General features: G+C 36.4%; 1 protein-coding gene and 1 non-coding gene across 5 annotated transcripts; one reads left to right on the forward strand and one right to left on the reverse strand.

Annotated features, from left to right (window-relative positions):
• Positions 1-786: 786 nt before the first annotated feature.
• Positions 787-61,604, reverse strand: G2E3 (G2/M-phase specific E3 ubiquitin protein ligase). 4 transcript variants are annotated; one of them, XM_077772737.1, is made up of 15 exons: positions 61,401-61,604; positions 43,013-43,053; positions 37,833-37,930; positions 35,006-35,107; positions 28,678-28,802; positions 27,580-27,745; positions 21,788-21,894; positions 20,999-21,115; positions 17,260-17,384; positions 17,023-17,155; positions 13,883-14,190; positions 11,490-11,671; positions 7,678-7,850; positions 2,957-3,147; positions 787-1,846 (listed from the first exon to the last, which is right to left on the reverse strand). In XM_077772737.1, exons 2-15 carry the CDS (start codon positions 43,047-43,049, stop codon positions 1,590-1,592), a joined length of 2,121 nt encoding a protein of 706 aa, XP_077628863.1. In that variant the 5' UTR covers positions 43,050-43,053; positions 61,401-61,604; the 3' UTR covers positions 787-1,589. The 4 variants fall into 4 exon arrangements, with proteins under 4 accessions (XP_077628863.1, XP_077628864.1, XP_077628865.1 ...); XM_077772738.1 differs by lacking the exon at positions 61,401-61,604 and adding an exon at positions 61,044-61,249; XM_077772739.1 differs by lacking the exon at positions 37,833-37,930 and having other exon boundaries at positions 61,401-61,603.
• Positions 61,605-80,276: 18,672 nt separating this feature from the next.
• Positions 80,277-80,407, forward strand: LOC144238839 (small Cajal body-specific RNA 20). The gene has a single exon (XR_013337224.1).
• The last annotated feature ends 20,885 nt before the right edge of the window (positions 80,408-101,292 follow it).

Below are 101,292 nucleotides of genomic sequence, written 5' to 3' on the forward strand. Positions count from 1 at the left end.
TCTTCTTTGTGTATTAAAAAGTGTGATTAAAACCAACTTCTCAGGGACTCCTGGGTGGCTCAGTCGGTTAAGCATCCAAGTTAGGCTCAGGTCATGATCTCACGGTTTGTGAGTTCGAGCCCTGCATCAGGCTCTGTGCTGACAGCTCAGAGCCTGGAGCCTACTTTCGATTCTGTGTCTCCTTCTCTCTGCCCCTCGCCCACTTGTGCTCTGTCTCTGTCTCTCAAAAATAAATAAATGTAAAAAAAAATTTAAAAAGAAAACCAACTTCTCATGAAGATTTACCTCTCATCCAATTTACTTTGGTGGAAAACCAATTTAATATTTGATAATAGATTAGGGACATAAAACTTTTCTGCTTTCTTCTTTTGCAAGAACAGAAATATGGGGACATGACTATGGGACTATATATCTTTAGTGGGACTATGTATATGATTTTTTTACTTTTAGTAACAAAAGTCTTTGACTTTCAGTAACATTAACAAAGTTTAAAAGGTAAGGAAAGGTAAATAAAGAGTTTACAGTAAGAGACAATGAAACACTGTAGTTAATTCTGCATGGTGAGATTAGAGTGGGTTTTTCATTCTATTTGCATTTCTTTCTTATGTGTTTCTACATTGCTTTTATAATGGCAGTATCTTTCAAGAGCAAAGGAGATAAATGTTTAGCACAATGGTACCAGCTTACCTATCATACAACCATCTTGATAATAAATAACTGTCAAATAGTCAAACCTACCACATGGCAATCCACAGAGATAACTGAGGCACCCAAAATGATTCTGGATCAGACTTAATATGGTTTAATACCACACAGGGGATACAGAAAAAAAAATCTTATGATTAAAGCCAAGGCTTTAAAGAAGACACTTTCTTAGGTATTTTCAACTGTATTTTATCTGCCTGAGAAGTGTTCTTAAGACTATATGGAATGTCCATAGATTCTAGAATATTTGTGCAATTCTGCTTTTCATATAATACTTCCCATTAGGCATAATCTAATTGCAGTGAGGGTCTGTTTTAATATAAACCAGTAATCTAAAAGCATTTTTAACCAATTTAGTGCCATCCTAGGAAAAAATACTTATAACACATTCCCCAGAATATATGCCTTTGATTTATATAACAGGATTTATCAATTAGCTTTTCTATTTAATGCTTTAAAATAAAATAAGGAATAATTTTAAAATTACGTAAAACTAGAAAAACCATTGTGGCATTCTATAGCTAATACTAATTTGCAGAAATAGTGAATACAACTTTTTTCCCCATATATATATATACACACACACATATATATACCATGCTTTTATACTTGAAAAAAGTCTGTACAGCTGTTTTAAACTATTTATATTAAAGTTTATGAAGCATGTATTTTAAGAAAATAGAAGAATATCATCAACTTTGACTAGTATACTTTAACAAAAAAAGTTTTTAGCTTAAATGGCCAAAACATTCCTTTACGTTCATTATCATAAATTTTATTGGGCCAAGAAGCTGACAAGTTTGTTCAAAAATGATGATGGTGATTTCTGAAATAAAACGTTATCAATAGCAGCTTTTGAAGAAGCATATCTTTTTTCAAAACATTTAATGTCCAATGTAGTGAGAACTTTCTTCCTTTTCTAGTCTTAGAGTGTTTCTTATGGCAAAGTCCATATTTTGTTGAAATTCTTGGTATGTATTGGTGATTGGAAGAGCTAAACAGTTATTACACTTGTTTCCAACAGGAAAATCCATATGAAGACACTCAATTGAAGGAGTGGGTTTAAATCCAGCAGGTGGAATGGAACTGCAACCAGTTGCAAAAATAAGAATGTCTTCCATTGTTATTGCAGATTTACCATCTGAAAAGTTTACCAAAAAAGAAAAATCCATATTATATATATTGCTATGATCATAGACTCTTTCCCAACTAGACAGGAAATATTTAAAGGCAGAGACTCTAACATCTTAGACAAACTAAATCATCACGTCAAGTGTAGTAAGAGGAAAACTGTATATCCAATAAATGTTTATTTGTACCTAAAAGGAGAACTCAGAAAATCATTTAGTTGAACTACTCATCACATATTTGAATGCCTTCTCTAATATAAAATTATCATATAATACAAGCGGTTCAGTGGGCATGATAATAAAAATAATTTTAAACCATTTCTAGATCATCCTTATTTAATAACATAGTTCATTAAATGCAGAGAGAAAAAATAAATGGTGTAAAACAACTGAACAACCACCTACCTAAAAAGAATTTCAACTAAAGTTTAAATCCTTCCCACTCAATTTAAATGGAATGATTTTACATAGCTAGTGTTCAATGATAATTATCATTTTCATAGCCCTAAGCAGTGGATGAAATATAATTCAATTTCACTTAACATTGAAAAAGATGAAATAGATTATTAGTTTAAACGTTACTCTATGCTGTGGCAATCACCTATTTATTTTTCAAGTTTTTATTTAAATTAGTTAATTTACATATGGTGTAATATCAGTTTCAGTAGTAGAATTTAGTGATTCATCGCTTACATACAACACCCAATGCTCACCACAAGTGCCCTCCTTAACACCCATCATCCATGTAGACCATCTCATTGCCCACCTCCCCTCCAGCAACCATCAGTCTGTTTTCTATAGTTCAATCTCTTATGGTTTGCCTCCCTCTTTCTTATTTTTTCCCTTTCCCTATGTTTATCTGTTTCGTTTCTTAAATTACAGAGAAGAGTGCCTTTCACCTCAAATTATCTAGAGGAAAATAAACTGCAAAATTACTTTACTCTGTAATCTTTCCTTATCATTTCTAACTCAGTCATATAAACCCGTCTTGAAATAAATTTTGTAAATGTGGAGTTAGCAGATGAAAAGTCTTATCACCAAAAAGCAAAACTCAAAGAAATAAACTAATATACTAAAAACAAATGTTCTAAAGCAGTTAAAAAAATAAAACATCCACATACCCTCAACAGCCTGTAAGTAACTGTTCCAAAATCCCAAAGCCTGTACATCAGATAATGTGCGTACTGTAAAAAGATCACTAAGGATTTTTGCAGAAAGAGTCTCAGGTTTATGACAGAAGATGCTACAAAATGCTTCTGGGTAAGTCTGAATTTTCTCCAAAACACCAAGAGTTTTCAGACCCTGCTTAAAACTTAAGAGAAATAAACAATAAGCCAACTTTGTACATGTGTATGATATTACAATTACAAATTAACATTCCTAGGTAATTTACTACCACATATACTTACATATGATTCAATCATATAGATATACATGATATGATACTTCTCAATCAGTAACAAGCAGGTATATTAATATAAATTGAATATTTTATCTGCTCACATTATTTAAGCTTATAGACTAGTGTTGAAATTAAGCTAACAATATTTTAAAAGGAAAAAAGTAGACATGTGAAGTATTTTACACTGCAAAGTTAGTTCGTACAAGAATAAAGTTGTCTGGAGATTGCAAAGAAAAAGAGTAGTAACAAATCTTAGCCACATAAAAAATTAAAAATATGTACTGCTAAAAAGAAACTTAACAAAGACAAAACAAAGTGGGAATATGTTTGTTATACACATGAAAGAAAACCAATTTCTCTAATATACAAAAAATACAAATCATTTTTCTGAAGGAACAATCTAACAGGCAATTATCTAAATATGAAAGGATAAATAACAAAATACAAGTAAACTTTTTAAAATGCACATTTAAAAAAAATTTTTTTTTAATGGTTTATTTATTTCTGAGAGGGAGAGAGGCAGCGTGAGCTGGGAAGGGTCAGAGAGAGAGGGAGACACAGAATCTGAAGCAGGCTCCAGGCTCTGAGCTAGCCGTCAGCACAGAGTCCAACACGGGGCTCGAACCCACGAACTGTGAAATCATGACCTGAGCTAAAGTCGGATGCCCAACCGACTGAGCCACCCAGGCACCCCAAAATGCACATTCTTATTAGTAAGGAAGAATGGATATATATTTGTCTATCAGACTGAGTAAGCCCTATCTTTGACTCTAGATCCCCTATCCACCTCCTTAAGTACCTGCTACAGATTCATCTCCTTTTCTATTGGCTTGTCCTCAAGAGCACAGAAATGTGCTTATCTTTCATCTTTAAATAGAAAAAAATTCTTTCAACCCCACCTGTTTTCCTTTCGAAGTAGGTGGTCAAGTAGGAGACCACCCACTCAACAGATTTATCGACATTCACTATCTTCATTTGCTAATTTCCTATTCACTTTTATTCCATTCCTGTCTGTATCTGAGGAAAAACTGTCCTAAGTTCATGAATAATCTCCTTCCAAGGCATCAGTCTTCTGGTTTCCCTTATTTCTCTGGCCAGATCTTTTCAGTCTCTTACAAAGCTTTGTCTTCCTTATTATTTTGCCCTAATTGTTGCTGTTTCTCCCTCACTGATCTGCATCATGGCCAATTTCTCTTCTCTCTGACCCTCTCCCACAGCAGTATTTAGCAGGTATACACTCACTTATCACTATAAAATCTATTACCTCCAGCCTAGAAATATATCCAACAGGCTAATAGTTACCATATATTCCAAGCATCCAAACTTATTAAGTCCAAAAGAAAGTTAATTAGCTTACTACCAGAATCTGAACCATAATTGATAGTTTATACTTCTATTATCCATCAAATTAGTATAGCTAAATCTAAAACAGTCATCCTTAAGAACTCCCTCTTCCATTCCTTATTAACCAAATCCTATGAATTTCCTTTTCTGAAATCCCCTTTATCTGCTCATTTCTCTGTATACCCCTCTACCACCCTATTACAAACCCATTTGCAGAGGAATTGTTGTACCAGGTGTGCAAATTCCCAAGTTCATTTTCATGCTCTAGCTCTAGAGATGTGCCAGAAATAAACCCCAGTGCTGTCAATCATCTTGATATAAACTAAATGGAGTCCTCCCCACCCCATTAAGTCTACACCCTATTCTCTGGAATCTATGAATGTGATCTTATTTGGAAAAAAGGTCTAAGTAAATATAATTAAAGATCTTGAGATCATCCTATCTAGACTACTTGCACTGGCTCTGAATCCAATGACAAGTGTCTTTATAAGAGACAGAGAGTAAAAGGGCATGTGATATAGATTCTCAAACTATAAGTATTTTCTACTGTGGAGTGATCTCCAGAATATAGTGCCAATTTAAAAACATGACTAGAAAAAAGAGTGGATGGTATGTTACTATTTATCTAATAAAAGAAATTAGTGCACATTCACACAAATATTTATCTGCTACCATTAAAAAAACCCCCACAAATAATAGAAGGATAAACAATGAAAGTCACTAAAATGATTACGTCATAACTGGATGAAAAGTGGATGTGATAAAGAAGAAAGCTATACCTCTCTGAATACAATTGGTATCATAGAGCTGAGTTCTTTTTTTTTTAAACTATTTATTTTGAGAGAGAAAGAGCGCCCAGGGGAGGGGCAGAGAGAGAGAGAGAATCCCAAGCATGGTCTGTGCTGTCAGCACATAGCCTGATGAGGGGCCTGAACTCATGAACTGTGAGATCATGACCTGAGCTGAAATCAAAAGTCAGACACTTAACCAAGTGAGACACCCAGCTGCCCCTGAGCTCTGTCAATATACTTTCATTATACATTAGACTTTGGAACCATGCAAATATTTAACATTATTTTAAAATAAAACAAAATTTTTAAAAATCACAAAAAATAGAGGTACCTGGGTGGCTCAATCCATTAAGCATCTGACTCTTAATTTCAGGTCATGATCTCACAGTGGTGAGATCAGCTTCATGTTGGGCTCTGCACTGAGCATGGTGCCTACATGGGATGCTCCCCCCCTTCTCTCTCTGCCTCTCCCCAACTTGTGCCCATTCCCACCCTCTCTTTCTCAAAAGAAATAAACATTAAAAATAACTATCATTAAAAATAAAAAATGAAAATAAAGTGTATATTCAGTTAGTAGTATAGAAACAGAAAAACAGAATAAATATTCCAAATGTTTTTAAAAAACAGTAATTTGACTACACAGACCTAGAAAAATAATGTTAACCTATTTTCAATAATCATATTATTGGTGATAATGTTATTCAGGTTTTTTTTTTAATGTGTTTATTTTTGAGAGAGAGAAAGAGCATGAGTGGTGGAGGGGCAGAGAGAGAGAGTGAGGGAGGAAGGGAGACACAAAATCAGAAGCAGGTGCCAGGCTCGAAGCTGTCACCACAGAGCCCAATGCGTGGTTCGAACTCCTAAACTGAGAGATCATGATCTGAGCCAAAGTCAGATACTCAACCGACTGAGCCACCCAAGCACCCCTGATGTTGGTAATGTTATTTGAGACTATTATTTATAAAATGTGGAATAAATCAAGTGAGTTATTATTTCATACTTTAATTCTATGTTGATAACTAAGATTCTCAACATGGAGCAAAGAAAAAGTTAAAAATCTTGCAGTAGTGAATTTGAAGTATCAGTAAAACTCAAGATGTTTTTTTACCTTAAAAAATGAACTGAAACCAAATCAAAACAGCCCTATATTTCCTAGTTTGGTTCTAATGAAAAGGCTTAAAAACAATGACTAATTCTGGCAAAAATGAGCATCCAGATTATAGTTTTCAAATACCATTCCCCATTCAAAGAAACAAAGATTCCTTAGTCCAAAATGCGAAAAATGAGCCTGAAACACCTCATTATACCACACAGCAAGAAAGCTTTCAAAGAACAGTAAGGTCAACATCAGAAGAACTCAAGAGAGGTGACTGGATAGTTCAGTCAGCTGAGTGTCCATCTTTCAACTCAGGTCATGATCTCATGGTTTTGTGAGTTTAAGCCCCACACTGGGTCACTGCTATCAGCTCCAAGCCCACTCCAAGTCCCTCTCTCTTCTTGCCCCTGTCTGGCTCACGCTCATACAGTCTCTCTCTCTCCCTCAAAAATAAAGAAACATTAAAAAAAAAAAAAAAAAAAACTCAAAAGAAACAAAAGAAGTTTTAAAANAAAAAAAAAAAAACTCAAAAGGAACAAAAGAAGATTTACAATGGCCAAACATGGAAACAATTAGAACTTTAGTAAGGCTAGTAGGTATAATGGTTTTGAACACATCAAATATATTTAAATCTATGGTTGACAAAGGTAGGTGAACAAAACTGGCCACAGGGTGACTGATAATTATTAGATCTGTGTGGCGATTACATGATGTACCAGAGGCTGCTTACTTTCATATGTATTTTATGACACTAGAAAAAATGTGAGAGTTCAACTGTAAGTTTTCAAACTTCTTTTAAGGGTGACTAGAACAAAAAGTTTGAAGACCAGTGTTCTAAGCTAATGAAGAGCAAAACTCACACCTACCTTGTTAATCAAAGAATGGTTAGTACTTATTACCCAGCAGACAATAGGTACTCAATAAATACTTATTAAATGAATGAGCAGAAATGGAATAGTTGGCTTATATGGTAAGAAACTTAAAATATTCTCTATTTAGAAAAGTAATTATAAGTTGAGATAATGATGACTTTTCCTACCTAGGCATCAGACATTTACACAATTCCATATAAAACAGAACAGTTAACTATTCTTAAAACATTAGTTTTAAAGCACTAGTTAAAATAGCTTAAATTTTTATCAAATCTCACATTATAAGACAATCACTTTACACATGTAATTTGAGAGAATTACATATAAAATAACTTACCTTTCAAAGGGTGCTTGGACTCTCTTAATTACATGGTAAACTAGTATATCTTTTGCTAACATATATTTGTCACTTATTGATGTTATAAGTCTTAGACACCCAATAAGCTCTAGGTAGTTATAGCATTCATTTACTATTGAGTTTAAGTCAGCCACTGTTGTTGCAGTATTTACCTATAATGAAGAACATAATGAAGAAAATATACCCAGTATATTCATTTACTTGTGAATGATATTTACATTTTTCAAATGACACTTAGTACTTTATACTTTAGAGACCACCACAGTGAAAGTCTATCAAGAATTATTTTTCCAGAATAAATGTGTAACAATCTAGTTTAATAAAGTGTATATTTCTGCCTTCAAGAAACAGAGTTTCTTTATGCCACTTTAATATAGGAATTTATTTACATAGGAGGCAATAATTGATACAGAACAGTTACATAACATGAGAGAGGCAAATGAGATAACCTGAGATTTCATGAGAGAGAGAGAGTATCAACTAAGACTTTTAAAAAGAGGGAAAGAATCAAAAGAGTAGTTCAGGGAACAATATAAACAAAGAAGTTCTTGACCATTTATGTGCCAGACACTTTTGTATAGGCTAGCTCTTTAACAAAGTTACACAGGGAAAGAAAGATTAAATATAGGAAGCAGTCAGGGTGCCTAGGTGGCTCAGTTGGTTAATTGTCTGCCTCTTGATTTTGGCTCAGGTCATGATCTCATGGTATGAGATGGAGCCCCACATCAGGCTCTGCACTGATTGTACAGGACCTGCTTGGTATTCTCTCTCTCTCTCTCTCTCTCTCTGCCCCTCCCTCGCTATAAACAAACTTTTAAAAACACAATAGGAAGCAGTCAGTAGTCTATTTGAATAGAAAATTTCCTTTTTATTTCTTCTTTCCAAAAAACCTTTCCCAGAGATTTACATGATTTCCTTCATTCATTTCAGATCTCTGCTGAAATCCCAGAAGTTTTTCCTGACTGCCCTCATCAAAATACTACTTTCACACTCAGAGACTAACAGTTGGGTAAATATTACCTTATGCCCCCAAACCCAACTCCCTGAGTTTTAGTTAGGCATACAGCCAAACCTTCCTTGCAGCTCAATGTGGCTATATGTGATTAAGAGCTGTGCAATGGAATGTGAGTGTCAAACTTCTCTGAACTCTATTTCTATTTCTTCTTTTAAGAGCAACTTTCATGTAGACGAAAACAATATATTAAGTGATTACACAATGAGAGGAGGAAATCCAATTCCCTAGACGACTTTGGTATGTCATAACTATACCACTAAAATAGAAACCATTTGAAAAGCCAGAGACCATTTTATACTTTGTGAACCATGGGGTGTCTGTTGCAACTACTCAACTCTGCCACTATAGTTTGAAAGCAGTCACAGACACACAACAGGAAATGGGTATGGTTGTGTTCCAGTAAAACTTTTATTTATAACAAAAGAGGCAGAAGGCCATACTTTGCCAAATTCTACGCTAAAATCTAGATAACAAGTTTTAGAGATATGAATATCTGTTGGGGGTCTCTGTTAGAGAAGCTAAGCCTAAGATCCAAATTATTACACCCCAAACACTATCTCCTCTCTTATTCTGTTTTACTTATTTTTTTAATGTTTATTTATTTTTGAGAAAGAAAGAGAGACAGAATATGAGTGGGGGAGGGCAGAGAGAGGAGGAGACATAGAATCTGAAGCAGATTCCAGGCTCTCAGCTGTTAGCACAGAGCCCAATGTGGGGCCTGAACTCACGAACCATGAGATCATAACCTGAGCCAAAGTCAGATGCTTAGCTGAATGAGCCACCCAGAAGCCCCGTTTTACTTATTTTCATAATACATTTTACTACATGACAGTATAATATATAATTATGTGTTTATCTTCTGTCTTCCCTTAAAATATAAATTTCACGGAAGCAGGGACTTTGGTTCAATACTCTATCTTCAGTGATGAACCAGTATAGGGTACATAGTTAATTGTTGACTAAATGAATGAACAAACATGGTTAGGTGCACAGAAACAGGAGTATAGATAAAGCCATGAGGAGGGCTGGAAGTCTTAAATGCCCTAATGAAGAGTCTGAACTTTGTTCAATTGGCAATGAGAAGTCACTGAAAATTCCTGAGGTAAAGAGCAATGTAGTCAAAACTATACTTTTGAAAGAATCATCCTAAATAAGAATATTAGAATAATATCCTAAGTGTTTAAGCCTAGACATAATTTAAGTTTGGTACAGTAAGTGCATTAGAAATAAGAAGGAAAGGCTGAATATAAGCCACTTTTAGAGACAGATGACTTGACACACACTGATAAACAGAATATGGAAGAATGAACCCATTCTCCAGAAAGGCATGGAAATAAGAAATCTCTTGAAAAAAAAATCTGGCGAAAAAACAAATTTTGGGGAATAAAAATAGTTCTGTCTTAAACATACTGGGCTCAGTATGCCAGTTAAGACTCAGATTCTATCTGTATATAAAAGTATAGGGGCTCAACAACACAGGTCTGGGAATAATTTAGAAAGGTTATGGGCAAGGAGGTTTCCAAATAGCACAGAGAGGACTATTAAGACAAAACTAAAAAATGCCCCAAATTTCAGGAGTAGGCAGAAGTAAACATTAAAGAAAACTGTAGAGATGAATTCAAAGACAGTACTGATTACAAAAAGAGGGTATGAAGAAAGAAAAGCCTTTGCATATGGTGATTTACATCCCTGGAGATCAGCTACAAAACTAGCTAACTTGGGATAATGGTGGCGTGAACAGAGCCTGACTATAAGTTAAGAAATGAGTAGGAAAGAGGAAGCTGAGACAATGAGTTTATAATAAATAAATTAAAAACATGAAGAAAAAATTTTAAAATATATAATAAATAATAAAGATAATAAAGTACATGTTTTAGTAAAGACAACAAAAGGAAAAATAAGTTGAAGAATAGACAGATGTCCATGTTACTGACTTTGTGGTTTTAAAACTGAGGCTTAACAAGATTAACTAATATGCCCAAGGTTATACAGCTTATAGCAGTTATTTTAAGTTAAAATCTAGCTTCTGAGCATTTGCTTTTAAATATTGAACTATCTACCTATTAATTGAGACAACAGATACGTAGGCGTAAGCAGGAAGGAGGTTAAAGGAAAAAAGTTGAATGGTTTTCATTGTCTCCATTAGTTTCCAAATCAGTAACGTGTATGTAGGCAATGATACTTACAGAGCACTGTGATAGTTAAACTGTGTTGGTATAGGTAACATGTAGTACAGGGCTCAATAAATCGTAACTAGTTTTAGGTGGAACACTGAGTCTCCCCACTTGTTTCCATAAAGAAGAAATTCAGCCTTGTCCTTCTCTCCACTTATCAATCACTCTCATCTCCCTGTAGGAGTTAGAGTAAGCTTTTTGACTGGTTAGCCAAAGTTCTTGCTCTCTTCAGATCCATGTGCCTGTAGGAAAGTGCACTTTCATCTGCTCTCTAGCAGGCAATAAGGAGCCTGCCTTATATTGTCTCTGGCAGGGTAGATAAATCCATCTAATTCTGAGGAGTGTTCACAAGCCATTTTAACCACAGACTAAAGTCATATAATCCAATTGGTTTTTTATCAACATTATGTCTGGCCCTTTGATCTCTAGTTGTCTGACCTTAACATCTATCTCTTAATTGGTTGTGAACTCTGCTGGTGAACAGAACTATTGATGATACCCCTTAACTACCACACAAAGTACTATTCTATTATAGGCCCATCATTATATTCAAATATAACTAGAATATAGTCTTTATTTTAATAAACAAGTACAATTCTTACCCTGATTACAATTTGTGCCACATCAAAGTCTGAAACATCGTCTAAAATTGGTTGGGTATTTTCTGGTCCATAAACAAGGCAGTTAAACAAGGTTTTAGAAAAGAAACCAGGTGAAGGACCACCATGAACCAAAGAAATGGCAAGGATTTTTCCAGCTTCATAATAAAGATTTTCTTTCAGAGCTGTAAATACAGATAAAAGGATATCAAATATAATACTTTTATCACTATATGATAACTATCATACATGATGAATACATATACAGTAAAATTAAAAATACCCCAAAACTTAGACTTAAATATAAAGTAACTTAATTCACAGAAACTAAAATCGTGTATAAAATATAGATCTCACCTAAATATATTTTTCTGAATGAAAAATAACCCATAACAGAAAAATGTAAATACAGAAAATCTTTAATACAAAAATCCCCTATAATCCTATCACCATAATAACTGGTGTGCACACTTTGATATATATTTCTCGTTATGTATGTTACTATATAGACAAATAGCTTGACTTATGTCTTTTTTCATTTACTACATTGTAATCTTATTCTATGTTATTCAAAATTATTCAAATTTACAGTTGGTTAATAAATGCATTAAGACTAATTTACAGATGTGCTGCAATGTAAAACATCTCATTACTGGCTACGTTGGCTAAGTTACATTTTCAGTTATATGAGACACAACATTACAATCAACATCTATTGCCATATTCTTGTTTATATATCTTTGGTTATTTGATTACTATAAATTCCTACATATGCTAGTAGTTCAAAGGATATAAACATTTTTAAGGTTGTTGATACACAGTGCTAAATTATCTTCCAATGGCACAAATTTACTCCCAACAGCATATGCTAACTTACCATGTAATCACAGATTTCAATATTTTTTTAATTATTTAAAATGTTTAGCTAAATGAAGTAACTTGGAGAGAGACAAAATCATATGATTTCACTGATATGTGGAATTTACGAAACAAAACAAACCACCAAAGGGAAAAATATAACAGAGAGATATACATACACACACAAATCAAGAAACAGACTCTTAAGTATAGAGTATAAGATGATTACCAGAGGGGACAGAGGTGTGGGGATGACTTAAATAGGTGATGGGGACTAAGGAGTGCACTGGTCATGATGAGCAGAGGGTGATGTGTGGAAGTGCCAAATTACTATATTGTATACCTGAAAGTAATGTAACACTGTATGTTAACTAACTTGAATTAAAATAAAAACTTAAAAGTAAACAGAATGTTTTAGCTACTTTGATAAATCAAAAAGATAACGTGAATTTTCCTTAAAATTGTTCTGAGCAAATTATTAATAAGTAACATTATGAATACAACAATATTATAATAATAACTTTATATGCAATGTGTGAGCAGTCACATTTTACTGATGAAGAATCTGAGTTCCAGAGAGGGCTACATAATTAATTTAAGGATATAAAACTAATGAAGTAGATGTGTACAAAACTGAATTCAGATTTTGTGAATTCATGCACTCATTCACTGCACCAAAACTGTCTTAGTTAACCAATTATTTGGAGCTTTTTATTGTTGTGGCTTTTTGTTTTTTAAAAGGAGTGTAGAATTAAACTCTCTGTAGTGCGTATAGTACAAATAAACCTTAGTAGTTCTCAATTATTTTAATGATGAATCAGGCAACAGTGAAGAAGTTCTATGACATATACAGAAGGAAACTCAAATGGAGTAAGATGAGACTTCTCTTTCGAATTTCCCATTACAGCAAAAGTGTATATAGCTCCTAAAAAAAGTGTTTATATCTTCTTTTAGGTATAAAGCTTCTAAAAAAAAGAATGCTAGAATTAACCATGCTTTTTTTTAATTAAAAAAAAGTTTTCTAACCATCTTCTGAGATGCCATGTTTTAATTCCTTACCAGAAGACACAAAAGTATCATATACATATTTGCAATCCTTGAAAACAAAAGTACATTAAAAAATTCATTACATATGGACCAGAATGTTATGTGATAAAAATCACAGGTTACGAAGAAACATCCTACCTACAAATTCCAAATACATGTACAAGAAGGGCTCAAATAATCATCCTTTCCATTTGGCTACTCTATTCAAATGATGGAATGAATATACATCTTTTAGAAGTTACATGTAATTACGAACTCACTCCAAAAAGGATATTTACTATAAAGAAATTAAGCATATTCTTAAATAAAAAGTATTTCACTATAAAATTTACTCTTCACTCCTTCTCCTCTTTTCTGTGATTCAATCAGTATTTTATTAACAAAGTGAATGATACATTTTGACCACAGGAACTGAAAATTAATTGTAACCAATTATCTCTTTCTTTACACATGGTATCTTCAGTAAGTACAATAATAAATAAAACAATTACCTTGAGAATTTAGAGACAAATTCTTTGACAAGGACCCTTCAAATATTGGTGAATTCTCAAGATGCTGCATTAAGAGACTTAGGAATTCTTGCTTTGATCCAGGATGCTCTCTTCCAAAATTATCATTTTCATTAACATATGCTACTTCAATTGTATATGAAGGATTAAAGTTTTGATTTCTGAATCCATCTAAGGCACTACTCCAGATATTGGCTTTATTAATCCATAATCTTTTAGTTTTTTTTTTAATTTGAAATCCTAATTCCATTATTATTGTTGATATATCTCTTCTAAATTTGCTGCCTTGCCTATAAAACACGAATTTAAACATAAAGGTTAAGTACTCTAAAGTATTTCACATGACAAAGCAGTTACATAGCCAATAAAAAAATAGAAAAATATATTAAAAGAAAGTTCTTCCCCAACTCCCACCCAAAAGCACACAATAGGTATCACCTGTTTTTTGATTTGATTCTAAAGTCTTGACTTCTTCCCCAATTTCCTACCAAATTAAAATGTAATGTCACAAATGATTTATGAGAATGTTGATAGATCTTTATTTCAAATTTGGTCATTTCAGTAGATTCAGATGTAAGAGTCAGAAGCTCAGAACCTCACCACCTTGGCCAATGGCTATAATAAACAGTTGCTTAAGTGTATTTCAAGTTCACGAGATCCTTTAAAAATAGAATATTATCTTTGCTTACTCTGTGAGAAAACCACAGCTTTAAGAGATTACACAATGTATTTTTAATCATAAAGTTAGTTAAAAGTAGAGCTAATATTACAAACACTATTCACAACCCTTTAAATCGTGCTTTTTAGTCTAGACCAGTAATTCTCATAGTTCCAAACCAGCAGCAGCAACAGCATCTGGAAACTTGTTAGAAATGCAAATTCTTTATTTTTTCCAAGATTTTATTTTTAAGTAATCTCAACACCCAATGTGGAGCTCAAACCCACAACCCTAAAATCAGAAGTTACATACTCCACTGACTGAGCCAGCCAGGCCCCCCAGAGATGCAAATTCTTGAGCTACACAACAGGTAAACAGAATCAGAACCTCTGAGCATGAGGCCTAGCAATCCATGTCTTGATAAGACCTCCAGGCAATTGTATGGATTGATTCAATTTCCATCTGTACCTAGAATTAATGTACTCAAAATAATCCTGTTTGGAGCAATGTCCATGGATCATCTTTCTACATCAAGTATAAATTTTTCTCATCATAAAACATTACAATGTGCCAATGTGGGTCAGCCTTTGCTTTTCTTCTTCACACAACCCTCTTTCATAAACCCAAGTTTCATTAAACCAGTCTTTTGGGAATAAAGACTATCCATCAGAAGTATGCCTTGGTGTAGCAGGTTGATATCTAGCTCCTACCTGGAATGGAAATGCCAATGCTATTCTTTTAGAATATGATGTTAAACCAAGGAACAAGGACTCAAACTTTTCTGGTATAACATCTTTGGAAACCTACATATTAAAATTTTTAAAACTAAGGTGAACACCTTTTTTGGTACTAAAAGTAATTTAAAAAAATTTGTGACAAATTTTCAGTTAACACAAGTGGTATCTTAAAACAGCAATTCTTTACTTTTTGAATAGTACTTCTTATTCCATTTCTATCTATAAATCTAGTTTTCACAGAAATTCTTTACTTTCTAAGTTTAAACTTGTGTCTATTTTTAACAAAAAAGTATTTCATCATGTTTAGCTACTAAAGTTACTTTTGGCTTTTTTTTATAAACTCCTTTGCAAAGTTACATATACTTAAAAATATTAACCTCTGCTGAATAAATATCTGATACATAATAAAGTTGTAATGCTAGTCTTATTTAAATGTTTATGAATGATTTTAAAGTTACTTATTTTGCTTTTATGAAAATATTTAAGCATCGCTGAGCGCGGTGGTGAGCGCCTGTAGTCCCAGCCATTAGGGAGGCTGAACCAGGAGGAAAGCTTGAGCACAGGAGTTCTGGGCTGTAATGCGTTACGCCAAATGGGTGTCTGCGCTAAGTTCGGCATCAATATGGTGACCTCCTGAGAGCCCGACACCACCAGGTTGCCTAAAGGAAGGGTGAACTGGACCAGGTAGGAAAATATTTAGGCATTAATACAATACAATAACACTTGTAAAGTATGTCTTAAACTTTCTAAAGAGGTGACATTTAGACCTCTGACATTGACAGCAAATATATTAAGCAAATGATTATAAAATAAAAAAATAGTATCTATATTAAGGATTCCTTCCTTTTAACAAAGTAACATGGTATCCTTAATATTTTAAACCACCTTGAAAATGATCTATAATCTGTATTTTACGTCACAACTCAATACACAATAAATTTTCATATACATTCTTTCTATGTGCAATGCAATCTGATATTTTATATTCTATTTTATCCTGTTTTTCTTTTTGCCATGCTGGTTGCACTGACTTTCATGATCATATGTTGGTCCAATAGTTTAAAAAACGCTTTTCCAGGAGCACCTGGGTAGCTTATTTGGTTAAGCCTCTGACTTTTGATTTTGGCTCAGGTCATGATCTCACGTTTTGTGAGTTCAAGCCCCATGTTAGGCTGTGCACTGACAGTCTGGAGCCTGCTTGGGATTCTCTCTCTCCCTCGCTCTCTGCCCCTTCTTTGCTCTCTCTCGCAAAATAAATAAACATTAAAACAAAAATAAAAACAAAACAAAAACCTCATTCAGGGATGCTTGGTGGCTTAGCTGGTCAAGTGTCTGACTGAGGCTAAGGTTATGATCTCACAATTAGTGAGTTTGAGCCCTGCATGCGGCTGTCTTCTGTTACCACAGAGTTGACTTTGGATCCTCTGTCTCCTCCTTTCCTCTCTGCCCCTCTCCTGCTCACACTCTCTCACTCAAAAATAAACATAAAAGAAAAAAAAAAGAAAAAAACACTCTTCCAGAATACTAAGATCAGCTAATATGCTAAGTGTATGAAGCTACCTTCTATTGTAATTTTTTTCAAAATAGAATTTTATAGGGATGCCTGGCTGGCTCAGTTGGTAGAGCAAGTGACTCCTGTCTTGAGGTCATGAGTTCAAGCCCCATATTGGGTATAGAGCTTACTTAAAAAAAAAAAATTGTATTTTTCTCCAATTCAAAAGACATACCTCAGTAGATCTTTATGTTGGGGTCCAGGTGACTGTCTGGGTAATTTAGGTGATGATTCTTCCAATAAACAATCAGTTATTCCCACATTATTAGTGTTGGGTAATGTATGCTTTTTGGCTTTTTGGAAATCCTCTGCAGATTTAAAACCCTACGTTAGCATTATAGAAATGTAGAAAGAAATTTTTCAATAATATACATTTGAAAAAATACCTTTATTCAAAAGTACAAAATATTACCTGAATTGTAGAGAATACCTCTACATTCCAAACACTCCCAGTTTTGTTCCCATGATCGTAATGAGGAACAAGCTAAATGTGTTCCGCTAGAACCACAACACTGACAGCGCTTTATTTCCCATTTGCTGAGGACATAAAGAGAAGCATATTTACATTTTAGGATTAACTTGGTCTAATTCCAACCACTAGCACTGCCAAAGGCTACAGAGTCTGCCTCACATATAACCAGCCCTTCTACAAAAGGAGGAAAAATAGAGTATCTACTTTGATACATTATTTTTTCTTCATATATATTTTTTCTATTTCATTTATTATGTTTGTAACCACCTCCTCCTCTAAATATTCACTAATTTAAAATGTCTAAACTAAATATCAACATGTACATTCACATACACAAGGATATAAACATTAGAGAGAATATGATTAAGAAAGAAAAAATTTCTTTTATATTTGGAAACTACTACGGCCAAAGGGAGATTGCTATGTCAATGTGTCCAAGGTGGAAGAAGCATTCAGTAAATATTTAACTAAAATATTACCTTTCCAATTCAATGTGAGGAATTATTTCCTACAAAAGATTCTTCAGACACTAGTATTGTGGCTCAACAGGATCCAGAACTTACTATGTGGCCCATATTAATATTTTCTTATTTGTTCCCCTCCATCCACCCCCAGCCTCCATGTTTCCCAATAGGCTGTGTGATGCGTGTGTTTTCTGTATAGGTGTGGGTGTGGGTTGTGGTGTGGGGCCTACTTTTAGTTTGGTTGGGTACACCCTCAATGAATCAAAATGGATATATATTCTCTGTGTGTGTGGATGTGTAGGTAAGAGAGGCCATTGGAAACCCTCCCTTCCATTTGGTATAGGTGAATCTCTCTCTGTGTGGATACAGGTCTATAGCTGTGTGTCTCCCCAACTTCCCCAGATAGTTCTGCCAAATGATGATGAAGAGAAAGAAAAGAACAGCTAACATGAGCACTTACTATATACTAGGACCAGTTCTCTTTATATAAAAAGTTTAATCCTCAATTTTTTTTACTAAATTTTTTTCAATGTTTTTATTTATTTCTGAGAGAGACAGAGAGAGAGAGAGAGACAGCGTGAGCAGGGGAGGGTCAGAGAAGAGAGGGAGATACAGAATCTGAGACAGGCTCCAGGCTCTGAGCTGGCTGTCAGCACAGAGGCCGATGCAGGGCTCGAACACATGAACCATGAGATCATGACCTGAGCCGAAGTCGGCCGCTTAACCGACTGAGTCACCCAGGTGCCCCAATCCTCATAATTTTAAAAAGCAGAGAAAACCACTGTTACCCTTCAATTTAAAGAGGAGGAAACCAAAACACAGATGGGTAAATAACTTGCCCAATTAAATTTACACTGCTTGTTAAGTCTCACTGAGGCTTCCAACCTAGTTGACCAGGCTTCATTCAGGCCCATGCTTCTAACCACTATACCATGGTGGTTAGAAAGCAAACGCTTTCCGTCTACGGCCATACCACCCTGAACGCGCCCGATCTCGTCTGATCTCGGAAGCTAAGCAGGGTCGGGCCTGGTTAGTACTTGGATGGGAGAAAGCAAACGCTTTCCTATATCTAGGATGAGGAAGTCGGATTACCAGAAAAAGCATTCAAATGGCAGGTATTGTGTCCCAGGAGAAATGAGAAGGGATTCAATCTCAAATAACCGCTGGGAAGAAAAGTGAGCGTGGTAACTACTAACTGGGTGAATAAATTTAGAAAATATCAGTATTAGTCAATGTATTGCTTCTTGGAAATCTAAGGTGCTAGGGTGTGTGGGTGGCTTAGTTGGTTAAGCATCTGACTCTTGATTTCAGCTCAGATCATGATCTCATGGTTCATGGGCTCTGCACTGACAGTGTGGGGCCTACTTGGGGATTCTGCTCATGCTTGCCCTCCATCTCTCTATCTCTCAAAAAATAAATAAATAAGCTTTAAAAAAAAAACACATCTAAAGTAACGTATTGTTCACAAAGCACATCTATATATATCATCTCATCTGTGCCTCACCACAACCCTTTAGAGGGGGTATTATTAGTGTTTCCAAATGAATAATCAGGGTCCCCAATCACATAAGAATATACAACACTTGAGGGGCACCTGAGTAGCTCAGTCAGTTAAGTGCCTGCCTTTGACTCAGGTCATGATCTTATGGTTCTTGATTTCGAGCCCCACATTGGGCTCTGTGCTCACAGCTCAGAGCCTGGAGCCTGTTCAGATTGTCTCTCCATCTCTCTCTGCTCCTTCCCACTTGCTCGTGTATGCTCTCTCTCGCTCAAAAATAAAGAATATACGACACTCGACATCTGTGATAAGACCTCTGCCCTTAAATAATTTTTAATCTAATGAAAAAAACAAATTTAAATAATGTCAATTATATCATAACATACACACAAAAGAAAAAACCCAGCCCAGAATGGGAAATCAGGAGTGGTAAGAGCTTCTTAGGGAAATTTTTCAAAGCAGGCAAGACATCAGCTGAGCCTTTGCAAATAAGAGGTCTTACCCAGCCAAATCATTTTCCATGAGAAACAAGGCTCCCAATATTCTGCTTTGTACTTTGTTTCAGCTTGCCATGTTAAGTAAGATTATACAACAGCGATTAAAAATGTATTGAAATATCCTCCATAAATTTCAACAAAATTGGATGTTACTTTTTATTCTGCATCTTAAAAAATGAAGATACTCTTGATTTCTAGTATCCAACACAGTATAGTGTACATAGAAGGCACAAAATGATTGTTAAGATTAGAGCCAATATCTACTCATAGTTCAAAAGAATAATCAATAAATTTCAAATGCCAAAACCTTTTTATAGTGACCCAAAAGAATACTGCTAGATTATTAAGCTATGGAATAGTGCCATCCAAAAGAAACACATTGCAAGTCATTTAAACTTTCCTAGTAACCTGATTGAAAAGGTAAAAGAAACAGGTGAAATGAATTTCAGCATTTCCAAAATATGATTTTGCTTGACATGTAATCAATATTAAAAAGTCACTAACAAGATGCTTTAAGTTATTTTTGTCTTACTATTATGGGCCGAATTGTGTCCCCTCCAAATTCGTAAGTTGGAGTCCCAAAACCCAGTACACCTCACTATGTGTTTTTATTTGGAGATGGGGCCTTTAAAAATATAATTAAGATAAAATGAGGTCACATGGGTGGGCCCTAATTTAATATGACTGGTGTCCTTATAAGAAAAGAACATTAAGACACACGCAGAGGGACAATAATGTGAAGACAAAGTTAGAAGGGAGCCATGTGCATGACAAGTAGAGATGCTTCAGTAGAAATAAAACTGGCTAAAACCTCTATCTGTAATTTCTAGCCTCCAGGATGGTGAGAAAATAAATTTCTGTTATTATGGCAGGTTTAGCAAATTAAGACAGTAAGTCCTCACTGTGTATTCACACTTAAAACACTTCTCAATTTGGAGTAGCCACGTTTCAAGTGCTCAACAGCCAATGTGGCGAGTAGCTACCATACAGGACAGTGTAGCTCTAGACAATGAAGGCTCAGTAAACACACCACAGAAATTAGTTACAACTATCCGACAGCAATACTTTCTCTGTAAATATGCTTTTAATAAATATACCTCCTGTCAAGTTAAAACTTCAAACATTCTTAGAGCAAATCTACATTTCACGAACTAGAAAACTACTTCCTCAACCAACAGTTTAAATAACGACACTAAACATAAAGGGACTTCCCAATATACCTATCAGGTGCATTATAGTCTCGTCCTTCTTTGCAACGACATCTTCGGACATCACAATGCTCATAGTGTTGCAGAAGCTCTTGATAAGCATTTTCCTCTAGTTCCCAAGATGCATCTCTATAAACAAAGATATAAAATGTACTCTGAACTAAAATTTTGCATCAAAGGATTGGTAATGAACATAAAAGAAACTTCTCACATACTTGGCAACAAGGATAAAACAATGCTTTTTGGGATTAATCATTGTCTTTAAGATATAAATCTATTAGTGTCATTTTATCCTACAGTTAATTATTCTCACGGTGAATTTTCAAATGCTAAATGAGAAATTAGAAATTTTCTAACATCTACATTTTTTCTAATATTTCACTTCTAATTTTTAAATTTCAAGTTTAGTGCCATTATTTCCTCCTCTTTAAGTACTAAGAAAATCCTTCTTATATACTTTAAACCACACCTTGATTCTCTTAGAAAATTTATATATACCATTTTGAAAGTCTATTACATTTGGGTATAAGTCAACCAATTAATATTGTACATACTGAGGTATTTATTAAGAAACTGTAAGTCAATTAATGAGACACTTTAAGTCACAGCCCCTGCTCTCAAGAACTAGCAATGAGTTCTTGGGAAGAAGGAGGCAGCGGGTGGAGGGACAGCTTTACATTTCCACGTTTAAGATGGCTGCTTATTTATGATCATTTTAATCATACATAAGTGATTATTTCCATTGTTATTAAATCCTACATTTACATCATCTTTTTTGTCAAGAGGCTAAATGGTACTCACTTTTCAGGAATATGAATTCCCATTCTCAACATCTCTTTCTGAAATATATCACTATTATTGCATATTGTGCATCTAAAGAAAAACACTCCTGCATTTATTGCTTGAACCTGTAACAGAAAACAGAAATCCATTGTTAACAATTTAACAAGGTATCAGGTTATAAATTGTAACAGGTAACAAAACATGTGCTATTTTTCACTTAATATATTATAAAAACATATTTTTTATGCTAGTTCTTATGCTTTGATACTCTACTGCTAAAATTTTGAAAAATTTTCCCGCAATGATGAAAAATAATTAAGTTAATGAACTGGCTGTTCTTTTTTTTTTTTACAAATAGNAACTGGCTGTTCTTAACTTTACATCTATCACATATTTTTCTCAACTTTTATTATTCCAATGTTTTCTTTTTTCACTGTTTACTTATTTGAGGAAGAGAAGAAAGAGAGAGAGAGAAAGTAGGAGGGGAGAGAGAGAGAGAGAGAGTGAGAGAGAGAGAGAGAGAGAGAGAGAATCCCAAACAAGCTCCATGCTGTAAGCACAGAGGCCGACATGGGGCTCAAACCCACAAACCGCCCCCAAGACCTGAGCCAAAACCAAGAGTCAGACGCTCAACCAGCTGAGCCACACAGGTGCCCCTAATGTCATTTCTGTCCTCAAATATTGTGTTATCCATCACTCTCTGTGAATAAAACCTAAAAATATTGATTTACTTCATCTGGGAAAGGTGTTTAAATAAGTATTACTATAAATCATCCTTGGTTCTGTTTTTAACTCAATCTCTAAGTGACTTTTTTCCTAAGAGGGGAGAATTATAAAACCTATTCTTATTTTCAGCACATAGAAATACAGAACCCTCAGGCAGAGAATATGAGGAAACAGAAAACTATAAACCTATTAGAAAGAGTACCCATCCTCATTTAAAACAATTAGCAGCACATATTTAGTAACTATTTACCCCCTATAGTGTATTACCCTCTATAGTGCAGGTGCTGAACACTATGCTATGTACCAAAAATAGAAACATAAAATAACTTAGATCCTATTTCAAGGAATTATTGTGAGGTACAATTATAATTTGTAAAAGTGTGTGTGTGTGTTTAAGTATATACATGAAAGAGAGAGGAAGAAGTACCTAAGTCTATGTAAGAGCCTGACAAAAATGACAGAAGAATGGTGAAGTCAAAGCAAAATTTGGAAGAGGAAACAAAGGTTTGCCAGGAAAATAGGACAAAAGACATTAGAAGGAAATGTAATTGCATATATCAAGTTTCCATGGCAAGAGAGAGCAAAATGTGATGAGGGAACTAATTAATAATATATTTAGGGATTACACGCTGGCAATACTGAACTCAGTAATGAGGTTAGACAGGTAAATCAAAGCCAGCAATGTATGTGAAAAATTGGTAAGAAATAAGGCATGCAGGAGAAAAAGCCAGTTAATAAGCTCCTTCAAATGTCTAGTTTAAAAAAAAAGTGTCTACATCCCCAAAAGCAAGGGAATCAAGAGCAAAAATAAACGATTGGGACCTCATCAAGATTAAAAGCTTCTGCACAGCAAAGGAAACAACCCACGAAACTAATAAGCAACCAACGGAATGGGAAAAGATAGTTGCAAATGACATATCAGATAAAGGGCTAGTATCCAATATCTATAAGGAACTCAACCAAACTCCGCAGCCGAAAAACAAACAACCCAGTGAAGAAATGGGCAGAAAACATGAACAGACACTTTTCCAAAGAGGACAGCCAGATGGCCAACAGACACATGAAGCGATGCTCAGCATCCCTCCTCATCAGGGAAATACAAATCAAAACCACACTGAGATACCACCTCACACCAGTCAGAGTGGCTAAATGAGCAAAACAGAGAACGCGAGATGCTGGCGAGGATGTGGAGAAACGGGCACCCTCCTACACTGTTGGTGGGAATGTAACTGGTGCAGCCCCTCTGAAAACAGTGTGGAGGTTCCTCAGGAAACTAACAATAGAACTCCCCTAGGACCCAGCAATAGCACTGCTAGGAATTTACCCAAGGGATACAGAAATGCTGAGGCATAGGAGCACATGGACCCCAACAGTAATCTCTTGTGAAAGTTCTGCTTAACCTTGTTATTCTGTCAGTGGGTTACAAACCTTTTAAGATTCCCTGTGGGAGACTAAACACTGTGTTGTGCTACCCACCACTAAAGTCAGTATACAGTGTGACTTAAAGACATTAAGTCCTGTAGTATTTCCTGTAATTCACTGGCCAGCATATGTCTGTGTCTTCACAGAACACCAGCACTCATGAGGGCAAATTACAGAAAAATTGTGCGCAGTTTCATTTTATTAATGCATTTTTATTTTAAGGCACTGCTTTTCTGAGGTAAGGCTTAAAAAGGGACATCGATGTGCTTAATCACTAAAAGGAAACAAGAAAATCAGTTAACAAAAGCTTATTACACTATATACATAGAAATATAAGAAAATATAAAGAAATCCCTTAAAACAGACTCGAAATTGGTACAGTAGGAAAAGCTTTGGGATATTTCACTACATGTTTGTACAGACAACACATGCTGCTTTCCTTTTCATCCTCACACCCCTGAAGCTGGCTTCACAGAGTGGAGAGGTTTTCGGGACAACAAACACAAGGCCAAGAGTCCCACATACCCATGAATTCCCCTATCCACTGGCACCATGAGGGAGCCACAGTGTTTAAATAATCAAACCTTGTTCCTTTCTTCATGTTTGTAGTGTTTCACTGAACACTTTTTGTTTTTTTAGTGTTTATCTTGAGAGAGAGAGAGAGAGCACATGTGAGCTGGGGAGGAGAGGAGAAAGAGAAAGAGAGAGAGAGAGAGAGAGAGAGGAGAGAAAATCCCAAGCAGGTTCTGTATGGTCAACAGAGAGCCCGAAGTGAGGCTCAGTTTCACAAACCATGAGACCATGACCTGAGTAAAAATTAAGAGTCAGATGCTTAACCAACTGAACCACTAAGCATTCCCTCAATGCAAGTNTATCAAAACTCAGTAGTGACATGAAGGTGAAAAGGTAACTGGGGACACCTAGGCATTAATAACAAGAATTATTCATAATGGGCTACTGTTAACACTGTACATGGTTAGGACAGTGGGCAACCAAGACAAATTTCAACTGTCCATGACATTAGATTGAAGTATTATTAGCTCTGTGGGCTGACATTTAACGTTAGTATAACACCATCCTGCCATACCTTCACTGACAAAATCCTGTGTAGCTGTGAAACTTTGATGACAGACTAGTTTCTTTAACTTCACATGTGATTTTAGAGACATAGGGCCTTTTGGCTCAGAAAGGCCTTGGCATTTCACATTGTTCACAGCAGATTAAGGCTGGATAGTTCAAAAACATATAGGCAGTACAATTCCACTAAGACGCCTCACCACCTTCTGTGTCTTGAGTTCTTGGTGTTTTGATGGTGGACCTTTGATCTTTGGATATTGGTGGCACAGGATCTACAAATCTAATATTGTCATAAAAGGTATGAATAGCACTGAGATTAAAATTTGGTCCTTGGGCTTAAAAAAGATCAATTTCTTCGGTTAATGTCAATGTCAATCTGGAGTGGTCTACTACAGTTCTAAACTGCTGCGTTTCTTTGAGTGAAGGTATTGAGGGATATGGAATTTACTCATCTCAGGTGCCTTTGAGTTAGATTATTTCCACTTTGACAACTTAAGATTTTAGTTCACCCAGGTTTTTCTTTTGAATCTCAAGTTCTCTTTTAAGTTGTTCTAACTAGCCTTCTGGTGTACCAGTAGAGCTTCAGTGTAGGTATCATCACCAGATCCCATACTCAACTTCTAAGCTTCACTCATTCTATTCACATGTGCTACAAAGTAGGGTCTGTGAAGTGCTGAATATTCTCTATTTCTACGTAATGATCAGGATGGCTAAAAAGATTTGTAAGTTCAAAGGCAGGGGACACGACCCCTGGTGAAATTGCAGGATGTTTATTACAAGAAAGTGTAAATTTGAAAGTATATTTTGTACTGGGCTAAGCAACCACTACTTGAGAAGAAATTGCAGTTATTGCTATTGTTCGATTCACTCAAGTACTTTTACTATTAGTACTTTTAAAACTGTCTTGAAATGTAAGAGGATTTATAACACCTTCAAACTTTGAGAAATACTTTTGTGGATATTGTGTAATCAATAATAACACTTCATTTTATTAAACAATAGTAAAAGCCAACTTAAGTGTTAAACTTAGGGGAGACTGGGTGGCTCAGTCGGTTAAGCGTCCGACTTTGGCTCAGGTCATGATCTCGCAGTCTGTGGGTTCGAGCCCTGCAATGGGCTGTGTGCTGACAGAGCCTGAAGCCTGCTTGAGATTCTGTGTCTCCCTCTTTCTCTGCCCCTCCTCACTCATGCTCTATCTCTCTCTGTCTCTCAAAATGAATAAACATTAAAAAAAAGTGTTAAACTTAAATAAATCCTTTGTTATTTAGCATTCTATTAACTAGAACTATCAGTTGGTACTTTAACACATGTATACTATTGTATTTGATGTTATCAGTGAGATCTTTTTAAAAACCTTTTGAATCAAATACATGTTAAATTACTTAATGTTATGTGTTTTATGGTATATACTTAATAACCTGTCATCAAGTTTGACATACAAGGTGGCTTTCAAAAAGAATACTTTTAATTCATTAAACAGTAATCAGTCCCTGTCAAGAATCTGTGATACAAAGTGTTTACCAGTTTTTTAAAAGGCCTCTTAACATTTAAGTATCTTAGCTTACAGTTAAATTATCATTTCACATATCTTGATTTTCTAAGCTTAAATATGTAAACGAACTTGTGAATTAAATCTGTGTTTTATTCATTGTAAAATACAAACAAAAACCTTAGGTAAAAACAACAAAAATGTTCAAGCATAAATAAAAATTAGAAGGTAGTATTCTAAAGTATTATTAAAATATTAATTCAATATTCACTTCAAAAGAGTAAATTTCAATACAGTAATTCTTCAATAGAGTATATTTTATGTGTGAAATATGCTTTAGTTAAGCTGTTTTTAAGTTACAAGTAAAATACACATGTTAACTCTTCCCAATTTAAAATTCAAATCAAAGGGGCGCCTGGGTGGCTTAGTCGGTTAAGCGTCTGACTTTCGCTTAGGTCATGATCTCGTGGTTCATGGGTTCAAGCCCCACGTCGGGCTCTGTGCTGACTGCCAGCTCAGAGCCTGGAGCCTATTCCAGTCCGTGACTCCCTCTCTCTCTGACCCTCCCCTGCTCATGCTCTCTCTCTCTCTCTCCTAGAGATAAATAAAACATTAAAAAAATTAAAAAAAAAATAATAAATAAAATTCAAATCAGGGGCACCTGGGGGCACCTGGGTGGCTTAGTCGGTTAAGTGTCTGACTTTTGCTTAGGTCATGATCTCGTGGTTCGTGGGTTCGAGCCCCATGTCGGGCTCTGTGCTGACTGCCAGCTTGGAGCCTGGAGCCCATTTCAGAGTGTGTATCGCCCTCTCTCTCTGACCCTCCCCTGCTCATGCTGTGTCTCTCTCTCTCTCTCTCTCTCCCCCCTAGAAATAAATAAAAATATTAAAAAAAAAAAAATCAGGGGCACCTGGCCCCCCTCAGCTGGCGAAGTATGCGACTCTTGATCCCAGGGTTGTAAGTTCAAGCCTCATATTGGGTGTAGAGATTACTTTAAAAAGTAAGTAAATAAACTTAAAAAAAAAAAAAAAAGAAATGAAATTCAAGTCAGCAAACAACAAATTTTATATCCAAAAAAGTTTACAAAATATCTTACCTGTAAACAGTCTCTATGAAACCAAGCATTCTTACAACAAGGACTTCGTAATATACTATAAGTTGGAATAGGCTCAATGAATTCCAAGCAAATGGTACATGGTAAGGAGTCTCTATAATTATTAGATGTAATTATTTGAACAGGTCGATGGTTCCAACAAAATGATCTAAAAATGTGAATTATTTAAAAATAACATATAATAAATTACAAAGCACAATAAGGCTAGCATTATAATTTGCATTTAATAAAAGAAAACTCATAATTACTCATAATCACTCAAAATGTGAACCTTCTGTTGGTTAAGACAATTCACAAAATTTCAGTAACTAGCATTATGTTGAGAATCTTATGTAATAATATTAGCAATACCATTATACTCAACAATGTACAAAAGAAGGAATTTAAACTTGAAAAATATTTTAATCAGGTAACATAAAATATAAGTAAAAACTTACTGTTAAGCCACTAAATTTTTTTCCTCTTGTATATTCTAAAATGCAGTTTTATACATGGTACAATCCATTAAATAGGTCAAGAACACAAAGACTAAAAGAAATAGGACAATAAAAATATCAAGTACTAAAATTCATAAATCTTAATGTTTAAAGTTTGATTCAAGAAGTAAATATTGTCAGGGGCAGTCCAGGGCATAACATTTACTTTTGGACTCTCCCAAATTTAAATGCCTTCAATTTACTCAATGAGAAACATATACAGCCCTGTGGAAGAAAAGTGGACCATAAATCTTAAAAAATGACATAAAAATCTAGAATTATGAAAGGCGGAAATTTTTTATTAAATACAAATAAATTAAGGGTTCCATATATTCTAGAGCTAAAAGTTGAAGGTGAATATTAATTGTTAAGCCCATTCTACACTGGCAATTCCCAAGATTTTGCAGTGATCACATTTTAGTGATGACTCCATAAAAGAGGAGGGGAGCAATCTATATATTTAAAACATAAATTAATATATATGTGTAAACTCAGTGTAGCTATGAAAAGAAATTTCACAAAGGAATTATTATTGGGATACCCATATCCATTTTCCACTTTTCCCTAATATTCATCTTTCATATTCAATAATTAATTAACTTACGCAAAATTGCCAGTAAATTGGAAAATACATTCTCTCTGAAGTCCACATGGGAAATGATAACTTCGTTTACATCGGGGTGCAACACATCCAATTGAAGCACCAGTTTTCTTGCAAATACAGCATTTCTAGGAGAAAATGTGAAAAGAGAAGTCATAACATACAAAAGCTCAATACTATAATATGACCCCAGGTATAAATGAATACTCCTTGTAGGGAGGCTGAAAATTTTCATCTTACAACAGTTATGATGATGATATATAAAGCGATTTCCTGAAAAATGTTCTACCCAGAAACAATCTAAGACACCAAAGATTCACTCCTGTAACAATTTTTCATAAAAGATTCATCTCCCATCTAACATGTGGATGAGACAGAGAAGCTTCTTTTCCTCTCTACCTGGCTAAAGTACTTTCAGCTGAAGGGTTCGTAAACATATGGCTATACCTTAAAGTCTCAAATCTCGGGCGCCTGGGTGGCTCAGTTGGTTAAGAGTATGACTTGATTTTGGCTCAGGTCATGACCTCAAAGTACATGGAGTCATGCCCCATGTCAGGCTCTGTGCTGACAGCATGGGAATGCTTGGGATTCTCTCTGCCAATCCCCAATCGGCCTCTCAAAATAAACATACATTAAAAAAAGAGTTTCAAATCTCAATAGAAAACACATAACTAGGAAATATTCATCAAGGAAAACAGTAGAACAATCCTAGAAACCAATCTGTAAAAAAAAAAATTAAAAAAAAAATCTGCAATGATCAATCACTCTATCCTAACTAACTGAAAAAGTGTTAAATACCCATAATAGTTACATAGTGACCTTCCCCCAACAAGATATGTTCAATTCCTAATTCCTGGTACTATGAATGTTACCTTAATTGGAAATAGGGTCTTTGTACATGTAAGTAAGTTAAAGATCTCAAAATGAAACCATCCTTGATTTAGGATGGTTCCCAAATCAAAGGACTCGTGTTCTTGTAAGTAAAAGGAGAGGGACATTTAAGACACAGACACACAGAGAGGAAGGACATGTGAACATATGAAGCTGGGAACAGAGACAGGAGTTACGCTGCCAAAAAACCAAGGAATGCCAGCAGCCACCAGTAGCTGGGAATGAAGCATGGAAGGGATTCTCCCTGAGTTCCCTGAAAAAAATCAATCCTTCTGACAGTTTGATAAGGAATTTCTGGTCTCCAGAATTGTGAGAACAAATTTCTGTTTTAAGCGACCTAGCTTGTAGCAGTTTTTTATAACAGCCCTAAGGAAACAAATACAATACCACTGCCACAAACTAAAATATAACAGTGGTATATGAACCAAAGACTATTATTAGACAATGCAATCATTAGTAAAATACAGAGCAGTATCTAAAATCTAAAACATCTTGGAACTCTTGAGATAGCCATTATAAAATGGTCACTGATGAAGGAAGTAGATAGTCTCATTGTTACCCCTGAAGTACCACTATATCACTGGAGAATACCTTGCCAACCTGAGGCTCTTCCAGTAAACCTGACATATGGAACTCTAGCTTAAGCTCACAAATGGAGACAACTCAAGGATCAGGTTATTTTTAAAGGTTCACAATATACTCAGAGAAGATTAAGATGTTTTCAGAAAACAGTTATTTCCAACTGCAAGGAGACCCTTTCAGGTCATCTTCCACCACAAGTCCACCATCATCAGAAGGCTGAGGAATTCTGATACTAATACTCTCACATAGTCTTTATTAAATGCCACTGCTTACCGTTCACCCAAGGTTTTCTCTTATGCCCTAAAGTTCTATTCTAACATCCAGTCCCCTGCATGCTCAACATCTTCAAAAATAATTGTGTGGGGTTTTTTGTTTTGTTTTGTTTTGTTTTTTTGGCCTCAATTAAAATAAAGGTCTGGCTTTCCTTACAGAGTTCTTAGATGAAATTACTTACTTTCTCATCTTTCATTTTCATCCAGACTTGGCAAGGGATGGGAGGAGGATACAGAAAAAGGCAAGGGGGAAATCAAAACATTATTTTAGTTCTCTATTACAAACTATAAGTCACAATTCTCCCTTCATACTTTTTTTTCACCATTTATTTCCTCTTAAATAGTTTATTGTCAAGTTGGTTTCCATATAACACCCAGTGCTCATCCCAACAAGTGTCCTCCTCCGTGCCTATCACCCTCCTTCCCCTCTACCCCACCCCATCAGCCCTCAGTTTGTTCTCAGCATTCAAGAGTCTCTGATGGTTTGTCTCGCTCCCTCTCCCCAACTATTTTCCCCCTTCTTCTCTGCCATGGTCCTCCATTAAGTTCCTCCTAATCCACCTATATGTGCAAACATATGGTATCTGTCCTTCTCTGCCTGACTTATTTTGATCAGCATAACACCCTCAAGTTCCATCCACGTTGCTACACGTTGCTACACATGGCCAGATTTCATTCTTTCTCATTGCCATGTAGTATTCCATGGTATAGATAAACTCCATCTTCTTGATCCATTCGTCCGTTGATGGTCACTTAGGCGCTTTCCATATTTTGGCTATTGTTGAGAGTGCTGCTATGAACATTGGGGTCCATGTGCCCCTATGCATCAGCACTCCTGTATACCTTGGGTAAATTCCTAGCAGTGCTATTGCTGGGTCATAGGGGAGTTCTATTGTTAACTTTTTGAGGAACCTCCACACTGTTTTCCAGAGGGGCTGCACCAATTTACATTCCTACCAACAGTGTAGGAGGATGCCCGTTTCTCCACATCATCACCAGCATCTAGAGTCTCCTGATTTGTTCATTTTAGCCCCTCTGACTGGCGTGAGGTGGAATCTCAGTGTGGTTTTGATTTGTATTTCCCTGATGAGGAAGGACGCTGAGCATCGTTTCATGTGTCTGTTGGCCATCTGGATGTCCTCTTTGGAGAAGTGTCTGTTCATGTCTTCTGACCATTTCTTCACTGGATTATTTGTTTTTCAGGTGTGGAGTTTGATGAGTTCCTTATAGATATTGAATACTAGCCCTTTATCTGATATGTCATTTGCAACTATCTTTTCCCATTCCGTCAGTTGCCTTTAGTTTTCTTGATTGTTTCCTTTGCCGTACAGAAGCTTTTTATCTTGATTTTTGCTCTTGATTCCTTGCCTTTGGGAATGTGTCAAGAAATTGCTGTGGTTGAGGTCATGGAGGGTGTTTCCTGCTTTCTCCTCTAGGGTTTTAATGGTTTCCTATCTCACATTCAGGTCCTTTATCCATTTTAAGTTTATTTTTGTGTATGGTGTGAGAAAACGATCTAGTTTCATTCTTCTGCATGTTGCTGTCCCGTTCTCCCAGCACCATCTGTTAAAGAGGCTGTCTTTTTCCACTGGATACTCTTTCCCTCCTTGTCAAAGATTAGTTGGCCGTACATTTGTGGGTCCAATTCTGAGTTCTCTATTCTATTCCATTGGTTTATGTCTGTTTTTATACCAATACCATACTATCTTGATGATTACAGCTTTGTCACAGAGGCTAAAGTCTGGGATGCTGATGCCTCCCGCTTTGGTTTTCTTCTTCAATATTACTTTGGCTATTTGGGGTCTTTTGTAGTTCCATACAAATTTGAGGATAGTTTGTTCTAGTTTTGAGAAGAATGCTGGTGCAATTTTGATTGGGATTGCATTGAATGTGTAGATTGCTTTGGGTAGTAGTGACATTTTAACAATATTTATTCTTTCCATCCATGAGCATGGAATGTTTTATCATTTCTTTGTGTCTTCTTCCATTTCCTTCATAAGTTTTCTATAGTTTTCATCATACAGATTTCCTATACCTTTGGTTAGGTTTATTCCTAGGTATTTTTTGGCTTTTTGTGCAATTGTGAATGGGGTCAGTTTCTTAATTTCTCTTTTTGTTGCTTCATTATCGGTGTACAAAAATGCAACCAATTTCTGTACTTTGATTTTGTATCCAGAAACATTGCTGAATTCATGGATTGGCTCTAGTAGGCTTCTGGTGGAGACTTTCGGGTTTTCTATGTAGAGTATCATGTTGTTTGTGAAAAGTGAAAGTTTGCTTCTTTGCCAATTCTGATGCCTTCGATTTCCTTTTGCTGTCTGATGGCTGATGCTAGGACTTCCAGCACTATGTTAAACAACAGTGGTGAGAGTGGACATCCCTGTTGTGTTCCTGATCTCAGGGGGAAAGTTCTCAGTTTTTTCCCCATTGAGGATGATGTTAGCTAAGGGCTTCTCATAGATGGCTTTTATGATGTTAAAGTAATTTCCTTCTATTCCGACTTTCTCTAGAATCTTTATTAAGAAGGGATGCTGGGGCACCTGGGTGGCTTAGTCGGTTAAGCGTCCGACTTTCGCTTAGGTCATGATCTCACNCGTGCTGTTACATTTGATTTGCAAATATCTTGTTGAGGATTTTTTGCATCCGTAGTCATCAAGGATATTGGCCTGTAGTTCAAATGCTATAAAAAATTATGCTAACAAACTGGACAACTTAGAAGAAATGGACACATTCCTAAACACAGATACACACACACTACCAAAATTCACACAGGAAGAGACTGAAAATCTGAACAGACCCGTAACTAGTGAAGAAATTTTATCAGTTATCAAAAATCTCCCAACAAATAAGAGCCCTGGGTCAGATGGCTTCCCTGGGGAATTCTATCAGACATTTAAAACAGAGTTAATATCCATTCTTCTCAAGCTATTCCAAAATATAGAAATCAAAGGAAAACTTCTGGACTCATTCTACGAAGCCAGCATCACTTTGATTCCGAAGCCAGACAGAGACCCAGCAAAAAAGAGAACTACAGGCCAATATCCTTGATGAATACGGATGCAAAAATTCTCAACAAGATCCTTGCAAATCGAATCCAACAGCACATAAAAAGATTATCCACCATGATCAAGTGGGATTCATTCCTGGGTTACAGGGCTGGTTCAACATTTGCAAATCAATCATTGTGATACATCACATTAACAAAAGAAAAGATAAAAACCGTATGATCCTGTCGATAGATGCAGAAAAGGCATCTGACAAAATACAGCATCCCTTCTTAATAAAGACCATCACGAAAGTCGGGATAGAAGGAACTTACTTAAACATCCTTTCATACAAAAAAAAAAAAACAAAAAAAACAAAAAAACCTGGTTCTTTGAACCTAATGACATCTACGCTCTGTCACCTACTTCTTCCACCTTGAGACTTTGGCACCTTTCTCTGTATCTTAATTCTTCCTATCATTGTAAACAACTTCTACACTGATAGACAACCTTTCTTCGACTTCTTCAACTATGATGATGTGTCAATGCCCTTCATTTCTACTTCAGTGAGATGAATATTCTCATCACCTAAAACTTCTTCATCATAGAAATCATCAGTTCCAGTTATCATTTCCTCTGGGCAAAATTCCCTATACTTCTGGCCTTCTCATTTTCTTTTTTTCCTCACTTTTTAAAAAAATGTTTATTTTAAAAAAATTTTTTTTTTATGTATTATTTCTGTGAGACAGAGAGAGAGAAACAGCATGAACAGAGGACGGTCAGAGAGAGGGTGATACAGAATCTGAAACAGGCTCCAGGCTCTGAGCTAGCTGTCAGCACAGAGCCTGACGCGGGGCTCGAACCCACAAATCGTGAGATCATTACCTGAGCCGAAGTCAGACGCTTAACCGACTGAGCCACCCAGGCGCCCCTCTCACTTATTTCTTTAACTTTCTCATTTTCTAATTCTCATTATTTCTACTCAGACCTCACAGAAACCTGTAATTCTTTCTTTGTGTTTAATATAGTAGGTATCACACAGAAGATTCACAACTGTAATTAAATGAACAAGGGGTTAAAAGTTTAGAATACATACTTATTTTGGAGAACATGAGAAGGAAATGAACAAAGGAACAAAGGTACATAATGTCACAGAATGGCCACAGAGGTGTAGAGATCATAAATTACTGGTCTGCCCAGCTGTATAATTTCCACCTCAATCCATCATGCCAACTCAGTAACTGAAGTAGAGGAATGAAAAGTGAATGGCTGGGTTGACTCAGGATTAAAGATTTGAAGAATAACATAGCAGAAGTACGTTCACAATTCTGATAGTAAGAGTGGGTGAAATCATGGATAGGGTGGCATAAAAGGACGTGAAACCAGCATTATCATATATATTATTAAGGTTAGTTAACCTCACTTTCATTTGCAAATATACAAAGTGTTCTATTAAAATTTACTGTATTTGACAAAAATAAGCATTTGAACACAAAATCACAGTCTTATAAATTTCCATTTGGGAAACTGATGGAAAAAAAAACCCTCTCCAGTTGACCATATTTATAGTACATAGTGTAAAGATTAAAAGAGTTTACTTACCAGTTTAGAAGCTCTGTTCACTTCTTTCCTGATGTCTTCTATTAGAAAACCGTACACTCCTTCTTCTTCTTTACCTCTCTGCCAAATTCCACTTGACATCAACTATAAATATATTCTCAATTAGAAAATAGACTCTAAGAAACTAGTTTAGAAATATACATACGTATATATAGGAAGTATGTGTGTACATACATACACATATATGTATATATACATGTATATAAAATGTGTGTACATATATACACATATATTTGTGTATGTATGCATATATAGATAAGATAGATTACGTTCCAATGAAAAAATGGACATAACTCAAATTTCAAGCACCTCTTATCTGTAACAGTTATTTTTGATGGTCAAAATAAGAGGCTACTCATATTCTTTGATTTGGAAGACATTGTATATTAATAGTTCATGTAACCATACTGGTTTCTAAAAGCATTCCAGGAAATAATAGAAAAAGGAAGAAAGAAAGGAAGGCAGAAAGCACCTGTTTTAGAAAAAATAGTGGTAAATACTGAAAGGTGTAATGGTGGTATCAGTAAATGTTACAGAGACAATTCAGTTTATCAGTGGTATTTCAGGCCAACTTTCAATCTAGCTGGATTCTGAATCACAAAGGGATATTTACAGAGAAACCTATTAAATCATGGTTAACACAAATGTTTGAATTTTTAAAAATCTTTTGACTTCAGTTTAAATATGTTTAGGAAACATGATTTAAGAAAATGCATGGGACTGTGAATAAGAAATCCTGGCCTGTAAACCAGGTTCTGTGTCCTGGAACTTTCTAGAACTCGAGGCAAATAATTTAATGTCTCTGACCTTAAACATAAAAATTAAAACACTGGACTAGGTGGTCTCTAAGTCTCTTCCAACTCTAACATTCCATTACCATTTATAACATTACTGTACTTTCCTCGTCACAATGAAATAGAATTTTTTACATGTTGATCCTTGGGTGAGTATGTTTTGAATTATTATACTCATTAATGAAAAACAATATAAAGGACATTTTCATAAAATTAAATATATTAAATAATCCAAAAATACCTTAAATTTGTGACTAGAGGATTACTTTAATCAATATAATATATTCTAGAGAAAACCAAAAAAAATACACATTTCTTAAGAATTGGTTATGGGGGCACCTGGATGGCTCAGAAAGTTAAGCTTTGGACTCCTGGTTTTGGCTCAGATCATGATCTCATGGTTGTGAGATTGAGCCCTGCATTGGGCTCTGTGCTAAGCATGGAAGCTGCTTGGGATTCTCTCCTCCCCTCTCTCTCTCCCCCTACCCAACTCATGTGCTCTCTCACTCTCTCAAAATAAACTTAAGAAAAATTAAAAAACAAAAACAATTGATTATGAAAAAATAACCCAATGACTAATTCTTCTGCATAGAAAGTAAAATAAACTCTCAGAAAAATGAAAAGGTTTTCTTTGGTGATACAAAATGTAAGGCTCCCAACTTAACAAATAAATTTGTAATGCGAAATTCGCGTTCCCTTAAATCTTGGTACAAAGTAATTAGGTCCAGTCCAGAAGTCTATTTAACCCATAGGGTACCCGAGACACAACACTATAGTCTTAGAGAACCACCAAAAAATATGTTAGATGGTTTCTCAAGGAAGTACCTAGAGTTTTAACATGGATGCTGGGTTGAGTATGAAAATAGACCTATAAATTTATTGATACTCCTTCTAAGAGATGAAGCCTCATTACCTTCGCCTTGAATGTGGGCTAAACTTAACTCACTTCTAACAAAGAGAATAAAGTAAAAGTGACAGTGGTATGGGACAGTGAAGACTAGGTCATACGGTTCTATCCTGATGCCTAGCTTTCTCTCTCTCTCTCATCATTTGCTCTAGAAGAAGTCAGATGCCATGCTGTGAGTACCCTGCTGAGGTACCCCGGAGGTACCTCAGAAAGGAACTGAGCCTTCCTGCCAACAGGTAGAAAGTATTAAGGCCAAAAGCCATGTAAAGTGAGCCATCAGAGGTGGATCCTCCACCCCATCCAGCCTTTAAATGACTGAACGCTGGCTGACATCTCAATTGCAACCTCATTAGATCCCCTGAAGCAGAACTACCCAAATCAGCCAATACCAGATTCCTGATCCTCAAAAAGTGTTTTGAGATAATAACTGTTTAAGCTGCTAAATTTCAGGATAATTTGTTAAGAAACAATATATAACTCATATAGTATCAAGAAATATTGTGTCTACTGATGCAACCTTGGCACGAAGGCAGTGATGGTGCCATTAATATCTTAAGGCACAGATTCAGTGAGGTGAGAAGTCAGTAGAGGGAAGGGGAAACAAATGAGAGACCCATTCTCAGTATGAAATCACTTTCTCTTTCTTCCAAGTAACTCATAAACTCACCTATTTCCTCTTCCACAAGTATTTATTACCTTTATTCAGAACTTTTTGCAGGTTCTTTTTGAAATAATATACTTTCCTTCTATTCCCTAAACCTTCAAACAACTCTTTTCTGAGATTTATCACTTGCAACAATGGAAACAAGAAAGTGAAAAAAAAAGATAAATCCCTTAGAGACCTAAACATTTTCTCCTTTATTCACTTAGTCCCTAAAGGGTTAGACAAAAATAAACAGATAATGATGACAGGTCTTCCTTCATACATACCAACTAATTTCAGAATCTTAGAATTTGATAAATGAAAAACCTTATTTTACATATAGGCAAAATGAGATCCAAAGAAGTTAAATGACTTATCCAATTCTCAGAAACCATCCATCAAGATCTAATTGTCTTCTTTAGAAGAATATCAAATTTCCAGGATTTAATTATAAATTATACTCACCAAACAATAGTAATGTACAGTGAGATTCCATTTCTCATTAGTTTTCTTTTCTCCATATTTATTAGGACAGTCATCATTTTTTCGACAAAAAACACAAGCTAACAGTGAAAAAAGTAAATAGATATAAAAATATTTTTAAATTTTTAAAATAAAACCTATGGAATTGGAGCTTCTCTCAAGTGAGGTGTTCATTTTTTTCTGAGAGAGCAAATCACATTATATTATTATCAGTAACTTAAAATTTCTAACACCTATTTCTAAAACAATAAACATCATTGTTTTAGACTTTGCATTTTTAAAATTAATCTTTAATGAATTCCAGTGTGTCGTTAAAATGGCAACTTGTAGGGTAATATCACTGACAGTAACAGATGAGGAAACTCCAAAACACTACCTCCCCATAAAAGCAACAATTAAGCTGCCAAAAACTGTCAGAATCAACTTTTTAGAAACTCTGAAATCTAGTTTTAAAACTTACAACAATTAGGAGAATGCTCAATAAAGAAACAAGCTGGTAAATTCTGAAGAGCACTTTGTGGCATTTTAACTTACCTGCCTACCATCCCCCACTCTCCAGCTGAGCAATGGCCTTAGGAACGATGGCCCATGTTCCAGGTTTGGATTGTCCAGGAGGAGTTAAAATAAACCTTGTTCTTAAAGAAATGTGATTTTATGTTTTGATCTGTGTTGTGGATCCCTGAGGGATGGGCTCAGATGTATGCCCTTGTTTTGCCTGCCTCAGAGCTTTCTCAGGGCTGGAGTCTGACCATTTGTCAAAGGCGCTTAAGACAAATATACTAGATGAAGCAGCTTGCAGCAAAGGGTAACAGACAGGACAAGCAGGTAACAAACCAAAACACCTATAAAAGAAGAGGCTGGGAAAAGGGGACACATGGATAAATGGGGGCTTTGAAAAGCTCCCACAGATACCTGGGAATTCAGAAAGATAAACACATGCTCAGGGCTAGATACATGCTCAGAAAAAAACCCAGAAACCCTAAGCTTTCACCTCTAGTCGATCTTTATGTAAGCCAATATGAAAAAACAAAGACACCAAATCAATAACAATTTTAACCTTAAAGAACTAGAAAAATAACACATTAAACCAAAAGCTGGCAGAAGGAAGAAAAAAATAAAGATTACAGCATAAATAAATGAAATAGAAAAACTGGAGAGAATAAAAATCAAAGTGGATTCTTTGAAAAGGTCAACAAAACAAAACTTTAGTTAGACTGATCTAGAAAAAAAAAAAGGAAATTCAAAACTTAGGAAAAAGCCACAGAAGTCAAAACAATGTTGTAGTGAAGGACAATGATACACATCAATGGGGGAAAAAAGAGTCCAGAAATAAACCTATATATGTATCTATGGTCAATTAATTTTGAACAAGGATACCAAAATCAGTCATTGGAGGAAAGAACAGTTTTCAACAGATGGTACTAGGACAACTTGATAGCCACATGGAAGATAATACAACTGAACCCCTACCTGACACCACATATAAAAATTAAAATTAAATCAAAATAGATCAAAGACCTAAATGTAAGCACCAACACTAAACTCTTAGGAGAAAATACAGGGTAAATCTTTATAACCCTGGATTGGCAGTGGTTTCTTACGGATCACATGCTACCAAAAGCAAAAGTAAAAAAGAAAAAATAGATAAACTGGACTTCATCTAAGTTTTAAACTTTTGTGCATCAAGGAACACTAAAGAGAGTAGAAAGACCACCTACAAAATAGGAGAATATATTTAGAAACATATACCTCGTAAGGGTCTAAGGTCCAGAATGCATAATAAGAAATCTTATAACTCAACAACAAAAACAAAACCAACTTAAAAATGGAGCAAATGATCTGAATAAACATTTTTCGATGATATATAGCCAATAAGCACGTTAAAAGAAGTTTAATATCCTGACATCAGGGAAATGCAAATCAAAACCACAATGAGATACCACTTCACATCTACTAGGATGGTTACAATTAAAAATGTCAAAAAATAACAAATGTTGGCAAGGATCTGGAAAAATAGGAACCCTAATATGCTGCTGGTGGAAATGTAAAATGGTACAGCGACTTGGGAATAATAATTGACATTTCCTTAAAATCTTGAACATAGTTACCATATGACACAACAATTCTACTCCTGGGTACATATGCCAAACAAATGTATACTAATATTTATAGCAGCACTATTCTCAAGAGCTACAAAAGGGAAAACAAATATGCATCAATGAATGGATGAATGAATAAATTAATACATTACATCCATACAATGGAATATTATTCAGCTATAAAAAGGAATGATGCTCTAATATTCACTGCAACCTGGATAAGCCTAGAAACATCATGCTAAATAAAAGAAGCTAAGCACAAAAGGTCATATACTATACGAATTCATTAATACAACAGATTACATTATCCAGAATAGGTAAACCCACAATTGCCCAAAAAGCAGATTGGTGGTTTCCAGGGGCAAAGGAGAAGGGAAATGAAAAGTAACTGCCAAACCTGTCTCTTTTGGGGATGATGAAAATGTTCTGGAACTAGATAGTGGTGATGGCTGTACAATACTGTGAATGTACTAAATGCCACCAAATTGTATACTTTAAAATAGTTACGTGTATTTTGTGTTATGCATATTTTACCTTAACAATAGTAATTGTTTACTGTAACAATAATAATTTCATAAAGGCAAATTGTAAAGCCAAGGAGACTGGAGTTAAATTTCAGCACCACACTCCTGCTATGTAATCTTGGACAAGTCACAAAAGCACTTTATGGCTCTGTTTCTTCATCTTAAAAATGAGGACAAGAGTACTTACCTCAAACTATGCCTCAATAAGGATTAAATGAGATAGTATACTATAATTAAAAGGGTGTGGCAGCTAGATAGAACTGAATAAATATTAGTACTATATCAAACATTTCTACCTTATATTTACTTGTAGAGAAAATTTCTAATAACATACTAATAACATGATGAGAAAACCACCAGCTGAAGAGAAAAGACACTGAGAATCTCAAGGTAGCTGATCAGTTTAATATGAAAGGAGCCTGAATCTCTTAAGTGATTGCATGGAGCAGAAACTCCCTATCCGTTCCAACTCCCCTAACCAATTCACAACGGATTGTAATATAACCAAATACTAAAGTTTTGTTGTTAAACCAGTAAGACTTCAGTTTTTACCTATTATAGCAACTAGTCTTATTTACCCTTAACTAACACATGTAATTAAGAATGGATGCTATGCATTGAAATGGTACTACATTTGGGGCACCTGGGTGGCTCAATCAGTTAAGTGTCCAACTTTGGCTCAGGACACGATCTCACTGTTTTTGAGTTCGAGCCCCATGTCAGGCTCTATACTAACAGCTCAGAGCCTGGAGACTGCTTCAGATTCTGTGACTACCTCTCTCTCTGCCTCTCCCCTGCTCACACACTCTCTTTCTCTCTCTCAAAAATAAATAAAATAGTTTTAAAAAATAAGAAAAATGAAAAGCTTCATTACTTATTAAAGAACTATATCAAAAATGTTTTAAAAAGAGCATTCCTGTCTACTTGAGAGCATGTTATGTTTTATTTCCAGACAAATATGGGGAAAACACAGATGGGCTCCAACTTACTGACTGATCCATTAAATTCAGAGAGAGACAGAGAGACAAAGAAATGGTACTACGTTTAACAGCTACTCACAAAACAGATTCCAAGACTGGAAAAAAATAAAACATCATGAGCTAATATTTAATATTACAAAATACCCCCCCCATATCTGCCCTCCCTCACTACAGGTTAATGAGATAAGCCATAACTAAAAGCCCTTTCCTAAATCTTTCAAAAGATTTCAACTCTCCTTCTTTCCTTTTACAGAGTAACTGACCACATCAACTCCAGCAAATTGCAATCTGTTTACTGGACACCTTAACACCAGCAGCTCTCATCCCCCGTACCTATACTTCTAGCTATAAGTGTGCATGCAGCTATCAAAAGGAAGAGAAATACAAGGAATGAGCTGAGACTACAGAATGAGAGTCTTCATGACGAGCATTGGATGGAGCTGCATTTGCCATGATACCATGGACCTGTAGCTTTCCTTCTGTACCCTTCCTCCCTTCACCCAGTATATGGAGACACTGGATATAGAACACACCAAGTTTTCAGGCATGCATTTTTATCCATAGATTGCTTTTGTTTGTATTTGTACTTTGTTGTTTTTTAATTTTAACATTTAAAATTCAGTAACAGTGTTCTTTCTGACTTCACTATATTAAGATCACCTTCTAACTATAGCAAATGATACTGGCTGAATTAAAATAATGAAATAAACATATTCAGATAAGTAAAAAACAGAGTCAATCTTAGGAAAACTATTAAGTAAATAACAGTAAAGGCAGTATTTGCAGTTTACAAATTCATGAAGGTAAGTCCATGAATTACTAAGTTTCATAACAATTAACATAGTTGATAGAAGTCTGTAGGTAAAAGCAAAAAAGCAAAGTAGAGGGAGGATTAAGACCACAAATTTCCTTACCAACCATGAAGGTGGAGTTAACAGACACACTCTATTAGTGATGGTCAAGATAGACTTTTAAGTATAACATTTTAATTTAAGAGGACATCAAAAATTAAATCTTACAAAGAGTAAATGAGTGGAGTAGTGGCCGAAGAGAATAAGTTAAATTTCTCATTTAGCCAATCAATATATTACTGTTTAAACTAATAAATGAAGAACTCAACAACCAAAAGCAAAGGTATGCATCTATCTGAGATTGTTATGAGCACCTAATGATAAGTTTTCCTTTTCATGTTAGGTTTGTGTAGTGTTTAAAATGGTCTCACCCACATTTTTCCTTTTCTAAGAAAAAGTCATACAAAAAAGATGAAAGAATGGTTTATTAAATAATGCTGTTTTATTCAGATAAAAAGCATATCTGATAAATACATATAAAAATATGAATAAAGTTTGGCAATTGTTATCTTACAGTGGATTCTTGTTGAAAGGAAAACACACGGATATTATATTTTAGTATATGGATATATGAACAAAGCATGGACTAAGGAACTCATTCCTATTTTGAGTCAGCACTCTAAAAAGTTTTAATATAATAAAAAGGCAAGAGTAAAATATCTTAATATTTTCAATTATATTTGAAAATGTTTTAAATATTTTACTTACCAAGATTCTGTGAAGCACCAGGTTTATTTTCATTCATTTTACTAGGAAAAATAAGAACATAACAATATAAGCCATCTTAATTTTTAAAGTTTCAGATTACCCACTTTAATAAAATTTAGTCACTGCTCAATTACAAATAAGTTGCATAATCATTTCTTTCTCTAGTACTTAATTTCCTTACCTTTCACACATCTAAACTCACTAGTTTTAACAAGCATGGCTAAGTTTGAGAAGATTATTAAAATTGGAGGGCATGTTTTTTAGTTGTCAAAAAGATTAAGATGACTACTGCCTTTTTTTAGTGGAAAGCGGTGAGGATTGCAGGATGTCCTGTAATGTACAAAAAAGACCTACATAACAGTCTAGACTTTCAAATTTCCAACTGGAGCTCTGAACAGGTTAAAAAAAAAAACTTAAATTACATTAACCTAGAATCTAAGCCCATTTGACATACAGTCTTTTTTTCCTTGCTTTTTTAGAATAAAATGAATTATTTCCAAACTACAACTCCTATTAAATCAAGAAACTTGTATTTTATTTTTGTTCCTAACTTTACTAAGAGCTGCTCATTACGTAGGAAAAAAGTCACACCATCAGTAGCAATGCCATTCACATTTGAGTAGCCTCCAAAACAATCCTTTATCAGGTTACATTTGTGACTTGGATTTGCAGGGAGTGTATACAGAGCTCTAAGCATCTGACTGCCATTTCACATCTAGTAAACCATTCAACCATGTACATACTGAAAGACATTGATCTGCCTCTATCTCCTCACTCCTCCCTAGTTAACAAAGTTACTTATATTCATTACTGAAACATTCCTTTTCTAACTTTTCTCTAGTTCCAAAAGATCAAATAGAGGAAGAACGTTATCTTACCATCAAAATTTCACTTTACCAAAAATATATAACTTAGCTTACTTAAAATGTTATGAGATTCAAGTAGATAATGTATGTGTAAATTCTTGGAATTTAAGTAGAAAAGAATAACTTAAAATGCTTAGTACTAAGTAAATGCAATCTCACTTTACAATAAATATTCAAACCAATGCTCACAGAAGTTGAATAGCTGTCCAAAGCCACAGAGCTCATAAGTGGGAATAGACTAACCCAAAACTGGGTAACTATGCCACTTCGCATGAAAATAATAAAAGAGCACAGTAAATAACACGGAACATAAAATACCAAACGAAGGACAAAAATACCCACAAATATTACTATCAATTTCCATCAATGCTTTTTTACAAATTAGAATTTGTATTTCATACTGGTTTTAAGAACTGTTTTGGGTTTAAACACTGATTTTCTTATATAAAAGTTCACTTTTGTGTTTTTATAAAAAGTCATAGTCCAAATAGTTTGGATCATTTTGTCTTCAAGCCTTCAATATTTCCTGGTTCTTCCTTACAAAATCATCTGTGCTGTCAAAATTGGTATTTCTTCAAAGAATCCATAAAACAAAAGAGCCCCACATTGACCAAGCTTTACCAATTAAGTAGGTCCAGGCTACCTTTCCCATTTCCTCCCCATAGCATCAATGTAATGCTAAAGGAGTATTTTAGTGTTTTCTAGACTCTTTTAGAGACATGGATCACACTCTTTACGTATATTGACAATACTTTTTAAAATTATTTTTTTAATGTTTACTTATTTTTGAGAGAGAGAGACCACAAGCAAGGGAGGGGCAGAGAGAAAGGGAGACACAGAATCCAAAGCAGGCTCCAGGCTCTGAGCTGTCAGCACGGAGCCAGACAGATGCGGGGCTGGAAGTCATGAGCCATGAGTTCATGACCTGGCCGAAGTCAGACGCTTAACTGACTGAGTCACCCAGGCACTCCAACACTTTTTTTTTTTATTGTTTATTTTGTGAGAGAGAAGGAGCATGGGGGAGGGGCAGAGAGAGGGAAGAGAATCCGAAGGCTCCAAGCTGCCAATATAGAGCTCCACGCAGGGCTCGATCTTATGAACCTGAGCCAAAACCAAAAGAAGCTTAACTGACTGAGCCATCTAGATATCCCAACATTTTTGATGTTTATACATGTTCATGCAATGTCTGCAGACTGCCCCATGGGCCAAAACTGAAAGAGGATCATAACCTAATTTTAAAACATGTTAAAAGGTGCATGGGGGAGGGGGTTCATCTTAAAACTGATGATATACAACAGGAACATAAAATGCCTCTCTTATCAGGACTTCTTTATAATTCAGCTTCTGATGTGAATTCTGCTTATCATAAATCCATTCATACATAAGAATCTATTGCAGAAAAGTCCATAAACACATAACAGTAGTTCAGTTAGAATAAACATAAAAATTTTAATTTATAAATGATGTTTAGTCAATATCCAACAACACAGGTTTACATTTGGGAGTCACTCTCCTCTGTGGGTAAAGCGAATCTGTTTTACTTTTAGATGTATTGTAATTGAGAATAATGACCAAGGTCCACAATACACCTATAATAATGATATTTTAAATTCTCTTAATGACCTTAATGCAAATATTAATCACATATTACTCTGTATTAGGTTTACTTCAATTCTTTTTAATTCTTCAGCTATACTGGCAAGTGCCCTGAGGGCAAAATTCCCACACCATTCAGCACAGTGCTAATAAATATTTGAATATGACTGATACATATCTGAGAGATACTGATAATATGGGCAAGGTTCTAGACTAAGTTTTCTAAGTGGCTACATCTCCTTTTTCCTTTCCCACTACAAAGACCCAGAGCATCTCTTGATGGACAGTGTGATGGAAGTTCTGCCTAGATCTTTATACACACTTAAAGTATGTTACCTTAAAAAAAAAAAAAAAGGTATCTGAACTTTTTTTTTGTTAATTACTAGTCTCAGAACTCTACACTAAACAATAGCTTTCTCATAGTTACAAATAAATATAAGAATTAAAAGTGAACATCAGTCTCACATGACATAAAAAAGTACAGAAGTATGTAGAGAACCATGCTGAAAAGCATCCAACAGTCATTGGCTATACACTGATCTTAAGAAAGAGCTCCTGGAACTCTTGAGTGTCTCAGTCTGTTAAGTGTCCAACTCTGATTTTGACTCAGGTCATGATCTCACAGTTTTTAAGTTTGAGCCCCAAATCAGACTCTGCGCTGACAGCGCGAAGCCTGCTTGGGAGTCTCACCCTCTCACTCTCTGCCCCACCCTGGCTCACTTTCTCCCTCTCTCTCTCAAAATAAATAAATAAATGTTTTAGAACAGTAACAAGTTATATTTCATCAAAATTAAAAGCTTACACTCATCAAAAGATACAGTTAAGAAAGTAAATATGCATGCCACAGACTGAAAGTATTTGTAAAAGCTGTGTCTGACAAAGACTTGTACTGAGAATACATAAAGAACTACAACTCAACAAATAAAAAGCAAACAATCCAGTAAAAAAAATGAGCTAAATACATGTTAATAAACATATGAAAACATGTTCAACATCATTTGTAATTAGATTAATAAAGATTAAAAACAGGGCACCTGGCTGGCTCAGTCTGTAAAGCATGCAACTCTTGATCTCAAGAGTTCTAAGTTCGAGCCCCACATTGGGTGTAGAGATTACTTAAAAACAAAATCTTAAAATAAGAATTAAAGCCACTATGACAGACCACTTCATACCTATAATAATGACTAAGATTAGAAAGACTAGCAACATCAAACACTGGAAAGGATATAAATCGACTAAGAAATTTACATAAATTGTTGATGGAAATATAAAATGAAACTTTTCATTTTTAAAAGTTTCAGCACCTTCTTAAGCATGTACCCATACCCTAGCTTTTGACGCAGGAATTTCACATCTAGTTATCTATTCAAGAGAAATAAAAACATATATAGACAGAAACCTTATGCAACAATGTCATAGCAGCCTTCTTCTCTTGATACTCCAAAGCTGGAAACCCACCAGTCCATTACTAAGAAAAGGGATAAACAAACTGCAGTTCATTGATATAATGCAATACTACTTAGCAACAAAAAGGTAAGGAGTGCTGCAAGATGCCAACAAAACAGGTGAACCTTACAGATACTATGCTGAGTGAAAGAAACTACATACCATTCATATCTACATTATTCCGTTCATACTAAGTTCTGAGACCAGCAAAATTAATCCACCATGAAAAATATCAGTACAGTGCTTGCCTCTAAAATAGGGAAATGACTAGAGAAGGACATAAGGAAACTTTCACCAAGAGGATCTAAGTAAATAACTTTGATACAGAGAAAAAAGTCTCAATTGCCAACGAAGGTACCAAGCTACAGTTAAGGGCTTTCTGAACACATTCCTCCTTTCTCTTAATTTTGTAGTTTTCAAGGAAACAACACCTTAAGTCCACTGTGTAGTCCAGATCTGGTGCTGACTCCTTTACACAGAGCCCTGGCTTTGCTTTAACACTGTCAAAACACTACTTCATTGACATTTCACCTAGATGCCACTCTTCTCCAAAATCCTTTAATAAATTTGTTTTACCCTTTGGTGAGAAGTTGATGGTTGAAATCCAATATTATATTAGTTTCACATGTACAGCATAGTGACTTGACATTTACATTACAAAATGCTCATCACAGTAAGTCTAGTTACCATCTCTCAGGATACAAAGCTGTTACAATATTGACTATATTCCCTATGCTGCACTTTTCATCCCCATGACTTAGTAAACAGTTAAAATTTGTATCTCAATCCTCTTTACCTATTTTGCCCATTCCCTCCCACACCACTACTGCTCTAGCTACCATCAGTTTGTTCTTTGTATTTATGAGTCTGTTTCTGGTTTTTGGGTTTTATTTCTTTGTTTTGTTTTTTAGATTCCACACATAAGTGAAATCATATGGTATTTGTCTTTCTTGGTCTAACTTAGTTTGCTTAGCGTATGCCCTCTAGATCCATCTATGTTGTCACAAATGGCAAGATTTCATTTTTTATGGCTGAGTAATATTCTAATGTGTATTTAAACACACAGTATCTTCTCTACCTATTTATTTATAGACAGGTTGCTTCTACATCTTTTAAATAATGCAATAAACAGGGATGCAGGTATCTTTTTGAATTGTGTGTTTTCATTTTCTTTGGGTAAATATCCAGGTGTGGAACTACCGGATCATGTGGTATTATGATCCTTTCAATGTGCTACTGGCTTTGGTTTGATAATATCTTTCTGAGAATTTTTTCATCTACACTCATCAGGGATATTGACCTGTAGTTTCTTTTCTTGTAGTGTCCTTATCTGGCTTTGGTATCAGGATAACGTTGGCCTTATAAAACAAGCTTGGGAGTTGAACACATACTTTAGAAGAAATACAAGGCCAACAAACACATCAAAGAAGAAACGCTGGAAAAACACGAAAATGTGGAGACTAAGCAACACATCTTAAACAAGCAAAAGGTAAGAAAATCACAAGAGAATTAAAAAAGACATAAATGAAGACAAAATATGCTAAACCTAAGGGATATAGCAAAAAGTGATCAGTGGGAAATTTATAGCTATAAATACAGACATTAAAAATTTTAAGACCCCAAAATAGTATCCTAACTTTATACCTGAAGGGACTAGAAAAAGAATAGCAAACAGAAATGGAAGCTAAAAGGAAATAATTAAAAAAGATTCGAATGGAGATAAATATAAAAAAAATAGAAAAAATTACAAGTTGGTTCTTCATAACAAACCTTTAGTCAGACTGACCAAGGGAAAAAAAAAGACTCAAACTAGTAATATCAGAAGCAAAAAGGAGACACTGCCACAGATCTTACAAAAATAAAAAGAATTACATGAACTGTATGCCAACCAGTTAGACAATTAACTAGGTTAAACAAATTATATAATCTTACAAATCAGATTCAAGCACAAATAGAAAATTTCACAGACCTATTATCAAGGGACTGAATCGGTAATCAAAAATCTCCCACCAAAGTCCAAGCCTATAACTTTACTGGTGAATTCTATCAAATACTTAAGAAAAAAAAAAAAAACTGGCAAAGTTTCGCAAACTCATCCAAAAACAGAAGAGGGAACACCTTCTAATTCAGTCTATGAAGCCAGGATTACCCTGATACCAAAGCTAAACATGTTACTACTCAACAAAAAGCTAGCAAACTGAATCCTTGTTAAGAGAATTATATACCATGACAGTGTGGGATTTATCCCAGTAATGCAAGGGTAGTTCAACATACGGAAAATTAATGTAATACATCACATTAACAAAATAAAAGAAAAAGGTCACATGCTCATCTTGACTGATGTAAGAAGAGCATTTAACAAAATTCATTCATCTTTTATGATAAAAACATTCATCAATCTAGAATAGAAGAGAACCTCCTCAGCATGAAAAAGCATCTGTGGAAAACCCACAGCCAATATCATTCTCAATGGTGAAAGACTGAAAGTTTTCCACAAACGACCTGGAGCAAAACGATGCCACTCCCACCACTTCTATTCAATATTGTACTAAACGTTCCAACCAGAACAATTTGGTAAGAAAAGAAGTAAAAGGCATCCACAACGAAAACAAGAAGGTAGCTCCATTTGCAGAAAACAAAATCTTACATGTGGATACTACAATGAATTCACAAAAAACCGATCTAATAAATTCTGCAAAGTTGCAGGATGCAGATGAACATGTAAAAATCGGTATTTCTATATAATAGCAAAGAACAATTCATAAATGAAATAAGAAATAAATTCCCTTTACAATAGCATCCAAAGAAACCCCACACTACTTAGGAATAAATGTAACCAATGAGTGCAAGCTCTGTGCACTCAAAGTCACTAAGCATTGCTAAAAGAATTTAAAGAGTCCAAATAGAGGATAAGACACTCTGTGTTCATATTTGGAAGATTTAATATTGTTAACATGGCAATGCTCTCTAATGCAATCTATCTATAGTTTTGATACAAACCTTACTAAAATCCAATGTTCTTTTTTGTAGAAATGGAAAACCTGATCCTAGTCATATGAATTGCAAGACACCCCGAATAGTCAAAACCAAAAAAGAAAAGGTGAACAATTCATACTTTCCAATTTGGAAACCTGCCACAAGGCTATGTAATTGAAACAAGGTAGTAATGACATAAGGATAAATGTATAGATCAAATCAAAGAGTCCAGAAATAAAGTCACACATCTATGATCAATTAATTTTTAACAAGGGTGCATGACAATTCAATAGGGAAAGAACAATCTGTTCAACAAAGAATGCTGGGACAACTCAGTAGCCACATGCAAAGCAATGAAGTTGGCTCCCTAACTTGCACTATACAAAAATTAAATCAAAGCAGACCGAAGACTTAACATGGAAGAGCAAAAACTATAAAAATCTTAGAGGATAAATCTTCATGACCTAAGATTTGGCAATGGTTTCTTACACAGGACACCAAAACCACAAGCCAAAAAAAAAAAAGAAACAAAGAAAAAATAATTTGGATTACACAATCAAGAGAAAAAGACAATCCATAAAATAGGAGAAAATATTTGAAAATATTTGGAAATCATATACCTGATAAACAGCAAGTATCCAGAATATATAAGAAACTTTTAGAATTCAACTAAAAAAGACAACACAATTTAAAAACAGGCAAAAGGTCTGAACAGATATTCCTCCAAAGAAAATATTTAAGTGGTCAACAAACACATGAAGAGATGCTCAACATCACTAGTCATTAGAAATACTCAAGATTAAAACGAGATATCACTTAATGCCCACTCAAGTGATTATAATTTAAAAAGCAAGAATACAGAGAAATTGGAAACTTCATGCACTGCTAATAGGAATGCAAAATGGAGCAGCTACTGTGGAAAGTAGTCTGGTAGCTGCTCAACACATCACATGGAGAATTACCATATCAACCAGCAATTACATTAAGTACTTATCCAAAAGAATAGAAAACAAAAACGTGTATACACATGTTCATAACAGTACTACTCATTAATAGCGAAAAAACAGAAATGACGCATTTGTCCATTAAAATGATGCTACACAAAATGCGGTCTATCCATAGGATCAAATATTATTCAGCTATAAAAAAGAATGAAGCACTGATATATGCTACAACACGGATGAACCTTAGAACCAAGCTAAGTGAAAGAGGCTACACACAAAATGTCACATATTATATAATCCCATTTATGTAAAATACCCAGAAGAGGTAAATCCACAGAGACGGAAAGCAAATTTGTTGTTTCCATGAACTGGGGGAATAGAATATACATAATGACTGCCTAATGGCCATGAGTTTCCTTTTAAGGGTAATAATAGTTTAAAACTAGATGGAGGTAATGGTGATGGCTAGACAACATTGTGAATGTAATGTCACTGAATGGTTAAAATGGTTAATTTTATAAAAGTGAATTTTACTGTAATAAAAAGCTAAATGTGCAACCTATCTTATGCTACATTGTACACAAATGTCCTTAGTGGCTAAAAACTGTCCTAGTTTTATAGCCAAAACCTGTAAGCAACCTAATTAGACAAAGGATGAGATAAACTGTGGTATATTCATATAATGAAATACACTTATTAAAACTAAACTGCATACCACCTCACACCAGTTAGAATGGCTAAAATTAACAACTCAGACAACAGCAGATGTTGACGAGGATGTGGAGAAAGAGGAACCCTTTTGCACTACTGGTGGGAATGCAAACTGGTGCAGCCACTCTGGAAAACAGTATGGAGGTCCCTCAAAAAATTAAAAATAGAACCACCCTACGATCCAGCAATTGCACTACGAGGTATTTATCCAAGGATACAGATGTGCTGTTTTGAAGGGGCACATGCACTCCCATGTTTATAGCAGCACTATCAACAATAGCCAAAGTATGGAAAGAGTCCAAATGTCATTGACAGATGAGTGGATAAAGAAGATGTGGTGTATATATACACAATGGGGTATTACTTGGCAATCAAAAAGAATGAAATCTTGCCATTTGCAACCATGTGGATAGAACTAGAGGGTATTATGGCTAAGCAAAATTAGAGAAAGACAAGTATCAAATGACTTCACTCACGTGGAATTTAAGATACAAAACAGATGAACATAAGGGAAGCAAAAATAATATAAAAACAGGGATGGGGACAAAACATAAGAGAGACTCTTAAATACAGAGAACAAACAGATTGTTGAAGGGGTTGTGGGTGGAGGTGGGCTAAAATGGGCAAGGGGCATTAAGGAAGACACTTCCTGAGATGAGCACTAGGTGTTATTTGTAGGAGATGAATCACTGGATTCTACTCCTGAAACCAATATTGCACTATATACTAACTAACTTGGATGTAAATTAAAATAATAATAATAATAAACACAAATAAAATGGGTGATTTTTATTCTATATAAATTCTACCACCAGAAAGATATATGGTTAATAGCTTCACTAAAAAATAAAGATATTTACTTAAATTAAAAAGAAAAGCAGCACATAAGCAGTTTGTAACCCCCCACCCCATCCTAACAAGGGCTGAAAAGACTGAAAAATCAACATTTTTTTGGATCTGTAAGAGGGAGGGACACCAGACAAACCACTGCCCTCAAGAATGGAGAGACAGGTGGGTACAGGAGTCACAGCTTAGTTTAGCAGAGACTTACCAGGTGAAATGGCTGTAGGATCCAGTGCTGGGGTAAGAAAACCTGAACTGTAATTGACTAATGGCTGGAGGCTCAGTGTGCACAATTTTGAGAGTTAAAAAAACTTCAGAGGGGCCCAATTATGGGGATGTCTCACAATACTGTTGAGCTTTACCACCAGGAACTCAACCAGGATCCCACAGTAAATATAAGAGAAAAATCTTGTCATTCTGGCAGGAAGATGGGGAAAGGTACCATTTTGAAATATGCCAAAGCATTCTGTTCTTCTTCATAAGGCTTGCCCTCAGGAGAAACTAGTTAACCAGAGCCTACCCTGCTGGGGAATTATCAGAGCATAACTGACCTGGGGGAAGGGAAATAATCTGACTCCAGCCTAATCTAGCCATCCTGTCCAACATAAGTGGGTATGTGGGAGAAGCTGAGAAATACTTCTAAGTTTACAGACCAAGGAACTTAAGCTCGTGAAAAGTCTAAGACCTAATCAAAGAACTACTGAACACTTCCCCTTCACCCACACCTCACCACCACATTACTAACAGTCTATCTACAGCCACATCATGCTTGGCTATCATGAAAAAATTACAAATCACTGTGGAAAAAGGCACAATTTGAAAACACAGAGAGCAAGCATCTGAACCAGGCATGGCAGAAATGTTGTAATTATCAAACTGGGAATTTGAACTATGATTATTATGCTAAGGGCTCTGATAAAGTACAGAGTATACAAGAACAAATGACAACATATGAAGGGAGGTGGAAATTCTAAGAAAAAACCAAAAGAAATGCTAGGGATCAAAAAACATTGTAACAGAAATAAAGTATTCCTTTGATGGGATTTTCCTCATGGCTGAGAAAAGAATCTCTTGAGTTTGAAGATATCTCAAAAGAAACTTTGAAAACTGAACAAAGAGAACAAACACTGGAAAAAAATATCGAAGGACTGTGGGACAACTACAGAAGGTATAACACACAAGCTGGGAATATCAAAAGAGAGGAAGGAACAGAACTATTTAAAACGATTTAACAATAGATAGGGGTGTCTGGCTGGTTCAGAGATGCAAATCTTGATCTTGGGGTCATGAGTGCAAGCCTCACACTGAACATAAAGCTTACTTAATTTTTAAAGAAATGTTAAAAAATATTAATGACAAATCACACTGTCAAACATCAAGCCACAGATCCACTAAGTTCAGTGAACACCAAGCAGAATAAATGGCAAAAAACCTATAGCTAGGTATATCAAACTACAGAAGAAAAAAAAAAACCTGAAAGGGGGGGGAGGGAAGAAAACCTCACCTATAGAACAAAGGAAGGAACTGCATCTCATGTCTCCTCAGAAACCACGTAGGAGAGAAGAGACTGCAGTGAAATACTTAAAGTGTTAAGGGGAAAAAAACATTCCAATCTAGAATTCTGTATCCTGCAAAAATTATCTTTCAAATCTTTTCAAAAGTGAAAAAGTAAAGATCTTCTCAAACACAAACTGGAGAATTTGTTGTCAGTAGATCTGCCTTATAAGAAACGTTGAAAAAAGTTCTTAAAAGAGAAGGAAGTATTCAGAAAATCAGATCTACCTAAAGGAAGGCCACTGAATAATAAAAACTTTTATTTTTCTTATTCTTAATTGATCTAACAGACAACAGTAGGTTCAAAATAACAATAGCAACAACATATTCAATTATTGTTTGAGTTGTAAACATACACTGTAACCTCTAGGGCAACCACTAAAAAAAAGTAAAAAGGAGGGGCACCTGGGTGGCTCCGTCCGTTTTGACTCTTGATTTCGGTTCAGGTCAGGATCTCATGGCGGGTCATCAGACTCTGGGCTAACAGCACAGAGCCTGCTTAGGATTCTCTCTCTCCCTCTCTGTGCTCCCCAAATGGAGCGAGTGCATGCATGCTCTCACTATATCTCAAAATAAATAAACATTTTTTTAAAATAACACAAAAACATTAAAAAAAAGGTTAAAAAGGAAATACAGCTGATATCCTAAGTGAGGAGAAAAAATAAAAATCATATAAAATGTTCAATTAAAACCACAAAAGGCAGAAAAAGAATGGAGACAAAAGAGGAACAAAGAACAAGGGCCACAAGTAGAAAACAGTAACAAATATGATATCATTAATCCCACTGATTATTGAATGTCAATGGTCTAAATGTACCAATTAAAAGACAGATTTGATGTTACCTTACTAAAATTTAAGTTAAAAAATAAGATTTGTCAGCATGGACTGAAAAATAAGACCCAACAATGTTCTTTACAAAAAAATACACTTTAAATATAAATTAAACATAAATGGATGAAGAAAAATATCCCATGCTAATACTAATTAAAAGAAAGCAGGAGTGCTATATTAATTTTAGAGAGAGCAAACTTTAAAGTAAGGAAATTATAAGAGGTAAATACAGAATTGAATAATGATAAAGGGGTCAACTTTCTAAGAAGACGTAACAGTACTTAACACATACATGCCTAACAACAGCGGTAAACCATGTGAGGCAAACTATGAGAGGCAAAAACTAATATAATTGTGCAAAGACAAACAGGCGAATCCATGACCACAGTTGGAAACTTTAAACCCTCTCTATCAGAAATGGACAGATCACGGATGCAGAAAATCAGTAAGGAACTTGATTTGATAATTGAACTCAATATCATCATCAAATAACTAGATATTATGAACTACTTTATCCACGAAGGGCAGAAAGCAGATTGTTCTCAAGCTTACAGAGAATAGTCACCAAGACCATATACATATGCAAACTTAAAATCAAAATCATACAAGGTATGCTCTTAGGCCACAACGGAATTAAACTAGAAATCACTAACAAAAAAGATAGTGGAAAATCCCAACAAATGTGGAGATTACACAACACATTTTTTTTTAATTTTTTTTAATGTTTTATTTATTTCTAGGAGAGAGAGAGAGAGAGAGAGAGCGTGAGCAGGGGAGGGTCAGAGAGAGAGGGAGTTACAGACTCTGAAACGAGCTCCAGGCTCCAGGCTCTGAGCCAGTCAGCACAGAGCCCGACGCGGGGCTCGAACCCACGAACCGCGAGATCATGACCTAAGTGAAAGTCGGACGCTTAACCGACTAAGCCACCCAGGCGCCCCTACACAACACATTTTTAAATTACATAAGGGTAAGAAGAAATCTCATGAGAAAATACAAAATATTATGAACTAAATGAAAAATGAAAACATTAACTCATCAAAATTTGATGGATCCTGTGAAAGCAAGCTTAGAGGGAAATTTGTAGCACTGAATGAATATATTAGAAAAGATCTAAAATCAGTCACCTAAGTTTCTACCCTAGGAAACTATAAAAAGAGTAAATTAAATCCAAATTAAGCAGAAGAAAAAAAGTAGTAAGAATTAGAGCAGAAATCAATGAAATTGAAAATAAGAAATCAGTGGAGAAAAATCAATAAAACCAAAGCTGGTTCTATGATCACTAAAGTCAGGAATCTTCCAGCCAGGCCAAAAAAACCCCAAAAAATAAAAATCAGAAAGGACACAAATTATTACTGTCAGAAATTAAGGAAAGGATACCATTACAGATTTTATGGACATTAAAAATATAATAAAGGAATACCATGAACTCTATGCCCACAAATTTGATATTCTAGATGAAACGGGCCAATTCCTTTTCATGTCTTTCAAATGAAAGACACATTTTGCCAAAATTCACAGGAGAAATAACCTTGCCTGTTATCAGAGAAGCAGACTCAGTAATTAATAACCCTCCAAAACAGAAAGTACCAGGCCCAGATGGGTCTGCTGGTGAATCTTACCAAACATTTAAGGAAGAAGTTCTACCAACTGTCAACAACTTCCTTCAGAAGATTAAAGCAGAAGGAATGCTTCCTAAGCTTATTGTATTAGGTCATCATTACCCTCATAACAACACCAAAAACATGACCAAAGAACTATAGACCATTATCTCTCACAGATATAAAAATTCTCAACCAAATATTAGCAAATTGAATCTAACAGTTTGTTTATGTATTTATTTTAGAAAGAGATGGAGAGAGACAATCTTAAGCAGATTCCACACTCAGCAATGGAGCCTGATGCTAGGCTCGACCCCACTACCCTAGGGATCATGACCTGAGCCAAAATCAAGAATTGGTCGTTCAATTGACTGAGCCACCCAGGAACCCCAAATCTAACAATGTATTTAAAAAATTATATACCACAACCAAGAAGAATGTACCTCAGCTATGCAATCATGTTCCCTGGTTTTTACCCAAAGGAAGTCAAAACTTGAGTCCACAACAAAATGTTCACATGGATGTTTACAGCATCTTTATTCACAATTGCCAAACCTCAGAAACAACTAAGATGTCCTTCAGTAAGTGAATGGATAGATACACTATGAATCATACAGACAATGGATTATTATTCAGTGCTAAAAAGAAATGAGCTATCAAGCCATGAAAAGACATGGAGAAAACTTAAATACATATTACAAAGTGAAAGAAACCAATCTGAAAAGGCTACATACTGTATGATTCCAATTATATGATGTTATGGAAAAGGGAGAAATCTGAAGACGGTAAAAAGATCAGTGGCTGGGAAAAAGCAGATAGGGCATATCTTTAGAACAGTGAAAATACTCTGTATGAGGGGCGCCTGGGTGGCTTAGTCGGTTAAGTGTCCGACTTTCGCTTAGGTCATGATCTCGCAGTTCGCGGGTTCAAGCCCCGCATCGGGCTCTGTGCTGACTGCCAGCTCAGAGCCTGGAGCCTGTTTCAGAGTCTGTGACTCCCTCTCTCTCTGACCCTCCCCTGCTCACGCTGTCTCTCTCTCTCTCTCTCTTAGAAATAAATAAAATATTAAAAAAAATTTTTTAAATACTCTGTATGATACCATAATGATGGAAAGCTGTCATTATACATTTGCTCAAATCCAAACAATGCACAAAGTCAAGAATTAACTGTAATTTCAACTATGAATTTTGAGCGTTTATCATGTGTCAGTGTAGGTTCAACAATTTTAACAAATGTTATCACTCTAGTGGGGTATGTACATAATGGGAAGAGGATATGAGGGGGGAAGGGGATACACGGGAAATACTATTATCTTCCCCTCAATTTGTTATGAACCTAAAGCTGCTCTAAAAAAATACAGTCTTAACAAAAAGAGGAAATGGAATAAAGTTATAAGTTTATACTGACTTTTACAACAGTCTCTGGAAAACAGGTTCCTCTCCCCCACTGTTTATTGGCTCCAGATGCCACATTTTTCATATTCATGATTCTACTGTGATTTCAGCAATATAAAGACCTTTTTGGCTTGGCTCTAAGAGCTTTTGGCATCCCAACTCAAAAATTCAAGATTAATATGAATGGTCTAGCATGCACTGGATATTCAGCTCTGAATCAAACACCTGGTACTACTTTGGCTGGAGAAGGTGTGTGGAATGGGAATCTGTATTAGGATCATAAACTCCTTATATCAAACCCTACCCAATGGTCTTTAGAATGATGTCCTTATATTATGGGACAGCTTCTAAAAGAAAAGGTGGGCAAAGAGATCAAGTAACAGCTATTCAAATTCAAAAGGAAAGGCAAATTTTGCTCTTTAACTCCCCAATATTTTAATTTAGAATTGAATTAATATAGAAATGAACATTCATGTATGTACAAATGATACTACATCTCTATTACAATGATCTAATTACACTTAACAAATATTATTCTTACTAACAAAATCCCACCAGGAGGAAATTAAATGCAAAACAAAAATGTTTTAAGTTATGAAATCTTTTGGTGCCTAGTTTCTTCATCTTGATATGGAGAAAATAAAGAAATGGCTATAAGGATTAAATCAGAAAATATGTACAAAGCATCTGGACTTCCGTGAACGGTAGCACATACTGCTCTTAATTTTTTCCCACTTGAAATGTCTTCTGAGCCTACAATTTCTATACTTATTTTTCCATATTTGTGAAATATACAAACCATATGGTTATCACTAAAATCTCTACTCAACTACCCAGAGTTACACACTATCACCTCAGAAAAAATTTCAAAACTTTTCAAGCATTGACATGACACAATGTGTTAAATTGTTAAAAGAAAATAAGCACTCATTGAACATACACAGTTTCACAGTACAAGGACACTCACTGTTCTGAACCAAGAAACTGCAGATATAAAGACAAAGAGGACAAGACCTCTCAGTCTGGTGTAATGTTTACAACTAAATTGTACTGAGGAAGAAGCACTCTCTCTGGAGAAGTCCAGCAAATTATTTGAAATCCAGTGGGTAAAATCTTAAAGGAACATAAAAAAGTTGATGGCTAAGTATACATTAAAAACAACTGCAAATAGATCTGGGCAATGGTGGTATTATGAATAGAATATCACAGGTTGGAAAAGAGTGGCAGAAAATCATGAAGTTAATGCTTGCCAACAAAGGTTGTAAGCAGACTGACAAGGGCTTTGTAAAAAAGAAAAAGCTGAGAAATCTGAATTATATGTGATAGACAAAGAGCCATCAAAGATTTTTAAGAAGCAATATTTGGAAGGATTGACTGCAGAGAGAGGCAGGATGCATTATTTAAAATAATAATAATAATGGGGCCTCTGAGTGGTTCAGTCGGTTAAGCCTCCAACTTTGGCTCAGGTCAAGATCTCACAGGATCTGCGTCCATGCATTCAAGCCCCACACCAGGATCTGTGCTGACAGCCAGGAGTCTGGAGCCTGCTTCAGATTCTATATGTGCCTCTCCCTGCTACCCTGCGACTCTGTCTCCCTCTTGCTCTCAGTCAAAAATAAACATTAAAACAATAATAATAATATTAAAAAAGAGGCATAATCTAATTAAATCTATTAAATCTAGTTTCTGAACCTGGTACAAATATTTTGGTAGTTGTGTGAGAACTGAACAACTCTGAGCCTCCAGTTTTCTTATCTGAAAACAGTACAGTGTTATATGTGTTATATGTGAAGATTGAGAAAATGTATGTAATGTGGTTTGTACATGCTTAGTAACTCATTAGGAGATACATGTATCATTTACTACGTACCACACACTATTCTAAGATTTTTGTATGTGTTGAGTCATTTGACTCTCACAATAATCCTACAAGGTAGCCCCATTATACAGTTCAGAGATTTGAAGCACAGAGAGGTAAAACAGCTTGTTTGGGTCATACAGCTACCAAGTGGTAGAGATGGGAATTCAAACTGAGGCAATCTGGCTCAAGTTCCATGCCCTTAACCAGTATGCCTCTCTAGAAAAGATCAAGTCAGGGCCCTTCAAACCTTTGTCAAATGTTCTAACTTTCCAATTAAATTTACAGATTCCTCAACGCCATCCTCCAGACTTAACTGGATCACAATATATGAGATTTGAAGGGTAGGAATCAGATTTTAACAAACCCTTCAAGGTAATGTGTACACAATAAAATTTGAAATCCACTAATGGTTTAGGTAGAGACAGCAAAAACTCAATTTAAAAAAAAAAAGTCCAGGTAAGGACAAGGAACAGATTAAAATGTAGAGGCTAATTTTTTTTTTCCAAACTACTATTTACCCCTACCTTCTAAAAAGAATGAGAAAAGCTGTCTGCAATTCTTAGGAAAATACAGCTCAAGTCTTTGCTCAAGTCTCACACAAATGTCTAAATTTCAACAATCATAACTACTCAACACTGAAATCTATTTTTCCTGGTTAATAGTGAAACGTTCACTAGTAGAATGGGAGCGTAGGAGTAGCAAGTAATGGATGAAGTAATGTCTACTTTTTAAAAGATATTTATACATTTTTGTGGTATGGTACCATTAAAAGAAACATAAAATATCAGTTCCTACAAAGCAACACAAAATTAGCCTGACAGTCTTCAATAACATAAAATCTCTCTACATTTAAACTAATTCATACTTTAGACGTAGGGTATACATTCAAACCATTCCAGAAGGCACAGCTATGCTGTGCGGTTTAAAAGTTTGATATTTGAGGTAGTTCATCACTAATAATACAACAATAACAACAAAACAAAACAAAGAAAGCCCAATACTGGAAACATTTGTAGAGCGTTTCCATACTGACGCCACAATAACCCAGTTGGCCAATGAATGAAGGAGGTGAAAAGGTAGAGCTAACTAGACCTTATTCCTATTGTTAGCAAACTAAGACCTTTGTAATTACCGCTGTTACCAGAGTCAGTTTAAATGAGCAAGAGTCTCGGATTTTTGCGGTAAACGAAAAATGCCACTGCCAAGAAAAAATATCCGGGTTTTAAATACAAAGGATACTCAGATTTCAGTTTAAATCCCCACCGGGCATTTCAAAGACTGTCACTTCCCTGCAGTCCACATTGAGAAAGACTACTCCGAATATCCCTCTGAGAAACGCAAGCCACGTAGAGCACCTCATTCTAAACCTGCCCCTAACCTTCCATCTTTAATAAAGGAAGATTCTTTTACCTGTGGTAACGCTTTCGCAATTAGATTTAACTACTGTTGTAGCTTCACCATTCGAGTCCAATTGGCGGAAATACTAAACTGTGTTTACCAGAAAGTCAGAGATTTAACAAGACTTAATCTCAGGGGCGGGGAGCATCGGAATCCTCAATACTCAAAGCTGGCTTGTGAGCGCTGGCCCGCGAGACGCTTCCCAGCACCTCCACTTCCCAGAGTCTCCACGCCCGGCCCTACCACCCAACACTCCCAAAGGCCCTCCGATTTCCGCTACATTGTCCCGCCTCTCGACCCCTGCCCCATCCGACGGTCCGAATTCTTCCCCTGGAATACACCGTTTCCTCTCTTTCCTCATTCACTCACCAAGGTGCGCTGGGCAGAAGTTCCAGAGCGGTCGTGTCAGCTTTCCCTTATTTCGCAGAGCCGCAAAGCCTACCTCGAGCAGCCCCATCCAACGGCCCACCAGATTCAAATTCGCCCACTTCCGCCTGCAATCCGGAAATAGAGTTAAGCTCCGCCCCCCCGCGGGGCGGGGCCCGCGGCAACGCGGTACATTGTGGGGAGGGAAGAGGCGCCCCGGGCTTGTCTCTGGTGGCGTGGTGTCTCTGTTGTGCTACCTTCGCTTCAGGGTCTTTTGTCCGAGTCCTTACGTGTGTTCACAGAAATGTCCAGACGAGGAGTTGGTGTTTCTGCCTGGTGTTTCTTGAGGGGATACTCTTGTTTCTCTAATGGACAGAGACGCGTCCTTCAAGGACTGGAGAGAATGAAAGCACTGACGTTTTTACCCCTCCCATCACCCTCCGGTAAACAACAGCTACAGCCAAGAGGAAAAAGCAAATCCTACACAATCCTGCTTTCTCTGGTCCTTCTCGATCCTGGCACAGTAGGACATTTAACCTCTTTTCCTCCCCTGTTTGAGGAAGACAAAAAACCAAGTGCACCAGTCACACTTAATCGAGCCAAAAATTAAAAATTAGTTATCGGACTAGTTCCTGGTTCCAAATAAAATACTTGAGGATAGGTGTTAGAAGGCGACAAATATTTTCTTCGCCTCTGGTGAGACTGTTTTACATGATTATTACGTTGTTGTCCTGTGAGATTCTTGGAACAACAGTGTCATTTTTCTTTACCAAGGACAGCTTCTGAAGGGTTATATGTGGGAGCTATAAGAAAGGAAAAGAAAGACTGAACATATATTAGCCCCAATCCTCAAAAGGAAACTAAATTCTGAATGTGACGTTGCCACCAGATCAACCTCATATCTAATAGTATTGATTTACGTAAACAGATCATTCCAAACCAAGCCATGACAGAACACCCTCAGCCAAAACGTCCATTTGAAAGATTAGATTTCTACAAATTTATTTTACAGATAATCTGACAGAAGGGAGTGTAAACCCATTAACTGGCGTACTATTTTTAACAGTGGAGAATAGGAAATAACCTAAGTGTCTATAAGTAAGGGGTATATTTAAATAAAGCTATGATACTTTAGAATCTGATATACACTGAGATTGTGAAGGCACTAAAAAGAACGTAGATCAGTAAATACTCAAATGAAATAATGAAAAAAATCAGCTGTAGAAGGGCTATATACATAGTATTCTTCTTTTAAAATATGTGAATGTGCCTGGCATACAGAATTTCCGGATGGATAGTAAACTAAAAAGTTATCTCTGTGAGTCAGATGGTGAATGGGGATGTGAAGAGACTTTTTTTACCTTTTGCTTTATAACCAGTTGGATTTTTAAAATTATAACATGTTTTACTATTGGAATTTTAATTGTTTTTTTTAAATGAAGACTGTTAGAAATTGAATATATTCTAAATACAGAATCAGGTTAATAAATGTATAAAAGTAAAATGTTTGAATAGCCTGTGTCCATTAATCCATACACTCATTCAACAATTAATTATATGGTAATGGTTTGACCACACATTTTGTCATCTATAATTTGTTGTATTATTTAATGTCAGCATATTTCTAACGTGGCCCTATTAAATAAATATATTGCTCCTTCAAGTTCTTTGAAGGCAGAAACTATGTCATATATTTTCCTATTTCTTAGGAGAGTTAAGTACTCAATTGCCCTTGAAAAGCCCCCAAAATACAATAAAAAATATGATTTCTTAATACAACTGTGTAGGCAAGTTTTGCTTTGTTTTAATGTTTTATTTCAATGTTTGTCATCTGAGTTTTCCTTACTCAGTTCTTCTTTTTGGACTCTCAATAAATTCTTCAATTTCTTTGTCAAGATGTTGACAAAATTAGCAGCAGCAGCAGCTGCCCTGCCATCAGTCAGACCAATGATATTAATTTCTCATCTGCAATGGAGGGTCCCTTAGAGTCACTGACATTTTTCCCCCAGGCTTAATTGTATACATTGTCTAGGGCTGGTGTTTATTGAGTGGAATATCAGGTTTGCTTGCATTTGTTAAACTGTTACTCCTTCCCCTCCCGACTTTAGTATAAGTATAGGTGAATTTGGATAAAATAAGTATTCAAGTACTCCTACAGCATTTTATTATCACAGAAGATCTACATTAAATACTCACTGACTAAATCAAGGAGCCCGAGTAACCTCAGACTTAAAAACATTTTAAAGAAAATATTCACTGCAGGATATACTTATACTAATTAATCTGGCCGTCAAATTGGGCATTCAGATAGCTAATAAATTTTTTTAATTAAGTAAAATGCATTGATATAAGTATTCCACTTACTAAAAGCTGAAAAACTGGAGGGAAAAAAAAGCACCAGAGAGTCTTATTTAGTTTCTGGTAGTCCCTCAGTAATCTGAACTAGCTGAGGGCCGAATCCTTAGAAAATTTGAATTACACCTAATACAACCTTCTCTCTTCCCTGCTTTCCTCCTATTTACTTCATATGCCACAGAAAATGAGGCAAAAACACTTTTGGGACCAATGGTCATCAGGTCACACACAAGAGCCAACACAAAGTGCTTTGACAAAAGAGCTCCTAGAGGTTACTGTGAAAGGTTCTTATCACAAGCAACATGACTGACAAGAACAATAAAATGCCTAGAAATAATTTTTTAAAGTATAGAATATGTAAAAAAATTGGAGACCATAAGTGATTTAAATATTTGCAAATGAAAGATGAATATTTAAGAATAGTTTAGAAAAAGGGGAGCCTGGGTGGCTCAATCGGTTGAGCATCCAGCCTTAGCTCAGGTCATGATCTTGTGTCTGGTTCAAGGGCTCGACATCAGGCTCTCTGCTGACAGCTCAGAGCCTGGAGCCTGTTTTGGATTCTTTGTCTCCCTTTCTCTCTCTTCCTCCCCTGCTTGTATTCTCTCTCTCTCTCTCTCTCTCCCTCTCAAAACTAAACAAACATTAAAAAAAAATTTTAGGGGCGTCTGGGTGGCTCAGTCGCTTAAGCATCCGATTTCGGCTCAGGTCATGATCTCACAGTTCGTGGGTTTGAGCCCCACGTCAGGCTCTCTATGCTGACAGCTAGCTCAGAGCCTGAAGCCTGTCTTCGGATTCTGTATCTCTCTCTCTGACCCTCTGCTGCCCATGCTGTCTTTCTCTGACTCTCAAAAATAAATTTAAAAGAACCCATAAAAAAAATAAATAAAATTTTAGATAAAAAAGAATAGTTTAGAAAAAGAAAGAAGAGTAGCAGAGGCTGGGAGTAGGCAGTGTGTCTTACCAGGTAGTAAAACCTAACACAAAGCTACTTTGATCAAGGAGTAGTAGTGAAAAAAATTATCAGTATAAAAAAGATAAACACATAGAGAATCCAGAAAAATTCATCTATACATAGAATCTGAATATAGAGGTGCCTGGGTGACTCAGTCGGTTAAGTGTCCAACTTCAGCTCAGGTCATGATCTCACAGTTCGTGGGTTCGAACCCTGTGTCAGGCTCTGTGCTGACAGCTAGCTCAGAGCCTGGAGGCTGCTTCAGATTCCGTGTCTCCCTCTCTCTGTGGCCCTCCCCTGCTCACGCTGTCTCTCTCACCCTCAGAAACAAATAAAACACTAAAAAATTAATAAAAAAAAGAATGTGAATATAAAGGTAGCATTTCAGTTTAAAGGCAAGGAATAATTTTACTGATAAATTAACAAGAAATGGCAATAACCGGCTATCTATCTGGAAGATAAAAAGTTAGACCTCTACCTTGGTGATAAATTCTACAAAAATTATAGGTTGAAATACAAAATATATAACAAAAATGTATTGGGAGAAAAGTTGGAAGAATAACTGTGACTTTAGGTTTAAAAGATGTCCTAAAGAAGGAAGGAAACTTAGAAGCCATAAAATGAAAGATGATTATGCCATGCCAAAATGTGCCACTTTGACATAAAGATTATTTTGAACTGAAGGTAAATGAGAAGCAAACATGGGAAGAATTTTCTGCCTTCTGCCATCTAACAAAAGCAGGGCATAAGTTTCCCTTTAAGATGTTCCCCTCTTCTTTCCTGTATCAAAAGAAGAACATCCCTTAGCACTGAAGATGGCATTGATGAGTCTGCATTTAAAAGCCTTACTAGGGGCGCCTGGGTGGCTCAGCTGGTTAAGTGGCCAACTTTGGCTCAGGTCATGATCTCATGGTTTGTGCGTTCAAGCTCTGTATCAGGCTCTGAGTCCGCAGCCTGCTTTGGATTCTGTGTCTCCTGCTCTCTCTGCCCCTCCTCTGCTCACGTTCTGTCTCTCTCTCAAAAATAAGTATTTTTTAAAAATTAAAAATAAATAAATTAGCTAAAAGCCTTACTAAATAACTATTATCTACCATTAATTTCCCCCATACATTTACCTCCCCACAATTTACCACTCCTAGAAGCCCACATTCCTCTTCCTTTGTCTAGTCATTTCAAAACTTACTGCCCTTTGTTAAAACAGTATATAAGCTCTCAAGCCTAGTCACTTTGGGTTTTGACCTTTTTTTCCCCGTGGAACCCCTGTGCATGTAAAGTTAAAAACAAAAATTTAATACCTTTCCTCCTATTAGTCTGCCTTTGCCAGAACTTGCAGGACTCCAAGTTGTGAACATAAGAGGGTAGAGGAAAAATCTTTCCTCTCAAATGCACATGACTATGTTACAGTTCAAAATATTTAGTTGGCAAGATTCACCATAAAACCTCAAGAGATAAATGAAAGACTGTGATAATATTTATAATACATATAAGGTTAACAACTCTAATGTAAATAATTTTTTTTTTACAAATAGTTTATTGTCAAATTAGTTTCCACGTAACACTCAGTGCTCATCCCCNATGTAAATAATTTTTATAATTTGTTTTTTTCAAAGAGTTCTAACAATGGGCAAAAGAAGTAACCAAGTAATTCATTGAAGAGGAAATAAGAAAAGACAATAAACAAAAAAATACTCAACCTTACTACCAAACAACCAAAAACGAGTTTTCCTCTTTTGGACTGGCAAAAATTAAAACAAGTCATAACATCCAGTACCTGGAGGATGTGGTGGTAAATATGCATTCCCATCTACTGGGTTAATGCACTACAACAACTCTTTTGAAAATTAACTCTTTGACCAAATTTTCTTAACTTTGGGATTCTCCTATAGAAATAAAGATGCACTCCTAATTGGAAAGAACTGCCCATTAGGAGGGAGGTGATTATATAAGTTAGGTACATCTGTGTTACCAAGAGTCTTCAAAAAGCTTTATTGCTTTACCCCAAACCATTGCCTCAAAGACGTACACATGAAAATGAAGAATAGTATTAGTTAACTAAAAAACTAATAATATTCTGCTCTACAGTAATGCTGATAAACCAGGCCCTGCAAAATGGCAAGCAATCATTCTTACATTAGCACTCACCAAGAATCAATACAAATTACTGGTCTATATTGTCCTTTACAGCAAATCATTCCTCTCCTGAGTTAGCCACACTGGGTTTCTGGTTACCCTTTCTGCCTTTCAATTAAGTCAGATTTTCTTTTCTCTCTCTCTCTCTTTTATGTTTATTTTTGAGAGGCAGAGAGAGACAGAGTAAGCAGGAGAGTGGCACAGAGAGAAGAAGACACAGAATCTGAAGCAGGCTCCAGGTTCTGAGCTGCCAGCACAGAGCCCAATGCAGAGCTCAAACCCACAAACTGTGAGATCATGACCTGACCCAAAGTTGGGACGCTTAATTGACTGAGCCACCCAGGCACCCTGAATCATATTTTCCTGATTCTCATCTCCTACCTACACTTGAAGTAAACACTTGACCCATACTTTTGGCACATTCTGGTTTCCCTTCTTATTCCCTAATAGATCCCTGGATGTCTGTTCACTTTGAGGATAAATGTCTAGCTTTCTGCCCTTAAAGTGCTGTTTATCGATCCCTATCAATATTGTGCCCTTACCCTAGGTAATCTCACCTATCTGCTCCCCTGAATAGAGACCATCCTTGAGACCTTGGAATGAAACTTTAAGTTTCCTGCTGCTCAGAGCCCTAACAGAGTCATACAATGAGAAGTGTACTTCTAGAAGGGACCATTCAAAGAGTCTAACTAAAAGACTACTCTGGTTCTTATAATAGGATACCTAGCCTAGAAACGGAGCATGGGTATGTAGGGTTAGGGTGAAGAGGAAGACAGGGAGAGCGCTGGGGCAGTTGGAAGGTGAGGAAGTAAGCAAACATGCAAAAAGGAGATCACTTTTAAGTTTCCCAGTCTTGATTTCACCCCTCTTTATTCAACATCTTGTATTATGTCATTATAGACTTAACTCTAATGTCAACATACTGCTTTACAAAAAGAAACTTCTTTTGGAGATTATGCTAGAGGAGCAATGAACTCTAGACTACGTTCCATTTAGTCTCTCCTTAGCAAGTCTTTGGAACAGCACTGCCTGATACAATGTTAGCCACAAGTAGAGTTTTTAATTTTCTGGTAACCGTACTTGAACACAACAAAAACAACAAAAGAAGCAGATGATATTAATTGAAATAATGTAAGGGGTACCTGGGTGGCTCAGTCGGTTAAGCTCATGTCATAACTTCGGCGCACATCATGATCTCACCAGTCGTGGGTTTGAGCCCCGCGTCGGACTCTGTGTGGACAGCTCAGAGCCTGGAACCTGCTTCTGATCCTGTGTCTCCCCCTCTCTCTGACCCTCCCCTGCTTATGCTCTCTCTCTTTCACTCTCAAAAATAAATAAACATTAAACAAATTTTAAAAAAGAAATAATGTATTTTATTTAATCTATTATATTTAAAATATTTTCATTTTAATATGTAATCAATAGAATAAATTATTAATGAGATATTTTACTTTCTTTTTTTTGTGCTAAGTGTTCAAAATTGGTAGACAGGTAGTTGACCTCTGAACAACATGGGTTTGAACTGTGCAGGTCCATTTACATGTGGATTTTTTTCAATAAATACAGTATAGTACTCCAATGTCTTTTCTCTTCCTGAAGATTTTCTTAACATTTTTTTCTAGTTTACTTTATTGTAAGAATACAGTATATAATATACAAAATGTGTTAACTGTATATGTTACCAGTAAGGCTTCTGGTCAACAGTAGGTTATTAGTAGTTAAGTTTTGGTGAGTCAAAAGTTACATGTGGATTTTTGGGGAGCCTGGTTGGCTTGGTCAGTTAAGTGTCTGACTCTTGATTGTAGCTCAGGTCTTGAGCTCAAGGTCACGAGTTCAAGCCCCATGTTGGGCTCTGTGCTGGGCATGAAGCCTACCTAAAAAAAGAAAGTAATACGTGGACTTTTGGCTGTGGTTGGGGAAAGCAAGAGGTCACTGCCCCAACCCCTGCAATGTTCTAGGATCAACTCTACATTTTATACTTATATCACATCTCAATTGTACTAGCCATATTTCAAGTGTTCATTAGCCACGTGTGGCTAGTGGCTATCAGCCAGCACAGTTTAAAATATATCACAATTAGTCCCTCTGAAAAATATAGGCTACCATGAGACTACTCCCAAAATTCTATTTCTCTATGACAGACATTTGAAAGCATGAAGTAGAAATAATTATCTTTTCTCCAACCAACTCTGTATTTTAACTATTCCTGATGTTCCATATTTACCTCAGATTTGTTGCTTTCACTTTCTTCTTTAATGGACTTTTTTGTTATTACCCTCTCTGTGCCCATATTTCTTGTCTGTTGCGTAGGCTTTCCTCTATGATCCTCAGTAACTTTCATATACTTTAGAATATACTTATTTGCAAAACAAATTAGCCCATTTAATTGATCACCTCTGTGTACAAGTCATAATGAGAACACTGTACAAAATCAGTATATGGCAATTATTATTGTATGACTTTATGATCAATAAGTATTTGTTAAGCATCTACTATGCTATCATTAGTGCCTAATAAATTTCAGTGTGGAGTTTTCACTGTGTAACTAAAATACTCCATATATTAGTTTGCCTGACCAGTCTTTTTACATCAATTTTTGAACTTGAATCAGAATGTATTTTAGGACAAGTAGGCTGTTTGCTACCAAACAGAATTCTTTCCCTCAATGTCTCAGTCACATAAATGTTTTGATCTAAATTTTTAATCTAACTGTGGTTTGCTGTCTTTTAAGTCAAACACACCACCTCCTGGCAGCAGGAAGCACCACCCAAAACAGCAATTTCAGGTTTCTTGTTTCAGGGTTGTTTGGATAATAAGTAGGTTTATTAACAACAGTGATTTGGAATGATACCATTCCTGCTGGGTAACTGCATGATTTTAGCAAGAAGGGCTCAAAGTTTGCTTGCAGCCAATATGAGACATGGTTTTTTATATGGGTCAAAGTTATGATGTGTTTATGTTAACATTCCTCCTTTCCATGTTGGTGTTTCAAATGGTTGTCTGGATTGCTTTTCTTAATTGCTGTCTTTTGGGCTGAAGTGTCTACATAGAAATCAGAGCCTTTTTCCAGTTAAGAGTAATTCCACATGCAGGCACACACACTGGTAATGCCACCCAGAGTAAATCAAGTACTGAACAACATGTTTGAACTGAATCTTAAAAATTCTTGGATACAATTGCTGGCAATCAAAACTGTTTGCAGTTTATATTGTGTACTTTGATTTTTTTAATCCCTCCCAGAATACTTGAGGGGAAGGACTTCTCAAGGGAGTTGATAATGTGAGTCAGTTATAATGAGCCTGATTCTCACCTGCATATTTTGATGGGGGTGGAAGAAAATTTCAAAGGTCCAGCGCACAGAATTGCCATTAAGAAAGCAGACACTTGCTTAAAGCCTAGCTTAGACCTTTATGGCTGTTGTTTCGGGAAAATTCTTCAAGGAGACCAATGGTACAGTGTTAAGAACATGGCCTTTAGATCTAGACAGGCTGGAGTTTAAATACTAGCACCATTACAAGCTGCATATAAAGGAACCAATCCTCTGAGCATTACTGTTGGTTTATTAAATGTAAATCATAGTAACTACCTCACAGGTTTGCTATAACCTTTAAAGGAGAGGACATTTTAAAGGTAATTATGATTAGGCAAAATGGGCACAACATATAGACAACATAATCTTCCTTCTCTCAGTGGCATAAAGCATTCCAGGCTCAGTTTCTTTAGGCTGGTGGTCTACCTAGAACCACCTAGACTCGCCTGCCAAGTGGATCTTCACCTTACTCTGTACCTCTTCCCTTAGAGCCTGTGATAAATTCCTCAGTGACTTGCTCTCTGCTTTCCACCTTGACAGCTAACTGGAAAAGTTTATCCTTGTTAGAGCGAATGGATTAGTTTTGATAAACACTAACTGTTGCTCAAAAGGATAGTGAGAATTTGTGGGTAATCAGATATGATGTTTTTGGTATATAACCCTCCTTCTTTTTTCAATAATTTGGGTTTATAAGTCTGGTATCTCAAGAAGCAGTTCACATCTTTTTTGGTGTTGTATAGTAATAGATATTAAACCTCAGTAGGTGGACAATGATTATAATGTGTAATCAGATTTCTCATTCTTCATTACTAACGAGATTAAGTAATGAAAGGGATAAGATAGGAAAGGAAAAAGGTAACTAACATTTATTCAATACTTTCCACAATCCAAACACTGTGCTAAAACTATTCAAAAGTTGATTTACCTAATCCTGACTAACAGAATAGGTAATGAAACTAAGTTTTAACGCAATTAAGTAATTTGCCCAAGGCCACAGTAGACAGAACTGGTATTAAAATACAGCTCATTTGGATACAAAGACTGTTCTTTAGCCATCACAGTATTTTAATTCACACAGTATTTTTTAAAATATAGTTTATTGTCAAGTTGGTTTCTATTTAACACCCAGTGCTCATCCCAACACACACAGTATTTTAATTCATGAGAGATATGAGCAGCTATAAAAAAGCTGACATTAACCTAAAACAATCAGCGATCGTATAGTTTGGCTTTTATGGGAAAGTTGCTTTCTTATCTGCAAAATTGTAGGATGTATATTTGGTAAAAGGCCTTAGACATCACCTATCCTCTAAACCATAGCATGTAAAATTGTCCCAACTTTCTAGGCCTTTTGTAAAACATGTTTTCAAGAGAATTGTGGGGAAAAGAAAGCAGTCCAGAATTCCCTAAGTAGAAAGCATCTGGATCTCAAATCAAGCTCAAGTTTTCTGCTCATTTAATGAAGTTAGCTAAAGATTTCTCTTTGTAAGGGGGGCATTAATATCTAAAATGAGCCCTGACTGATGTCTGGCCTCCTTTTACCAAGGTAGTGGCCAGTATGCTTTTGTAGTGCAAATCCCGTACCAAGTGGTCATTGAAGATGACTTGATGATCCATCCTCTACCAACATACTCCCAGGAGTTGCCAAATAGTGTGGTAACATTTTGCCATCTCTGGCACAGGCAAGGGTATCTGTAGTAATGAGATGCTTAGATCAATTGAAAGCAAAAAGGAGAAGTAGTGTGTCTCATTGGTAAAATCTGTGGCAGTGAGACAACCTCCAAATATACATTATCTGCTCCTCAGAGCTCTTTAAAGTGTGTTCCTGTAAATAATTGGTAACAAAAGCTAGTTCCAATGAAAGCACCCTAATTATTATTTCAGCAAGATAGAAAAATCCATTTCTATTATAGAGATGATATGATGGGGATTTTAGATTGACGGCTGTCTGGCCTATTATGTTGTTTACCATCTAAATATTCACCCCATGACTGAGTTCAGTTACCCAGGAAACCTTGAGTTTCCTTGATTCACTACAAGAAACTGGTGCCAAGGAATGTTGAGCATCTCTCAAAGGATAATGTATACAAACCCGTGAGTCAGTAAGATCGTATGCTTTAGTCAATTCACAAGTAAATTACAGTCAGGTGTTAGATTCATATGAGCAAGTGACTAAAAACACAAAAACTAATGTTAACAACAAAGGCTTTACAAATAAATAAATAAATGGCATTCTTTATTTGCAGATAACTTGATTGTCTATGTAAAATTCTAAAAGAAACTACAAATAAGCAACTAGAGCTTTACATGAGTTTAACAGATTTTTGGATATACAATCAATACACAAAAATGAGCTATATTTTTATATGCTAGCAACGAATAATTGAAAATTGAAATTTATAAAACTATCTGGATTTGGTAATTATTTCTGAGACTCAATACCAAAGCACAAATGATAAAAGAAAAATTTCATAAACTGAACTACACCATTAAAAAATTTTTTTTAATGTTTATTTTATTTTTGAGAGAAAGAGAGCCAGGATGAATGGGGGAGGGGCAGAGAGAGAGGGAGACAGAATCTGAAGGAGGCTCCAGGTTCTGAGGTATCAGCACAGTGTCCCCCACTGAGCTCAAATTTACAAACTGTAAGATCATGACCTGAGCTGAAGTCAGAGCTTAATTGACTGAGCCACCCAGGTGCCCCTGAACTTCACCATTTTAAAAAACGTTTGCAGGGGCGCCTGGGCGGCTTAGTCGGTTAAGCGTCCGACTTTCGCTTGGGTCATGATCTCGCGGTTCGTGGGTTCGAGCCCCGCGTCAGGCTCTGTGCTGACTGCCAGCTCAGAGCCTGGAGCCTGTTTCAGTTCTGTGACTCCCTCTCTCTCTGACCCTCCCCTGCTCACGCTCTCTCTCTCTCTCCTAGAAATAAATAAAACATTAAAAAAAAAACTAAAAAACGTTTGCAGTTCAAAGAATATCACTAACGAAAGTAAAAGACAAACCCACAGGCTTGAAGAAAACATTTGCAAATCATATACTTTACAAGAAACTTATATTCATAATATAGTAAGAACTTACAGCTCAATAATACGACAACCCAATTAAAAGATGGGCAAAACATCTGAATGAACAGTTCTCAAAAAAAAAAAAAAATACACAAATCACTAAGCACATGAAAGAATGCTCAGTGTCATTAAACATAAGGAAGTGCCAATCAAAAAGAACAAAAGATATTACAAGAAATATAGCCACTAGGAAAGTAATAAAACAAGCAAACAAAACAGAAAATAACTAGTGCTGGCAAAGATGTGGAGAAAACAGAATGTAACTGTGCCCCGAACAACCTAAAAACTACATATCTCTAATTCACTGACCTGTGGGAAAATTAACTGCCTGCCAAGTCCGGAAGAAGAAGTCAGCTCCCCCAGACAAACTCCTGGTTCAGAAATTTAACTCGTATTATACCTAAAAATACCTCTATAAATCTTTGGACAGGGGCAGGTACTGTCTGCATGCCCTCTGGATATGTTTTCAGCTGTGAGCAATAAGAGGACCCCATGGACTTATGATTGAACAGTTGGACAATGGGAAGCATATGCTTGTTAGCATTTCTCTTAGTCCACAGTAAGTCTAAAATGGCCCACTGGACTAACTCTTTCAGATTATTCAAACTGAGCCACTGGGGACCTCCCTGGGGAAATAACAGGTGGAGATGAATATTTCTTTGGGTATACTCTGCTCCCCTGGTGGGGAGTTGCAACTCGTGAACACATGTTAGAAAACGTGTCTAAAATGTTAATTCTTATTGCTAACAAAACAGATAACTCTCTTGCCATCCTGCAAAAATCTTTGGACTCCTTGGGTAATGTGATACTAGACAACAGAATAGCTTTAAACTATTTTTAGCAGAACAAGGAGGTGTATGTGTAGTAGTCAACTCTCACTGTACTTACAATAACACCTACAAGTAGATTGAAACTAGTATAGACAGAATTAGACAGCAGGCCCCTTGGCTACAAGAGACCTTACAACATCACACCCCTCTGCTTCAAAAGGGTTGATTGGTTTACTGGCCTATNACTGATACTTACTGGAATATAGTTAGGGGCAAAACAGTCACTAGATCATGCAAAAAGGTGTCCAGACTTTTAGATAAAGAACTGCTTCTGATACCCACCCCCTCTCACTTAAAACAAGGGACCAAGACTTCCATCCTACACCATGTCAAGACTTTCCATTCCAAACTCCCTTTTACACCCTGATTCAGCTTGAAGTAGCTATGGAAGACAGACCATTGTCCATATTCCATAGAAACAGAATGAAAGAATGATAATGGGGATTTATAACTGTGTCCCAGGCAGCCTAAAGGCTACATATCTCTAGCTCACTGACCTGTGGCCTCCAGTTTATAGCTTGACTAATGATAAATTCTTTGAGATTTCAACAGAACACTGACTCTGGGAAACAAGAAACCAGAGGTTCCTTTAAGATCAAGACTGACCATGCTAAAAAGTAGCCATCCTTAATGCCAGCAAGTCTGCTTGAGGTCATATTGAGAATAATTAGCTGCTATCCCACCGCTTCCCCTGCCTGTGGGCTGTCACTACTTCCCTGTGCCTCCCCCTTAAAACTCCCTACTTGATCTGAAACTTTGGAGATGGTCTTTGGACATTAGTGTGCCATCTTCCCAGGTTTCTGGTGTCCTGAAAAAAGCAAACTTTCCTTTCCAACCAACACTTGTATCTGCAGTATTGGGTGTTCAGGGACAAGCAGTTGAACTTGGGGTTCAGTAATAAGAGCCCTTATGCATTGTTCCTAAGAATGCAAAATGGTGTAGCCTCTTTGGAAAACACTTTGGCAGTTTCTTACAGGGTTAAACAGAGTTAGCATATGATCCAACAATATTACTCCTAGGAATCTCCATAATAAAAATGAAGTATGGAGGCACCTGGGTGGCTCAGTCAGTTAAGTGTCCAACTCTTGGTTTCGGCTCAGGTAATGATCTCATGGTTTGCGAGTTCGAGCTCCACATCAGGCTCTGTACTGATACCTTGGAGGCTGCTTGGGATTCTCTCTATGCCCTTTCCCTGCTTGCTTGCTCTCTCTCTCAGGATAAATAAATAAACTTTAAAAAATGAAGTATGAGTGCTCACATAGAAACTTGTACACAAATGTTCAGAGCAGTATTATAATTGTCAAAAAGTAGAAATATCTACTGTTGAATGGATAAACGAAACTTAGTGTATCTACCCAAATAGTACTATTTAACAATTAAAAGGAATGAAGTGCTGATACATGCTATAATGTGGATGAGTTTCAAGGGGATTATATTCAGTGAAAGAAATAAGATACAAAAGATCATATATTGTAGGATTCCATTTATATGAAATGTCCAGAATAGGCCAATCTATAGAGACAGAAAGTGATTAGTGATTGCCTGGAGTTGTCAGAGTTATTGGGGATTGATCTCTAATGGGCACAAGTTTTCCTTATTTGAGTGATCAAAGTATCCTAAAATTAGGTTGTAGTGATTTTGGTACAAGTCTATAAATATGACTGCCATTGCATTGTAGCCCCATCATAAGAGCATTTTATGGTATGTAAATTACATCTCAATAGAGCCACTTAAAAAATTATAACTTTTGTCTTTTTGGATAAGTGTTTCCTGAAAAAATAAGTCATGTCAGTAAAGACAAAGGAATAATAAAGCTTTGTTAGTGAAGACAGCAGAATAGTAAAGTCATATTTATGTAGACAGTAACTTATGGGGTTTATGGTTTCAGATTTTAAAACCAATACATATCTTTTCAAATCATAAACAGATCAGGTAGTTAAAACTGCAATGCAAGAATTAAAATATAGTGTGTGATAGAATGACTGGGTGGCTCCTATAGATCAAGCATTCAGAGAGTTTTATGAAAACATCTTTTTTTTTCTGTTTTTATTTTATTTATTTTATTTTTATTTATTTATTTTTTCACAAATAGTTTATTGTCAAATTGGTTTCCATATAACACCCAGTGCTCATCCCAACAANCATCTTCTATTTATTTATTTTATTTACTAAACCGGAGATATGAATGATAAAGAGAAGCCAGTTTTGTGAATATGGTGGTGGGGGTAGGTAGAAGTATGGGAAGAGCATTTCAGAAGAGGAAACACCTAGTGCAACCAGGGGGCTCTTTCTTAGTTAATATTTCTCTAATGCCCTAAATTAACTCTTCAATATCCATCTCTCCAGACATCAAAACAATGCATTTCTATAGTTTCTGTCAGTGCTCAGCAACTCTTGAATGTCTTGATCCTTCTTTAACTTTTAAAAACATCTTTATTGAACTATAATACACATATCACAAAACATACCCATGTTAGGTATATGATGTAATGATAGTGTATTTACAAATTTGCTCAAAAATCACCACAGTCCAATTTTGATGACCTCAAAAAGAAACCTTGTAAATAATGTGACTCCTCTTTATAGTCATCTCCTTTTATTCCTTTCCATCTGTCTCTCATCAACCAAAGGTTGGTGAAAACCTTTTTGCTCTTCTGCATTGGCCCACTGAGCAGTTGTTAGGGACCACTATTTTACAGTATTTCCCAACACTAAAAATTTGTGATTCTCTAACTTACCCATTCTTTCATTGTGCTTTTCTTTCTTTCCTGAACTTTTCAACTTATTTTCTAGTTGACGGGGTAGGCACCAAGAGCAGGCTTGCCTCAAGATGGACACTTTGGTATGAAGATTATTCTGAGCTGAAAGCAATCAAAACCTAATAGTCTAAAAAGAAACTTTTGCCCCTTCTTTAACTATACAGAAGCATCTAAATTAGGTGTCTTTTCCAGAAAAAGGGTTATTAAAAAAGCAAACAAACAGAAAAAGAGTTATTAGCAAAGATAAATTCTACCTTAGTGACCCCTCTGTATGGCATGGCAAACATCTAATCACCAAAATCTACTCTTCTTATTGTCCTGTGAAGTACATATCCTTCTTCTGAAGTTCCACTCCCTCCCCTCTTCTCTTTAACTCAGGATGACATGTATACTTCATTTTGCCTGACTGTCTTTGGAATTTCCACATCTGTGTGGATTCCCCATATGTATATGCTGTGTAATCTAAGCCATGTCGGCTGGATTCTAAGTTCAGCTAGAAAAATCTTTGAAGGGGACAGGAATTCTTGCTCCCCACCAATGGTATTGTCTTCATTGCCTCTGGAAAAATTAAAATTATTATTGCAGAAATCAATGCAAGTTTTACTATTATTAAGACTTCAGCTAAGTCTCTTAAGAATAAAATATTAGGGTCCTGAAAGGATGGAAACATAAAATCAGTGCCAAAACAAAGATAAAAGACTAAAATAGATGCCTGTAGACCTAATCTCTTCCAAGCCTCTTGCCACTTCCTCAAGACACCTGGGTCTGCCATGAAACTTTGTTGAGGATACAATTTAAGGCACTGTATGAGCATTTTCTTTTTTTTTTTTTTTAACAGAGCAGTAGGAGGCTTCTTCCCCTATTGGAAGATGAGGTCTTTGATCGTCTATGGTCCCTGTGGGTGGTGGTGGTATAGAAGGGAAAGCCCTGGTGGGATCAGAGGGAGTCAGATAGTGGGGAAACCTCCCCTGATGCTAATTCATTTAGTAAATATTTATACCAGGCGTTTCAGACTCTGTCTGTTCTATGACTTTATGACAGTGAAATTTTAGGTGAACAATGCACTGTAAAGAATTATAATTTGGTAGATTTTGCAATAAATATTCATGAAATTTATTGTTTATAACATTCTGGAATAAAAGTTTCACTATGTTTCCATCTATTCAAGTAAATTAATGTCAATAGCCCTTGTCAATGTTTTTACAATGAAACTAAGCTTTTAAAAAACTATTAACTATCCACTAACTAAATTCCACATTTCCTCATTTGCCTTTTGAAAATAGTAAAGTCAGCAGGAGAGGAGTTTATTCAGGTTCCCTCCTGCTATCCCTCGCTTGCCTCCAATCAACGCTTGCTAACATTTTGTTTGTAGAGAGAAGATGTAAATAAAAATTTTCATTGAAGAAGAAATAATAGGCTTATTACAATAAAATTCTGATTAGAAGCCAAATAACACATGGTGCTTTTCCCTGGCTCCTAATTTTAAATGAAATTTTAAAGCAGATTTTTTTAGAGAGCTAATATATTATATCGTCTGTAAGAATTTATACTCAAATATATGCCAGAAAAATAGTCCCTTATTTTTATCTCAGTGTACTTCATTTATTATCTTTTTCAACAGAGAAAGAGAGAGAGAGAGAGAGAGAGAGAGAGAGAGAGAGACCATGTGAATGGGGGGAAGGGGCAAGGGAGAGAGAGAGAATCTTTTTTTTTAACTTTGTTTTTAATATTTATTTTTGAGTAAGTAAGAGAGACAGTGTGTGTGAGCGAGGGAGGGGCAGATAGAGAGGGGAATAGAGGATCTGAAGTGGGCTCTGTGCTGACAGCAGAGAGCCCTATGTGAGATCATGTCCCCCGACAGAGTCAGACACCCAACCAACTGAGCCACCCATGAGCCCTGAGAGAGAGAATCTTAAACAGGCTCTGTGCTCAGTGCAGAGTCCAATGCAGGGCTTGATCCCATGACCCTGGGATCATGACCTGTGCTGATCAAGAGTTGGTTGCTCAACTGACTAAGCCACCCAGATGTCCCACAACAAAAATGTTTAAATGTGTAAAGCTATGATTTTGATATAACTAAAAGGAAAATTTAAAAGATGAAATTATTATACACCTAATTATTAACGTTCACAACTGGGTTTTTTCTTGGTGGACTAGCAATATAATAAAAAGTACAAAAATCATAAATTCTATAATAAAGAATAAATAACAATAAACATTTATATCTATCTATTTTTTNTAACCAACTAAGCCACCCAGGCGCCCCTATCTATCTATTTTATAAAGTGCATTTTCTTACCTTACTTTCAGAAATTCCCTTCTCTGATCACTTTAAAATCCTTTAAAAGAATATTTCTTGGAGCACCTAGCCGGCTCAGTCAGTAGAGCATGTGACACTTGATCTTGCGGTCATGAGTTTAAGTCCCACATTAGACATAGAGCTTATTTAAGATTTTTTAAAAAAGAGTATTTCTTTAATATACAAGCATTATATCTAAATTGTATTTCAATAAAACTGGAAAAAAATTAAAAATATCCAAGCTATTATTTGTCTTGTTAAATCCAATTTAACAGCTCTACTGAGGTATCATTGACATACAATAAACTGTATACATTTTATGTATACACCTGTGAAGCCATCACCACAATCAAGATATTAACTTGGCATGAACATATCCATCATCGTCAAAAGTTTCCTCTTGGACCATTTTGTAGTTCCTCCCTCCATTCCTTCCTTTCCTACTGCCCTATCCTGTTGTTCTTTTTTTATTTTTGTGATGTCTATATTTATATTTGAGAGAGAGAGAGAGAGAGAAACAGTGTGTGAGCAGGGAAGGGGCAGAGAGAGAGGGAGACCCAGAATCTGAAGCAGGATCCAGGCTCTGAGGTGTCAGCACAGAGTCCCATAAGGGGCTGGGACTCAGGAGCCAAAGGATCATGACCTGAGCCCAAGTCTGACACTTACCTGACTGAGCCACCCAGGTGCCGCTGCCCTATCACGTCTTAAGGCAACCACTGATTTGCTTCCTGTCACTATAGATTTGTTTACATTTTCCAGAATTTTATTAGAATGGAATCATAGAGTATGTACTCTTTTTTGTATAGTTTCTTCCACTCAGCATAATTATCTGGACACGCATCTGGTGTGTGTGTGTGTGTGTGTGTGTGTGTGTGTGTGTGTGTGTATTTCCTGTATGGATATACAATTCATTTACCTTACTGACTGTTGGTTGTTTCCAGTTTTGGGCGATTACAAATAAAGCTGCTACAACATTTACATGTAAGTCACAAGTATGAATATAAGATTTCATTTCTCTAGGATAAACCTCTAGGACATTGTAGGTGTATGTAAACATTTTACGTTTTTCAAAATGTTGTACCCTTTTACACTCCATCAGCAACAGTGCATGAACATTATAGTTCTGTACCCTTGACAATACTTGGTTTGATTAAGCTTTTTAATATTAGTTATTAGAAGGGCCTCTCTCCTATGGGGCTGTGAGGGGTCCCTTTTCTCCTCAGCCAGGGCTGGAGGCCATCATCAGTCCTTGAGGATCGTTGTCGGGGCTGCCGGGAGCTGGCAGCCTTGTTTTCCTGCTTCAGACACCTGTCTGTAGTTGCTGGGAGCTCCTACTTGGCCTATTCCAGGCAAGCCGACCCCACAGCCAGACTGAAGGCTGAAGTGGCAGCACTGGGCCCCTGGCTCTCATCAGCTGACCCTGGCCTGTGTTGCCGCAAAAGTAGTTTGGCCTCCTGCCTGCCCCACAGATAGCACCTTACAAGGAAACATACCTGAACAGGATCCCATACAGGATGGTGAGGCGCAGGGAGGCGAGGAAGAGGCGTGAGTGGGTGCTGGCATGAGAGGCATGAGAGGAGCCGCACAGGCGTCAGGGCCAGGAGGTCAGGCCCAACACTCAGTAGGCTTCTGCGCGTTTGCTCAACTAACCCAACAGTTTGGGCTCCGCACAGTTCCAAGTGGGAAGTTTTCTCTGTTGAAATGCCTACTTCCATCAGTTGACAAAACATTGTTTCAGAAACGTTTTCAAGTTTTGACAGTTTTTCTTCACTAACAAAAGTTATGAAAGCATCTTATTTTGTTCCAAAAAGCAATAAACCACTTTCTGTGGAAAAAAATTACTTATTATAATAGGTGTGTAGTAATGCAAGATCCAATACTCCAGTCTTTAAAATTTTAGTCATTCTAATAAGTGTGTAGGGGCCTCTACTTGTGGTTTCAAATTGCACTTCTCTGATAACTAATGATGTTGAGCATCCTTCATGTATGTCCTTTCTTTGGTGAAATATACGTTCATATCTTTTATCCCTTTTTATTAAGTGGTTTATTTTCTTATTACTGAGTCTTGAGAGTTCTTTCTTTATTCTAGACTGGAGATATTTATCAGATGTACAATTGTCAAATATTTTTTTCTCACTCTATAGCTTGCCTTTTAATTCCCTTAGCAGGGTCTTTTAGAAAGCAGAATTTTAGGGACACCTGGGCGGCTTAAGTAGTTAAGCATCTGACTCTTAATTTTGACTCAGGTGATGATCTCATGGTTCATGAGTTTGAGCCCTGTGTTGGACTCTGTGCTGACATGGAGGAGGCTACTTGGGATTCTCTCTCTCCCTCTCTCTGCCCCTCCCCTGCTCACACTCTGTTTCTCTCAAATAAGTAAAAAAAAAATTTTTAAGCAGAATTTTAAATTGTAATGATATCCACTGCATCAATTTTTTAATAAATGGTGCTTTTGGTGTTGTATCAAAGTAGCTTTTGTCTCACCAAAAGTCACCAACATTTTTTCTATACTTTCTTCTATAGGAATTTTATAAGTTTAGGTTTTACATTTTTTTCTGTAATCCACTTTTGGTTAGTTCTTATATATGGTGAGAAATGTTTACAGGGGTTTTTGTTTGTTTTTTAAATGTTTTATTTATTTCTGAGAGAGAGAGAGAGACAGCGTGAGCAGGGCAGGGTCAGAGAGAGAAGGAGACACAGAATCTGAAGCAGGCCCCAGGCTCTGAGCTAGCAGTCAGCACAGAGCCCAAAGTGGGGTTCGAACCCACGAACCATGAGATCATGACCTGAGCCAAAGTTGGACACTTAACCGACTGAACCACCCAGGTGCCCTTGTTTGTTTGCCTGTTTGTTTGTTTGTTGTATATGGCTTTCCAATTTTTCCAGTATCTCTTGTTTAAAAAAATTATTCTTTCTCCATAGACTTGCCTTTGCACCTTTGTCAAAAATCAGTTTGCAGGAGCACCTGGTTGGCTCAGTCAGTAGGGCATGCAACTCTTGATTTTGAGGTTGCAGGTTCAAGCCCTGTGTTCAGTGTAGAGATTACTTAAAAAAGTAAAACCTTAAGAAAAATCATTTTTCAATATATAAGTGGGTTAATTCTGGAGTCTCTATTCTGTTCACTAATCTATCTGTCTTGATGTCAGTACCATGTTCTCTCTCTCTTTTTAAAGTTTATTTATTTATTTATTTATTTATTTAAAGAGAAAGAGAATGTGCACGTGCATGGGGGAGGGGCAAAGTGAGGGTGAGGGAGAGAGTGAATCCCAAACAGGGTCCATGCTGTCAGCCCAGAGCCTGATGCAGAGTTTGATCTCAGGAACTGCGAGATCATAACCTGAGCTAAAATCAAGAGTCGGACACTCAACCAACTGAGCCACCCAGGTGTCCCAGTACCATACTCTCTTGATTCCTATAGTTTTATAACAACTCTTGAGATCTGGTAGTTTTGGCTTTCCAGCTTCATTCATCTTTCACAAAGCTGTTTGTTGATCTTTTCATTTTCATCTGAATTTAAGAATAAGCTTATTAATATCTACAAAAAAGACTGTTGGAATTTTGGTTGAGATTGCATTGACTGTATCAATCAAATTGGGGAGAATGGACATTGACAACATTGGGTCTTCTGACTTGAACACAGAACACAGTATATATAGTCGCATATTTGGGTTTTTTTTTTTTTAATAGTTTATTGTCAAATTAGTTTCCACATAACACTCAGTGCTCATCCCCACAAGTGTCCTCCTCCATGCCCATCCCCCCCTCCCCCCACATCCATCAGTCCTCAGTTTTTGTCAGCATTCAAGAGTCTCTCATGGTTTGCTTCTCTCCCTTTCCCCCACCATTTCCGCCCTTCTTCTCCCCCTTGTTCCTCCGTCAAGTTCCTCCTAATCCTCCTATACGTGCAAACATATGATATTTGTCCTTCTCTGCCTGACTTATTTCGCTCAGCATAACACCCTCAAGGTCCATCCATGTTGCTACACATGGCCAGATTTCATTGTTTCTCATTGCCATGTAGTATTCCATGGTATAGATAAACCACATCTTCTTGATCCATTCATCTGTTGATGGACACTTAGGCTCTTTCCATGTTTTAGCTATTGTGGAGAGTGCTGCTATGAACATTGGGGTACATGTGCTCCTAACATATTTGGGTTTTTTAAATTTTACTATATCTCAGAATGTTTTATAGTCTTTAGCGTACAATTTTTGCACATCTTTTGTTATTTTCCCCTTAGTATTTCATATTTTTGATGTCACTATAAATGGTTTCATTTTAATTTCCAGTTCCTTGTTTCTAGTGAACAGGCATATACTTCTCATATATCAATTTTATATCCTGCAATTTTACTAAACCCACTTATTAGTTCTAGTAGTTTTTTGTACATATTGCACCTGTTTCTCTGTATAGATGATCACATTGGATGTGCATAAAGATATACTTTATTTCTCCTTTCTAGTGGGGACGCCTTTTATTTCTTTCTATTGCCTTAATGTTCTGGCTCACAATTCCAACACCACGTGGAACAGAAGTGGCAAGTATCCTGTTCATGAATTTAGGGGGGAAACAACATGGATTATTTAGAATTATGCTATTTAATTTTCAAGTATTTAAGGATTTTCCAGAAATCTTTCTGTTATTAATTTCTAATAAAGTTCCATTGTAGTAAGAGAATATACTTCATATGACTGAAAAATTTAATATTTATTGAGACTTGTATCATGGCCCAAAATGTGGTCTATCTTAGTAAATGTATCATGTGTACTTGTATAGAATATGTGTTCTGCAGTTGTTTGGTAGTGTTTTTGTAAATTCATTTAGGTCTGGGGGACCTGGTAGGTATGGAGCCTGCTTGGGATTCTTTCTTACCATCTTTCTTTGCTCCTCCCTGTTCATGCTTGCTCTCACTCTCTCTTTCAAAATAAAATAAGTAAGCTTAAAAAAATTCAGTTGGGTCAGGTCAGTTGGTTATCTTGCTCAAGTATTTTTATATCCTTGCTAATTTTCTATCAAAAATGAGACTAGAGTTTTAAAATATATGACAGTTATAAATTTGTGTATTTCTCTTTGATGTTCAATCAGTTATTCATTCATTTATTTTGAAACTCTATTTTTGGCATACATGTTTAGGATTTTTACACAATCTTTATAATTGACACCTGAACCTTTATTAAATGGCCTTCTATATCTCTGGTAATCCCTGTTCTGAAGTTGATTTTATACGCTATGAATATTAATATACCTACGATAGCTTTTTGTTTTGCTGGTTTATTATAATTATGTTATACCTATTTCTATTCCATCACATCTCCATAGAAATTACACAAAGTCACAAATCAGTTTAGCATCTTTAAAGTACAGTAAAACCTTGCTTTGTAAGCATAATTTGTTCTGGAAGCATGCTTGTAATCCGAAGCACTTGTATATCAAATCAAATATCAAGAACCATTGGCTCAGTTGTGATCATGTGACATTAGGGCATCACATACTACTCGTATTGCAAGACATCGCTCGTTTATCAAGTTAAAATTTATTAGGAACGTCTGCCTAACACTTGCGGAACAAGTTACTCACAGTCCAGGTTTTAATTTTATTGAAAAACAAGAAGAACAACTGTCAACCCAGAGTTCTATGCCTCGTGGAAATCTCTTTCAAAAGTGAAAGAGAAATAAAGACATTTCCATACTTTTTCCGACTTTTATTGCCAGCAGACCTGCATTATAAAAAATGTTAAAAGAATATCTTCAGACAGAAAGAATATATACATGATACCAGATGGGAATTTGCATCTCTGCAAAGAGATGAAGTGTTCTGGAATGGGTAAAACAGTGTCAAAAGAACGAGCAGAGCATTATAAGTTGTTTCCAGGAATGGTCCATTACTCATGCCTCATCAGCCTTTGATCATAGCATAAAAATTTAAATATATTTGAACAAATTTATGATAGATAGATAAGTAGAAAAACATTTCTTATTATGCTCTGAACTATTACCAAACAATTTTTCTACATCTCAGGTTTTTTAAGCTGTATCTTTTAAGTATATAATATTTTTCAGCTCATATATGCAATTCATGGACAATGTTTCATATTAAAATCATTTTACAAGCCCTGTGTTTCTATAAACAGAAACACAAGTCATAGGGCTAATATTACTTACTAATACTTTGGTGAAAATCAGAATGAGTATAAATGGCATCTTGGCTGAATAAAATCCAGAAATGCATGGTTTAAAACCATTTATGTCTTGCCTCTCCTCTTTTAAAATATTCATTTATTTAAAAAATCAAATTATTCATACAATCAACAGTGATTATTGAGTGCCATGTACTGTTCTCAGCCCTGAAGACAGAACAGTAGACAAAACCCTTTTTTTCTCATGGAGCTCATATTCTAGTGGAAAGAAACATAAACAAGTAAACAATACATATATAATACATATATATATTTCAGATGATGGCACGTGCTGTGAAGAAAAATACAACAGAGCAAAGTAATAGAGAGAAGTGAGGTTTTATTTATTTTTAAATGCTTTTTTATTTATTTTTAGGAGAGAGAGAGAGAGAGACAGCGTGAGCAGGGGAGGGTCAGAGAGAGAGGGAGTCACAGACTGAAACAGGCTCCAGGCTCTGAGCTGGCAGTCAGCACAGAGCCCGACGCGGGGCTCGAACCCACGAACCGTGAGATCATGACCCAAGCGAAAGTCAGACGCTTAACCGACTAAGCCACCCAGGCGCCCCAAGAGAAGTGAGGTTTTAAAGTAAGAGATCATGGAAGTCCTTTCTGATAAAGTGACATTTGAATAGCTATGAATAAGGTCTGGGAATGAGATACTGACACAGAAATGTGCTTGAAATGTTCTAGGAAGAGGAAGGGTGTCAACTGGCTGAAACAGAGTGAATGAGACAGAGTCGGAGGAGATGAGGTAGCCAGGGGCAGATTATGCACACCTGTGGGCCATAATGACCATTCACACTCGATTCTGAGTGGGACGGAAAGCTACTGAAGGGTTTGGGGGAGGAGAAGGACACTCTCTAGCTACTGTTTTAAATGTCTAACTGTAGCCATTCTGTTGAGAATAGAGTGCATGAGTGTCAAGAGAAGAGGAAGGGAGACATGTTACAAAGATAAATAACATGACATAGCAAAACTTTAGATCAACTCTAAGTACTTTGTCCTCTGCTGATAACATCACCTAAGTGTAAATTTAAGGAGCAACTGAAACAGTTGCTGCTTTGGAGCTTTCTGAGTTTAAGGCTCTGCAAAATGGCCTTTGTGACCATTGGGCAGCTTCTCTGAGAAACCGCTCTTAGCATTTGCGTTGCAATTTATTTTGGTGTTGTTCTAGTTATCTATTGCTACCTAACAAATATCCTTAAAACTTAGTGGCTTAAAATAACGACATTTGTTTTGCTCACAAATCTTTCATTTTGGCAGGGCTTGTCAATTCAGATCTCTGTTCCACCTGGCAACAGCTGAGAGAGCTGGAATCTTCTGAAGGCTAGGTCACTCACATCTGGTCTTGCTGTCAGCTGGGTCCTCAGCTGCGGTTTGTGGTCAGAACACTAACATACAATCTTTCCATGTAGCTCCTTGGTGTCCTCACAGCATGGTGGCTCAGTTCTAAGAGCCAGTATCCCAATGGTGCCTGGATTCCAAGGGTGAGCCACATGGACGTGAGATCACCTTTTCCAACGTAGCCTTGAAAGTCAGGCTTTCAGCTTTCAGCTGCCTTTGATTCATTAGAGCAAGTTTGTAAGGCCAGCCCACATTCAGGAGGCAGGAAATTAGTTGCCACCTTTTGATACAAAGAACATCAGATCCCACTCTGAGTTGAGTTGGAAGACTAGATGGCCTTAGTAGTATCTCTAGGCCTTGATAAAACAAACTTCCTTTGCCTAGCTCTAAGAGGACACAGAATTTTGGGAGAAAAGTATGTGAAATATAAGGTTAAAAAAAAGAGGGAAAGCATCAGAACTGCACTTGATAGTTCATTTCCCCAACAAACAGCTTAATCCTTGCCACATTTTAGGAACCCCAAAATGTAAGTCCTTGAATAGTTCATGGTCTATTGAAGAAAACACACATAGACACATCCTGAGGTCTTCAGTAGAAAGGCTCCTTTCTCACTCATGTATCCTTAGTGCCTAGCATTGTTCCTGCAACATAGTAGACACTTAAATGTTGCATAGTTGAAAGTTTCATTGTAATAAGCGTTACATAAAAATATTTAAGGGATGGGGCGCCTGGGTGGCTTAGTCGGTTAAGCGTCCGACTTTCGCTCAGGTCATGATCTCGCGATTCGTGGGTTCGAGCCCCGCGTCGGGCTCTGTGCTGACTGCCAGCTCAGAGCCTGGAGCCTGTTTCAGAGTCTGTGACTCCCTCTCTCTCTGACCCTCCCCTGCTCACGCTGTCTCTCTCTCTCTCTCTCTTCTAGAAATAAATAAAACATTAAAAAAAATATTTTAAAAAAAATATTGAAGGGAGTACCGAGGTGGGGGAAATATCCCAGAAGGGAACATGGAAGATTTTGCAGAAGATGTGGCATCTAAATCAGGTCCTGAATGATAACTATGAAGTCAGGGGCATCAGAAATATGTGCAAAGATGTAGAAGCAGCAAAAACCCTGACTAAGAGAAGAGCAAGTTCAGATGACAGTGTGGCTAAAATATATTCTTGATATAGAGTAGGCAGTCAGAAAATATTTGCTGAATAAATAAATGGATGAAGAGTATTGGATGGTCAGCTTAGAAAAGTGAGGTTTATGTTGGGTGGTAAATCTTTATGTCATGTAAAAGAGGCTGGAATGTATCCTACATGCAATATGGAGCGATATAATGTTTTGATACAGAAAAAGTGCTATAATTAGAGATGTGTTTAAGAGAGACAACTCTTGTAACAACAAGAATGGACTGAGATGGGAAGAGATTGAACCCTGGTAGGGCAGACTAGTTTGGAAACTACTGTTAGAATAAAAATAGTAAAGTTAGAGGAAGAGAGAACAGATAAAAGAGATTGTTTCAGTGGTGGAATTGATAGGATTTCATAACTTGATTGAATCATGGGGAACAAAGTGAAGGACAGGACAATACTTCTTGGTTTTCTCTTTGGGTGACTGGATGATGATTATGCCATCAAACAAGATAGAAAATACAGGGGTCAGGATATGCTTTGCATATTTTGTTTCGTGCGGGTGTGTGATATGATCTGTTCAGTTCTATGTATTTTTTACTAGATCCTCAAGAGAGACATACAAAGAAAATGACTGGTTTACATTTAGAGTGATGTGTGTAGCCTTGGTTTTTCTAGGGTCCACAGGCAGGGACATAAAATAATATTCAAACAAGAGACTTAAAATTGGATCTCATCTAACTAGCCAGAAATCTAGCCTTGTATTTTTTCTTCTTGGTTCAATGATATTTCTGAGCTGTTTAATGTATCCTAGCAGGCGGTGGTAATAACCTCTGTCTTCCTGCTCTGAAGCATTTTCTCGGTTTCCCCCTGCTGTCATCAAAATCAGTAACTGGTCCCCTGGTTGAGCATTGATTCTTTTTAAAGACTTTATTTTTAAGCAATATCTACACCCAATGTGGGGCTCAAGCTCATGACCCTGAGATCAAGTGTCACATGCTCCACTGACTGAGCTAGCCAGGTATCCCATCACTGATTCTTGAAGGCAGTTCTTGGCTCTGTTTCATTTCTTCATTTTTCACACCCATCATGGGGATCCCATGGAGCTCCCATAACAGTGCTCACATGACAACTCTGAAATTTCTGAAGGTGGTGTGGCTGTTCTTCCATTCTTCTATTTTTTTTTAAAAATATTTATTTATTTTTGAGAGAGAGAGAGAGAGACAGAGTGCAAGCAGGGANTCTTGGCTCTGTTTCATTTCTTCATTTTTCACACCCATCATGGGGATCCCATGGAGCTCCCATAACAGTGCTCACATGACAACTCTGAAATTTCCGAAGGTGGTGTGGCTGTTCTTCCATTCTTCTTCTATTTTTTTTAAAAATATTTATTTATTTTTGAGAGAGAGAGAGAGAGACAGAGTGCAAGCAGGGAGTGGGTCAGAGAGAGAGGGAGATATAGAACTTGAAGCCGTCTTCCATTCTAATTCCAGAGACACCATCATGATGAAATAAGAAAAAAATGCTCTCCCCAGCACTTGTGTGGTGGCCAGGGAGGTGTGCCTCTTATATCCCCCTTTAAGAGAATCTGTTGTTGCATACTTTCTGACTGGCAGCCTCTAGCTGCTGCACCTTTGGATGTGCTGTGGCATTGATGCTGAGGTGACGCTTCATAAGGGCTGCTCCCACTCAGTTACTGAGCATGGCTAGGGTACCAGGGTTGAGCTCTCTCAGCCCAACATGGGATTCCTCCAACCTCTAATGGCATCATTTGTTTTGGGACACCCCACTGGTTTGGCCAAGGCTTTCTCAGAAAGACACTATAGTTTGAAGATCTTCCTGCCTTGGGTTCTGAAGGCTCTTCCCATCTATTCCTGTTCTCTCCCTCTTTATCATTCACAGCCATTTTTGCCCCAGGAAGTTTCTTATACAGCTAGTCCTGTTTGGACATTTGATTTTTGGAAGATCTGAACTGACATGAGTGGTCCTGAGAGTAAGGTTGTGGGGAAGGAATTACTAATATCTATATTGCCTCAAATCAAAGGTGAGATTAAAAAAATTTTTTTTAATTTTTTTAACTTATTTTTGAAAGAGAGAAACAGTGTGAGCAGGGGAGGGGTCAGAGAAAGAGGGAAACACAGAATTCAAAGGCAGGCTCCNAAGAATGAGCAGGGAACGGGAGAGAGCAAGGGAGATAGAATACCTGCAGCAAGCTCTGCACTGTCAGCACAGGCCTGACGTGCGGCTCAAACTCACAAACTGTGAGATCATGACATGAGCTAAAGTTGGCTGCTTAATCAACTGAGCCATCCAGGTGCTGTGAAGGTGAGATTTTTTTTAAAAAGTGGTTCCAAGTTAGTAGTTCCAATAGGCACTTTTTAGATGCAAACCCAAATCTTTCTGAAGAACCTCACTTTAAATTCAGTCCTTAGGGGCGCCTGGGTGGCTCAGTCAGTTGAGCGTCTGACTTCGGCTCAGGTCATGATCTCATAGTTCGTGGGTTTGAGCCCCACGTCGGGCTCTGTGCTGACAGCTAGCTCAGAGCCTGGAGCCTGCTTCGGATTCTGTCTCCCTCTCTCTCTGACCCTCCCCTGCTCACGCGGTCTCTCTCTCTCTCTCTCTCTCTCTGTCAGAAATAACTAAAAAATTAAAAAATTTAAAAAAAATTCAGTCCTCAAATAAATTTCATACTGAAGTCCCCCAAAATTTGAGTTCATACACACAAAAAACACAAAACACATGAAATATACACCTTTCAAGAATAAAACTCATACGTGTAAATGAACAAATGGAGCAATACTGTCATATACAAAGATTTATCACAATTGATAGCTTGATAATACATATAAATGGAATAAAAGCAAGAATTACAATTTTATCATAAAATAAAATAGATATTCAATTCATAACAACTGAACACAAAGACAGGATCCTTGAACTCTGATTTTATCAAAAGAAAGAACATGCGATGATGACGAGAAGCAATAAATAATAAAATTAGTAAATTCTTCAATGCCTAGAAATGTTTGGAAGATATACCCCCTAGGAGTACTTTTGCTCTCCAAACGGTATTTTTAAAATCGCTTAATAAAACTTCTCTTCTTTTAAAAATAAGTTATCATCTTATATTTGCAGAAGTTTTGACACTGGTGTCTTAAAAAAATCCAATACCCTCGAGACTGGTGTATCTAATTAATAAAATGCTCTTTGCAAACAAAATAAATTCAGAAAAATTCATGCCACAATTATAACATTGAGATAAACATTTGCATCAAAGCAATTTGATTTCAGATGTTGCATCAAATAACAAGCTGAACACTTCACACTGTATTTATAGACATTCCAAGAGACTAAATTATGCATAATTTATTGTAACTTTGAGCTTGCCACTCACTATGTAGTGTTAGCAGCAAACACTGTGGGACACATATAAGTATCAAAACAAATTATGGAAGGTGGGAGAATATGTCTTTAAAGCTAAAAGCCTCATCAGCTCTTTTTGTATTTTCTACAAAACAAGAATTAAAGCACTGTCCATTATGTTACTGAATAATGGTAGATAAAAATACTCTCATGATAAATTCCTTCTAGAGTGTCTCACCACAAAGATGCTTATTTTTCCAGGCTCATTTGACAAATACTTTGAGCTTGAAAGTATGAGACTTTTCTTATGTTTCTCTCTCCTGTGTGTTGAATCTATCTACTTTCTCCAGATGACTTCTGTTATGGACTTCTGCTGAAAACAGCAGTGTAGGCCTAGAGTGTATTATAAGAGCACAGATACATCATTAGATCCCTTAAGCTACATTACCACCAGCAGGTCCATTTCAGAAAACTGTTCATTCTTTTCAGCTGCGGCAAAGGTGAGACCAGGGGCTTCTGCTATGAAGACGGAAGGATTGTCTTGGGGAATTTCTGAGAAGGCAGAGCAGCAGCCTCTTGCAACCCTACACCATCAACATCTGGGGATCTCGTTGCAGATGAAGAAACACAGAAGGAATCGCAGGAGGCTAGGAGTGAGTGAATTGCCTGATGTAAATATGCTCTTCTTTGCTTATAAAGAGGCATGGAAGCTGTTTTCAAGAGAGGCAACTGTCAATTCAGACTTCGGCGCCAGGAATGCAGGGACCAAAGAGAGATGGAGAGAGAAAACTTGAGTGTTTAAATTTATAGGATAGATGGTAGGTGGAGAATGGGGCTTCAGAAAAAGACTTTTTGAGTAGAGGTGTCCCAAGTGCAATTTCTAAAATGTCAAAGAAAACAGGAGTGTTTCAAGGATGTATTTTCTGAGAGAGGCAGTGTGCCAATATGCATAAATGATGGATTTCCCATTGGCTTCCTCTTTCCCTTCTGAATGTGGAATTCTAGCATCACACCTCTTCATGGGCTCTTTCTCCTAGGTGAAATTTAAGTTCACAGTTAGAGGACTTGTGACAACTGGCATGGATTGACTAGCATCCTAGTGAAACTGAAAGGTTTTTTTTTTTTCGTTTTCTCTCGTTTCCTTTTTTTTTTTTTAGCTATAGTTTATGGCTGGTAAGAATTATGTGAGCCCTGATTTCAGTACTTCCTGTTTAGTTTGGGAAATTATACTTAGCAGGTAATTGATGCTTGTGGTATAAATTGCTGAAGCAGTGGTCACATTTGCTCTGGAAGTTCATTGTGTTTGCAGTTTTTTTGTTAGTAAGAGGTTTGCAATCATATTCTTTATTGCACCCTGCTATATCTCCAGCATTAAAAAAAAATTGACATGAAATGTTTGTGGTCAGAGAAACTCAATTTTGATTTTGTTTTTTGTTTAAATGTTTTATTTATATCTGAGAGAGAGAGAGAGAAAGAGAGGCAGCGTAAACAGGAGAGGGTCAGAGAGAGAGGGAGACGCAGAATCCCAAGCAGGCTCCAGGCTCCGAGCTAGCTGTCAGCATAGAGCCTGATGTGGGGCTCGTACCCACGAACCATGAGATCATGACCTGAGCTGAAGTTGGATGCTTAACTGACCAGGCGCCCCAAAGAAACTCAATTTTGTATGTATGGAAGGAGCTACATTAATTCTAATGGAAGGTTGGAAGGAGTTCATTTTTAGCATTGTAGCTTGCTTAAGCCTACCATTGTGATAACCAATTTTTCCCCAACACAGGACACTATTCTGTGATGCCTTTAGCAGAAGTGTTATGGTAAGGTAGTTCTTTGTCAAACAAATTTGAGAAAAATTCTTTTAGCTAACTTACCCCACTTTTCTTTTCCTGCAGAACTTCTCAGTGTTTAATCTATTAATATACATTTTTATTTTTTGTTACTTTTAATGTTTATTATTTAAAATGTTTATCTATTTTTGAGTGAGTACAAGCAGGGGAGGGATAGAAAGAGGGGGACAGAAGATTCCAATGTGGGGCTCGAACCCATGAACTGTGAGATCATGACCTGAGCCAAATTTGGATGCTCAACCGACTGAGCCACCCAGGTGCCTTGTTTATTTATTTTTGAGAGATGTGGGAAGAGGCAGAGACAGGGAGACAGATGATCCCAAGTGGACTATGCACTGACAGCAGAGTCGATATGGGGCTCAAACTCACAAAACCTGAGATCATGACCTGAGCTGAAATCAAGAGTCTCATGCTTAACTGACTAAGCCACCCAGGTGCCCCTGTTAACGTGCATTTTTAAATGCCAAGGGGGAAATATACAATGCAGTATCTCCATGATGTTTTTGGTCATAGAATACTTTAATATGGCATACCAATTAACCTCTTTTAAATAGTTTCTTAGGAAAAGGGTTTGAGAAACATCAAGCTATGGAAATGGACTTGGCTACTGGTTCTGCTTAGTTTATACTCTAAGGGTTTGGACAAAAGTTTCAGAGTGATCAGAAGGCACATTTACTTGATAGCCTCTGTGTCTGCACAAAGGGGCTGGGGACGTATGGGTAGTTTGGACAGAGGGAAGGGAAGGGTGAAAAGAGGTATAGTTATGGCTGGACAAACTACAGGCATTCAGAAATCTTGCATCCTGGCCAAATGTTGTTCCACTTCCACCTTCAACATGTCTTATTGGATCAGAGAGATCTGGGTTGAAATCAAAGCTATACTAGTTATCAACATGGCAACTAAGGGAATGTTGCTTAACCCTTTAAACTTCAGCTTCCTCATCTATAAAGTTCAGGGAATATAACTAGCTCATTGAATTAGCGTAGGAATTACTAACAACCTACCTGGCATGTATTAAGAATTCAGTAAGTATTCATTGAACAAGTGTGTATGGTTTAGTTTCTGGCATATAATCCTCAACAAATAGAAATTTTTATAATTACTACTATCATTATGAGGTCTGAATCCCCAAAATAAATGCAGTCAGAATGAACATCAGTGTTGAAAAAGATATGTTTACTAAACCTAATTTTAGACATACTCATGGATATTTTTTGAAGGGATCACTATCATAGAGCTAATTCTAGACTTATAACATATCATGAGGAGGTCTCAAGTCCCCAGATTGGGAAGGAACAATGTACCATATAACCAGGGCAGCAAATGTTTTCAGCATTGTTTGTGCTAGGGAAATATATGTGCCCAAATGTGAATAATAAGTTCTCTGCTGATATCAAACTATCCCACACCAATGCCAGAGGAATCCCCAAATCTCAGTATATCAGGTTGCTGCTCAAAACTTTTAATATTTGCCTATTAACAGAACAATGAACCCCATTTAGAATCTGGTGATAATTATGGATAGCCTCCCTAGGGAAATGCAATATATGTTCACACACAGAATACCCTATTCTAAGAAATTCTTGGACACACCGAAGCCCACTATGAACCATGGATGACACCATCGTAATTCCTGAGATGGACTCTAATGAGATGTAGTCTAGCATTTTAACCTTGACATGAAGATCCTATACAACAAATCTATAATTACTTTTTTTCTATCCTTTCCTACCCCTGTTGACCACATACACATAGATTTATTTTTGCAGGAAAAGGATTTAGCTGTGTTTCAAATGCCAGAGCCAGAAAATTCTTGTCTCCCAATCTTGTTTGTAACTGTCCCTCCAGCCTGAAATACTGTTCTCAGTCTTCTCTGGTTATGTGATTCTCTCTCTCTTAAAAGACCATTTTAATTCCATGAAACTCCTTGAATTTCATTTTAATTCCTTGAAGCCATTTTCAAGCAAAAGTGTCCACTGGAAACCATACCTTTCTCAGAGTTTTCATAGTATCTGCCTTTAGCATTTGATAATTAATGTTGTCTTTTATCTACCTTTTTATGCAAATATCACAAGTCTCTGTGATTTGACCCCAGAGACTGTTTTATTCACTCGGATTCAGAGTGAAAATACTGGAGATAGTAATGCCATGTTTCTTTAGATTGTAATAAAATCTTTCAAAAAATAACAAAATTTAGCCTAATTCTTCACATAAATACAATTATCTGATATAAGCATGAATATAAAGACAAAATGGCATTTAAAAAAGCTGAAATGTATTTTAGAATTTGGGAGAATTACAATAATTTACCACTAGATGGAGGAAGTGATTTTCTTAGTCTCTGAATGTGAAATTTTTCATATGAGAAATTGAAAATGCTTGCTTAGGCCTCAGATGGTTATGGATGGGAATTTATCAGGTTATCAATATCTTTAAAAAACTAGTTTTCTTCATAGTTTTATAAAGAGTATTTTCTATCTTTCTTTCTCAAATGCCTACTGCTAACAAAAGCAAAACAAAAAAAGCAAACATGAATTTTGTGTGAAATGAAACCAACTCAGTAAGTGATTTAAAAAATACCTTTACACTATGGGAGAAATTTCATTATGATCTCATCATGTGTTAGCGTAATTATTCTTTTTGTAATAAGATAAAATAAATGTGCTAATGTTTATAGGCATTTATAGACTTTGGTGTCTTTCAGGGTAACATGCTGTATGACTGTATTTATTGCTAGTGTTGCATTTTAGACATCAAACATGCCAACTTTTGCTTCAATTTACTTATGTTTTGAAAAGCCCTTTGTGTTCCTTCAGAAAGGTAAACTTGCAACTTAGAAAAAAATGAAATCTATATAACTGTGAAAATCACTTTTCACTAAGAGCAAAATTGGTATCATTGCAATTGGTTAGAAAGTGAAACCCTTCACCTTTCTTTCACTTTTCCTTTTTTTTGGTAAATGTTGTTACTTTTCTATAACTCTAGCAGAAATGTTAGAATTATCATAAATGAGCTTTTGCACATGCTGTTATTTCATCTTCTGTAAAAAATTTCAATCATATTCTTAATGTTTCTGTTTCCAAGCCAACTGTTTAATGCTCAAGGCTTTATTTCAGATTGAGGCTCAGACTATTCATTTATGCTAACAGTAGAGCTTGAACAATACTCTAAATTAAAGAAAATGTAATTTTGGGATTTGTCTTATAATTTACCATTTTCAAAAAGCACTCTCTGGAGAAATTAATAGCTTAAATATTACTGGAATAATGAGGATCAAGTTTGAGGAAAATATAGCTTGAAAGTCTATTACTGAAAATGATGGAAATAGGCATTTTTGTATTGCTATCTGAGCAAATATAATACCATACCATTTATCTCTAATTATCCCTAAGAAAAAGAACAAGAAGCACTGAAAAAACAAAGAGTAAAGATTTAAATGGATCTGTTATTCTCCTGCTTTCCCTCACCTACTATTTCTGTTATTATAAATATTAACAAAAATCAGCAAATAGAACTAGAGAGTAAAAACAGAAGGCTAATATAGTCTTTGGGCCAACAAAGAGCTTCTACCTAGCACATTGAAAAATCTTGAGCCTATTATTCTGGGAAAATATCCTCACATATAATCCAAATGTTCATTTTCAAATCCATTCATGTTCAATGAAGTGTGTGATTTTTCTATTCAAGTTAAAGAAAGCCAGATTGCGAATTTATCTAAATTCAGCTAATTACATTTGGTCAAGCATTGTCCTTGGCACAATTAATCTTCAGATCTAAATTTTTGTACTTTTAATCATCTATGGTTGCAGGGGCCATTGGCTGCAAAAATAGAAATTTTAATTACCTCAGGATACAGAGCTTCCACTAGACCTTTATACTTTGGGATGCTTCTTCCTGTCCAAATAAATGGTTAGGTTTATACAACAAATGTGTCCTAAAGAGGTAAAATAGGGACAGACAATATGGAACAGTTCAGTGAGATTAATTTGTACCTTAGATCAGCTTTGTCAAGTTTCAAACTTAATTTCTGAAGGGTAGGTAGCTTCTGGCAGCCATCTGCATTGTATCCCTTATGGCATAGTCATCATTTGGGTTCGGTAGTTGCATCATCACCCAATTAATTTTTAAATTATACCAAAGAATTGTCTTGATATCTGTGATCTTGAAGATTTGATGCCTCACTTTACCACAGCCCTCTCCAACCTGCGAGAAAGACTCCTTACCTTTGTAAAGGCAGTGAAATGAAACAGAAAAGAAGCAGGTAGAATTTTTAGACCTCCTCTTGTCAGTCTGGATGATTCACTAAGCTTGGTAGGCTGCATGCCCTGTATCAATACAATTACATAATCATTACCTGTAAGTTAAATCACTTCACACACCCACTGGCAAAAATATAACAATAAAGCTATTCTTATGATTTTTCCCCTTCAAAGTAATTATATATAGTTGAAAAACTAAACTGCCTTCAAACTAATGTAACTTCAAACATTACCTTTCCTCTTGTAAAACTTTTTGCTCTTCTTATCTTGCACTATACTGAATTAAAAAAAAAAAAACTAGTTATGGTGAAGAGATAAAATGAATTTCTCAGCTATTTAGCAGCTATATTCAGAAAAAAAAGGAAACTGGTAGCATTCTATCACTGCCTAACAGGTAGCAGGCGCTCAAAGAGCACTCATCAAAACAATATTAAATACATAAATTTATTTTAAAATGACTTGAAACATGCCAAGATTTCCAAGAATAAAATGTGGTTAGGGGGATCATTTTTCTATAATAAATGCAAGCATTAATAAAATTTCCATGAATTAAAAGAAATAAGGATGGCTTTCTGATTTTATAATTAGTTAGCTTTGAAAATTAGGGTGCCTAAGTTCTGAGTATTGAAAGGATTTAGTGATGGGAGAGGAAGCCATGTAATTTCCAAGGGCATGCCTTTGAATCCAATGAAGGTTGCCACAGAAAGTTGATACCATTTGACAACTATTTTGTGAAATGAGCTGGTCTCAGTCCAGTGGACAGATGTCCATATCACAAAATGCTCTAATTGGCAGTCTTGGTGGAGGAGCCAAGAACTGAACATGGGCCTGGAATCTGAACCCTTTTTCTCACTCTCTAGAGGGGCAGTGTTTCATTCATAAAGGAAGCTTGGAAATGCTAGTAGCAATCAGATATATGTTTTACAGCTAAACAGAAGACGTAGTGTTTTAAAGCTGTCAAATTTTTCAGTAAGCTCAAGTACTTTTAATAAGTCTCCCCCAAGTTGAGGCAAGTGTTCATTACTTTCTGCTGCAAAGTAATATTGCAAGCTTGCATGTTGTTAAAGAAAAGCCAGACTTGGGCAGTGTTTAAAGCAGCAGAAACAGATTTTTATTCAGGAACTGTCTCAATATGGCAAAAGGACCTTGCTATAGAACTGGTTTCAGTTCTAAATACAGCACGGGCAAGTGAGGATCTATAGCCAAGGAGCAGGGCAGGGGTCAGTGGATAGAAAATTACTAAGAGGAACCATTAGCAATTAGGAAGGATTCTGGCTAAACCGACTTGATAGGATTCTTGCCAAAGGCAGGCATGGGTGATCAGATATCACACGGGGGATGAGGAATTCGATCAGATATTAAGGGTGATCAGACATTGGGAGGGGAAAATTCTTGATAAACTGATTTAAAAGAGTTTTTGCTAAAACTGAGTGATATAAAGTTAGACAGGGAAGCTTGAAGATTGAGGTCTAGTTGTTAAGATAGTTCAGGGAAGGCGTGCCTGGGTGGCTCAGTTGGTTGAGCGTCCGACTTTGGCTCAGGTCAGGATCTCACAGTTTGTGGGTTCGAGCCCCGCGTCGGGCTCTGTGCTGACAGCTAGCTCAGAGCTTGGAGTCTGTTTTGGATTCTGTGTCTCCTTTTCTCTCTGACCCTCCCCTGCTCGTGCTGTCTCTCTCTCTCTCTCTCTCTCTCTCAGAAATAAATAAAAGATTAAAAAAAAAAATAGTTCAGGGAAGCCTGACTAAAGTTTGGTCAAGGAGAGAGTCTTTGTCAAAATACTAGTGTGTTTCTCATGTAAAAGGTACACTATTGTTGGGTTTAGTGACTATCAGTAGTCAGCTAAAAATATCACACATGCCATGAAAACTGGCAAGTAAAATCAAATAAGTACTTGAACTTAGAATTTTTGCCTGTGGCTCAAAATATGCCCAATCTGCTATAGCTTTTCTGTGTGCTACACTGAAGCAGATATTCCCAAGGTCTGGGAAATCAGATAGACTGAATTACTGGCCATATCCTTTTAGAATTAATGACATAGCAGTAGGCTTGATCAGGGTCTTCATACTGAAAAATGACAAATGACTATCTGTTGATATGATTTTAGCAGCTATGAGAATGCCTACTGTCTCCATATGCCTAAAATTCCAGACCTGAAGTGTCATTCTTTTAGCTTTGGTTTCGATGTCTTTGGGAGAGGTCATTTTCCACAGTCCACAGAATGAACACTACTAGTTCCATAGCTGTTCCACTGACCCCCCCATCACACAAGTACACACTCACTAGAAATGGGATGTGTGTGTGTGTGTGTGTGTGTGATTCTGTGCTCATTTAAACTTGGGAAAAACTTAAATAGGTTTACTTATGCAAAGTTTACAAAGACTTTAACATACAAATATATCTTTTGACTCTCAAAGAAGAGAGAGTGTGCAGCATTTCATATAATATATCTCATTCAACTCAAGCCCAGGAGGCCCCTGACTGGCCCATTAATAACACAGGGACCAAACCCTGCCCACCACAGGCAAAGAGCATCCTTGCAGATGACTGGACTGAAGGCAAATTCAGCTTCGCCACAACAGTAGGAAGCATGCAGCCCACATAAGAGACACTCCTGAAACACAAGGTTTGGGTTAACGGGACGTTGCACTGCAGGACACTACAGGAACTTCTCTTCATAAGGCCACTGCTTTCAAGAGCAAGAGATGTAGTTCACTTTCTTAACACATAGAAAAAGACACAAAGAATTAGATAAAATGAGGAGATAGAGGAGTAAATCTCAAATGAAAGAAGAGTTTGACGAAATCAAAGCAAGAGAGCTAAGCAAAACAGAGATAAGTATATGCCTGATAGAGAATTTACTTATTTATTTTTTATTATAGTTTATTGTCAAGTTGGTGTCCATATAACACCCATTTCTCATCCCAACAAGTGCCCTTCTCCATGCCCATCACACATTTTCCCCTCTCCTCCACCCCCATCAACCCTTAGTTTGTTCTCAGTATTTAAGAGTCTCTTATGGTTTGCCTCCCTCCCTCTGTTTAACTATTTTTCCCCCTTCCCTTCCCCTATGGTCCTCTGTTAAGTTTCTCCTGTTCCACATATGAGTGAAAACATATGGTATCTGTCCTTCTCTGCCTGACTTATTTCACTTCGCATAACACCCTCAAGTTCCATCCACGTTGCTACAAATGGCCAAATTTCGTTCTTTCTCATTGTCATGTAGTATTCCATTGTATAGATAAACCACATCTTCTTGATCCATTAGTCAGTTGATGGACATTTAGGCTGTTTCCATGATTTGGCTATTGTTGAAAGTGCTGCTGTGAATATTGGGGTACATGGGCCCCTATGCATCAGGGCTCCTGTATTCCTTGGGTAAATTCCTAGCAGTGCTATTGCTGGGCAATAGGGGAGTTCTATTGTTAATTTTTTGAGGAACCTCCACCCTATTTTCCAGAGTGGCTGCACCAGTTTACATTCCAGCCAGTAATGTAAGAGGGTGCCTGTTTCTTCACATCCTTGCCAGCAGCCCGATAGAGAATTTAAAGTAATGGTCATAAAAATACTCACTGGACTTGAGAAAAGAAAGGAGGACCTAAATAAGACCCTCAACAAAGAGATAGAAAACATTTAAAAAATCTTTTAAAAAAGGCATCTGGGTGGTTTAGTCAGTTAAACGTCTAATTCGATTTCAGTCATGATCTTATGGCTCCTGAGATGCAGCTCCGCATTGGACTCTGTGCTGACAGTGTGGAGCCTGCTAGGGATTCTCTCTCTTCTTCTCCCATGCTTTCTCTCTCTCTTAAAAATTAAAATATATATATATATATATAAAAGAGGGGTGACTGGGTGGCTCAGTCACTTAAGCATTGACTCTTGATTTGAGTTCGGGTCATGATCTCATAGTCATGAGTTCAAGCCCACATTAGGCTCTGCACTGAGTGTGGAGCTTGCTTGGGATTCTCTTTCCCCTTCTCTGCCCCTCCCCTGCTCACATGCTTTCTTGCTCTCTCACTCACTCTCTCTCATCCATTTTATTTATTTTTATTTATTTATTTTTTAAATATTTTTATTTATTTCTAGGAGAGAGAGAGAGAGA

The sequence above is a fragment of the Crocuta crocuta genome, unplaced genomic scaffold (genome assembly GCF_008692635.1).
Source record: "Crocuta crocuta isolate KB4526 unplaced genomic scaffold, BGI_CrCroc_1.0 scaffold116, whole genome shotgun sequence".
NCBI classification, from domain to species: domain Eukaryota; kingdom Metazoa; phylum Chordata; class Mammalia; order Carnivora; family Hyaenidae; genus Crocuta; species Crocuta crocuta.

Excerpts from the sequence above, each read along its gene's own strand:
- G2E3 (XM_077772737.1), bottom strand. The coding sequence starts at position 43,049 with ATGAATGAAAATAAACCTGGTGCTTCACAGAATCTTG. Across the intron at positions 27,746-28,677 it reads CAATTTACTGGCAATTTTGC|ATCATTTTGTTGGAACCATC; the intron begins GTAAGTTAATTA and ends TCACATTTTTAG. Across the intron at positions 7,851-11,489 it reads TGGCACAAATTGTAATCAGG|GTAAATACTGCAACAACAGT; the intron begins GTAAGAATTGTA and ends TCTTCATTATAG.